Source organism: Lampetra fluviatilis, chromosome 11 (assembly GCF_964198595.1).
Source record: "Lampetra fluviatilis chromosome 11, kcLamFluv1.1, whole genome shotgun sequence".
NCBI classification, from domain to species: Eukaryota; Metazoa; Chordata; class Hyperoartia; order Petromyzontiformes; family Petromyzontidae; genus Lampetra; species Lampetra fluviatilis.
In genome coordinates, this window is record NC_136285.1 from 7,042,041 (window position 1) to 7,152,992 (window position 110,952).

Here is a 110,952-nt window from a genome sequence, read left to right on the forward strand (position 1 = left end):
AGCACGGTTGTCTGCGTGCGGTGCGAAAGTTCAACGTGTAATTACACCGGGAAAGCAGCGAGGCTCAGAGTAATGACGCCGCGTGCCAGCGGCATGAGACGGCGTGCGAGTGCGAGAGAGTCAGAAGCGCGCGCGCCCCAACCCAACAGAGGCTCCCTTGGCAGGAGGCAGGCGACTAGCCACGGTTCACGCAAGAGAGCGGCGAGGTGTCGCTGGGGCCAGCCTCGAGAGGGAATGTCAGGTGAGAGAGACCGCAGCGAAGGGAGGGAGACCTCCACGCGGATGCGGTGGGGGCGGGCAGGCGGGGGGGGGAGGTTGAGCCGCAGGGCTCTCGGCTCGCTTATAGCGTCGTTTGTCAACAGTTTAAGAACGGCCTTCGAATTCGCCTTCGAGCCCTCGGGGATTCCACCGCGTGTCCTGGCTGTCCTGGCTACGCGCAGGTGTGCTGGCATCATCGTCTCACCCGCCACCACCGCCACCGCCACCACCGCCACAGGTTGGGGGCCGTCCATAAATGACGTCACGCGATATTGGACGATTTTTGACCCCCCCCCTTTCGGCACACGGCGTTACAAAAAGTCAGACCCCCCCCCTCGAATATGACGTCACAAAGCTCTGCCCCCCCCCCCGCCCAAAAAATAAAACATGCTTCAAATCGCTTTAAATGATTGTCATTGTAGTGCGTATTTAACGTGGCGCTGCACTCTGATGTTGTAGGAGAAAAAAATTATTTAAAAAAAGTCTAATTAAGTAGAACGTGTTGTCTATATTTATTTAAAGTTGCGCATTTTTACGTGACGACACATTTCTCAAACCCCACCCCCCGCCCCCATCGTCACAAATGTTTGACCCCTCCCCCACCCCCCTAGGTGCGTTGACGTCATTTATGGACGGCCCCTTGCGAGTGTGCGCGTGTTTGGACCGAGGCGAGTGGAATCGCGGTGGGGCAAAATCGTTCTCACGTTGCACCCTCCAAGCACGGCCACGCGCGTTTCCGATTGTCGCTCACAGCCAGGCATCGCTTGACGAACGTGTGGACCTGTTCCTGAGCCTCCGTCTCGCTCCACTCGGTCGCCACTAAAGTGAGCGCTGTGCCTGGCGCGGCGTGCCACACATCGGCGCTGGGAAGGCGAAGGTGGCAGAGCGTGACGCCAGCGGCCATTCACGGTGGCTCGTCAAATTAGACAAGTGACAAATGGCACGATGGACTTTAATAGTTATAGATTATAATCTATTTCATTCAGATTCATTCAGATTTCTATATAACGGTTAGCACGCTACTTCTCACTGCTAATGCAGTCCCGTTTATCGTGGGGAACTTTTTCCTTTGCACGTTCACCGCAAGGACCGTGTCGTCAATGCGGAACTTGATTCCTTTGCAAAAGGAATCTATTTACTGTTTGAACATCTTAACACACGCGTCTTTTTTGCCGAAAAGGAATAAAACTTATTTGAATTTTTCACGCAGTCCCGTTTCAGCGTGCAGCTTAATCTTGATCTGAAGCTTTCGTGACCGCAGGAATCCATACTCTTTGGTTCTTTCGGTAAAGTAACGTAGGTAGAAAAATAATAGATCACGACGTTTCGATCGCAACACAAGCAATCGTCATCATTGATGTCACTCTCCCCGTGCCCCACTCTCTCCACGTATACATCTCTCGTCATCATCATCATCAATGATGACGATTGCTTGTGTTGCGATCGGAACGTCATGATCTACTATTTCTTCTGCCTGCGTGACTTTACCGAAAGAACCAAAGAGTACAGCGTGCAATTTTTTTTGTCCCCTAGTTTTCGACTTGTAGCCATTTCTTTGTAATCTAACATCGGCTGTAGCCACACCACCGTGGTGCTGTCCTTCACAGCTGCTGAAGAACGACAACGGTGCTCTCACGCTGCCCCAGCAGCAGCAGTAGCAGCAGCAGCAGTAGCAGCAGCAGCAGTAGCAGCAGCAGCAACAAGCAGCAGCAAGCAGCAGCAGTAGCAGCAACAAGCAGCAGCAGTAGCAGCAGTAGCAGCAGCAGCAACAAGCAGCAGCAAGCAGCAGCAGTAGCAGCAACAAGCAGCAGCAGTAGCAGCAGCAGCAACAAGCAGCAGCAGTAGAAGCAGCAAGCAGCAGCAGTAGCAGCAGTAGTAGCAGCAGCAACAAGCAGCAGCAGTAGAAGCAGTAGCAGCAGCAGCAGTAGCAGTAGAAGCAGCAGCAGCAGCAACAAGCAGCAGTAGTAGCAGTAGCAGCAGCAGCAAGCAGCAGCAGTAGAAGCAGTAGCAGCAGCAGTAGCAGCAGTAGCAGCAGCAGCAGTAGCAGTAGAAGCAGCAGCAGCAGCAACAAGCAGCAGTAGCAGCAGTAGCAGCAGCAGCAACAAGCAGCAGCAGTAGAAGCAGTAGTAGCAGCAGTAGCAGCAGCAACAAGCAGCAGCAGTAGAAGCAGTAGCAGCAGCAGTAGCAGCAGCAGCAGAAGCAGCAGCAGCAACAGCAGCAGCAAGCAGCCTGTGTAGCCGACACGGGAATGCATAGGCCAGGCAGCAGTAGTAGCAGCGCCTCCCTTGCCTCGTGTCCAGATACTCATCCATCCTCATTCCTCAATGGCTCTCTCACGCGTGCCCCAAACGTGTTGATTATTATCTCACGGCTTTATGCTCTTTATCGAGGCGTGTGAGAAGCCCACTGAGATGGACTGTACGTGCATTGTCCTCCATTTAACCACGATGGCCAGTCGAGATTTATTATTCACTAGTTGTACTACCCGGCTTCGTCCGGGACTTGGATCCACCACGCCCGGCCGCTTTTGGGTTCGTAGCGTAGCGCTAACCACGACACTACAATGCGTTACGCTTCCACGTGCGCGGGTCACATGACAGATGTGACGTCACAGCTCACTTACCGTGCAAAAAATCTATGCATTATTGAGCTCCTCCCCCACCCCCCAAAAAAAAACTAAAGTGTATTTTTATAATGTTTGCATGGTGTACAGTCTGGAAAGTACCCACATGGCAAATTTCAAATTTGTTGCATCTCGGGAAGTACGCTAAACATTTTTTGAACAGACACACGTATTCACAACTTTGCATTTTATATATATGGAGATTAATTTTCAATTTAAAGCTTTCGTGACTGCAGGGATTCATCTTCTTGGTTCTTTCGGTAAAGTCACGTAGAAAGGAAATAATGAAATAATAAAAATAAAACATAAGCTCATTCAGACGCTGTCTTTCCGACAGACCTGTTCTTCACCTGAGGAAGGCTGCTTGCGTTGTGGCCAAAACGTCGTGAGAATTGTATTTTATTATGTTTTATTTTTATTATTTTATTATTTCCCTTCTACGTGACTTTACCGAAATAACCAAGAAGAGGGAGATTAATGTCCCGTATTTAACCACATCAGAGACCATTGAGCTGCATCATGCCTGCGTGTCCTTTAACCACACGGGAGCGCACTGAGCTGCAGCACATATCCGCGTCCTTTCTTTAGCCACGATACCCCGTTGACATTCATGATTTATTCACGTGCTGTATTCAACCACACACGAGAGTCCACTGAGCTGCTTTAAGTGCTGCACGTCCTTTAGTTAAGTCTCACGAAAGCCCAGTGATGTGCATTCGCCTCGCTGTCATCTCCGTGTTACGACCGTCGGTGTCAAATTGGATCGTCTGCACGTGCTGTTGCCCTCGACTGCGAAGCGCGTTTGACGGGAGACGCGCTGATGTGCACGCACAATGATCGCGAGCCTTGTGGGGAATTTAAATAACAACATCGTATCTGTCTCGCCACGTAGAGAAACCCGACAACAGTTTTTTAGTAGATGTTCGCTACACGTAAACAGCGCATATAGCTGCAAAAAGATAAATATATGCCAGCATACTTTGCATCTTCTTGGTTCTTTCGGTAAAGTCACGTAGAAGGGAAGTAATAAAATAATAAAAATAAAACATAATGAAATAAAATAATTATCACGACGTTTCGGCTACAACGCAAGCAGCCGTCTTCAAAGAACCAAGAAGATGAATCCCTGCAGTCACGAAAGCTTTAAATCGAAACATACTTTGCATGTTAAGACGACATCGCCTGCTTGTGGTGAGGTTTGCAGGCCTTCGACTTCGCACATTTAAAATGCCGCGACTGTTGTACTATACTGTCCGTTACACATCTATGGTCCAACGTCTCTACTTCCCGCCTCGACCAACTCGCACTGACCAACGCGGTGAAGTATGGCCAATAACCATAACGACTCTCACGGCGTGGGGAGAGGCCCTGATCCAGCAGTGGATTGAGACTGGGCTGTGTATGTACACCAGAGGGAAAAGTCAACAGTATATACGGATAATAGAAGTTGGCGGTTCATAAGCAAATGGCTTCAATCCACTGATTCGGCCCAGCAATGTAAATGGTTACGCCAGACAGTTGTGGGTTAAAGTGTGGGTACTACCATCCCTTCAGAGGTGGATGGCCCACGTGGAAGAGTAGGCCTCTAGAGCTGCCTCGAGTGGAGGCCCTTCCACCAGCAGGGGCGTGAGCGAGGAATTGCAAGGCTGCCCCTTCACATTTGAATGCATTGTCTCATTTGAGTTGTCTGCCTCTTTCCGTGTCTGCCTCTGCCCGTGTCTGCCTCTGCCCGTGTCTGCCTCTCCCGTGTCTGCCTCTCCCGTGTCTCCCTCTCCCCGTGTCTCCCTCTCCCGTGTCTGCCTCTGCCCGTGTCTGCCTCTGCCCGTGTCTGCCTCTCCCGTGTCTGCCTCTCCCGTGTCTCCCTCTCCCCGTGTCTCCCTCTCCCCGTGTCTCCCTCTCCCGTGTCTCCCTCTGCCCGTGTCTCCCTCTCCCGTGTCTCCCTCTCCCCGTGTCTCCCTCTCCCCGTGTCTCCCTCTGCCCGTGTCTCCCTCTCCCCGTGTCTGCCTCTCCCGTGTCTCCCTCTCCCGTGTCTCCCTCTCCCCGTGTCTCCCTCTGCCCGTGTCTCCCTCTCTCCGTGTCTGCCTCCCCCGTGTCTCCCTCTCCCCGTGTCTCCCTCTCCCCGTGTCTGCCTCTCCCGTGTCTCCCTCTCCCCGTGTCTGCCTCTCCCGTGTCTCCCTCTCCCCGTGTCTGCCTCTCCCCGTGTCTCTCTCTCCCCGTGTCTCTCTCTCACCGTGTCTCTCTCTCCCCGTGTCTGCCTCTCCCGTGTCTCCCTCTCACCGTGTCTCTCTCTCCCCGTGTCTCCCTCTCCCCGTGTCTCCCTCTGCCCGTGTCTGCCTCTCCCGTGTCTCCCTCTCACCGTGTCTCTCTCTCCCCGTGTCTCTCTCTCACCGTGTCTCTCTCTCCCCGTGTCTGCCTCTCCCGTGTCTCCCTCTCACCGTGTCTCTCTCTCCCCGTGTCTGCCTCTCCCGTGTCTCCCTCTCCCCGTGTCTCCCTCTCCCCGTGTCTGCCTCTCCCCGTGTCTGCCTCTCCCCGTGTCTGCCTCTCCCGTGTCTCCCTCTCCCCGTGTCTGCCTCTCCCGTGTTTCCCTCTGCCCGTGACCCTCTCCCCACATTGCTCTCCCCTCCACTTGCCCCACTTGCCGCATCTCCATCTCTCCCCGTGTCCATCTCTCCCCGTGTTCATCTCTCCTCGTGTCCATCTCTTCCCGTGTCCATCTCTCCCCGTGTCCATCTCTCCCCGTGTCCATCTCTCCCCGTGTCCATCTCTCCCCGTGTCCATCTCTTCCCGTGTCCATCTCTCCCAGTGTCCATCTCTTCCCGTGTCCATCTCTCCCCGTGTCCATCTCTCCCCGTGTCCATCTCCCCCCGTGTTCATCGCTCCCCGTGTCACTCTCCCCGTGTCCATCTCTCCCCGTACCCCACTCTCCCCGTGTCCATCTCTCCCCGTGTCCATCTCTCCCCGTGTCCATCTCTCCCCGTGTCCATCTCCCCCCGTGTTCATCGCTCCCCGTGTCACTCTCCCCGTGTCCATCTCTCCCCGTGCCCCACTCTCCCCGTGTCCATCTCCCCCCGTGTTCATCGCTCCCCGTGTTACTCTCCACGTGTCCATCTCTCCCCGTGCCCCACTCCCCCCGTGTCCATCTCTCCCCGTGTCCATCTCTCCCCGTGTCCATCTCTCCCCGTGCCCCACTCCCCCCGTGTCCATGTCTCCCCGTGTCACTCCCCCCGTGTCCATGTCTCCCCGTGTCACTCCCCCCGTGCCCATGTCTCCCCGTGCCCCACTCCCCCCGTGTCCATCTCCCCCCGTGTCCATGTCTCCCCGTGTCTCTCACCGTGAGTCGCTGCTCTGTACTCCGCACTCGCCCCGGGCACGTTCGGATGTCCCTGAGCATCCAGCAGCCCCACAAACACCTCCAGATCCTCACTGTGCAGCGGCATGGGCTGCTGCTGCTGCTGATGATGATGTTGTTGTTGCTGCTGCTGCTGATGCTGCTGCTGGTGTTGATGATGCTGATGCTGCTGCTGCTGTTGCTGCTGCTGCTGATGGTGGTGGTGGTGGTGATGATGGAGGTTGCCGTGGAGTTGCCCCGGCACGGCTGCACCCAGGAGCGGGTTCGCCTCCCCATATCCATGCGGGAGCCCCGGGGGCGCATCGAGCACGCCCGTGCCCTGGGGGCTGCCGTGCCAGCGAGCCAGGTGCTCCACCATCACCTCCATGGGGGCCCCGCCTGCAACAGGAATCGCCATCATCAGCGGCCATGATCAACCCACTGCTGGCTGAAGGCCTCCCCGCGCCGCGCGAGTTACGGTGTTTTATTTGGTCACGCTTGGTGCGGTGACGAGTCCTGGCGATGGCGCGTTCGCCGCTTGTTGCAAAGGTTCACGGTTCGATTTCAGCGGCCGCCCTGGTTATTGCTGCGGGTCTTATAACCGCCTGCCTCACAGTGGACGTTAAAGATCCCTTGATGTAAATTCGCAAGGGTTAGGCCATTGTGTGCTGGTGTCGTGGTCCAAATTTTCTAAATTTGAAAGTTACCCGCAATTACAGCAGAAATCATGGCCGAGATCGCTCTTGCATATTAGGCGTATCATGGTCTCACCTGGTTAAACAAAATAAACCCAAGGTAAACACTCTATGCCGGCCGGTCAACACGGTTTGTTGAAGGCGGAGAGCCGTACACGCGGGAGTATAGAAAGTACCGTCCAACATTGGGTTGTTGCTACACTGCCCCTTTGCTGCCCGGCACACAGTGCAACCTCCGAGGGCGCGCCTTTAACAAACTGCTCGTGGGCGATGCTCGCCCATTCCAAGCACTCGCCCACCAGGTTCCAGCCTGCTTAGCTTCCGAGATCTGACGAGATGGAGCGAATTGTGCGAGTGATTTGTCAGAGGGGCGCTGCTGCAAAATGTGACGCAATCATTATTATCGCAACACCGCGAAGTTGGTCTCTCTGATGACTTGGGCTGTGACATGCATGCGTGCGTGCTCAAAGCGGCACCGAAGTTCGATCCTCGGACACGCCTAACGTCAGTGGTGAGTGAAACTTGGACAGGCCTCTGGGTTCTTCACCAGCCGGCACTGACCAACGTGGTGAATCATGGTCGAATAACCCTCGTGATTGAAACGGCGTGGGGGAGGGCCTTCATGCAGCAGTGGATTGACAAAGCGCTGTAAATTGTTATGTTGAATTCATGATTGTAAAATCTATAAACTAAACTAGTTGTATTTTAGCAGGTAAAGCCCACTGAGCTATGTAGCTCTTTTTCAGAAGCGACCTGACCGCAAATGATAGCTCAACGAAGTGGCTTATCACGTAGAAATCTTATAGCTGCCAAATACTCTAAAAACACACTGATTCTAAATGTGGAGGGAAAAACCGGAGGACCCGGAGAAAAATCCACGCGACCACGGGGAGAACACGCGCACTCCAAATATACAAGCGTCAGAGTCGGGATCGAACCCACGACCGCCTGTGAACCAGGCGAGGTAGTTAACATCTCGCCACCGTGTAACCAGGTGGAGCAGTGGAGTGACGCAGTGGTTTGCGTGCTGCCCGAAGAACCGGCCACCTCAGCTAGATTCCCGGCCACAGTTAACATCAGTGGCATCAGATATCTGTACGGGTGCTGAGCTCCTGCCCTTCACCAACCCCCACTGACTGGCGTGGTGAAGTATGGTCAAACTAACCTTATGACCGACACGGAACAAAAAGGCCTTCAGACAGTTCAGACAGTAGTGGATTGTCAAAGTGGCATACATCAGTATCGCTCCCTGTATCTATCTAGAAAAGCCTCACTGCCTCAAGACGATATCATCAGGAGGGTCCTACGATTGTGGTGCTTGGCTAATTTACCTTGTGGCTAGCGGGAGAAGTCGTGATTATCTATAGACATCTAACACGTGCCAATTAAAGCTCCCCACAGATGGATTCAAGAGCCCGTGAAGAACCCATTTTGAACTTCCATCCGGCCACCTTGCAGCCGAGCAGCTTTAGGAGTTTCACCAATCTCTACGTGGCCCACCAACCCTTGCCTCCAAAGCGCCGTTTCACGGAAGTGCACGACTGCGCTGCTGAGATTTTGTTGAAAGTCAAAGTAGGGCGAAATTCCACATTGCCTTGGCATAGGGCGAGTTTTTCCATAGCTCGCGGCTCACATTTGAAATGTTGCAACTTGAAATCCCAATTTCGGGTCAACTCAACTCAACGTGCGTCTCTAGTCGGTAAAAAAAAAAACTTCTGCTTCTTGAAAAATCAACCATGGATGATCAATGCACGCCGTGCTTGTGCAGCATATAGCCGTTGGGATAAACTCGGATGTGCCCGGAGATAACTACCACTTAGAAGCGGACAACCACTCAAAATATATAGAGATGGGTTAACAACCCACTTGCTGTACAGCCCGTTTTTAAAAATGAAACCTTTATTGCGACGAGATAGATAGACTGTAACGCGATGCTCTATTATGGGGTCACTGTGGCGAAGGTAAAGGGGCAGCCCTGCAATTCTTTGCTCAGGCCACTGCTGGCAGAGAAGGGCCTTCACCATCTTCAATGAGCTCTGGAGAGCCCCTCTTAGAGTCTATTTTGCCGACTCGTTCGCGTTGGCCAGACGTCTTCCCAGAGGTGTGAGTACCCACGCTTTACACCCACTAAGCACAGCCTGCAAATTCATCCACCGGCCGACTCTGTGTTGCTAACTGTGGTGTGTGCTGCTGGATGGGTGGACAGAGATGGGGGGGAGGGGTGGTAAAGTAACCTGCCCATCGATTCAATTGCCGCCACGGGAAATCGAACCGACGACCTCTGGACCGCAAGTCCCGTGTGCGCATCACCCCCCCCCCCCCCCTACGGCATCATCCCCGGCGTGTCCCTCTGATCCTTTTATGAGTTCAGCGCGGAGCAGAAATATTTACCGATTCATATTTCCGTTCGCGGCCGCTCAATGACGGGTGGATTGTTTCGCTCCTGCTCAACTCTTCTCACTGCTGGCGTTTGTCACGGAACAATGCCGTCCAACAAACAACAAAGTGGAACGGTGGCGCAGCGGTTAGCGCACCATCAGTGACGATGAGTGACATCTGAATTTGTCTTGACTGCCCCCCCCCCTGCACGAACCTGCGCTGTGGCCAGCGTGGTGAAGTACGGCTAAGCATCCACCGTAATAAACGACACGGCATTGAGATGCCTTAAATTCATAAATATTATTAAAATATAGTTCGTTAATTGGCTACGTATATTTCAATCATTGTCAATTAATTACTTCACCCAGCAGAGGATTAACAAAGGGCAGTGCAGTGTTGTTTTTGTGATAATTATAGCTGTGCTCATAGAGCCAAACTGTGATAGCGTACTGGAGAGAATTGGTGTGATACGCGACGCATATAAGACGACTTCTTCCGAACGATAAAAAATACTGCTGTAAAAACATGTATATATATAATCGACGACGTTTCTGACCATAGCCCTTCTTCACGTCACACATTTCAGTATTATAATTGTTTCGATTTAAAGCTTTCGTGACTGCAGGGATTCATCTTCTTGGTTCTCTCGGTACAGTCACGTAGAATGGAAATAATAAAATAATAAAAATAAAACATCTTGGTTCTTTCGGTAAAGTCACGTAGAAGGGAACATCTTCTCGATAGACCTGTTCTTCACCTGAGGACGGCTGCTTGCGTTGTGGCCGAAACGTCGTGAGAATTATTTTATTATGTTTTATTTCTATTATTTTATTATTTCCATTCTACGTGGCTTTACCGAAAGAACCAAGAAGATTATAATTGTTATCACGATAATGCCGGATCAATAATCAAATGCGATCCACTGCGCTTGCTCAATCCGCTGCTGGATGAAGGCCACCCCGTGCCGTGCCGGCCGCGATCGCTGTCCGACCATACTTCACCGGACTCGTCACTGGTATTAGGTCGTGGACAGGGGGCAGCCGACCGGCAAATCCTCGGCTTCGTAGCGCAGTGCGCTAAGCATTGCGCCACCGCTCCAGGAGAGGCAGCTTCGACCTGCGCCTCGTCGCCGCCGTCCCCGTAGCATCGCCACGTGCGCCGCGGTGACTGCCATTAGCATCACAATCCAGGTCCATCATCAACACGTGCCTACGCGTGGTTGTGAATGCCGCGTTACCATGGCCTTTGTTGGTAAGTCTCATTAATTGCTCACGTGCACAGAGTCTCCAATTGAGCTTGAGCGCCAAGGCGCACCGGGGGGTTGGTGGTGTGGCCGCCACCACGCCTGGCCGCCTTTGTCTCCCCATCAATGACGTTTATTGTCCGCGCCAGGTACACTTAGTTAAGGTTCATTCAAATTCGGGGAGACTCATGGCCGCAGCAGCTTCAGACGCCACTCGCAGCTGCCGTTTGCGATCAGCGGACCGTGAATCGAACTGAGATCGCAGTGCGCGACCCGCCGGCCCACCACGCGGCTTGCTGCGTAAACACTCACCTCGATAGGACGCTCCGTCCGGGGTTGGTGGTAGCTCCTGGGACGGGTGATGAAGCGGGTATCTATGTGTGCACGTCGCTGGCTGTTCGTGCGCTTCTCTTTCCGTGAGTTGCCCGTCTCAGCGGCAGGGGCGCGTGTTTTTTTCGTTTCCTCTCGCAGGCGTGGCTGCGCGTAACGCTACAGAATCTGCCCCCCCCACCTCCACCTCACCCGCCCCTGTGATGTTCACCTAAGAACCCCTCTCTCCATCCACGTGCGGTGGCCACGTTCAGCGGAGCGAGCAAGTTTAAGCGGTGCCCGTACTCGTGCCGGGGTCTTCACTGCGCTACGCGATGCCGACGGAGGCTGACGGCGAGCTCCACTTTCCTCCAGCGACGCAGAACGGCGCTCAGAGCTCAAGTGTCGTGCGGTGCGCCGATGCCATCATCGTCATCGCCAGCACCGTCGTCGGGCAGGAGTCGTCCACTTTGAAGCGCGCAGGGAGGAGGAACGCGCACGTCCCTCTTTACCGCCCTGCGGCCCGGCGAGATGATTGGCTCCAAGGGGGTCACCCAATTGAAACGCTCCGGACGCGAGGAGGGAGGTCTCGAGTCGCGGTGGGGCGCGGTGGCTGTGTGAGTGCCGCGGGGGGGGGGTGATGCACGCGTGCAGGTGAGGGCCACTCCCCCCCCCCGTCCACTACGCCGGGGGTGAAGGGGGGGGTTATCCTGCATGAGGGTTTGGAGCAGTTCGTGTCCTACCAATACCTCGATGCTGATCTCGTCAGAGGGCATAGACCATCATCACGCGAACTCCGTTCGTCTTCGCAGCGGCGGCTTTTGGCTGCTGGCCATCGAACAAAAACGGCGGTCGCCGCATCGCGCGGCGATTTCAAAAGCCCTGCGGCCGCCTGGGATGCTCTTCCGATATTAGGGGAACCATTGGAGCTACGCTGATTAAAATCGTCCAGATTGAAAACAAATTTCTTTAGAACCGCTTTTTATGCTTAGTCTATCATTCCACCCGCAGCTCCGATTAGCTCGGTTGGGCAACGTACGGTGTTAGAGAATTTCAAAATAAATCAATATATTGGTTGGGCATGGATATGTACAGTATTGCAATCCAGAAGGTCGCCGGTTCGATTTCGATTTCCCGGCGCGGCAGATTGAACAATGCGCGTGTCTTCATGTCACCCCCCCCCCCCCCCCCCCGCCTGTGTCCACCAATCAGTCGAGATGGAGACACCGTGTAGCGTGTGGTGGGGCACGACGGGTGACTCCTACCTCTTGCGCGGTGGCTAGGAGATGTTAACTACCTCGCCTGGTATACAGGAGGTCGCAAGTTCGATCCCGACCCCGACGCCTGTGCTATATTTGGAGTGCGCGTGTTTCTCTCCCGCGGTCACGTGGGTTTCCTCCGGGTCCTCCGGGTTTCCCCTCCACATTTTGAAACGCGCGTTTAGAGTATTTGGCTGCTATAAATGCCCACGTGATGATAAGCCACTTCGTTGAGCTATCATTAGTGGCCAGGTCGCTTCCGAAAACAACTATATATCTAACTCAGTGGGCCTTACCTGGCAAAATATATTTATTTATCGTTTAAATTTTCTTCCAAGACGTCTATGACATCCCGTCATAGAGGGGCTCTCCAGAGCTCCCTCTCGTGTTTGCCCTTCCGCCAGCAGCGGCGTGAGTGGGGAATTGCAGGGCTGCGCCACCTCATCTATTGAGGTGTCCTCTACTCATGCAGTCGTGTCGCCTCGATGCCGGACTGCAGACTGTAGCAGAGGCTGTCGAGGAGAGAGAGGTGGGGGGGGTGTGAAACACAGCTTCCGTGCAAATGAGCTGCGCGCTTCTCAACCGAGATGAGGCATGCGAATTCGTGATGATATTGGGTACGCTGCTGCTACTAATACTGCTGTTGTTGATACTACAGATGTTTGCTGCTAATGATGATGACGGTGCGATTATTGTTGGCGGCTGATGCTGATGCGTCTGGTGAGTGGTTGTCAGGTTAGCGGCGAGTTGTCTCGTGAGTTTGAATCGTGAATTCAGCCGGGCGGTGGTGGCTATGCACGTGGCCTGCAATCCGGCACTGTGGAGGCAACGAGGGTTTGTGGGTCACCGCACAAAATGTTGTGAAGCTCCCTTCCCGTGGGCGTCGATGGGATTGCCATACCCTGGCTCGCCGCGAGAAGGCAGTACAGCAAGTGGACTTATCGCCATCTGTTTCCGTCTGTACGGGGGACTAATCGCCATCTGTTTCCGTCTGTACGGGGAGGCCGTGTTGCTCCCTCGTGCGTGTGTGGGTTTTCTTCGGGCACTCCGGTTCCCTCCTACTTGTATACAGTAAACAGTCAACATTAATTGGCTTAAAATATATTAACATTTAGAACCCAATGCAAGACCCTCCTGCGGCTCAGTGTGGAGCCTTCCTGGATAAATCAGTAAGTTATGAATACGATTAAATTGAATGCTGATCGTCAAGTGAAAACAGTGTCCCATCACACCGCTCGCAGGACAGATTGTCGGTATTGTGACAACATTTACTCGACTCAATGGCGTCACGAAGGGCGGACAGAAGGGCTCATTTAGACCAGTAGACACGCGGGCTTGAAGAAAAGCCACGTCTAACATATGGAGCTTAACCTGGGACAAAGTGACCTTGGGGCCGTCCATAAATGACGTCACGCACCTAAGGGGGGGTCAGACATTTGTGACGATATGTCACGAGGAATGCGCAACTTTAAATAAATATAAACAACACGTTCTACTTAATTAAATAGACTTTTAAAAACATGTTTTCTCCTACAACATCAGAGTGCAGTGCCACATTAAATACGCACAACAATGACATGGGGGGGGGGCAAAGGAAACGCGAACGGATGAGGAGGCAGATGAGCAATGCACGAGCCCATGGGAGGGCTCCATCGGCATGCCAAGGATTGACTATCACTCGTAATGGGGGTTTTTTTAGATCGCGTACATATATAAATGTGCCGTTAAACCCGCCAGCAAATGTGTCGGGTGGTGGCCAAAAACACCTCTTTTATGGATGATATTGGTCGCGAAAGCCTCCGTGTTAAATTGACTGTCACTCTAAACTAAACTAAACGAATATATATAGTTTTTTTTTTATTTTACGAGGTAATGACCTCTGAGCAATCATAGCTCTTTTTTAGAAGCGACCTGGCCAACAATAATAGCGCAACGAAATGTCTAATTATCATGTGGAAATTTCTAGCTGCCGAATATTCTAAAAACCCACGTTTCTAAACGTGGAGGGAAAACCCGCAGGACCCGAAGAAAAATCTACGCGATCACGGGGTGAACATTCAAACTCCAAATATACAGCAGACATCAGGGTTGGCATGGAACCCACGCCCTTCTGCATACCAGACACCGTGGTGCAGTGGTGCCCACAGTATTTACTCGAGTAGCTTTCGTCCGAAAGGACTCAGCCAGGACTTGACCAGAACAATCCAGGGGTCATTGTAATTTAATTTAACATACTGTAACATCCGGCTTAGCACTTTTGACTGAGATGTTTAAAAAAAAACTTGACGGCTGCTGATTGTAAATTGTTTGGTGATGCTTGGTTCAGAATCGATCAGAATCTTCATGAAAACTGGAGGCATCCGATAGGCGATGAAGCTCTTTGTCACCCACGTGTCCAGTAGGGGGGTGGTCGCCAAGCGGCACGTGCCAGTGGTACACAAATACAACGAAAAAAGCTCAACTCCTCTTCTTGGTTCTTTCGGTAAAGTCACGTAGAAGGGAAATAATAAAGTAATAAACCAATAAAATAATTCTCACAGTGAGAATTATTTCATTGTATTATTCTCACAGCGAGAATTATTTTATTGTTTTATTTTTATCATTTTATTATTTCCCTTCTACGTGACTTTACCGAAAGAACCAAGAAGATGAATCCCTGCAGTCACGAAAGCTTTAAATCTAAAAGCTCAACTCTTTCGTCAATAACACATTTTTTTCACGGCCCTTCTTCATTGCCATTGCCCGAAACGTTGCCGATTGCCAGTTGCAGTGCGCTGTGCGACTTGTGCTGGGCACGATGCGCTGCTGCGTGTAGAGGTGAGTGTGTGTACGCAAGTAATAGGGGAGGTTTAAACTTGATTTCAAGCTTTCGTGACTGCAGGCCACATCGCTCTGTGTGTCTCTGTTTGTCAAATTTCACACTTAACTTCTAATTTGAGCAATCTGTGGAGATCGTAATCAACCAGGCTATGCGTTAACTGTGTGTTAGCCGACTCTCTGTGTTGCATTACATTACATTTCCAAAAGATTTGCTAAATTTTGTTTTCTCAAACTATTTCTCTCTCTAAAATTTACAAGGTTATCTTTCCCTCGGTCGCTTCGGGTGAATTCATTGACATGCTAATTTATCTTCTCCAGCAGCTGCCCCAGCAGACCCACCTCTCTCTCTCTGCCCCCCCCTCTCTCTATTTAAGGCCTCGACACAGAGGCATTGGGTCTCTGTGTGTCTATGTTGTATGTCTCTCTCTGTGTGTCTGTGTTGTCTCTCTCTCTCTCTGCTTGTGTGTCTGTGTGTCTCCGTGTCTGTGTTTTGTCTCTCTCTCTCAAATTTAGTTCTACCTGATGACGGTTGCTTGTGTTGCAATCGAAACGTCGTACTCTATTATTTCATTTATTTTCTTTCTACGTGACTTTACCGAAAGATCCAAAGAGTAATAGGGGAGTTAGTGATGAGTGTGTCAGGAGATTTATACAACTTGTTAAGACATTCCCCGCGTGTAGTGTACATGCCGTAAAACACGTTTTCAATCGACAGGAGTAAAGTTGAACTTATGAACAAATCGACTTACGAACAGCACCTTTGGAACCTAACTCTTTCGCAAGTAGAGGAGTCCCTGTACATGAATGAGGGCCTTGCATTGTGCGTGATGATCGCGGTGAACATTCCATCTGCGGGTAATATTTCAACTTTGGTCAGTGTGGACCACGGAGCCCGCACACGATGGCCTGCTCTTGCGAATTACGCCACGGGATCTTTTGACACCCACTGGGAAACAACGTCTGGTGAGCGTATGGATAATGATGAGCATTGGGGGAGTGTGATTGAGTGGCGTGTTTCTCGCGAGTGCTGTTGGGTGGGTGGTGTTTTTGCGAGTGGCGAGTCTACGATATGGTTGGCGAATGTCTGGCGAGCGGTTTCTGCGGATCCTCTGGTGCGTCGTAGCAGGCGAATGGTGTCTGGTGAAAAATCACGTGACTGCTGTGTGACGTCACCATATCGGTGGGAATATCTGCCCCCCTCCAAATGAGAAACGGTATTTGTCCATGTCCTTGTGTCCGTCACATCGTTGACTCGTGTGATTGTTATCGTGCTCCTTCTGACCGTAACAATCCCGGGACCTGTGGTATTGAAATTTAACTTACATACGATGCGACGACCTTTGACTTTACGAATCGTGATAGCCAGGGCATCTCAGTGAGTGCTGTGATTATTGGTGAGCGTCTTCTGTCAGGTGAGTTGTTGACGGCGCATCTGTTTTAGCGTCTGTTGAGTGGCGAGTGTGATTATCTGGCGAGTGGAGAGGGCGTCTGGTGAGTGGAGAGTCGTCTGTGGAGTTTCTGGTGACTGGGTGTCGGGTTTTATTGGAGGCTGACAATGTGGGGAGTCGCGTCATCATGCCCATAGGACGGGCCGCCCTCTGGTTTCTTAAACACGAGGGCGCCGATCGCTCTTCTGGGAACAACTGCACCCGGCAAGGGACTCGCCCTTGCACAGTGACCTTATCCCCTTTACCCACATTACTCACCGCTAATGGGGCTCCACGCGTCAACAGAAAGGATCGCCACTCTCACGAAGTTCACTACGGCGCAGTGCTAGGATCAACTCTTGGCCAATGTGTATGCCGCGGTAAAACAGTGATGCATAATCAACCTCTTGCCACGGCAGCTCTCCCGCCGAATTCAGCAATGTCTTGCCGTGGTTGTCCCACCTGATGAGGATTGCTTGTGTTGCGATCGAAACGTCGTGATTTGTTTTATTTTATTTAGTTTCTACCTACGTGACTTTACCGAAAGAAACAGAGTATGGTAATGCATATAGCCAGGGATTAATGTCTCACTCGATACGTTCCGGTACGCTGCGAGGCTTAGCTTAGAGTAGGGATTATGTCAGCGTAAGGCACTAGCAAGGTGCCGCCTATCTATCAAACCCTCTACAGTATTCACATCGTGGTCTATATTCGTAAAAACCCCACCACAGCAGCATGAGCATACAAAACACTCTCACACACACAAGACGAGATGGATGTGACGTGGACAAATATTTCCCGGAACGGCGTTCCCAGACTGATCTGGATGAAGCGAGAGGCTGGTGAATATAATTGTGATTGTGTTACGCTTCGCTTACTCACGCTTTCTACCCCCTCCCCCTCCTCCTCCCACCCAGTGAAGCATTGGCGGGGCGCAATTATTTCACAAACTACACGCGCGCACACAACTTCCTCCCTCCGGTAAAAAGCATCATGTGCCTCGCCATGCATTGTGTTTATTCTGAGCGTAAACACGAATATGAAGACCAACATCAATCATTTTTTTTCAATTTATGCCGTTTTTTTGTCTTTCTGCAGGGTTGCCCAAAAGTTAGCACACGTAGGATTATTATATTTACTTGGAGAAATCGAATTGTGTGATTTCGTTCATTGGAACAAATGTTCAAACTGATTGCCATTTACACTAATGCAGGCATTAATTATCTTTTAAAATTAATTTGGAAATTTTTTTTTTAAGATGGCAGATGTCGTCTTTGAGTTTTGTGAACGAGGGATTTGAGGTGACCCCACAGGAAGAACAATAATATATATTAATAATGACGTTATATACAATATTAACTGAAATAATAAACAATTCAAATGTTTGAATGCCAGTGTTAAACTTAATGTAATACAGTTACCCGGTGCCCTGACGTTCGGCCACCCGACTGGACGTGTGTGATAAAGAGCTTTATAGCTAATCGGATTCCTCAAGTATTCAGCAAGAGTGTAGGAAGAACGTTTGGAAGCAGAACGACGGACTCGTGGTTCCAAAGTCGAGCACCGCCCAAAAAAGTAGCAGAGAGGTGGCTTTTTAAATCCTTTATATTAAGTTCACTTGCTTTCTTGCTTGCGCGCTTACGACCGTGCAAATCTTTCGGTCGTTTTTTAACCCACTTCCCGTGATCCAATCGAGCTGACATTTTGCACACAGACTCGTTGTGCGTGACAATTTATTTTAGTGAAATTTTTTTTCCATAACTTTACACTTTTTAGTAATTTTTTTATATTTAATTACCAATTGCTTAATGGTGGCAGGCAATCATCTGACCCATAGGTGGCAGCCATCTCAAGCCAGAGGACGAGAGGACTCTAGCCGCCTGTTTCAAAGACCAATGTGGGCTGGGTTGTGGCCCATTGAACACGCATATAAAGGATTTATAGTGAAAAACTTTGTTTTTACGGGTTAATTTTTGTTTCGCTGATGTTGAGCCAACAATGCTGCTGACGTGATGCATTCCCAGATGTCCGTGCGGCTGATGGGATGTGCGAAAAAAACGTTGCTTGTTGAGTAACTCGTGGTTGTTTTGTGTAGCATGGTTGCTGGACACAGTAGCCATAGTCTTCATCTTCTTGGTTCTTTCGGTAAAGTCACGTAGAAGGGAAATAATAAAATAATACAAATTAAACATAATAAAATACAATTATCACGACGTTTCGGCCACAACGCAAGCAGCCGTCCTCAGGTGAAGAACAGGGCTGTCGAAAAGACAGCGTCCGAATGAACACCACCAAGCTTGGCAGCGTATATTTAAGCAGGGCTTAGAGGAGGAGAGCGCCTTGAAACGTCGTGAGAATTGTATTTTATTATGTTTTATTTTTATTATTTTATTACTTCCCTTCTACGTGACTTTACCGAAAGAACCAAGAAGATGAATCCCTGCAGTCACGAAAGCTTTAAATCGAAAAGTAGCCATAGTATTGGCGAAAGATGAGTGAGAAGGAGACGACTGACCACTGGTTGAGTAACTGCGGAGAGAATCAGCGAGTGCTGGGTGCATCGATCAACAGTGCATACCCTGTACATCGAATGTTAACAGAGTCAACTATTTGGCTATTCATCTTATTGGTTCTTTCGGTAAAGTCACGTAGAAGGGAAGCAATAAAATAATAAAAATAAAACATAATAAAAGTGAGAATTCTATTATTATGTTTTATTTTTATTATTTTATTACTTTCCTTCTACTTGACTGTACCGAAAGAACCGTGAAGATGAATCCCTGCAGTCACGAAGGCTTTAAATCGAAATTTATTTGGCTATTCTCACGCAATAGGAGATACAAGAATAAAATCCACGACCGTATTCTCCGGATTGTAAAACGCTCCGGAAATTAAGGCGCACCTCAAACAAACACGTGTCCGTGTTCATAAAGTTTGGTCATATTTGGTCACGCACGGGATTATAAGACGCACCTACAACATTTGCATTAACATGGGGGGAGGGGGAGTGCGTCCTATAATCCGCTCCCCCACCGTCGCGCCGGGAGCCATGACCGCGGACTTTGTGAAAGAAATCGATTTTGTTTTACATTTGTCGTGAGTGTAGCGGCCTCTAGTGGCCTGGACTGCCACGTCAACCCATTATTACAACGTGACATGAGCCATTGTCTATCCACTGCCGAACGGAGAACACCCAACATTGCGGATGCCACGGTGCAAGGCCGTAGCCATGGAGTCAACTTTGGGGGGGACCAGATCTTCTAGGGGGTCTGGAAGTCCCCCCCCCCCCTTCGCTCCAGAAAAAAAAATCTAAATGTGAAAATTAATTTCCTGCCTGAAAATATTGAAAAATTCACCAACACATGGGATGGACTTTGTTTTTTTTACAATAATGTCTAATAGTGTATTGTATTACATTGCTCTGTTTCTACTTTTTTACCATTTCTTGCTTCATTGTATGTAATGTTTGAGATTAGGGATTAATAAAGTACAACCATAACCACAATCATATGAACAGAAATCTATGCATTGATTTATATGAAGACAAGTCCAGATATTGTGGCCAATGTTTAGCAAATTGTTGTTTTCATTTACATAGCATAGCAATTATTATGACTTTTTTATATTTTTATAGCAATATATTGGGGGGGACATTTTGAGTATAATTACGGCCTTGCCACTGTGCATCTCACTTCTGCAAATGAGCATAATCTTAATTGCTCCATCTCTCTTCGATGGTCATCCTCTCGGGCGCGTTCCCTCTGCTTCCTTGCCGTTCCGTCACCAGTAGAGGTCCACGTGCCCTGCACATTCCACACGTGGCCTTCTTGACTCGGCACGAGGTCTCTAATGTGTGTCTGCTCTGCGATCCTCGCGTTCCGCTTTTCCGTCCCTTGAGCTCCGGATTTACTTCCCCAGCGCGCGTCTCTCTCCCGTTCGTCTCGGTGGCGGACTTGTCGACATCTGTTCCATTTTCCTTGGCAGTGTTCATATATCCTCTCCCGTATGTCACGGCAGGCGATGCGCCCTCGTTCATGTCCTAGGCACACTGGCATTTTGCGTTTCATGATCAAACAGCTGTCCACCCCGCTTTCATCTCACTCGCATTGTTATTTAACGATGTTGATGCCGATCTGCTTTCAATCATTTACATAGCCACGCATATTCCGTTGTCCCTCCAATAATTGATTAGTTTAGTGAACTTACTGTGCGCGCGACTCTTGTTTTCGTCTCTGCGGTCTTCCTTGTTCAGCTCTTCAATCATTCCCTGTACATCGTCTTCGTCGCTTGTCACAACGACTGTCTACGTTAAGCAAATCGGGGATGGCTACTACTTAATCCAATGGCGGTCTATAATGCAAGGCCCTCCTACAAGTCTCGATACTCACAGCACGTCGTCACTGGCATACTGGACGTGCACGTGTCCTTCGCGAATTGGTAGAGGAACCGTTCCCAAAATGTGTGAACCCGATCATGAAGTTTCCGAAGGGCTGGGGGAACCCACCTCTTTGGTTATTTCGGTAAAATCACGTAGGTGAAAATTTTTTTTCAATACATTAAATCACGACGTTTCGATTGCAACACAAGCAATCATTATGAGGTGTGACAACCACAGCAATATTTTTTTTTATTGAAGTAAGAACATTTTTAACTGAAGTCAATTTTTTTTATTGAAGTTAAATGTTTTCTTGCTGTGGTTGTCACACCTGATGATGATTGCTTGTGTTGCAATCGAAACGTCGTGATTTAATTTATTTAATTTATAATTTTTTCTTTACCTACGTGACTTTACCGAAAGAACCAAAGAGTATGGATCCTTGCAGTCACGAAAACTTCAAATCTAGAAGGAACCTACCTCGGCCATGGGTGCCCGACAGGGCCGGATTAAGGCACGGGGGCTTTAGGGGCTGCAGAGATTTAAGTGAAAAGTTATTTCATTTGTGAATGCTGAATTGTATTTGTTAGTCTTGTTAAAATACATTTTATTTTTCTTTAACTTAGTTTTCCTTTTGAAAATATTTACTGGGGGCCTCACAGTACCTGAAGCCCAGGGGCCTACACAATCTTAATCTGGCCCTGGTGCCAGATCCGTCCCGCGACTTTCGTGTCATACGACCTGTGGGTTCACGAGCTCTGATCCTGCCACCTCCAAAACGTCCAGGAGACGGCAGCTACCCGTCACTGCAAGCATCCTGGCCACACGAATCTGGTGCTAGACGGGGTTATTTTCAACAACGTTGGACATACAATGAGCCCCGAATGACGTCTAGCGTTATTAACGAAGAGCGTTTCGGTGCGTGGGCTAATGTTTGGTTACCCGCCAAACGTATTTCAAAGTCCCATTCGGCCCTCGGTCAGTGCCGGATTAAGCTAGTGCGGGGCCTGTAACATATGTTATAAAGGGGCCTTGAATTAAAAAAAAACATTAATATTAAAACACATAAATTTGTAACTTGCATAGTAAAGTAATTGTATTTTTTCATTTGTTATACAGCCAGATAATACGACAAATCGCTAACCTTAAACACCCAGTCGTTCATAAAAGTTGAAGGCAGTATAGTACTATAGTAATAGAGCAAGTGCAGAATCACTGAACCGGAATTCATAGATTGAAAGCATTTAGCGCGGGGGCCCTTGAGAGTGCGGGGCCCGTATCTTATGTAGCAGCTACTACATCTGTAACAGCTACTAGAGATCTGAAGTAGTAGCCACTACATCTGTAGCAGCTACTACATCTGTAGCAGCTACTAGAGATCTGAAGTAGTAGCTATTACATCTGTAGCTGCTACTACATCTGTAGCAGCTACTACATCTGTAGCTACTACTACATCTGTAGCAGCTACTAGAGATCTGAAGTAGTAGCTACTACATCTGTAGCTGCTACTACATCTGTAGCAGCTACTAGAGATCTGAAGTAGTAGCTACTACATCTGTAGCTGCTACTACATGTGTAGTAGCTACTGCATATGTTGCTACTTTTTCTACTAGTAGAATCCGGCACTTCCCTCGGCAAGGAAGTGTCTCCCCCACTCCTCGTCGGTGTTTGTCGCGGGGTCGTGGGGAGATTAAAGGCGACTGGAGCCACTTGACTTGGCGATTTTTTTTTCTATTTTTTCCGGCTCACAAAGCAAAGAGAAGCCTTTCGGAAATGAGCTGCGTGGCGCATGAGCCTCGCCCCTAAGGCCAGTTGCCCACAGCCCCTCCGGGATTGTGTCGGACGAGCTCCCTACAGCGACGCACTGGAGTTGCAAACCACGTGTAGAGCTGAACTCCCTTCGCCGCTCCACACACGCGCACGAAATTTGCCTTTTTTTACGCTCAGTGGAAACAAGAAGATGCTCGGTGTATTCGGCACTTTGCTTCGTTCATCATTTCGTAATTTTTTTTTATAACTTTGCTTTATGTAAACCCCCACCTCTCGCTCACTCTCTCGCTCACTCTCTCGCTTTGCCTTAGTTCCATCATCCCCCCCCCCCGGCCTTTGTCTTTAAGGGCCAATGTTATAGCAATCGACATTTTACTCAAACGGTAATCGTCTTGAGTTGAACGGAGCCCGATCATAGCAATCGAGTGCTCTTTGTCAATAAGATCTGGTAAGGGGGCCGTCCATTAATGACGTCACGCACCTACGGGGGGGGGGGGTCAGACATTTGTGACGATGTGTGACGAAGGGGGGGGGGGGTTGAGAAATGTGACGTCACGTCAGAATGCGCAACTTTGAATAAATATAAACAACACGTTCTACTTAATTAAATAGGCTTTTTAATAAATGTTTTCTCCTACAACGTCAGAGTGCAGCGCCACATTAAATACGAACTACAATGACAATAGTTTAAAGCGATTTGAAACATGTTTTATTTTGGGGGGGGGGGGCAGAGCTTTATGACGTCATATTTGAGGGGGGGGGTCTGAATTTTTGTGACGCCGTGTGACGAACGGGGGGGGGGGGGTCAAAAATCATCCAAAATCGCGTGACGTCATTTATGGACGGCCCCTAACCCAGAAGCAAACCCGGTCCAGATTGATCACGCTTAAACAAATTCCACTTTACATTGGTCTAGAAAACCAAAAGAATGATGGACTCAACATTTGTATTTCATTGATGAAGATGCAGGAAGGAGTTCTGCTTTCACAAGTAGTTTATTTGAACTCAGAACGCTCCACAGGAGCGCACGATGTGTCCTGTGTTGCAATCCAGTGGATCGCCAGTTCGATTTTCCGACGCGGCAGATGAAACAATGCACGCTTCTTGAACCGCCTCGCAGGATCACGAGGCACACAACGCAGGCTGTGGGTTGACAGGCCTCTTCTGGTGGGATGACGTCTGGTCAGCATGGGAGATGAGCCCAAATGACCTCTAGAATGGGCTCTCTCCTAGAGGCCCTTCCAATCGCGGTGGCGCTAAGCGACCAATTTCTGGGCGACTGGACATCTGCGGAAAAGAGCTTAATAGCTCATCGGATTCCTCCTCCAGTGTCAATATTCAGAGTCTGCGGGATGCGCATTTACACGTTAACTCCTCCAGCCCTCCCTCCTCCCAGCTGCTGGAGCAAGCGCCGAGAGGTCAAGGGTCAACTTAAGGGTCGTGCAAATGTCATCACTTAACCCTTCCAGTGCCAACTTAATATCTACAGCCCTCACTTAGCCGGATTGTTGGTGCAAGTGTTGTTAGCGAGCGCCTATTGATACACAATGGTACGCACGTGAAGAGGCGATGGGGATACGTGTACGCACTGCCCTGTTTTTGACACCAGAATCCGTCGACTGGAGGAATTTCAACAAGTTATGAAGCTCTTATTCACAAACGTCCAGTGTGGGCGAGTAAGCAATACATAAATAAGTCTAGCGTGTATTAAAACGTGTACAGTACTTCAATAAAGAATGTGATTGAACAAACGCACACTTACGACTATCTGCAGCAGCTTAAGTCGTGTCCTACGAAATTTCAAACATATTACTCTTATGTCTTTTCGGTAAAGTCACGTAGGTAAAAAAAATGAAAAAAATCATTTATCATTTTAATTTTATTAAAATTATACTAGTTTTAAAATAATAAAAATTACATAATAAATGAAAATAAATCATTTATTATTATTTTATTTTTATAATTTTTTACCCACGTGACTTTACCAAAAAAACCTAAGAATATGAATCCTTACAGTCACGAAAGCTTCAAATCTAGAATTCAAACATATTGTCGAACCATTCGTCCGTATTTCCTAGATTGGCTTCGAGTCACGAGATGTAGAATCCATTCAGAAACCTCGAGAGCAGTGGACCCTGTGTCGCAGAAGCGATTTTTCAGTATTTCTGAAAAAAAATTAGTATCATTGACACGTATCCATAAACTTTATGGGATCGCCATGACATTAACACCAACATATTAACATCAAATTCGATCTTCTTGGTTCTTTCAGTAAAGTCACGTAGAATGGAAATAATAAAATAATAAAAATAAAACATAATAAAATAATATAATAATTCTCACGACGTTTCGGCCACAACACAAGCAGCCGTCCTCAGATGAAGAACAGGTCTGTCAGAAAGACAGCGTCAGAAAGACAGCGTCTGAATGACGGCTGCTTGCGTTGTGGCCGAAACGTCGTGAGAATTATATTATTATGTTTTATTTTTATTATTTCCCTTCTACGTGACTTTACCGAAAGAACCAAGAAGATGAATCCCTGCAGTCACGAAAGCTTTAAATCGAAATCAAATTCGACGTGATCGGTTTAGCGCGCAGTAATTGGTGACCAGGCTGATAACATCAGCTCACTACGATGTAATCACGGCCAACTGTCTGGATTCGAACACAGCAACTCAGCGAATCCACCCCAGCAGCCACCTCGGATCAAAGTCCATTTAGATTACCCACGAACTTTATTGTGCGACATTAATAAAAGTTTGTTTTCAGACCCGCGTTGTAATGACGATGCGCCCCCGCGTGGTGTAAAAGTGAAGTATTTACTACAAGGCCACCTGATTGTGCGAGCCTGCCCTCTGCTGGCAACAATTATCATACAACAGGTCCCCAATTCTAGATTTGAAGCTTTCGTGATTGCAAGGATTCATATTCTTAGGTTTTTTTTCGATAAAGTCACGTATAAAATTAATAAAAGTAAAAAAAAATTGTGATTTTTATTTTACTTTCATTAATTTTATTTTTTTTACCTACGTGACTTTACCGAAAAAACCTAAGAATATGAATAGGGGTCCCCAACCCACGGACCGGTCCGTAGCCTGTTAGGAGGAACCGGGCCGCACAGCAGCAGCAGGAGGTGAGCGGTGAGTCCGCGCGTGGACCGCCCCCATTAGTTTATTATTCACCACTTCCATCCACGTCTCAGTCACAGTGTTGATGAGCCCACAAGCTGCTAACCCAGAGCCAAAATTAGTAAAAAAAAAACAAACGTCGCTGGAGAACTTCTTTGAAAAGGAGGAAAGACCCCAAAAAAAATTGTCTTCCACGAAACCGGTCCCTGGTGCCAAAAAGGTTGGTGACAGCTGTCCTGCAACACGACTGTGGAGAGAATCAGCGCGTGCTGGATGCATCAACAGTGGTATACCCTGTACAACGAATGTTAACTGTGAACTATTTGGCTATTCCACCATTGGAACCTCATTTGCCAGTAGAAAAATATGATAATTGTTTTTTTACCCTTTTAATCTGGCAACAAAACTGACACCTTTTTTTACGAGGAGTCATGTTTGCGCCTTTTGGCGTCATCTGGTCCAACACCAGGGTGAGACTAGGCTCTAAGGAAAGCTGTCTCGGGTGTGGACCAATCAACTTCAAGGACAGTGCACATTATCAGAGCTGTTTTTTGTTTGCATTATGACTGCAGGTATTGTGGTCTATGCAAAGATGACTCCTTGTAAAAAAGGTGTCAGTTTTGTTGCCAGATATTTGGCTATTCTCACGCAATAGGTGATACAGGCTGCTTGGGTAAAACGATTTGCCGACGTTGGGTTTCACGAAAGCCACGTGGTCCTGACGGTGTGAATTGTCTGCAGGCAATTATAGGTTGGATCTTTGTACAATTGTATTGGCTGGATCAAATTATTGATCCGAGTTCGAGCTTTTATAGGAATGCAACTGAAAATAAGTAATTGTACTCAGTGTTAAATTAAGCCAGGTAACTGAAAGGCAATTGTTCAGAGTAACGATCAAAAACTAGTTGGTATGTAAGTGTACTACAATAAACATGCAAACCACATGAGCTTAGCTTGTGGAGATTGTAAAATTCTAAGAGGCTGTGGTTGAAGTAACATTGTGCAAACTCGACTTGCGAACGAGACTACAGCAGTTTAAAACGGGCAAAGTTGCTTCAATCCATTCGTATAAATGGTTTCAACCAGTTAATACAAAATGTCGCGGGCATTACCAAATCGCCACGGTGATGTTGACTACCTCGCCTAGTATACAGGTTGTTTCGATCCCAACCACTGTATATTTGGAGTTTTCGCGTTACCCCAGTGGTTGCGTGGATTTTTCTCTGGGTCCTCCCAGATGGTTCCGCCGTTTAGAAACATTCGTTGAGTATTTGGTTGCTATAAATTTCCACAAGCGACTTCGTCGTTCCAAACAAAAATCTACACAGCTCAGTGGGCCATAACTGGTAAATTAAGTTTAGGTTTGAAATTTTCAGACGTCCGGACACCACGATGAGGCAACACCCGCAAATTGCCTCAAGTGGGAAGCCCAGCAGCGGAGCCGTGGTGAGCAAGAAATTGCAGTTGGCATCTTTACCTTCTATGGTCTAATTCCATCCCAAAGATGCAGAGCTATTAAGCCCCAAAGGTACACCATAGATTTACAGCCGGCAGAACACGTGGCCAGATCCGTCAAAAACGATCAGCTGCTTTCCCTCATTTCGTTGCGCCAAATTCAACTTCCTGTGGTTGTCATAAAGATGCCCTCAATTCTTTCGGCAGGTAAGTCATCCCGAAGCAGTCTCCTGGAAGCATCAACCCATTCTCTATTCAGAAGAAAAATTATTTGGACATCCATGCATATAGTCACATCAGTCACATAACATGCATCCCATGATGAGTGTATTAATCTTTTAGACAAGACACCGGTCATCGTGCCAATAGGGCCCACAGACAGAACATCCCCATCAACGCCGGTTCATTTCAGTGTTATTTTTTATTACAAAATTCACAAGAAAAATGTTAAATACAATTCACATGTACAGTTTATTATAAATACAGCAAGTGCAAACCAACTGCGGGATGCTCCACAAGTTGCAAAATAAATTATAGGACTTTCAATATGCATTTTACAGAATTTACACTCCTCAATTTAGTTCACACATTGATAAAAAGTTAACTTGGATAATTTATCCATCAGCCTTTCTTCAAAGGGAACTTTTTTGGTAACTCAAGTGCAATTCCATCCAGTTAGGCTGCTATAAATCTGTTACAAGGCAGTGCCAATGAAAGTTAATATTTTTGCAAATTTCCACACCAGCACACCAACAGCGTTGTCAGCAAGGCAATTATTCGCAAGATATTTCCCTCCGCAGACGAGGTCAACAGGTGTTTCTCCACATGGCGCAAATACATTTCCAAAGCTTTTGCTCCTCGGTTTTGAAATTCACGTTCTAACCCAGTCACTAATAATTCACTTTAAAATTACCAAAACCATATTCCTGTCACGGCAACGGTAAAAAAGGTCAGAACCAGAGGTCGCCTTCATAGATTTACACCAGGGACACGTTCTTTTGATACACACCTCACAGCTGCATCTGACAAAATATGAAAAAAGTGACACAACATTCATATCTTTGTGCAGCCCTGAGACGACCATGTTGCCACACTTGACAACCTGTTTTTCATCTTGCGTGGACACCCAGGACTCCCAACCCAGGCCACCCCTCAGGAATTGTGAGCAGAGCGACATCACAGCCACAACAGCACTGGCTCGGAACCAGCCTCATACTCCAGTTATCTTCATACACATTCTCCATCTTACACCTCGTGCCACGTGGCATCCACTTCAAAGCACAGATGCCGCAGCAAAGTGTGGACGTCGGTACCCTTCACGTTCACCACGTGCCCCTGCGGTGGGTAGAGACGTGTACACACACGTGGTTAGCTCGACTTGAGATGATGACGCGGCGGACAAGCTGTGTCTCTCATGAGTGTGCATCAGAACGAGCAAAAGCTATCACGGTGAATCAGATCAGGTGCAGATCTTATAAGTGCTATGGCATCATTTGCACACTCGTTAAAACAACCATGGGGACACAAATCACGATAAGGTTACCGTCTATGAACTATCGGGTTTGCATCTCTAGGTAAACACAATTGCCGGCCCTGCCCCATAACATATGCCAACTCGGTAGCATTTCAACATTCCCATGCTTTTAGGTGAGTAATGGCAGTGTTCTGCGCACTGCTATGAGCACGGAGCATTGATAAATACCAATTAAGGAACGGCTAATCTAGCCGTGACCTTCGTCGAACTGACATTGGTGAAATTATAAATTTTTTTCCCCTATAACTATAACCTTGCCGGTATACTTGAAACCAAAAACCACGACCAAATCCAGAAGGTGAACGTGTGCAGAATTTCATTTCATAGGTCAATGAAATCTATCTACGGTGTTGATTTTGCTCGACAAATATTTACAAATTCACTCAGGGGCAGGCCACGTGGCATAGATTCCTACCCCTCCCTCCGGTGGGACATCTCGCACGCCAACAATTTAACACTGTACGAGATGCAACAGGCATATTATGTTACCAATTGGACTGGGCATGAACAGTCTAGGGTTTTACAAACGAAAACTCACCCATCCAATGGTTGTTTTCTGTCAAAGGCTTCTCCATTATGGCCTTGTGGCTAAAGGGGTGGTGAGAAAACGGCAAAAAACGCACACACTTAAACTATACACTTATGTTCAGTAGTTACGCAATCAGATCCACGCTTAAGAAACGAGAAATTGCTCACTGTAAGGGTAGATTTTCTTTTCAAATGCATATAACGAAATTGCAGCTGCAATCAGTAATCTTGTGGAAGATCACCGATTGTAAAGTGGAGTATTACTTGTGAAGTGAATGTTAAGACTCCAGGACAATCATGCACAACAAAAGCCATTAACAGCATGGTCAACATTTTACGATTACTTCCCTGAAAAAGAAATGGGTTTGTCAAACCGAACTGCCAACTGCATAAACTTGCGTTCAGTCGAGCAGAATCCCCAAAGAAATATCTACAATAGCCCAACTGCAGGGAAATAAAACGTGTCACAGGGGGGGGGGGCTTCAATGTTAACTTCACACAATTCCTTGCGACTGTAAAGCCGCAGGAATTGGTGAAGCCAATTCCAACGAAAATTGGCAAATTTGTGGCAGAAAATGTGGAGGCATCGAGAGCGACTTTGTACAGACACGTGGGTTAAAAAAAACCCCAATTTGTGTCTTACTCAGAAATGTTTCTCGCGCATTGGAACTGCTGGGAAGAGGGTCCCCCCCCCCCCACCACATTTTATTATTTTCCTTCTACGCGACTTTACCTAAAGAACCAAGAAGATAGTTCAGAGGGGTCAAGACGACGGCGGGTGCAGTCAGAGTGGAGCGATTGTTGTCAGCTTTGGAAGCAACAAGTCCTCAGGAAGATTTATGTTAAGATTCATCATCATCCCACACCCGCCTCAATGACAAACAACTCAGATCCATGGGCCAATCTCAAAGAGGGGGGACATTTCCATGAATGTTGAGCTTTTCTGTTTTGCAGTACCCCAAAAATGTAAAAAACCCTACACACACTAGCTTACGTATGTGCTAATCAGATAAATATTAATTCATCAAGATCCAGTGATGGGGGGAACTGGACACCACGGCAAACGCACGCGAGAAAAGAGTAATCTCCAACAATCACACACATTTCTAACTAATCCTTTAGGGTGGGGTTATGGGCAATGCGCCAGCAATCGAATACTGTAAGACGTTCCCTTCACACACCACCTTAACTTAGTAACCAAGAGCCCTTACAAAAACACAAACTCAACAAATTAAATATCGATATTGCTACGCAACGTAAGAGAGATACATTGATATCGTAATACCAGCGAAAGATGGATATGCCCCATCACCACCACCAAGAAGTTCACTGCGCAGACGCTCCAACACGTGTCCCCGTAACGCGAACAGCCGAACACAAAGAACGCGGCTCGAACCGCGAAAAAAAACGCATTGCACGGACGGCGATGAAATAACCGCGTCCGCTGCAAGGGCCACTCTCCATCGCGCAGTAAAATCGGAACTTTTGGCCACGGCAACAGGGCCGATGGCTTCGGATTGCGAAGCGCAAACGAGGAGCCGAGCCGCACACACCGACACCACTCACCTTGGGCTGCTCGGAAAGAAGGTCCGCGTCATCGCGCGCCGACCAATAAGGGCTCGGGCAAGCTGGTCACGTGGGTCGCGCCAGGGGGTGGGGGCATTGTGTTTTTTGTCTCCCCTCCCCCACTTTTAAACAATTGACGCCCATAAATAATGATTTTTACTTTTTGGTTGAATAATTATTACCAACGACTATATACGTAATCATTGTTTGGTAATAGTAACAGGGTGGTGATGTCGTGGGGATTTTTTTTAACGCGATAATAATAATGACAATCTAAACAAAGAAAGGATTTAATTAATTCCAATTGGTTGCCCAATTGGAATGAGGGCGTAGACCCGGCAATAGGAATGTGGAATTTCCACCACTCACCTCAGGGCCGTGAATCATTTGAGCGGGAGACTGATGACTGCATATCTGCAGGTTGCAAGATTGACTGAGTCTCAAGACTTATTTTCAGGAGGTTCCTGCCAAAACGTGTTTTGGCACATTTCTAAAAAAGTATTCTCTGTGCGTGAGTGTGTGTGAGAGGGAGAGGAAATTACACTCAAAACCTTGCACAGACATTCCCGTAACCGATTTGCTGTACTGCCGCCTGTAGGCAATTTCGCTGTCGAAGCAATTGCGTGTTTCAAGTTGCGTGATGATGGCTCCCATCTCTGCGTGACCCACCAACTCTCTCAAAGTCCCAGGTTTATAATGTCTCGTGTAATGCTGGAAGCCGACAACTTTAACTGATGACACCTGTGTCACACTCATGACCATGTATCACCCAGAATGCACCTTGTCTCGTCAGATCTCAGAAGCTAAGCAGGATTTTTGAGTATGGATAATGTTTGGATGGGCAGGGCAACCAAAAGCCTTTGTGTTGTACTGTACTATGCTCCCAAGGCTAGGCTCCCCATTCACCAACCCGCACTGACCATCGTGGAGAGGTATGGTCAAATAACCCCCAACGAATCCACAGCATGGGGACGTCTCCATCCACGCCACATGAATGTGTAATTTCCACCACTGGCTAACAGCTGCAAAAGAACATTGTATTTATTGCACAATGGGCCATACTAGCAGCGACATTCCAGTGGCAGAGAGGTACTGTACTAATAATCATGGGGAAGTGTATGATTTAATTCCCAGGGTTGCTCAAACAATGTACTTAAACATGTCTTCAGAAATGTAGGGTTCATTCACACACAGAGCGAATCTCACACGGGACACAGCATTCTACGTTCCACACAAATATAGCGTGGTACACAGGGTGCATTTACTACACAGGCAATCACATCTATTGTGCGGTTTGGAGATGTTTTTTTTTGTGCGCTATCCCTGAATACGGCAGCCACAGAATTGCATTCTGGCTTCATTATGTTAACAATGAGCGCGTGAGATGCTCCACAACGGCTCGCATTGTCCGGGCCAAAGCATGACCACGACTGGATAAGCTGCCAAGACTTGTGATTAGCACCATATAATCATGGGATTTAATATTTAATGTTTGGGATTTTTTTTTCCTACATTGTATCCCGATTGCACTTTCGGTGTCACGTGATGCGTCGAAGAAAAAAATTGCATCTCTCACTTAGCAGCGTGACCCCTTGTGGGCGAGAACGGCTCGTGAAAGCAGATGTTAAAGAAGCAGATTTTAAATCCCTTCACAGTAGGGAGCATCACTGTTCCACTTGCCACCAAGAATAATGTTTGTCGCATGACACGGATATGTTTTTTTATATTCTCAGAGCCGGAATTCATCCACATGAATGGCAGAACCAAATGTAATGTGATGAGGTTTTTTTGAGCAATCATTGGTGATTGGACGAAGACCATCAACTCAATGAATGTGATAACTCTGTTTCTTGACAGGCAAGCAGCCTGGATTCGAACCTAGCATCTCAGCAGTGCCAGCTCAGCACTCTGACCTCTGAGCAAATTGGGCGGGTCTCTGGCATACACGAGCCAACATTATGGGACCTCCTTTTCCAGTACCAAAATATGAGAATAGGTTTTCCCCTTTTTTCTGGCAACAAAACAGGTGTTAAGATGTTAAAACACCAAATTGAAACCTTTTACAAGGAATCATGTCTGCATTAACCACAATACTTGCGGTCAGAATGCAAACAAAAAAACATTCTCTGATAATTTATGCATTGTCTTTGAAACTGATTGGTCCACACCAGAGACAGCTTTCTTTGGAGCCTAGTCTCAAAAGGTGTTAGACCATGATATAGATGCTCACCCCGAACTCTCCTTACTCTGATAGTGCATTGTCTTTGTGCTGTACGCCTTTTGGCGTCATCTGGTCGAACACCGTTTGAGACGTGGCTCCAAAGAAAGCTGTCTCTGGTGTGGACCAATCAGTTTCAAAGACAATGCATATATTGTAGTAGGTTTTTACTCTTTAAACTGGTACAAAACTGACACCTTTAAAGGGTTAAAACCTACTACTATATTTTTCCACTGGTAAAGGAGGTCTCATATAATGCATATATTATCAGTGTTTTTTGTTTGCATTCTGACCAAAAGTATTGTGGTTAATGCAGACATGATTCCTTGTAAAAAAAATCAGTTTGGTGTTTTAACATCTTAACACAGCTGTTTTGTTGCCAGAAAAAAAGGGGAAAACCTATTCTCAAGAGCATATATGACATTGTCCAGAGTTAGCGGAAACTCCAAAACGTATACCAGACTCTGAGCAGACACAAATAAGGACATTTAAGTCAGTGCTTCTCAACATCCATTCATTTACACTGCCACCGTGTACATGTTTTCACGTTTCTAAAACAAACATTAAAAAAATTACGTAATCTTTCCTGAATAAAGTCATTTATGTTTTCAGGACAGAATCACCGAGTGCCTCTGGTAATGTCCCAGGAGGGTTCTGCATCGGCATGTTTCGTAAATGTATCACCTTTGAATGTAGGAGAAAACGAGATAACCTGGAGGAAGCCCACGACACATGCGAGGAGATATCGCTTAGAGATCCACACCGACAGTCTCCCAACCCCATTTGCTGTGCTCCTATCTGCTGGCCACCCTGCAGCCCAAGTGGGTTTGAGCAGGGGCGGTTTCTTCATTAGGGCGATTGGGCGACGCACCACCAATGTCATTCAACCACAGAGTCACGCTAGCCGTCACTGTCAGCCTCTGGATATAGTCCAATCAGCGTCATGTCACGTTCTGTGGAGTACCGCCTCTTTTTGGCGATTTCACTCCGGCTGAGAATCGCCCCGAGTGGCCCCATAGACTTACATTCAAAGATGTTTTTTTTCGAACAGGGGCGCTGCAATGCATTCTCTATGGCTTCCGGGAGGGCTCGCCCTAACGTGCTTACGTCATCATACGTGCTTACGTCATCACACGTAAGCACGTTTCATCCAACAATATAATTTGTCGCCACCTAGTGGAATCTTTAATAAAATAAACTTGAGTGGTTTGTTTTAATAGTGAGTATAGAAACAAACAAGATGTATTGTAAGAGTCACTTTATTTTTCATTAATATTAAAGAAGTGAAGTTGCCTTTACATGCTTAAGCTGTTAATTTATCCATTGCATGGGTGGACCTTATCCTAATCAATCATCCAGACATTTGCCCCCCCCTGAGAGATTTTGCAGGAGCCGCCACGTGGGTTTGAGAGTTACACAAACAGCGTGTGATCCACCAACCCTGGGTGCATCCAAACATTGAATAACAAACATGTCCCAACACATTGGGAAACACACACGTTTTTGTAGCGCGCAAATAACACGCACATTTGTACTTTGGACACGTAATATGTTCAATAACATGTGAGTGTTAATAAGCGATCTTTATTTCTATGTAAAACGGACCGGCACATAAACACATGGAACCACGTGATAGATGGTGTTGGTGAGAGGCTGTGAAACTCGAGTTTGATGATGTCACATGAATAAGAGCCGATCATAGATCCCAAGCTCTCGCTGTCTTCCCGCATATTTCAAGTCTGCAAGTCATCACACCTCGGCTCTCCACGAAATCTCTTTAATCTGCCAATTTCCTTACCCCCAGGTTGCTGCCGAGACGCTTATCCATGCTTCATCGTATCCCCCGAATCGCGCTGCAATGTCATTTGAGAGCACGTTGACCGATCGTGCTTCTTTCTGCTCGTGCACGATATTCCATGGCGAGTTGTGGCAACGGTGCGATTTGTCACCCGAGGTCAGGTCGATTCTTCAGCTCGCGATGTCATCCATCGAACCACGCGGGTGAACAAAACAAAACAAAAATCGACTTTTTTCGCGAGTTGTGTATATCGCACGTAATGCGTTCACACGATCCCTGCAGCTATAATTTCACCAGCCTGTTAATTGGTTTTTTACCCTTTTATCTGGCAACAAAACTGACACCTTTTTTTACAAGGAGTCATGTTTGCATAGACCACAATACCTGCAGTCATAATACAAACAAAAAACATAACTTTGATAATGTATGCACTGTCCTTGAAGTTGATTGGTCCACACCCGAGACAGCTTTCCTTAGAGCCTAGTCTCACATGGGTTGGACCAGATGACGCCAAAAGGCGTCAATCAACTTCAAGGACAGTGCATACATTATCAAAGTTATGTTTTTGTTTGCATTATGACTGCAGGTATTGTGGTCTATGCAAACATGACTCCTTGTAAAAAAGGTGTCAGTTTTGTTGCCAGATAGAAGGGTAAAAAACCAATTATCATATTTGTTACTGGTAATTGAGGTTCCAATGGTGTAAATGCTTTCACCAGTCTGTTAATAACAGTCGCAATTATTGAAACGAGGCCGCACTTTGTGGTGGTGCACGCGTGGCAGGGGCAGCGAGATGGTTGCAATTCGCGGTTCGGCGAGTAGGTTATTGAAGGTATGTGCTGGAATGTCCGCATGGGTTTTCACTGTGCACCCTGGGTTTGTTCCTCGATAGATGCATTCACCTGGACAGGGTGACATGATTCTCGATCATCTGACTCCGGACCCACAGCAGGACGCCACTCACTCGACAGACAGCACTCACCAGATGCTCACCACTCAACACTTACCAAACCTTCACCACTCATCGGACATTCATCGCACACCACTTGCACTCACCCGATTTCTCACCAAACACTTGACACTCACCACGCGAACTCGCCGCTCACACCGATCACTCAGAGAGACCACTCGTCACGTGTCCTTTCCTCTCTACGCTCACCAAACGATACTCGCCCGATTTCCCATCACTCACCAGACTCGTCTGACACTCACTCGTCACCATGCACGAGTCAATTGACATTCCCGTGACACTCACCCCTCGCCACTTGCACAACTCACCACACACTCACCACCGCGCTCACCAGACACTCAATAAGGGATATATTATTTAACAATGGGTAATGCAAAATAGCAGGCCCTGGGCAAATTATAATCAAAGTGCAATAGACCATTCTATCCAAACACGTGGTGCACCCCTCAGTGCGGTGAGCAATCGGTTACGGATTTCTGAACTTTCGATTTAAGGTTAAAGGTCGTGCATAACTCACCTTCAATACCATAAGTTGATGGTTTATTTCGGTAGGAATGAACCCTGACCGGAGCCTGTATGATGAAGGAGACTCAAGTAAATGCTGTGCCCGACTGACACACTTACAAGTAAGAATTGGACAGAAGCTTGTTATGTATGAAATCATAATGCGGTGTATCTGAAAAGGTGGATTATAGTAAACATACAAGGCTCTGTGTAATTACTAATAGCGTAGGATCAGTGGCCACAACAGGAAACCTAGAAGCATTTGTTAAATGAGCCACACCCTTTTGACGAGACCCAGGAAGTCAAAACCGGTCCCTGATTTCCCTTCTTTAACACATGTTGCTTGAAAACATTGGTTCAGTCGAGATACTCGCATACCTCCGTCACCGTATTGTCCCAATTCTCTCTGAGGCTGCTGATAAGAATATATGCAGGGAGTACGGTAACATGATAAATGCAATCATAATGCTAATTATTTACCCAGGAAGTCCTCAATGAGCATAATGAATGTTCTTCAGTAGGAGCCCTGCTACATTGGGATGTGTTGACCAATGCCATTCGTGTTTGACTTCGTCTGAGAGCCAACCGGAGTGCCCAGAGAAGTCCCAGGACGCAACCGAAGGGGTGAACACTTTCCTGGCCACATTGCATCCCCTATACCTACAACACCTGACAAGCCAGGTAAAGGATTATCGTGGATACACGGGAACATTTTTATTCTCAGTGGTAGTGCCTTACGCCAATAAGTCTTACTCCAATAGCAGCCTAGCCATCGAACAGTGGACGGTAACCGCATCGCGCCCTTTCAGATGCGCTTCTGCGGCCGTCTGGAACGCTCTTCCGTCCGATATTAGGAAGCCACTGGAGCTATGCACTTTTAAATCATCTAGATTCAAAGCTCATTTCTTTAGAGCTGCTTTTTTGCGTTTAGTTTGTTAACCTTCCCCGGCACATCCGATTAACATGGATGGCTACGTACGGTATGAAAGAAGTTCAACACACGTACCAGCAAGCGTTCTGGAAATGATATCGAGTGATAAATGCATCCCGGATTGCCCGCGTGCGTCACATCGCCACGCGTAATCCGTACCACGACCTCTTGAAGCCTTCAGACTGGCTCCAACTCCAAATGCTGCTCGCTGCCTGTCTCTCCCCCCCCCCATCCCTATTGCTCCCTCTCCACTTCCACGTCCCCTGTGATCCCTTCACAATGCCCTGCCCAAGCATCACCCCCTGCGCACATTTCCGAAAGGCGTGCACGGTGTGTGAGCTGCACAAGGGAAGCGGAGCTCACGTCTCACAGCTCACACACAGCTCACACACAGAGATACACACGTACAAAGAGACAACACACACACACGCAACGTATTTACAAATAGTGGCACACGCATACACAAAGACAGACATTCTCATCATACGCATACACAGCGCACGCAGACAGACACACACACATACGCAACTCAATTGCACATAGACAGTCACACACGCATGCACAGAGACACACAGATACATCTGTAGCGCACACACACACACACAAAGACCGACAGACACACACATATACATACACAGATGCCAGGCGCGCACACAGCTCAGGCATAGATGCACGCAGTTGAATAAGCCTCCACACCTGTACACACACGCAGGTATTCCAACACGCAGAGAATCCTTTTTTTTCTTGTTGCCAATCAGAAACGACTCGCACCGTGAGATAATTTGTATATTGCGCGCGTGCTTTCATGTGCATACGCAGAGGCACGCGCGGCACAGATTAGTTTTATTTTTTATTCTCTCTGTTAGAAATACAATCGTTATTTCATTTTCCTCGCTGATAGGAAGGTAGCTTCGTCTCCTCCACGACGACATAGGGGGACGCTGTCGACGTCCGCTCTCAACAGCGACGATGATGGTGACGACGAAGATGACCGCAACGATGATGGTGATGATGATGACATCCACCACCATCAAACCCTCCTCTTCGCACCTCTTCGAAGCCTCCTCGACCAACGAGACCTCTACCGTGACTCCTGCCCCGTCTCTGGGTCCCGTGGGCTACGGGCTGCTGGCCGCACTCATGGGAGTCACCACTGCCGCCTCCGTCACTCTGAACTCCATCGTGGTGGCCACGACGGTTCGATACCGGGCGCTGCGGCAGCCCTTGAACTATGCCCTGCTGAGCCTGGCCTGCGCGGACCTCGGAGTGGCGCTCGGAGGAGGCGTAGCGACCACTGTCACCAACGCCATGCGATCCCAGCTGCAGATGGAGGACGCGCTCTGCCAGGCGGAGGGGTTCCTGGTGGCATTCTTCGGTAAATAACGCGGCGGTGTGAATTTCGATTTAAAGCTTCTTTCGTGACTGCAGGGATTCATATTCATGGTTCTTTCGGTAAAGTCACGTAGAAGGGAAATAATAAAATAATAAAAATAAAACATAATAAATGATTCTCACGACGTTTCGGCCACAACGCAAGCAGCCGTCCTCAGGTGGAGAACAGGTCTGTCGAGAAGACAGAGTCTATTTCAGACTCTGTCTTCTTTATTATTTCCATTCTACGTGACTTTACCGAAAGAACCAAGAAGGAAAAAAACGCGGCGGTGGTGGCGGTGATGGATGGGATGGATTGACGGGGGTGGTGGGGCGCTGATGGTAAACTAGGGGGGGGGTGGTGCTACAAACCCGGCGACCCGAGTTCGATTCCCGCTCACGACCAATAATAACAGCGGAGAATATTTGAATCGGTCCTGGGCCTCCCCTAAGTCGACTCGGCCTCAAATGAGTACCTGGTGCGGTGTGTAAACATTCGCCAACTAGGGAGACAAAGGCGGCCGGGGCGTGATGTTGGCCACTCACACCCTCGTGTGTCGTGCCGGGCTTCAGAGGTGCTACTCGCCAACAGCGCGTTGCCCAAAACTCTGTGAAGGCTACACGGAGGATCATTGTCGTGTCTTTGTTCGCCGAATGATGGACTGGTTATTCGATTGAAATGCATTGAATTGTGAGCGAAGAAAGTCGATGGTGAAAGCGCGTTACTCATGAATTGTATTTCGAGTGAGCGGTGGCGAAGTGATTAGCGCGCCTGCAATTTACTAGGTTCAGACAGCTGGTTTCCCTTTCCGGTCACGGCGACCCATAAGTGGGCGAGTGACATCTGAACCTGTTCCTGGCTTCCACTCCCACCCCCCTTCTTCAACCCGAACTGACTAGCGTGGTGAAGTATGGTCAAATGGCCGGTTCGGTGCGGGGTAGCACCTCATCCAGTTGTGGGGCTGGCATGGGGATGTAGATTCTACATTCTTGGTCTACAATATTCAAGTGAGAGTGCAATACGACTCAATCACGCCGAGCAGGCTTGATCCTGGGTATTGCTTGGATGGGCGACCACGTGTGTTATGGTCGGTGAATTATGGTGAATTATGGTAAATGATGGTTAATTATGGTCAAATAAGGGGTCCGAAAGCTCTCATCTAGCAGTGGATGGACATGATCTGGTCGCGTTAACGTTCATGTCTAATGCAGCGAAAAAAACTTTGCGACAAACGATAAATATAAACACACACACACAGGGTGCTTCAAAAAAATGTTAACACTTCCGATAATTTGCAATAATACTACAAGAAATGTGCCCTAGGGCTCTGGAGAAAATTCCAGGCATGTGTTGACAATGATGGCGAACAAGCGGAGACTTTTTGACTTTGTGAAGCAATTAACATACATTTTATATCATGTTACAGTGTATTATCCGTTCTTTTTCCATTAAAAACTATAGTCCCGTGTAAGTGTTAACATGTTTTTGAAGCACCCAGTATAATACTAATGCACACGCGTGTATTTTTTTTTAACGCTTTCCGATATTGGATTTGTTCTCAGAAGTAATATTGTTTGGTTATTTTGGTAAAGTCACGTACATAGAAAAATAATAAAAAAATAAAGTGAATAAAGTAAAATGAAAATAATAGTAAAAAAACACTAATGTAGACTGTAGCCTGGTTCTTAATCGGAGTGAGTGTACTGGCAGTCTATAATGTAGACTGTAGCCTGGTTCTGAACCTCGGTGAGCGTACTGGCAGTCTATAATGTAGACTGTAGCCTGGTTATTAAGCTGGGTGAGTGTACTGACAGTCTATAATGTAGACTGTAGCCTGGTTATTAAGCTGGGTGAGTGTACTGACAGTCTATAATGTCGACTGTAGCCTGGTTATTAAACTGAGTGAGCGTACTGACAGTCTATAATGTAGACTGTAGCCTGGTCTTAACCTCGGTGAGTGTATTGGCAGTCTATAATGTAGACTGTAGCAATGGTTATTAAACTGAGTGAGCGTACTGGCAGTCGATAATGTAGACTTATTCTTGGTTCTTTCGGTAATAAAAAAAAACCCACAACGTTTCCATCACGCTTAAAATTGCATCCACAATCTTACCTGAACAGCATTGCCACTGAAATCCATCTCCTGGGAAAATTGTTCTCATTTGGTGCCATGTATCCAGCACTCGGTTTGCCCAGGTCTGCATGAATTCAATCAAAACTTTGAAATTATTTCCAGTCTATGATATCAAAAGGAATATGCGTGCTGCCAAATGCGAGATATATTCTCATTGTAGATGAATCGCACATGTGTGTGTGTCGTGGGTGAGTTAGGAGAGAAACGTTTCAGCTACTTTACATGCCAGATATTCTGTAATACGATGTGGATTTATATGTAAGCGCAGCCGTATCTCGAGACGGTGTTTAAAAAGTGGGACATGGTCATTGCAAGAAACCATTGATCTCGTATTATACGTATTTAAATTAGAGGCAGCAGTCATAGGCAGAAGATAAACATCTTGACCAAATACTTGAATAGGGGCATGGAGTCGGCAGCCTGGATGACTGGCTGGGGGGGAGATGGAGAGAAGGAGCGACCTCCAATTGAACAGAGGATTTATCTTGGGTCGCTGGAACAGAGAGTGAGATGTGAGGGGTAGGCAGGAGAGGCGACAAGCCATGGAGGATAGTTGTATGACTTGCATCCCACTGTGATTTTTGCACACAGCGTTAGTGTACGGTGCTTTTTCTGGAATATTTTGCTGTTTTTTTCCTGGATTTTCTGTTTGCACATAGTCACATAGTCACTTTAAGATGTTTTCTTGTTCATGTTTTTTGTCTTTTGTTTGTTGCGGTTGCACCCGATTCAAGAGCCGAATGGCTCACAGGGCTATACCTAATAAATTAACAGGACCCTGCGGGGTGGGCTGGTAGGAACGAATAACCAAAGGAGATAAACATAATGTACAGTATTATTACACTTGTTTAGCCAGGAAAGCCCCACTGAGTCAAAAGGTTTTTGTAGGGTCCTGCCAAGTGTTTGCAGTAGGGGGCGATGTTGCTACACCTAATCGGACCATACGAAGGGAGAGATTGAGGCCTAGTTCTAGGCTTTAGGCCTAGCTGTAGGCTTTAGGGCGCTGTGAGTTAATTTTTAATTAAAATGTTTTACTTATTTATGTAAAAGCTTTACATTTAAATGTTTCTATTTAAAAACATGAGGGAATGTAACATTGTTAAACATTAACTCCCTTTCACACACGCTAAACTGAAACTGAAGAGAGAGTGAGGGCAAATATTGCGGCCCGCTCAGAATGTGACTGGCAGCCATGAGCGGTATTGTGAGAACTGTATAGGGGAGAGTGGTGTGTGTGTGAGCAGCCTGGTGTGGGCTTTTTAAAAATAAATTTGAATCATGCAGAGGAGGGATTTGGGAGGCTGCAGAGGCGAGAGTTGCAACAGACTTTTAATATTTTAATAATCCTTTCTTTCAAAACGTTATGCCAGATGGCAAGCTTCTCCAAACCTATTTGTTTTCAAATACAGCTTTTCAGAGTAATTTAAACGAGAGAGGACATTCATACATTCACGAATCTCAAGTTTATGTAAGCAGAAAACAGTTCTTTATTTGACGTTAATATGTGTACATTTTAGGGCACAACATTGCACCAGGATCTTTTTTTTATTGGTCAATACGCAGATTTACATTTATAAATTTCATCCAAAGAAATCACTCCGGAATTAGAGTTCGCGATTCCAGTACTCATACCATAAGCTGTGTGTGCACAGAGTGTATGTGCATAGCCCTTTCTCAATCCACCGCTGGATAAAAGCCTCCCTACATCGTTTTGGTCATGGGGATTCAAGTTTCAAGTTTATTTTTTCTTTAACCAGGTGAGAACTAAAGAGACCAGTATTTGCAAGAGTGACCCGGGGCATTAGTCTGCCAGTAGGGGGCGATGATTGCTGCAATGTATAAAAATCCCAATTGAGTAATTTGCCAGTACATTTTTGTTGTTGAAATGTTGCCCCTGACGCCGGCACACGATGGCCCACTCTTGGGAATGACGTCATTGTGATTATTCACGTCCACTGCGAAGCAGACGCCACGTCGCAGCATCATTTCGGGTTTTTTTTACACCCGCAGTAATAACCAGGGCGGCCGCCGGATTAGAACGGTGAACCTCTGCGTGATGCGGCGAGCGCGCTACCGCTCGGGCGTGTCACCAATCCTGCACTGGTCAGGGTAAGTTTCGATTTAAAGCTTTCGTGACTGTAGGGATTCATCTTCTTGGTTCTTTCGGTAAAGTCACGTAGAAGGGAAGTAATAAAATAATAAAAAATAATAAATAATAAAATAATTCTCACGACGTTTCGGCCACAACGCAAGCAGTCGTCCTCAGGTGAAGAACAGGTCTGTCAGACGCTGTCTCCCCGACAGACCTGGTCTTCACCTGAGGACGGCTGCTTGCGTTGTGGCCGAAACGTCGTGAGAATTATTTTATTATTTTCATTTTTATTATTTTATTACTTCCCTTCTACGTGACTTTACCGAAAGAACCAAGAAGATGGTCAGGGTAAGTTTGTGAAGGGGGCAACTGGTTCAGAGAGCCCTCGTCTCTGATATTAGCCGTGTACGAACCACCGCGTTACCACTCAACAATATATGTGCGGAGGCATATATATAGGAGTAGTGGAGTGTATCGCTGTCATATCGTGTACTGCAATACACTACATACTGTAGTGTGCATATATGATGCCGTGGTGTAATGGTTAACACACAAGACTTGTAACCCAATCTCCCCAGCGTGGCAGATGAAACGATGGTGCAAGCTTCTTAAATCCATCGCCTCTGCCCACCCAGCACTATGAGTTGGGTGGGCCACAGTGCGTCGAGTGTGGTGGGATAACGCGTGCCTATGTCCACCTCTTCCAAGACATCTGGTCTGTATGGAAGAGTAGGCCCTTCCGCCAGCAGTGGCGTGAGCAAGCAATTGCAGGGTTGCGCCTTTGCCCATATTCATCAACAAAACATTGATTTCAGTGATTTTAATCAAAATATTTTTTTTTGGGTGAAAATTCTGAATTCTGGTCTGAACGGAATAATCACATTTGTGTCGGTCCCTGCGAATATCACTCGGGCACGACACACTCTGGCGATGGAGCAAACACGGAACGACCCGACGATGATTATTGCCAGCGTGAATCCTTTGTGTGTTGTGTCGTGCGATTCCAAATGGAAAATAGTAATCTCAAAGGTCGGTTCGCCAAAGAGTTGATTATCCTTTCCTCTCATCTAATAATGTTGCCTCTCTCTCCCCCGTGTGTGGGTATATATATCATGCGGTATCGTGTGCATGAGATACAAAAAAAATTACAGTTTCACGTGCTGCCACATTATACGTGCGAGGTCCCAACAGTTGGATGTAATTAGAAGAAGCAAATAAAAATTCATCCGCGTTGACGGCGAGATGCAAAGCTAAAGGTGCAGCCCTGGCTGAAGTGCCTCCACTAGAGCTCTCTCTCTCGAGGGTATTTGGCCTACTCTTCCGTCATGGCCAGACGACTTTGGAAGAGGTGAGAGTGCCCGCCACATGCGAGCTGTTGATGTGGTGTGCACCCACGCGGTCAACCACACGCCAACGTTCGGTCAACGTTAGCGTGTGGTTCGAACCGTTGGACTCAACGTTAAACCAACGTTTCATGTCCACTGGCCGTTTACACTGCTGGGCGGTGGTGGCGCTCGCGTCGGTGTGCGGCACAGCACAAGTTGAAACGATTATACATTCTTGTCGTGATTATTGTCGTGGGTGATGGAGGAAACCTGCCGATAGTTTCAAATGCCTCGCAAGGAGGTCGAATGGGAGCGACTTGGCTCGCGAACCGTCCCAGATTGGCCGGGCCAGTCTCTACCGGAATTTGGATCTGTCTACCGGTGTCTATTGACAGCCATCCGGGAGGTTTTAATCACAATATATTTTAAGAAGATCAGTTAACGCAACCGATGCTCGTAATTCCGTGACTCGCCTTACACTCGCATTCAATACGGCAATGGCTTGATATTGTGTACGGCTTGAACGATACAATTCAGTAATTTACTGCATTACATCTAGTTGGGAAGAAAACTAAAATCTCCTTGAATAAGCTTCAGTGAGTGTTTTCCACCCTAGCGCTGACCACTACGCCAAGGCAGCATCGCGTGATGCATCGTAAACCTTAGCATCGTGAAACTGGTTTGTGTCTCCGTTCAGGGTGCATTGTGTAAGGGGCTCTGGAGCGACTGACGTCATTGCTCTCAGGAGCTCATTGAGCATGTGGAAAGTCCGCCGCGAGTCGAGGTGCAGTTCCTCCACCCACGCACCACCGACAGGACGGATACTCGAGTTGAACTTCTTTCGCACCGTACGTAGCCAACCGTGCTAATCGGAGGTGCGGTAGAAGGACAACAAACTAAACACCAAAAGCAGCGCTGAAGAAATTAGTTTTCAATCTCGATTTAAAACTGCATAGTTCCTGTGGCTTCCAAATGTCGGAAGGAGAGAGCGTTCCAGACGGCCACAGAAACGCATGCGCGCGATGCGGCGACCGTATGTGTTCAATGGCTAGCCGAAACCCGCTGTGAGGATGATCGGAGTTCGCGTGATGACGGTTTGTGTTCCTTGATGAGATCAGCAATATATTGTGGCTCATTTGTGTAATAATTGAGACCTTATCACGCATTCAAATGATGCATGAATGCAGTGTCGGACTCAGTGCAGTACAGCTCACTAACGGACATTTCCAGGCTCATTATACCGGAGGCCGCATTGTGCGCTAACCTTAAATTAACATTTTAATTAATCCACAGGGGTTTTTATGCCGCCCCAACTAAATGAGTACACTGTGTGATCATTGAACTGCGCGCTTTGGGGGATAATGGGACACGATTTGTGTGGCGTGCTCATCTCGCTTTCTTTGGTTTCTGACTGACGAGTATAAATTGGCCTTTCAGTCCATTTCCCGGAGATCTGTCGTCTTGCGGTGGTTAGATTTGCCCTATCGATGGTGCTGTCATGTTGATTTTTAGTTGAAACTCGCATCCAAAATTTCCATTTAAATACAGATTGCTTATCTCATTCGAGCAAATTTGGTTTGGAGGTTATTGTTAATTCTACACATTCGTATACAACTATAACCATACATATTTTTTATTTGAAAAAACAAACATCCATTGCGTATAATAATAATTATTATTATAATTTGACGAATTTATCCAGGAAGTCACACTGAGTCATACGACTTTTTCTGGAGGGTCCTGCTACATTGAGTTTTTTTATTTTAAGATATTTTCAGACAATTAATCACGAGTGTTTATGCATGTTGGAGGAAACCGGAGCAACCGGAGAAAACCCACGCATGCGAGGGAGCAACACTCGATCACTCTACAGATGTAAACAGATGGCAATTAGTCCACTGGCTCTACTGCCGTCTCCTGGCGAGCAAGGGTATGGCGCTTCCTCTACGCCCACGCAATGGGTTTTCGCAACATCTATGTGATCCACCAACACTCGCTTCCAGTGTTGGATTACAGTCCACGTGCATAGCCACCACTGCCTGGGCACTGACTACAATATAAACATGTAAAGCATCGTCAGTAACTAATAAATTAACTCTAAATCATGAGCGACCTTTAACGAATTAGGCAGCGGCTCTTATATCGGTAAAAGGTGTTAGACGTGTGGGATAGTGCACTGTGAAACGGGGGTGTTCGGTTTGGGGTTTATCTTTATATGATCACGTGGCCCAGATTATGTTGAACACCAAATTCTGAACAAAGCCATTTTGAGCCACGGTTTCGTGGAATCGACCAGAATCCGTCAGTTGATCTGATCGAGCAAGGTTCAGGTCAGATGTTATTGATCATAAAGGCTTGGATCGATGACTTAACTAGAATCAATTCATCGGGTTATTTGCGCTGGTAACCGAGCACACGTGAAGTAATCGCAGTATATATGATCGATGAAAATTACGTGTAAATGTTACATTAAAGGTGATGCGAAGGAGAGAGAAGCAAACAAAGGGAACAAGTGAGACGATAAAGACGAGAGAAAAAAACAAAACCGATTCCTGAATTAGCTTGCGATTTCGAATTGTAACAAATAATTTTGGTAGCCATGGGGTGCATCGTTACAGCTTCGTATTAACGAATAGAGCTGGCACGATTCATCAAATAAGTCGATGGAACTTGCAATCGATTACTTTCACCGTGGTCCAATTACTCGGGGAATTTAAAAACGGATGCCACCAAAAACATCTACCCCCCCCCGTCCCGCCACCGAAGGCAGGAAACCCTCTAGAAGCCATGCCCAGCATGACACAGCCAATGATGCGTGACCCCGGGGGCTGTTCATCCAACCTCCAGTACAGCGGCACGCGTGGGGAGAAGAGGTGAGAATTCGTTTTTCTCCGAATCTCTTTAAGTTGTCTGAGTACAGTCGTTGAATAAACGAACAGATAAACACATTCCTGCGGAGGGAGCTGGTAGGAACGTTGGGTTGCTCGGTCAATAGCCAGGGTCAACGGCGGCGTGGTGTATTCCGCAAATATGCCCGACTGTGAGGGCGGGCACAAGCCGGCGTGAGTAGGTTAAACGTTGAGTTTTATAAGGGCACCACGGGGTGACCAGCCCCTCCCCACCCAGCCCCACCCCTCCCACCCCCCACCCAGCCCCACCCTCCCCACCCAGCCCCTCCCCACCTTCCCCACCCAGCCCCTCCCCACCCTCCCCTCCCCACCCAGCCCCTCCCTGCACGATAGACGGACGGACACAATAATCCCTTGTGGGCTGGTGTAACCAGGAGGTTCCTACCAGTATCATTTGTACGTATGTTGAACTTCGTTCACATCGTACGTAGCCAGCCGTGCTAATCGGAGGTGCGGGGAAGGACAACATTTAATAAAGCCCATCTCTACTTTTAACTCCCAAAGCCAGAGTCACAAGGGCACATGAGCCAATGCAAGGCCATGACTCAGCTTGCTATCCATATCGACCATTTAATACTATTACGTTTATACTTCGTTCCAATTTCATTATAATGTTCATATTTAGACATTTGTTGAGTGCGATGGACTAATATTTTGTATCCATTACTTAGAGCCACTGTTGTTTGAAGGGTTTTTTTACTGCTTCTCTGCACATTAAATCCATGTGCAGGAAAACATCAAAACGAGTTTGTTAACAATCTGATTAATCCTGATCGTAGCAATTTTAAGCTGCTCGTAAGCAATGTTAGCAATGTTAATCTCTTGAACCAAGAGTTCGTTTAGGGTGAGAGACCATGCAGTGTATGTTTATGGCCCACCGGATGGCACAGCCTTACTCCGAATGTGCGTGTGTGGTATGGGGTGGTTAGGCAGAGAGCAATTAGAACCTCTCTGAGGGGCTAATCACATCAAATTCTAGTTCTGTTGATTACACTCAGCCAACCGTCTGATGAGGTTAGTTTTCTATGACAAAGACAGCATAATGGGCTGTGTTATACTGGTAGGAACCACCTGGTTCCACCAGCCCACAGGGGATTATTGTGTCCGTCCGTCCGTCGTGTATCCAAAAATGGGAGGGGTAGGGCTGGGTGGAGAGGGGAGGGTGGGGAGGGGCTGGGTGGGGATGAGAGGGTGGGGAGGGGCTGGATGGGGCTGTGTGGGGGGTGGGAGGGGTGGGGCTGGGTGGGGAGGGGCTGGTCACCCCGTGGTGCCTTTATAAAACTCAACGTTTAACCTACTCACGCCGGCTTGTGACCGCCCTCACAGTCGGCCATATTTGCGGAATACACCACGCCGCCGTTGACCCTGGCAATTGACCGAGCAACCCAACGTTCCAACCAGTTCCCTCCGCAGGAATGTGTTTTATATATGTAAATATGTATATTGGCAGAATAAAATAAAAATGTACCGCCACTTTGTCAATCCACTCCTGGATGAGAGCCTCCCCATTCTGTGTAAGTCGTGGAGGTTTGTTTGACCATACTTCACCAGGCTAGTCATGCGGGTTGGTCCCAAAGCCCGTCTGGGAAAAATTGACATCCGTCATTTGGGTTCATAGTGCGGTGCGCTAACCACTGCTCCACCATATTTATCTCACCACATAAATATATATATATTCGTAAAATATAAACAAATTACATACACAATCCATCAGCCACGTGGCCTTCAGGGAATGCAGCTCATCGGCAGCATTGCTTCAACACACATACACATTCTGGACCGGTTTCGACATGCAGTGCCTCATCAGCAGAATCAAGCTTTTGCTTGTAGTGAACCAATGCTGCCGATTAGATGCAGTCTCAGAAGGCCGTGTGGCTGATGTGTTGTGTGTAACAATGTGATTTAACTTTTTATCTGAAAAGACAAATATGGGAAGTCGGCGTTCTTTATTTACCCATTAATATTCTCCACAGCGAGGTTGGAAAAAATATATGACACGCGGCGCTATTTAGGACACTGCTGTGAAAACAATGAACACACCTCAGTGCAGCGCCTCTTAAGGAGAAACAACTCTGTTTTATAAAACATTGCATAAGGTACCCATTTAATGTCTACAGGAGGCCCGGTACAGGTCCAGACATAACACACCACCGATGTTGGCCATGGCCTGGCATCAAACCCAGGTGGTTTGCAGCGGAGTGCTTCTGCGCACTGAAAAGTGTCTAACGCAGAAACACCTTTACATAGAGAGAAGATCCATGTGTTAACACTATGATACCTCCTTTACCAGTGGCAAAATATAGTGATAGGTTTTTACCCTTTCAACTGGTACAAAAACTGACACCTTTATACAAGGCATCATGTTTGCAATAACCACAACACAAGCAGTCAAAATGCAAATAAAAAGAAACAACTCTGATGATGATAATGATATGCATTGTCCTTGAAGTTGATTGGTCCACACCCGAGACAGCTTTTCTTAGAGCCTAGTCTCCATTGGTGTTGGACCAGATGACGCCAAAAGGCGTACTGCAAACATGATGCCTTGTATAAAGGTGTCAGTTTTTGCACCAGTTGAATGGGTAAAAACCTATTACTATCCCTGTGTTAGTTCATTGGTGAAACCCCCAGCAAGCAACGGCACCCTAGAGCGAGCCGCTGCTACAGGAGGTTCCCGCCAGGCTGGGTTGAGACGAGGCTGTGGTACAATGTCATCGGTACGCGCTTTGAGATGCCGTTGCATTTCAGCAGACGGCCCTCGACGGCAAATGGAAATTCTCAAAAGTCCATCCTACAAACGGAACGCCGCGTAACAGATCCTTCTTCTGCTGCTGCGGCTGATTGTTCACGCTGGGACATTAACTACAATTGTACATCGACGTGGTTAAAGGGGGGGGGGGGGGGCAGGTGATTGCGTGTGAAGTAGGAGCGGAGTAAGTGGCGTATTCGCTCCTGGGATGATGCTGCTGCCTCCTCCTTTGTGTGTTTGTGAATCTGGCGATGATTGCGCCGTCCGCTGGTCGTTCCGCGTTTCGCTTTTGTCTGTTGACCCCAGCCGACCCCCAGCGAGAGACTGTGAATTTAGTGCGTGCCCCGCCCCCCAATCCCTACTTCCCCCTCCCGTGTTGTCTCCCCAACCCCCTCCCCCCCGCCCTCCTCCAGGCCTCGCAGGTCTCAACTCGATCTGCGTGCTGGCTGCGGAGCGCTTCGTCATGGTGTGCCGCCCGCTCAGCTCGATGCGCGTCGGGGGCCGTCACGCGCTGCTCGCCCTGGGGGCCGCCTGGCTCTGGGCACTCGCCTGGGCCACGCCGCCACTGCTGGGCTGGGGCCGCTACGGGCCGGAGGGGGTGAGAGACAACCCCCTCACCCTCCCATGCGTGACACTGCCACCCCCCCAGCCCACACTCCCCCCCCAGCCTCCACCCCCCCAGCCTCTACCCCCCTGTCCCCACCCCCCCCCTGCCCCCACCCCCCCTGCCCCCACCCCCCTGCCCCCACCCCCCCAGCCTCCACCCCCCAGCCTCCACCACCGCACAGCTTCAAGTGTCAATCAAATTCGTTGGCGGTGTCAGTGATGGGAATTTTGTATTCGTCAGTGAAGCGAGTGTGTGTGGTGTGTGTGTGTGGTGTGTGTGTGGTGTGTGTGCTGTGTGTGTGGTGTGTGTGTGTGTGGTGTGTGTGTGGTGTGTGTGTGTGTGGTGTGTGTGGTGTGTGTGTGGTGTGTGTGCTGTGTGTGTGGTGTGTGTGTGGTGTGTGTATGGTGTGTGTGTTGTGTGTGTGTTGTGTGTGTGGTGTGTGTGTGGTGTGTGTGGTGTGTGTGTGGTGTGTGTGTGTGGTGTGTGTTGTGTGTGTGGCGTGTGTGTTGTCTGTGTGTGGTGTGTGTGTGTTGTGTGTGTGGTGTGTGTGTGTTGTGTGTGTGGTGTGTGTGTTGTGTGTGTGTGGTGTGTGTGGCGTGTGTGTGTGTGAGGAGTGGTAGTGTAGTGGACAGCTCTCTGTGTGTGTGTGAGGAGTGGTAGTGTAGTGGTAGCGCTGTGTGTGTGTGAGGAGTGGTAGTGTAGTGGTGAGCTCTCTCTCTCTGTGTGTGAGGAGTGGTGGTGTAGTGGTGAGCTCTCTCTGTGTGTGTGTGAGGAGTGGTGGTGTAGTGGTGAGCTCTCTCTGTGTGTGTGTGAGGAGTGGTGGTGTAGTGGTGAGCTCTCTCTGTGTGTGTGTGAGGAGTGGTAGTGTAGTGGTGAGCTCTCTCTGTGTGCGTGTGTGAGGAGTGGTAGTGTAGTGGTGAGCTCTCTCTCTCTGTGTGTGTGTGAGGAGTGGTAGTGTAGTGGTGAGCTCTCTCTCTCTCTGTGTGTGTGTGAGGAGTGGTAGTGTAGTGGTGAGCTCTCTCTGTGTGCGTGTGTGAGGAGTGGTAGTGTAGTGGTGAGCTCTCTCTGTGTGCGTGTGTGAGGAGTGGTAGTGTAGTGGTGAGCTCTCTCTCTCTGTGTGTGTGTGAGGAGTGGTAGTGTAGTGGTGAGCTCTCTCTGTGTGCGTGTGTGAGGAGTGGTACTGTAGTGGTGAGCTCTCTCTCTCTCTGTGTGTGAGGAGTGGTGGTGTAGTGGTAGCGCTGTGTGTGTGTGAGGAGTGGTGCTGTAGTGGTGAGCTCTCTCTCTCTCTGTGTGTGGAGTGGTGGTGTAGTGGTAGCGCTGTGTGTGTGTGAGGAGTGGTGGTGTAGTGGTTAGTGCGCTGTGTGTGAGGAGTGGTGGTGTAGTGGTGAGCTCTCTCTGTGTGTGTGTGGAATGGTAGTGTAGTGGACATCGCTCTCTCTGTGTGCGTGTGTGTGTGTGGAATGGTAGTGTAGTGGTAGCGCTGTGTGTGTGTGAGGAGTGGTGGTGTAGTGGTAGCGCTGTGTGTGTGTGAGGAGTGGTGGTGTAGTGGTTAGCGCGCTGTGTGTGAGGAGTGGTGGTGTAGTGGTTAGTGCGCTGTGTGTGAGGAGTGGTAGTGTAGTGGTTAGTGCGCTGTGTGTGAGGAGTGGTGGTGTAGTGGACAGCTCTCTCTTTCTGTGTGTGTGAGGAGTGGTGGTGTAGTGGACAGCTCTCTCTGTGTGTGTGGAGTGGTAGTGTAGTGGACAGCTCTCTCTCTCTGTGTGTGTGAAGAGTGGTAGTGTAGTGGTAAGCTCTCTCTGTGTGTGTGTGAGGCAGCTGGGCACGTCATGCGCCCCGGACTGGCTGGAGCGCTCTCCGCTCGGCCGCTCCTACGTCCTCTCCTTCCTGCTCTTCTGCTTCGTGCTGCCGCTCCTCGTCATCGTCTTCTGCTACGGGAGCCTCCTGCGCAGCCTCCACAGGGTGGGTGCAGGGCGCTGCCCGCACTAAGATCCCCCACGCATATCCTTTGGTCTTTTCGGTAAAGTCACGTAGAGAGAAAAAATAAATAAAAGTGAATAAAAATATTACGACGTTTCGATCCCAACACATGATGACGACCGCTTGTGTTGCGGTCGAAACGTCGTGATATTTTTATTCACTTCATTTTTATCTTTTTCTATCTACGTGACTTCACCGAAAGAACCAAATAATATGGATTCCTGCAGTCACGAAAGTTTAAAGTCAAAATCCCCCACACAGCCTTTAACATGATCCCTCAGCACCCATCCCAGATCAGACCTATACTTGCAGCCGTTGTGGCAGGACCTGCTTGTCCCGCATAGGCCTCGTCAGCCACCAGCGTGCCTGCAGAAGACGTGGATGTCCTTCCTAGATCTTCGTTCGCGAAGCCAAGCCATGATGATAGAGTGGCGATGTTTACACACCACACCAGGTACTCATTTGAGGCTGAGTCGACTTACGGGAGGCCCAAGAGCGTTTCAGATCATCGTCACGGGTGTTGGCCGTGAACGGGATTTGAACTTGGGTCGCCGGGTTCGTAGCGCAGCGCGCTAACCCTTGCACTATACTGCTCCCCGATACAATACTCAAACATACATACAGACATAATCACACACGCATGCACACTCTCTAACATACCTATACGTACATGTATAGTCACGCTTACGCATATTCACACAGACACACGCACAAACAAATCAGAACCTTTATTTATTCATCCTGGAGAAATGCAATGAGCTATTGAAGCTCATTGTCCAGAAAGGGCGGATTAGAAAGTCACAACAACAAACAACAACACAAAAAACTATCGGAGTGCAAAGTATAGGAAAGGCAAGGAAATCACAAAAAACTAATTAATCAATAAATCAACTAAAATTAATCTATTTTTTTTATGTTACCAGCTAAAGCTCACTGAGCTATATAGATATTTTTCAGGAGCGACATGGCCACAAAGGAAAACTCATTGAAGTCGCTGATCACGTGGTAAATCATAGCAGCCAAATACTCTAAACGCACGTTTCTAAAACTCCAATTATAAAGACAACGATCCCCCGTGTAGCTAATTAGGAGATTGTACAACAAAAAAGAGGAACTATGAGAATATCATTTTTTTGTTATCGAGCATCAGGAATATTATACAAGTGCGGGACTTGGGTTTGTGACTTTTAACTGGCTATGATGAAAACAATGATGACGATGTCATCATCGACATGTATTAATGACTGAGCAATTGTTGATGACCATGATAACAACGATGTGATGACAATGGATTAATGATGATGATGTTCATAAAAATAACGAAACGATAATGACAATGATGATGCTGATGGCAGGATATTAATACATGATTTCAACGAATTAATTAACAATGACAACCAATTGATTATTTTGATGATTATGACGGCAAGGATGGTGAAAATGGAAGGTCGACAATGATGATCAGTCGATAATTATCATTGCACACGCAGACAAATACGAAGATCCCGATCCCCCCCTCCTCATAGCCTGAACAGACGGTGGTGTAAAGTGTTGTTAGCGAGCACCTATGAAGATCGGTACGGCACACAGGAACACGTGTACAGTCCTTTTTGTATTCAGTCAGCATTTACCGCCTTGCCTGATAGGATTGCTTTTCCCAATTGCATTTGTGACCCTGCTGAGAGCATCAAACAAGAAAGAGGCTCTCTTTTATGTCTTGAAGTTGTTGCTCTGACACGAGCATGACATATACTGGCCACCACGCTTCGATACAATTGCACTGCAATGTACAATGTACTGTAACAAACATGCCCTCTTGCAAATTGAGCACGCATTGTGCACATTTCACGGTGTGTGAATACGGAACAGGACACAGACGTGTACACATCTTTGTTCGCGGTGAATTTCGACGGTTTTTTCCACCAACTGCGTTTTATTTTTGTAAAAAAATGTATCGTGTTTTTTTTCTAGTTTTCTCGTTTCTTTACAGTTGTATCCCAAATGTGCAATCGGCGTTGTGGTGAGGGACAAAAAAAAACTCTTCCGAGATCCATTCCTAGAGAACAGCCCTCCGATGAGGCGAAGTGATCTGAGAAGTAGTTGCTATCTTTGATGGATTTAAACCTCGGATTTCAGCGGTGCCAGTGCAGAGTGCTGGTACTTCCCGAGGAGGTGGCTCAATGGATAGTTCAGAGATCAGATCGCTGCCGACACCTGAAGGGTGGTTGGTGATGGCTGTGCACGTGGCCTGTGATCCAGCTCTGTGGAGGCAGTGAGGGTTGCCGGCTCGCACAAATCTTGTGAAACTTCCTTCCTGTGTGCACAGAGGCACCATACCCCTGGCTTGCCACGTGAAGGCGGTACGGCAAATGTGGACTCCCACCTGTTCAATTTGTACGGTGGTAGCGTTGCCCCCTCGGATGTGTGGATTTTCTCCGGGTGCTCCGGTTTCCTCCCACATGTAAAACACTCATGGATTGGCTGATAACACCTTTATATATAGAGGATCGCAAAGCTTGGTGGGGAGGGGGGTAATTTGGTGCCAGGTCACTGCCTGGCTGCCTTTCCGTGCTTGTCGGTGGTTCCTCGCGCCTCTGAGTCACTCTCTGTCTTCGAAAGCGAGCAAATGCTGTCTGGTGTGGTACGTTGAAATTATTATATCAGGAATCTCAGAGGGCGATGATATTCACTTCCGTGGGCTGTTCTCGAACGTGAAGGGTTGCTCTGCCCTGCGAGAGATCTCAATGGGTTATTATCACGGGTCAGTTCAGTTCATGTATTAGGTAGAGCCCTGTGAGCCATGCGACTCTTGACTCGGGTGCAACTGCAACAAACACAAAAATTTTTCGATTTAAAGCTTTCGTGACTGCAGGGATTCATCTTCTCATTCAGACGCTGTCGCCTCGACAGACCTGGTTTTCACCTGAGGACGGCTGCTTGGGTTGTGGCCGAAACGTCGTGAGAATTATTTTATTATGTTTTATTTTTATTATTTTATTACTTCCCTTCTACGTGACTTTACCGAAAGAACCAAGAAGATGAAACACAAACATGAACAAGAAACATCTTAAAGCAACAGAAAAATCCAGGAAAAAACAGCAAAGTCTTCGAGAAAAAGCACCGTATATCAATGCTGTGTGCAAAAATCCCAGTGGGATGCAAGTCAAACAGTAACAACCATAAGACAATTTAGATTAAAGTTATCAGTCCAACTCTGTACTTCAACAAACAAATACGGTGATGCTGATGGCGCAATTTGGCTAAACCACTCAGAACAGAGGGGCACTCGCCCACACTGGCGGCCAGGCAGCCGAGCGGCATGCTGTCCGTTCAGCGGGCTTCCCGCAGCCGCTGCGCAGCCACTCACGCAGAGGACAACCACTGCGTGACTTATATTATTAGGTTTTTTTTCGGTAAAGTCACGTAGGTAAAACATTAAAAATTAATAAAAGTAAAATAAAATAAAAATCACGACGTTTCAGAGGCAACACAAGCTTCCGTCTTCAGGTGGAACCGTCACAGCCACGACAGCTGTATCAAGTAAATGAGAGATTGCAGGAGCTACCACTCCGTTTATATAATGGTTGGAGAGGGGGGGGAAGGGTCAAGTACAGCACACTTTTTATTCATATGGTAAGGTGAGGCTTAAGAGGGTGAGCCTTTGTTATGGAGAGGTACGGTTTGTGACTCAACCTGGCCTACCTAACAATAGTGTGAAAAGGAGAAAACAACTAAACATGGTTACTTTATTTTACTTTTATTAATTTTAATGTTTTACCTACGTGACTTTACCGAAAAAACCTAATAATATGAATCCTTGCAGTCACGAAAGCTTCAAATCTAGAACTGCTTGACTTATGCTGCGGTACAATAGTGAAAATACAGTCGTAGTGATAATAAGAATAATTCACAGACCCTTTTGTCAATCCACTGCTGGATGAAGGCCTTCGCACATCTCACTGGTGTGTGACAATACATTTCCAGTTCCAGTTGCTTGCTGCATAGTGGCATCCTGAGCTTGAGTCCCATCCACGGCTAACACCAGTGGCGAGTGACATCTGAACCGGTTCTGGGCGGTCTCCTTCACCAACACGCGCGGTGAAACAAACTCACGTGACCGTCACGACACAGGGGAAGCTTTCATCCAGCGTGGGACTGGCAAAGCGCTGAAATGATTACCGTCGTAAATGATGATGATGATAATAGGAAATACATTTAGGGGAAGCGTTCGCTGTTAAAGCTGTACTAATTGATTCTAGATTTGAAGCTTTCGTGACTGCAAGGATTCATATTCTTAGGTTTTTTTCGGTAAAGTCACGTAGGTAATTTTTTTTTTAAATTAATAAAAGTAAAATGAAAAGTAAAATAAAATAAAAAAAATTAAATAAAAATCACGACGTTTCGGAGGCAACACAAGCTTCCGTCTTCAGGTGGAACCGTCACAGCACGCTTGCTGTATCAAGTAAATGAGAGATTCCAAGAAATACTACCCCGTATATATACTGGTTGAGGGGGGGTGGGGGGATGGGCCAGGACAGGCCCCCTTTTTATTATCATGGTAAGGTGCGGCTTGAGACTACGGCTGTTCTAATTGGGCTGGCTACCGCCACCCCTGCCACCCATGGCAGGCGTCGCGGGTCAAGTACAGCGTGACGCAGCGAGCCGAGCAGCGCGTCGGGGTCATGGTGCTGCTCATGATCGTGGCGTTCCTCTTCTGCTGGCTGCCGTACGCCGCCTGCGCGCTCGTGGTCATCTTCCAGCCCAGCATCCAGGCGAGTCTCGACATGCCCGGGCAAAGTCGTACCCCCCCCCCCCCCCATTGCTTGGGTCACATGCACCCCCAGTGTTCGTATCTGTGCGTGTGCGTGTGCGTGTTGTGGGGCGTGGTGCTGGCCATGTCCGGCAAAAACAACCGCCTACCTCCTCAGTGGTGCCGGATGATGACGCTATGATGGATGTTAGCGATGACATGGAGAGAAGGCCAATTCCAAAATCGGCCATTCCCCTCATCGTGCTTGTAGTCACCACCAGCAGCCAAATGGAGGCTCTGGATGGGTGCGAGGGGCTGGTAACCTCTCCACCTTCAATTTAGTTACCACAGAAACACGTGAAAATATGTAGCTAAGCTTGTGCCGAAGGCTGCGGGGGTACAAGCGTCTATGACGTCTTCTGGGGTTCCTCCAGAAACAGCAAAAAGCCACTGTGAGTGGCCACATGGAATGTTTGAACGCTCACTGCGGAGGAGAGACCTCTGACTGCAGAGGTCTCGCTCTGAATCAGTCGAGCGGCATTATCTTTTCATTGGCTGCGTAACGCTGTGTGGAAATTACCTGGTTTGTCGCTCCACACGAAGTTTTGGGTCTTCTCGGCCACGGTCATGTCCTCCTTTCTCTATGCTTGTGAAGCGTGGACTCCCCTAATGGAACATCTTCGCCGGTTAGAAACATTTAGGCTTGTCTGCCTGCAATCCATCCTGGGTTTAGCCAGGCTGAATTGTGTGAGAAGTTCACAAGTCCTTGAAAGATCTGGACAAAGTCCAATCGGTGAGCTCCTCTGGCAGGCAAGGCTGCGTTGGCTGGGTCATGTAGCCCACATGTCCAGCCACCGCATGCCTAAACATCTTTTGTTCGGCTGGATAGAGGGGGCTAAACGGGCGCGGCATTGGCTAGAAAAGATATGGAGTGATCAGCGGTGTCAAGATCAGCCTCTGTGGAGGAGGCTCATGAAGGACGCGACTGGGCAGTTGGAGGCAGTCGCCCTCCAGCAACAACGGAGGGCAGAGGAGTGACCACTCACAACAACGAGTGGCACGCCGAGTGGCTAAAACACAGCAAGTTGGCACAGTGGGGGGCACAGATGGTGCATCGCCAGTCATCTCAGTCAGTCAACCCATGGCACCTGGGTCTGTCCCGTGACCTCCTGCCAGCGGGCGTTCGACACTTCACGTGGCCTCAACGCGCACATAGCCTGGCACAAGCGCTGTGGTAACGGTTGTTGTTGGTGCTGGCCACCCACCCCCTCGTGTATTGTGCCAGCCTTCACAGGTGCTCCCTAACAGCACTTGACCCAACAGTTAAAGGCTCCATACTCTTTGGACTTTACCGAAAGAACCAAAGAGTATGGATCCTTGCAGTCACGAAAACTTCAAATCTAGAATTAAAGGCTGCACGGGGGATGTTTTGATTGGTTAACAATGTGCCCTAGGAAATGCCCATGTCATTTGATGGTTGGAGTCCAACCCAAAGAATATTCGGCCCCCAACAGAGCCTCAGTGTTCATTTAGTAAAAGTTGTTCCACATACTTTAGAGAAAAAATACTGCCGTCTATTGCCTGGTTCAGACAAGTTTCATTAACAAGTTTCTGTAGATATTTTCTTCTCATTACACGTACTCTCTTCAATGCCAGTGCTCACTGCCAGACCTCTTGCACCATGGCTTATGTAATCGACCTGGTTTCTGAAAAGGCTTTGATCGGGTGGAATGGCCTCTCCTGCCAGCAGCTGTGCACAGGTGCACAATAAAAAGAGCCAGCCCTGGATTATTAACCATAAATAAGCGCCATCTGCTTTGCAGCGGACGTTAGAGATCTCCTGACGTTATTAAAAAAACGTGTAGGCACTATGTGTGCCTGCGTAACAGTCCAAATTTTCCAGGTGTGAAAGTTACTCGCCTGCTGCAGCGCACGCGTCGTGATGGGTGCTGCAAGATCCGACCGCGTCCGTCCAGTGCTCGCTGAGTTACATTATACGTCGCACTCATTACACACAAAGTGCTCGCCGCAAATGAACCATAACACCTTGCTGATTTCGACAAGCAGCATAAACCATCACGAAAACTCCGTTCATCCTCGCAGCGGCTTTTGGCTCGTCATCGAACAAAGACGGTCACTGCATCGCACACTTTCGAATGCACTTCTGCGGCCGTCTGGAACGCTCTCCTATCCGATGCTAGGAAGCCACTGGAGCTATGCACCTTTAAATAATCTGGATTGAAAACTCGTTTCTTTCATGCTGATTCTTGTGTTTAGTTTGTTGTCCTTCCACCGCACCTCCTATTAGCGTGATTGGCTACGTCAGGTGCGAAAGAAGTTCAACATACAGTACATTGCAAAGCGCTCGGTAATCAGACCCGCCGGTTCCTTCTCTCGTACAGCTCAGCCCCCTGGCCGCGTCCATCCCTCTCTACGCAGCCAAGTCAAGCACAGCCTACAATCCCATCATCTACATCCTCCTCAACCGCCAGGTGACCACCGCACAGCGAGCGTTCACTCTCGCCCGTTGCGGCAAGGTGAGAGGGTGGGGCTGCCACACCTGTCCTGGTCTTCCCAGGAACGTCGTCGTGGGAAAGCCGTGAGTCTTCCACAGTTTTTGTCAGTTCAGTAGCAATAACGCACCACTCAAGGCGATGCGTTCGCACGCAGCTGTGCCATCTTCTGGAATTGTGAGATGTTCTTCTTCTCATGATATGTCCTGGCTATATTGTGTCTCTTGGCAAGAGGTCTAGTTGGAGAGCTTAGATATGTGAGGAGAGAATTCCAGGCTAAGGATGAGGGCATCTGTGAAAAAGAGCTTGAAAGCTCATCGGATTCCTCCACTATAAATACATTTTCTGATTCTGAGGCCCAGGTTACAGGGGGCTTGACTGCCACTCTACGGAACGAGTGTAGCACAGGCAAAATCTTCAGAATAAATGCTTTTTTTAAAATCCTTTATGTTAAGTTCACTTGCTTGCTTGCTTGCGCGCTTACGACCGTGCAAATCTTTCGGTCGTTTTTTAACCCACTTCCCGTGATCCAATCGAGCTGACATTTTGCACACAGACTCGTTGTGCGTGACAATTTATTTTCGTGAAATTTTTTTTCCAAAATGTTACACTTTTTAGGAAAAAAAAATTCATATTTAATTTAAAATACCAATGTGATAAAAATGAAACTCTTACTCAAGAAAAACAGAAATGAATAATAAAATAAAACCGATGCCACGCATATAAAGGATTTCTAGTGAAAAACTTTGTTTTTACGGGTTAATTATTTGCCAATGAGGACTCCTGTTTTACGTAGATCTTGAGATCGTCAGAGCTAATCCAGAATGAGACTGCATTGAGGCAGTTTGAGAGAACGGTGACGAGGGCTGCTTACGGTCAGCCGAGCCATAGTAGAGCCGAGCATCGCCAGCTTAGAAACGATGATCGGCATTAAACACCTGCGGACGATCTTCCTGTGGGAGATGTATGTTGAACTTCTTTCGCACCGTACGTAGCCCTCTTTTTATTCTGTTGTTGTCCTTCCTCCGATTAGCACGGTTGGCAACGTACGGCGCGAAAGAAGTTCACCGTACGTACGTAACACGCCGCACAATATTCACTCACTCTCAAAGAGAGAGACCGATGATGGACCATGGACAAGCAGGAAGGCAGCCACGCTGGCACTAACAATTGTCCATGTTCTGCAGTTCTCGAAATATTAAGGTGTTATCATAATTGTTTTTTTACCCTTCTATCTGGCAACAAAACTGACACCTTTTTTACAAGGAGTCATGTTTGCATAGACCACAATACCTGCAGCCATAATGCAAACGAAAAACATAACTATGATGATATATGCACTGTCCTTGAAGTTTTGTTGCCAGATAGAAGGGTAAAAAAACAATTATCATATTTTTTACTGGCAAATGAGGTTCCAATGGTGTAAAGGTGTTATCAGTCAATTAATTAATCTTTACATGTGGGAGGATACTAGCGCCAGCACCCGGAGAAAACCCATGTGTGCGATGGGGAAACGCTCGATCCCATACAGACGGAGCAGGTGCAGTCCACATCTTTGCTGTACAGCACTGCCTTCTTCTGGTGAGCCACAATATAGCACCTCCCAACGCGCACGGGAAGGGAGTTTCACAACATTTGTTCGATCCACCAACCCTCGCCTCTAACTGCATGTATGTATAACTTCTTTCACACAGTACGTAGCTAGCCGTGGCTAATCGGAGGTGTGCCTGAATCGCGTGCTAAGCCACCACCATCACCACCAACCCGCCAGATAAAGAGAGCGACAGAGGAAAGACACCGCTAATCCGTGCGTGGCACGTGACCTCTGCCCCCCCCCCCACCACCACCACCCTACTCCCCGGTTGCGTGCCGCACACAGTTTCGCGAACACATCCACTGCATGCTGTGCGGCGCACGGAAACCGCCAAAGCCTGACGTGGGGAGAGCCGCGCACGGGAGGAGGGAGAACGACGCGGTGTCCCAACTGTGACCGCACTCTGCCACGACGCCTGCCCTGTCACCGCTGCCCACGCTCGTGTGTTCGCTCCGGCCAGCTGTGACCCTCGCATCTCGCCCGCTCGCTCCGTGTGCTTTGTTAATGCCTCGACTCGCCTTGGTCTGCCACCCAGTGTATGTGCCCCGAGGTTGTATAAAGTCATTCCCTCGTTATTCGCGACGGGTACGTTCTGGGGATGCTCGCGGATAATGATATTGGCCCTACGAAAACCTATCTTTTTCATGAATTGAGGTCTGAGAATTTCTCTCTCTCTCTCGTCTCTTTCTCTCATCACTTTGTCACCACATTCTCTCTCATCACTTTCTTTCTCTCTCTCTCTTGAGGCAGTCGTGTAGAGTTCCAGATGCGATTCGCGGATAGCCAAAACCGCGGATAGCAAGTTCCTGAATAACGAGGGGGTACTGTACATGTCAGCATGTTATAGCTGTGATGTGTGCTCATAGCTTGAATAGTGTTTATATATATTTAATACGTTTTCAGCGCAATATTATACAAGTGTGGTGGATAGTTCATTGCCTTGACTTCACAGTAAATAAATATCGTTCGGTGTATTTTCATTTGTTCAACAATATAAATAACTTAAGTGTATCTTTGTGCTAAACTGTCACAGCATTGTATTTGACATGATGATGATGAGTTTATAGGTATGGTTCACAGAAGACACGTGATGGTTTACAAATTAAACTACCTCATTGATATCGCCTGTCCTGTCGCCACGTGTTACGATTACGCGAGGAACGATGCAGCGATTCAAGGGTGAAATGAAATTCTCGCGCACGATGCACGCACCAAGTGGAGCTATATATGGAATTGGTGACCACGGTGGCGAGATGTTAACTACCTCGGCCGGTATACACAGAGGAGCTCGTGGGTTTGATCCCAACCCTGACGTCTGTATATGTGGAGTTTGCATGTTCTCCCCGTGGTCGCGTGGATTTTTATCTGGGTCTTCCCGTTTTTTCCCTCCACATTTAGAATCAACATGCATTTAGTGTATTTGGCTGCTATTTGTGGCCAGATCGCTCCTGAAAAATAGCTAAATAGCTCAAAAGACCTTACCTGGTAAAATAATAGTTTCGTTGATAGTTATTGTAGTTCATGTGATCCTACAACCACTGGAGGCGCTACAGTGTGCCAGAATGTGTTTGTATTTTCCCAACAATTCTACGGTATCTCAACAATTGTACTGTCGGTGTCGTGAGACCAAGTAATTCATTCGCAACGGCTCCCAGTAGCAGATACCACAGAGCCACCGTTGCCACTCAAGAGCAGTTAGTGTTTGCTGCGTGACGGTCAAGCGAGACTAGAATTTTGAAACTTAATTTGGAGCTTTCGTGACTGCAGGAATTGATCTTTGGTTCTTTCGGTAAAGTCACGTATAAAGATAAAATAATAAATTAAATACTAGCATACGACGTTTCGATTGCAACACAAGCAATCGTCATCAGGTATAAATGAAATAGAAACACAAATCTACTATACTTAGAAATGTAATGTAATACAACAGAATTTTGCCAAATTTAAATGCGTTCACGTGCTTTAAGTGATTGGGGGGAGGTGGTCGTGCAGTCGTTGGTGTGTGGGCTGAGACCATTGATTGTGGGACTGCCGGGATTCGGAACCAGGGTCTCAGTGATGGTAGCTCGGCGCTCTGAACCGCCTGGCCGCATCCTATCGTTTAGTTTCGCATTGTATGGAATTAGTTCAAGTGGGCCCTGCAGCCACTAGAGGGGCTCTAGTGCACCACGATGTTAAAAGTAGATTTTATTTGTTTAATGAAACCGTGACGCTAAAGCTTGACAAGTCGTTAAAACTATTAACTATTTTTTTGTTTACCAGGTAAGGCCCGCTGGGCGATATAGATATTTTTCAGAAGCAACCTGGCCACACATCATAGCTCAACGAGGTGCCGGGGGGGGGGCAACGAATGAGGAGGTAAATGAGCAATGCACAAGCCAATGGGAGGGCTCGAGAGGCATGCCAAGGATTGCCTGTCACTCGATATTTTTTTGGGGTTTAGATCGCGTAAATATATATGTTGGCTGTGTCGGGTGGTGGCGGGTTTAACGACACATTTATATATTTACGACATCTAACCCAAAAAAAACATCTGTATTATGGATGATATTGGTCGCGTAAGCCTACGTGTTAAATTGACTGTCACTCTCAACTAAACTAAAATATTTGTTGTTGTTAATTCCAGGTGAGGCCGACTGAGGTACATTGCTCTTTGTCAGAAGCGACCTGGCCACCAATGATCGCGCAACGAAGTGGCGTCTCATCACGTGGTCATTTATAGCGGCCAGATTCTCTAAACCTACGTTTCTAAATGTGGAGGGAAAACTCAAGAGGACCCGGAGAAAAATCCAAGCAACCACGAGGAGAGAGAACACGCAAACTCAAAATATACAGGCATCAGTGTCGGGATCGAACCCTCGACCTCCTGTATACAAGGCGAGGTAGTTAACATTTCTCCACCGCATTGAATCGCAAGAGGGGGCAAATCATCATCATCAACCTAATAAACAAACATGAGGTGGCTCAGCAGTAGGAGTTGGTGACTTGCCACCAGAAGGGCATGAGTTCAAATCCTGCTAGGGGACTGACTCAACCCATCATCATTCCGGGGTCGATACCATAAATACCTTACAACGTTTTGGGGACATCCAACAATGGTTGTCCTATGGATATACTCACCCCCCGCCGTAGGAATGTGGAATTTCCAACAGTATCACAGGGCTGAAATAAGAGATGAGCAACGCCTGAATGATCACATCAGCAGGAGATCGCTTCGGCGAATGGAGAATGGCATAGAGGCACCCATAATTAATCTTTGCACCAGGCATAGAACAATTGTCAACCGAAGAAAACCATGAGGTGGCCAGCTGGCTTAAGGGGTCCAATGCCGTGCGGGTATCATGGCACAGAGCCATTGCGGCTGAGATTCAAATTCAAGGCGCCCACTCACGATGAAACCGTGTCGGCATGGCATCTCGTATGTCACAGGTTGGATACACTCAGCCCGCTCGCCAACCCTCCTGCAAAAGTATGTGCTGTGCATTTATCAAAACCAAAGCCTGACCACATACAATAGAGCCCTTGCTGAAAAGCAACGATATAAGGCAATGCCAACGGTCGTCAACCACTCCATGGCTTCCAATGACAATGAGTGATTCAAGGCTGTTCCCTCTCGTGAATAACCTCAGATGGCATTATCGGATCTCTTCAATGTCCCTTGGTTTGTGGATGTCTTCACAGCCACATATCGGGCTGTCCCTCATTCCCCATTTCAGAAGCAGCTGATTGCAGCACTCATGAGAGGTGCTGATGCGGTGCACCGTGACCCATACCTCACGTGGCACGGTAAAGCCACGTGCTTTGTGGGTCCGTGAATGGGCGGTGATTTTTGACCAGGCTGTTTTTTTCCCCCAGTCGTGGCTGATCCAAGAGGGGGCGATGTTTTAGAATGTAGAGCCATACTCTTTGGTTCTTATGTGATTTGTTTTATTTTATTTCTAACTACGTGACTTACCGAATGAACCAAAGAGTACGGATTCCTGCAGTCACGAAAGCCTCAAATCAAGAATGTAGAGCCATACTTAAAAAAAAGAAAGCTTAAAATGTACAGGCTGACACCACCAACAAGGAAGAACCCAGTTTAATCGCAGGTGGCTGCCCGGATGTGAACCCTGTGTTTAGTGTGTCAGCTCCAAAATTCCGAGCCACCGAAGCAGCTCTAAGCAATCTGGCCACCAAAATTTATTGATATATTCGAATGAGCGGTGCACTCCGACGATAACGATGACCATATTAGGGAGAAGGGCCATAAATGCAACTTCGTGAGAACGTGTCACTTGTTACAGGCCAGCGCGTGCGACATCCCAAGCCACAACCCGAAACCAAGTATCATTTCGCAACGATTGACGAAAACACTCCACAGAGCCACCACTGAAATCTCTTCCAAGTGACCTTGATCTCGAGTCACAACTCACCCCTATGTTTACGGAACATGAACACGTTCCTTATACGACTCAAGTTTTTCAAGTTTCAAGTTTCATTTATTAGGTATAGCCCTGTGAGCCATTCGGCTCTTGAATCGGGTGCAACCGCAACAAACAAAAAAACAAAAACATGAACAAGAAAACATCTTAAAGGGACTATGTGACTAAGTGCAAACAGAAAATCCAAGAAAAGACAGCAAAATATTGCAGAAAAAGCACCGTACACCAACACTGTGCAAAAATCCCAGTGGGATGCAAGTCAAACAACAACAACAACCACAAGACAACTTAGATTAAGGCCATCAGTCTAACTCTGTACTACAACAAACAAACATGGCCAAACCGAAAAACTTTTCAAAAATCACCAAAATAAAGCCATAAAAGCAATGAAACAGTGACCATAGGAACTGTGACCGAATTTTCACAATAAACGACGTAAACAACATGTACTACCAAACTCTGCAGCCACAGCTGGCTGCATGAGTCACTCCACAACAGCAGCAGGAGCATCAGTCGGAGTGTCAACATTTTTCAATGCACCTCAGAAGTCAGACGCGCCTGAAGGATCGGCAAGTATGAGATGTAAACGCGTGAGCAAGCTTTGCACGCCCAAAACAGGAAATGTTGGCATCCTCTGACGGCATCAAGTCAAGCCAATTCTATTTTTGCTCACACACGCCGCCGCCTTTCGAGCACAAAATCCGCCACTCAAAGCGGCCATCGTCACATTGATACTCATAAACATAGAAACTTGTATTTTACGAGTAAACTAATTTTATATATACCGTATAGTACAGTTGTTTCAAATATACAAGTATTAGAATAAAAGCAAGCTGCGGTTGTGAGTTAGTCGTTATCGCCACAGCCACCGCCGTTACCGCCCTTCATTTCGGGGAACCCTTGGGCCGTGGCACACAACAAGAAGGGAAACGGGACAGTGCTCGCCCTTGTGTGGGCTCCCAAAAAACATACACGGGGGAGATTAGGGGACAAGGCCGTAGCCATGGAGTCAACATTGGGGGGGACTAAATATTCCAGGGTGTCTGGGGATCCCAACCCAGAAAAAATTAACCTGTAAAAACAAAGTTTTTCACTATAAATCCTTTATATGCGTGGCGGCTAGAGTCCTCTCGTCCTCTTGCTTGAGATGGCTGCCACCTATGGGTCAGATGATTGCCTGCCACCATTAAGCAATTGGTAATTAAATATAAAAAAAATCTTAAAAAGTGTAAAATTTTGGAAAAAAATTGCTCTGTTTTTTCTTTTTTTACCTTTTCTTGTTTCATTGTATGTAATGGCAGAGATTAGGGATTAATAAAGTACAACCATAACCACAATCATATAAACAGAAATATATTTTATAGCAATATATTGGGGGGGACATTTTCAGCATATTTGAATATTGGGGGGGGGGGGATGTTTCTCCCCCAATATATATTATAGTTACGGCCTTGGTGCACAATCGCAGAATGCCAGAAAGGTCCTGTTTTATACACCGGGGCTTTATTGCAGTCCAGCGATTGATTCGACATGTCTGCATTGCATCATCGTGGACTGCAGCTGTCCCGTGTCGTGGCAAAGGGCGTCTGATGAGGATGCGCATCGTCGATGCAACAGGCGATTTTGTTGCGCAACATTAATGGTTGACACCTCATCAATGTATCTTTTATTCTACCATGTACGATTTATCACCGACGTGACACTAGTTATTTTCTCACAATACCCTCACCATTTTCTGTATACAGCTCAGATGTAGCACATGGTGAGAGGGTATTCATACCTGTCAACCCCTTGTCAGCGCCCAATCTTATTACAGACCAATTCAGACCCTGATTGGTCACCCCGTGTCCTTTATAAATCTCAACGTTCATCCTACAAAGTGCCATCACAAGGGTGAAACAAATCTTGACTTAAAGCTTTCGTGACTGCAGGAATTCATATTCCTTGGTTCTTTCGGTAAAGTCACGTAGATAGAGAATAAAAAGGTAAAAAAACCACGACGTTTCGATCGCAGCACAAGCGATCGTCCTCAGGTGAACAAATACATCTTGTAACTCAATTTTAACGCACTTCCCAATGTGGCATCGACTGCAAACTTGGTATACTTATTATATTGATGTCAATACTATATTCTATCAAAAAAACAATTTTAAACAATGTTTTTTATATGTTATGTTTCGGCTTGGGTCTAATTGTCCACGCTCAACTGACGTTGGCTGTAAATCACCACGGTCCCGTACGTTATGGCAAGCTTCGGGGCCACTTCTTGGAGTTCTTCCATTACTAGTAGGGTACATTTCATTAAAGCGTGTTTAAAAAAAAAAGTATTTTTAGATATTACTTATTAATCAGAAACTTGGTATAGCAATGGCAGAGGGAGACGGTGTTTTGGCTGGAAAATGTAAACAGAGTACGTTTGTTTAAAAGTGTGCCGATGAATATTGATAGGTCTTAAATGTAGGTTTTCGCGACCAAGATTATTATTCAGAATTGTTTCTTGAATAAGTCCACAGGTCTACAAACAGCAGGCTTTTATTTAATTAGACTGGAAGTTGCCATCCCAGTCGCCCACAAGGTGGAAGATGCGATCATATCAGTCCATTTCTGAGCACCTTAATCGGATGATTTGTTGGTGTCTTCCACCGGATAAGGTGGGAGGCTATGGGGCGGAAGTGAGAATAAAATGGGAGATTGAAACAGTTGAATTTGTTGGAGAGGAGTGAGAGCAGAGGCAGGTAAAGATTATAGCATGGGCCAGGAGTTTGGCGACAGAAAGTGAAATGAGGGAGTAGATTTTCGTGATATTCATTAGAGGAAAGCGGCACATGCGAGGCGATGTGGGTATACAAAGTGAGACGAGTCAAAGGTGACACCCATTTAAATCTGATAACTCCTGGACATCCGTGAAAGGAGAAAAAACATAATTGGTTTTTTTTCCCTTTTATCTGGCAACAAAACTGACACCTTTTTTTACGAGTCGTCATGTTTGCATAGACCACAATACCTGCAGTCATGGTCTATGCAAACATGACTTCTCGTAAAAAAAGGTGTCAGTTTTGTTGCCAGATAAAAGGGTAAAAAAACAATTATCATATTTTTTTACTGGCAAATGAGGTACCAATGGTGGAGAAAAAAACAGGTTTAGTACCACTAACCACAACCATTTCATAATCCATTCACTGCTGGATGAAAGTCTCCCGAAGTGCATCGCTCAATCCATCTCGCTTCTGCACGTGCCGATTTCATCAATCACCACGGCGACCTTCCTTTCGGAATCGTTTTCGTCCTTCGGCTGTCACTGCGTCACTGGTCTCGACTGTGGGTCTCCACCGATAAATAATTTGTTAACCTGCCGACCAAGTGATGCAGCCGCACGTGGTAGAGCACTGATGCGAACTCACCACGCTGGGGTTTGCGGTTCGATTTTCGGCAGCCATCGTTTGATTACTGTGGAAATTAACCCTACAAATACGCTCCATACGCTTATCAGTGGACTTTAACCCCTCCCCTCGCCCCGTGTGCCAGCGTCATTATCCAAATTAACACAATCACCCGCAAATAACTCAATTCGAACTACACATCGTTCCCTACTGGCAGACTATGTAAATCTGTAGCGCATAGCACCGTTGTGATAGCCGTGCTACAAGAATGGCATGAATACCAAATGTACAAAAACTAAAGCATTTTGACTTCATAAGCATTTTGACTTCATGTGCATCCCCCCCTTTTGCAGGTCATTGAGGTTATCTGAGCGCGGGTCAGTGTGGGTTGGTGAAAGTGAGTATAGGCAATACGAAAGAGACTGCAAATGATGCAATTAGTACAATGCAAAGTACAAATTACACAATTCACAGCACAAATGGAAAAACATTGCAATCCAGGTATACAATGACACGGTATAAATAAGACAGCCATTGATAATTATTTCTGGTCTAAGTTGATTTTACTCAAGATTTCTATTTGCTCCGCTGTACTTGGCTTGACCTTTGTAAAACAAATTTTATCCAGGTGGTTCTTTTTGGCAAATAAGACATGCTCGTCTCGAGTTCTCACCTGGTAAAACAACATAAAGCGAAAAACTTTATTTCGGGCGATTTGGCTATTGGCCACGAGCGAACAGTTACACACAAAATGACACCACATACTTCAGGAATGCCACGAGCGAACAGTTACACACAAAATGACACCACATACTTCAGGAATGCCACGTGTAAGCGTCACTTTAATACAAACTTAACACAAGCAGAGCAAGGCAACGGACGACAGATATCACGTGATGTCGTTAATGCTGTCCATGCAAAGGCAGGCAGCAAAACCTATGGTACGTCTTCTCCAAAGTATTGTGCTGTTAGCAATTATCACTAAACAAATGTATTTATTGCCAGTGTTTTATGGATTTAGGTCATGAAAACCACCAGAAACCGCCAGCAATTGAGGCCCCAACTTCGGCAGTATTTATTATAAAAGCTCAACAGGTTCAACACACAAGCACTCGCAAACAGCGCCCAAACGTCACCTTTCAACACTGTGCTTAGACCCAAAAACCCCATCATCACGAGCTTCACTGCAAATCTACGCATTCACAATTTGTTGGAACCGTTCTCAGTTTACATGCAGTTCTTTGTTTTTAATTTAGATGGACTCTTATTAATTTTCAAAGGCATTTTCTCCGATGTCTATTGAAACAAGATTTGTTTATTATACCCTTCATATCGCCCCTTGTAGGCAAGTTGTCACTTATTTATTTTACTTTGAGTATCCATCATTTCCTTTATAAAATAAATGCCTTTAAAAAGTTCATAATATAGACACTATTATCACCTGATTTGTGATCAGGACTGTCTTAGAAATGAATTTGAATAACCTTACTGCACATATATCCAAGCAGAATTAAGAGGGGAATATGTATAGGGACCCAAGTCTGAATCTAAGCACAGGTCCAAATCTTAACTTTCATTTCAGTGCCGATACCATTATAGCTAACTCTGAAAAACTAACTTGCGTTCTCGTAAGTAAAACAGCAGCCAAACATCGAAAAAAATCGAGCAACATGTCAATACAATCATTCATCTGCCTATGATTACAAGCCATCTTAATATAGTGCTACAACTACAGTGCTCAGTAGGTTACATTTTAAACAAATCAATTACCAGATTCCAACTTTACCAATTCTATACAAAGCAATTTAGTGGTTTCACTGTATCCACTCAAATGTCTGGCTTGTGCCAAACAGATCACATTTCCTCTACAGGCAAACCACCATTTACAGTCATCACACGCAAGCACGACATTTCAACACCACAAGACCCGGTGCAATAGCCACATTATAAACACACACAGATAGCAGTCATGAAACATTGCGCACTATAATCACACGTCCTACAATTGTGATGAAATCGTACGATTTCACGTAATAAAAAAAAGTATCCCAAAGCAATTAATTTTTATTTACAGTCTTTGTGAATGCTATTCCATTGGTTTTTTTGCACAGCTGGAAGAAAATGTTTGGAGAGAAGCAGAGTGACCTGTCAGGGAAACGCAGAATCCATTTAACTCCTGTGGCACCAAAAATGTTATTTTTGGGGTTGGGAGACGGAGGTGGGTATGACGATTTCCACCTTTCCAAATGAAGTAATTTGGGAGTATAGAGACATTTGGTAATTTAAGTCTGCACAAACCACTAATATTAGCCGTTAAAATTAAGACGGTAAAACCCGCTTGCAAAAGCATTTATAAAGGACGTTGTTTGAACGTCTTGTCGCAGATAACGTGCTTGTCATTTATAAGTGTGGTTTGCTGAGGTAGGCTGCATGTTGAGCATTTCTTTATATAATTAATCAGCCACCTGGAGATCAAACCAAACATCATTGGTGTTTGGAGGAGCCCGGGACCAAATTGTCGGCACTGATCCATCATAATGTGTTCAACCGGAGTCAGAAGATGTAAAGGCAAACAAAATACAAAGTGCGAACATGAGGCATGATTACCTCGATCGTGTGTGGTAAAAGCAAGAGAAAATAAATGCTCAATACACAGCTTGACAAAGAAAATATCCATTGGATTGGCTCAACGGTGAAAGGGCTTTCTAATTAGATTCATAACATTTAAATTAAAAAAGTAATTACGTATTTGCTGTAATCTTGTATTTGGATAAGTGTTTGTGGCCATTGGCATCGTCAGCAAAGGTTGTTTATCTCACCAGAACTGTGCAAAAGTACTGATGGAGAGGCAAACAGCCATGCGCGCAAGGCCAACCGACATGCCAACAGCGCATTGGGAGTGATTGCTCTAAATCTACATCAAGGATGGAAAACAAGAGGGAATACTCACTGTAATGAAACTTGATTTTTCTTATATATAATACGACTGGCAACATAGGAAAAGCAGAATACTTATTATACATGTCCAAAATCACTTAAGCAAATACCACAGTCGGGACTGCAAGCAGGTCGTACATTGCAGCATTAACATGCACCACTAGTGGTGATAACTGTTACTCAAACAACCCTCACATGCTGTTCGGCTTTCAAAAAGGACGTTGTAATTATTAAATTTTTACAGAATTCATTATTATGTTTTGGAAACTTACATCCTCAGAAATTACGGTGATTTGTGGTGGTTAAGATGCAATACAAATGTGTTTATATAAGGATTGGGAATGAGTTCCTACTCGCTTTAGGCACAAAGCTAAGGTTACAGAATGGAAATACAAACATTGTTTTATTAAGATTGTAAGAGCTAAGGATATATACAAGATCAGGGCCAATTTCTCAGAAATGATACAATTTCCAGCAAAATGTATTTTAATTGCACACATTTATTGACATCTACTGAACCTAATTTACTTTCTTTTTCCAATGATCCCTTGGTCTAAACCAAGTTCCAATCAGGCACGAGTTCCACGCCTAATTACAGCGAGTCATCGTTCAAACCGCTCCTGTGCATTTCAAGTCAGGTAACTGTTGTGGTCAAATGTAACATGGGATTCGTCCCTCCATAACTCGCCAATGCTTTTTCCAGAAGCGTTTTATTTTTATCTGAAGGTGGGAGTAAGGGTTTAAGTAGACTGGCGGCATCATCATCAACAACTAAAAATCCGAAACACATTTCTTTGGCTTAAAAAAAAAAGCGGCCGAGCAGACACCAAAATCTTGCCAATGTTTATCGAATGCATCATTGCATAAACAAATGCGTGCTGGTCCCAGAATCTGAATTCAAACTGGCACACGCGTATGTGCCGGTTGGGTGGGATGTTCCCATGCCAGGGTGGGTAAGGGTTTTCCAATGGATAAAGCTGGCACCAGGTAATAATAATTGGCGTAGAAGCTTGCGCCAACAAGACAATGCAATGCCAGGTTGATGGTCGTGATGGGCAAAGCAGAGGGGGGGTTGTTTTGTAAAGGCCCAAAGCAACACAACAGTTATTTAGAGCGATTATAAAAGGTGCTTCAATTAAATACTATATGGTGCTGGTAACAATGGAAATGCTCTCCAATTCACCACATTTTAGAAAATTCTATTTTTTACTTTTAAAGAAATGGGCGCATCACAAGCAGCTTTAGCAGTCAAAAAATTACATTATTTATGGACAAGTGCATTCTTAAATTACCTTTACCAAATAAAGTTGGTTTTATTTTACAATACTGATTAAATAAGGCTTTCAGTGCTAAAATCATTTAGAAGGCAAGATTTGTATCCACAAGTTCCGCTTACATCTGCTGAACAAATAACATTAAATAAGACCAATGTGAAAAATAAGAACCCTATTCAGTCCTTATATTAATATTCATTTTCTTTACTATACAAAGGTCTTCATTCCAGATCTGTAGAAGATGTTTTTTTCAGAACACGCATTCATCTGTTGGATTGAGAAGAGGCAATACACGTGCAAACAGTACACGATTTAAATATTAAAACACATGTATTACAAAATAAATGTTATTGCTCATTCACAAAGACAAAAAAACCCAGAAAAATAATTGTTGAAAATACGGCAATAATATAAATTCCCATTAGATTAAGCCAATTGATAGCTATTGTCCTCTTTGCAAGGCAGGGTGATTGTAATTGTACAGGGACAGGCTTATTTTCTAGACAAGTTTACCTTTACAGCAGGCAGTGTGCTTGGTATGTGGTCAATGAGCAAAGTGACCATCGCGGGGTCTTGCTGGGCTACCCAGCAGCCTAATTTCACACGAACATTCCTTAAGCCTCGGCTTATTTGATCGTTAATGCATGAAATGATTGCCAATAATGTAATGGGCTTCACCATGCAATTAACACACATTCATGTTTCCCAGACTTCACCATCCTCTCAAGTGAATATTTCACTGGGCATTGCTTGGTTTCAATCGTTTTTCTTTTACGTATATCAACATTATAACATTAACATCTGCATCCTGCCATGCATTGTCAGAATAAAAGACCAATTTCTTACATTTAATGTCTTTCTTTACATGTGTTTTATCATAACTCTTTATTAATTTGAATACATTTTCACCTATACCAATCTTAATTGCATGCCTCCGCAAAGAAATGTCCACTTACAATACTGTAGAATTATAAGTGCAAACCCACATAAGTCACTTCAATAATGAAATTAAGATTTCAAGCAAATTTAATATTAATAATCCTTTAATCTAACCCTTCAATATAAAAATGTCAAAATTAAATATTTATAGTAATTCCTCATTACAATCAGTATGATTCTCAGTTTAAATTGGGCAGAGAGATTAACAATTTGCAACCGTTCATAAAGATCACACGCATAGTCACATGCATTCATAACAATAACAGAAACTAGAAGAGCTTTTTTGGGTTAGGTAGCGTGAATATATAAATGTGTCGTTAAAACCCGCCACCACCCGACACAGCCAACTAGTAAGGGTTGTCACGTAAACAGAACATGCCAATTCGTCACGAGTACAGCACACACCGGTGTGTTGGAGGCCCTTGAAATGACAAGTGACTAAGGACACGAAAATTACATCACAGTTTTGCCAGTTCCGATATATATGTACATTTTGCTCTAGTTCTCGACAGGTGTGGCTCAAACGCTTAGTGACGGATATTGTTTGTGGGCCGTTTCTAAATGGTAGACCTCAAATGCTCGTGAGATGTTTCTGGTGTAAAGTTAAAGGCCCCATAAGCCGTGGGTTTTCAACTCCTGCTCTAACACAACGCACTCGGCGGTTACCTGCATGCTCCGTGTGACCTCTCACGCATCGTTTGGCTTCAACGACATAGGATCATTAAGAGGGATTTCGTTTTCATTCTTCCTAGGTTCATTTCTGAGTCACAAATAAACAGCAATTAAGCTAAGAGGGAAATATCCATGTGAGAAGGAAACAACTCCATAAATCACTGCTACAGCTATAAGTTCCCATTCTCTCTCTCCGCCTCCATAATAAGTAATATTTAAAAAAACTTTTTTTTAAACACGCTTTAATGAAATGTACCGTACTAGCAATGGAAGAACTCTACGACTCCAGGAAGTGGCTCCAAAGCTTGCTATAAACGGAAGGGACCGTGGTGATTGACAGCCAACGTCAGTTTACCGTGGACAATTAGAGCAAAGCCGAAACATAACATATAAAAAATAATGTTTTAAATATATTTATTTTTATTTTTATGATAGAATATAGTGGTGTCATCAGTATGACATAAGTATACCAAGTTTGCAGTCGATACCACACTGGGAAGTGGGTTAAAATTGAGTTAGAAGATTTGAGAATACAACAACAGAGTGAGTTAATAAAAAGCGTGTCATAAAAATCAAAGCACCTCCAAGTGAAGAGTGTAGGGAGGCACTCATTTCCACAATCAGTCATGAGACAATGGTGGAAATGTTAACACTCATTTAGGGGAGATGGGCATCTCCATTTCATAACAAAAGATGACTTCTCACACGGTACTCTTTTATCAAAATGTATAGAACAAGGCGATTCTACTCCTGACCAGGCATTAAACTCGTGACCTTCTGGTTATATGTGAAGCATTGCAAATACAGTGCCGGCTGGCCAAATCTTCTCAGAGTAAACTATACGTTCTGTTGCGTTAATGGCAATGTCAGGCTCTGCACCACTCTCAACTGGGACCCATGAACCTCCAAGGAAGCACAATGCCATCAGGGCAATGTGAAATGCCACGAGACCAATAAGGATAAGTAAAAGGGTGGTCGTGACAGGATAAAAAGGTTGTTTGGTTAATCTCCTGAGTTGCATACCAGCCACCTCCACTAGCCTGGCAACAAATATTAAAACCAATAATGCAATATTAATGCACACCACTTTGTATATATGCTGGCTTAAAGCCTCCAAATGCCATGTCAATCATGGGGGTTGTTTAACTGTACCTCACCTTGCCAATCAATCAGTGTCATTTGGTCAAAGGCCAAGATCGCCAGTGGACAAAATGTGATCTTGGGTTGCTCGGTTCATGGGACAATGTGCAAACCACTGCTACACAAAAGCCATACTAAATTATATTTTGGGAAATTCCTTGAGAATATGTTGCATAACTTCCAACGCACAGGATAACTTGTAAGAGACGTTTCACAGTGTGGGTCACATCATATTTCCAGAGAACGTAACTATAGCTACCCACATGGCAAGGGATGGCTATGTGATTTACGCCTTTTAAAATAATAGTATTAGTGAGTAAATTCAGAGTCTGTCCTTTTTTATTGAGGTTAATGTAAACCAAATGAGATGATTGTTTTTGCTTAAGGGGTAATTTACATTTAAAAGATGAAGCTTTAATCAACAGTCAAGTACAGCAAAAAAAATGAGAATGGTATAATTTTGTACTTACATGGTTTTGCTTCCACTTGGTGCAAAACACGCAATTTTCTTGTAGAATGCAAATGCAACAATCGCACCAATGAGGGCTACAATAATAATAACTGAAAAACAAACCACAACATTAAAATGATAAACAGCTTTTATATTTGTTTTTATCTGAAGAAACCACCCCCCCCCCCCAAACTAGACAACCACTTGGGTTTCTGGTCATGTTCCCGGCACGTTACGAGCAGCTTGTGTGCGTGTGCACCAATGTGTACGCAGTGACAGAATGTGTTCAGCTCATTCATGTGGCCGCGTGGTTATTGGTCGATTTTTTTTTCTACGTTATTTAAATGTTTATTCTGTTTTTATTTAAGTTGAAAGCCGTAGATCTTATATTGGTCAATATCTACTGACAACCCAACCACTGTTGGAGAAGCTTATCTAAGTGGTACCGGTACAGCTCTTCATCAGTCCCCACTGTGAAGGTCGAGGGAGTTAAGTGATCAAACTTCATCAGGGTGGCTAGTGCACATTGGTGAAGGTGGAGAGCATAGATAGACATGGCAGCACAGAAGCGTACTACACCATATCCAAGTGGTAATCGGTTTGAATAGGACTTCAACTGAAAATGTTAGCCAAGTACAATATAAGAGGGATGGTTGGACAAATGGAACAGGATTACCAGAGTCAATGTATCCGTCGATTTACGAACAATCGACTTACGAATTTTCGCGTAAACGCAATTGACAAATTACGGATACTTTTTGATTAACCAAATGTTATTTCACACGGCACGCGCCATGAGATCATCAAAGAAGAAGCACCCAGGAGGCTGCATCATCCATCCGCGACAGCGTCATGGTCTCGCCGCAGTGCAACAGTCACACCCCCACATCACTTTTACAGGCATTCCGACATGCGGATATTTTGCAGAGTTCCCTGAAAGTTTAGAATTTTAGTTTTAAATTAATTATTATTGAATCGTTGTAATATTGATTGTATTTATTATTTTTGGATTGTGTATAGTGATACAGGTGTGTATGTTTAGATTAGGAGTAGAGTTGGAATGACTGTCCAAAACACATCCCGAATTTTCAGTATTAAATTTAAGGGAAAAGCCAAATCCTATTAACGAAATTCCGCTTTATGCGTTTTTTTTTACATCCCTTTCATATATCGAGGGATACCTGTATAAGTAAAATGTATGCAAAAATGTCTAGAACTATAGAAAAACAATGGTTCCCTCTGCACTAAAGTGTCTGTACATATAATGGTGTCCATGAACATCTATACAACATGCTTTTCCGTGCAAAAAACTTTCGATCACATTCTCTCCTTGCGGCTCAAATATTGTTAAAAATTTACATCAATTTTTTTTAATCAGCTCTTGTTTGATTGCACTGCTGTTTGTTTTGTGGTGTTAATTATTAAATTACTTACCAGGGATAACAACGCAAGTAGCTCCAACTGTAAAGAAAACAGCACAAAAATGGACAGTTATTCGCATTATATAGAACTCAATCATTTATACTTTCTGCGTATATATTTTAATAAATCTATGACAAGACTGTGCCTGGCACCCATGAGAGCGTGCTAAAGGAACATGTACGACTCATGCACATTTTATAACCGTTTTAAAAGATTGAAAAAAAAAATGCTCAGGGAAAATACAGGGTTCTCTTACTTGATGGCAAATGTATTCAAAGGACACTCCAGTCAGGGCCTATTTGTAGTAAATAAAATACTATTCCCCATTCATACTCTTGGGTTATCCCAACGTTGTTGTCCTGTCATACAAAAAGAGCGATATTTCTCCAGACACATTTTATATCATATAACCATATTCTACATACCTACATGAACTTCAGTGCACTTTGTGCAGAGGTCAGCCTACTCATCCATCCAGCCATAAGACTTCTTTTGGAAGCTTCCTCAACGCAGTGAATGTGACAATTAAGATTGAACCACTTCTACGGGGAAGTTTTAAGCTTATCCTTTTTCTTTCTGGCTATTTGTTCTCTCTGCCTGTGTCCTCTCTTTGGAATTTTCACACTTAAAATTCTAACTTAGCAAATTTTGAAACACGTAATCAACCAGGCTATGCGTTAATTGTGTGTTAACCGACTCTCTGTGTTGTATTACATCACATTTCGATATTTTGCTGGGTTATTTAATTTTCGTGTGCCTGTCTCCTAGTTTTCAATTTTGCGTGCGCGTTCCACATTGTCATCTTACTTGCAGCAGCAGTACGTTGGCGTACACTCATTGATATGCTAATTCTCTCTGCCCCCTCCCTCTCTCCGTTCTCGCCCCCCCTCTCTATATTTAAGGGACCGTCATAGAGACAACCCCTCTCTTTGTGCCGATGTGTGTCCTCTCTCTGTGTGCCGTTGTGATGTCTGTCTGCTTGTATGTCTGTCTATAGTTTTCTAGTTAGATTTTTTGTTGCTATTTCTTTTATACCTGATGATGATTGCTTGTGTTGCAATCGAAACGTCGTAATATGTTATTTTAATTTTTAGACGTGACTTAACCGAAAAGAACCAAAGAATAATTCCTGCAGTCACGAAAGCTCCTAAATTAAGAATGTTCACTTCTTTCGCTGATGCATAGTGACTTTCCTCAAGCTAATTTTGAGGGTACAGGTGGAAGTCATATGGACTGGTGAATATTAATTCCATCACCCAGATCAACCTGAAAATCATTTGATAGGGAATAAATCTGGGTTTCTCCCATAGGGTGGTGTTATGCCGTCACGTATAAGGCAACACACCCACGTAACAAGAATACTATTTACTCTGGAAAGCCTTGTTGAGTAACAAGCCCTTCAAGCAGGATTTTAGAGTGTAAAATTATCCAGAGGTCAAAAACCCTACTTGCTGTATCAGTCATCTACTGACAACCATGAAGAAATGCAGGTTGGGAGTGTCATCAAGATTAATTCCAAAAGGTCGTGGTGGATTTGAGGCGTGCGCACCATGTGGGTATATATGTCAGAGGGTGATGAAATATTTTTAGCAAGTTTTTTTTTTTATACCAGGTAAAGCCCACTGAGCTATATTCATATTTTTCAGAAACCTGGCCACAAATCGTGGCTCAATAAAGTGCCTCATCATGTGGAAATTTATAGCGGCCAAATACTCTAAAGGCAAGTTTCTAAATGTGGAAGGAAAAACCGGAGGACCCGGAGAAAAATCCACAAAATGACAGGGAGAACATGAAAACTCCAAATATACATGCGTCATGGACATGCAAACTGCAAATATAAATGCGTCAGGGTCGGGATCGAACCGACGACCTCCTGCAAATCAGGTGAGGAAGATAACATCTCGCCACCGTGCAAATAATATAATGGGATGAATCTGAATCCATATTTGCAACTTTCATAGAATTCACCAAATCCAAATCTGTAGGCCGAATTAGAAGCCCCATTTGTGCTGCCAGTAGCCAGTGTCTGTTTGTTGCAGAGCGAGCATATGAGCACACCTCTTGACAGCACCTCCCACCCAATACAAGTGTAATGTTGGGGACACATCAAATATACAGTTCAAAAGCACTGCAATATTTTTATGCACGCAATTCAAATACAACAGAATACTTTATGCCGTATATCAAATAAGCCATGACCAATCCACCGCTGAAAGCCTAAAATGCTTACTATAATCTGAGACTAAGGCAGTTGTCATGGTTGTTAACAAGGTGAGAGTTAAAAACAGATATCATGGTGCTTGCAAGGAACAGCCCACACTCGCTTTTCTCACAGCTGCTGGAGCACAATATCAGCACAAGAGAGTGGAGAGATGCATCCGGGCAGGCTTTTGGACAAGGCTGAAATGTGATATACATCATGTTCCGGGCCACCGCATATACTTACACGCACAGTCAGGCGAATGTGACCACTGCTTGTTCTGTTGGCAAGTAATTTCAGAGTTAACTGGAAAGTAACATGTCCTGCACTTGTACGAGAATCTATATCCACAGACATATGTAGGCTTGTCTTTGTCATGTCCTTCTCTGTCTTCAATCCCAGGGGGTCGATCACACGAACCTGAAAACATAAAAACAGTGATAATGCAATGAGCTGAAAGTATTTGTGCGAAGCCTAACCTGAAATGGTTTACTCCAGATAAGGCACCCTCCTTGTAATGTGTTATTTTAACCTGCTGTCACAAGTAAAGCCCCATTGTGGTACTGCAAATCTTAGGATAAGCACTGAGAGTTCTTCTAATATAGAAGGCACGATTTCAAAACTTTTAATTAAGTGGACTGTAATATAGTATACCGATGCAATAAAATATGTAGACTCCAGCAATGGAATTTGGAAGCGAGGCTCAATTTCAGATTAGATTTGTCTCTCGTGGATGTCCCATTGCTAAAATAAGCACAGAAACATCATTCATTGGTGGAGTAAATTAGGGCTGCTGCGGATAAGGAAATACGATGTAATATACAATATATGATTTACGATAAATGTATCATACGTTTTGCCAAATATTGTTACTGTATATGATTATTGTTGCTAAATTTAAATGTATTACGTATTATATTTCCCAACAAAATGTATGAAATAAACTCAATAATTAGTCGTGAATAGCCATAAGAGAGAATGGGGATTATAAGTAATCATTTTCACATTTCATGTAATTGTTTAATTAGTTTACTTGTAACTGACAGCGTCTGCATTATAGATAAGCAGGCAATACACGTATAAATCTATATAATAAATCTCCTTCATACATCTGTTTCTTTAAAGTATAAGATAAAACTTACACAACCCATCGGCCTGACAGCCTTCAGGGAGTGAATAATGCATCGATTCAATACAATAACAACTCTGGATGCGCTTTGTCAGTCTCATCAGCAGAGGCAGGCTTGCTTGAATATATGCTGGTGAACCCACATGATTTAGGCAAAGACCCTCTTTAAATATATGGGTCCGAGTTCACAATTCTAAAGAACTGTACACTGCAGATATTAAAGTCGCAATGCGTAATGACTTCTGAAAGCCTTAAGTTGAAGGATCTGCAGTTGAAGAACGTAAGTAATTTTTATTCATACTGGAAGTACAGAAAGATTAAAAAACAATACAATCATGTGAAATATAATTACAAAATTATGGGAAACAGATATCGCGATAATCGTCACATCTGATATCATATCGTGCAAAATTATATCACAACAACACTAATATGAATCCAGAATCCGTGAAACCCAGAAAATGTGAAGTTTCTTACACTGAGGCGAAACTTCCGTGCGCGGAAGAGATGTTGTTCTTACTGTGTAAAACGAAAACATTTGGATATTTTTTACAAAACATTCCATGGAGAAAAAATCCACATGAACACACAGAATCTCCCCAAAACATGTAAACGGCGAAAATTGTTTCTCATACATCAGCGTCATTCATTCATCATCATCACGATCCATGGGCAGATAGCTCGTAGGTGTCCACTCCACATTTTATCATTCTAATGTCCGACAGAATTCACCAAGTACCTGTTAATACTGTGCACATGAAGTGGGTTCACGTTGAAAAAAACGTAAAAAAAACCTCAAAGATTCTATACACCTATTGATATGTACACACAGCAACTCAATTCTTGTTATTTTGTTAAGAGTGCCTAAACAAACTTGAAAAGGAACGCATTGTTGCAGTCTGTGCAGCTCAACTCGATGTAAAAATTACAAGTTCAGCAATTCGAGATAAGCAATGAACAATGCTCATTACGAAATGCAACTTTCTCACGCAATAACACAATTGGATTCTTGAGCATTTGAGTAAAGCGGAGGACGGGACACACCGCGAGGTAGAGCCCACGCTTGCTTTGATCAAAGCTGCTGCTGCAGCGCAATGTGATTGGGAGAGCAATGGAGCAGGTAGGTTTATGGACCAGGTAAAATGTGCTACACAGCCAACCATACATATGTTCCTGGCCACCATAAATACTTACACACACAGCGAGGTGAAGGTGACCACTGCCCATTGTTTTGGCAAGAAATTTCACCATTTCCCACCAGATGATAAGTGTCATCGCACATGTATGACACTTTGTCTCCATATGCATACAGAGTCTTCGCTTGTTCCTTTATTTTCCCATAGGTGACTGTGGCTGGAGGGCCACATGTGACCGCTGCATGGCACGTGGAAATATAAATAGTAAAAATGCAAAAGGGAATCGGAGCATTCCAAATAATCAGATCCTCCTTGAGAAATATCACAGTGCTTAGCTACGTTGTTGCAATCTTAGGTGACATGTATGGTCATGTTTTGGTGAGCATCAAGATTTCTTCTCAAACAGAAGCCAATGTTTCAATATATAAACTCGAATGAGAGCTTTGTGATCTTGGTACAGTGAACCCTTAATATTGCGTGGGTGACGTTTCTGGAGAATGGCATGAATATTAAATTCACCAATATTCATACTCAAAGCTTTTGAGGAAAATAGGTTTAGGGGCATAAATATATATAGTTCAAATGTAAATATATAAACAATGTTTATATATTAATGAAAACACTATAGGATTAGTATTTAACTTATGGTCTTTATGGTTGTTGCCATCATATCCGCAGCCCCAGCTTCCCCAGCCTCCCACTTCCAGCCCCGCCCATCCCCCCCCCCCGGCTTCGCGTTCTCTCTCTCTCTCTCCCTAGCGCTGATGACGGACGCTTGTGTTGCGCCCGAAACGTCGTGATTTATTTTTATTTTCTACCCACGTGACTTTACCGAAGGAACCAGAGAGTATGGATTCCTGCAGTCTTCTAATCTAGATCAAATCTAATTTTAAGTTACCTTTAATAATTATGAACATAAACATTTAAAAGTGCAAATATCAATGGATAAATTACTATTTAAAGCTTTCGTGACTGCAGGGATTCATCTTCTTGGTTCTTTCGGTAAAGTCACTTTACCGAAAGAACCAATTTGCAGATGTGTGGCTAATGTGCAAAAGCAATTATAAAAATCAAGAATATTAATGGCTTACTGTATATCGGTGCACATTGGACTTTGATGCAATTGAACTCATCATCCCAGAATCCACTCTGGGTTTGTTAAAATAGGGAGCTATCATTTTCAGCTCAAACATTGTCAGTTTAGCAAGATCACTGCAAATTTAATGGAGTAACAAAACTCGCGCAAAAACTTTCAATTCTTTGCAATTAGATGTATTACCTGATGAATAGACATGGAGTTCATCATTGATAGGGATGGATTTCCGATTTATTTTAATCTGGCCCAGTTACAATATTTTGGATTCAGGTTTCAGGTTAGCGCAGGTTTCTCATATGGCACGGTTGTTATATATAATGTACCGATTCAAAAATAAAATATCTGAAAAAGTCCTTTAAACATTTTTAGTTTAAATTTCTTAACCCGAAACTCATCCCTAATAAGAGTTCACTCCTGTCGTTTACTTACATGCACACGTTGGAGGCTGTGTCCACTGATCTTTTTCCCTACAAGTAGCCGTTTCACTGCCCTCTAACCGATAGCCTTCGCGACATTTGTAGGACACCAAGTCACCGATGGCATACTTCGACTTCGGTTGCACCACGTCACCATTGCCAATCAGCGGAGGGCTGCGGCAGCCAGTAACTGCAGCAGAGAAAACGGTTCATACTTTATTTCTGGCCTTTCTTCCACTCCTGGCTCTACCTCCTGTTGATATTTTAAGTCCTCAATGTCAACTTCAGCTCTGTACGTAAAAATAGGTTTCCTATGATTGACCCATTAAAGCCAGCGCTCTAATACACGGCGGGGAAGGTCTTTTTTTCCCATGCAGGTTGAGACCATCACACAGTGATGTACATTTTAAATGCACTACTTATGGCAATCACGTTTAACTCATATGTTCAGCTATTGTTCCACGTTCTTTGTCAGTCCGTTTTGGTGAATTTGTCAAGGCAGAAAATATGTACGGATTGAACATATTCTTAAGGCACACTAGTATGCCGCTTTTCATTATAATTCTAGTTTGTTTCAAAAAGCGCTCCATTCTGTTTTTGCTCATCTCTATTTCATTATTTTGAGCCATGTTTGCTATACCCTAGACATAGCAAACGATTTTGTTTTCCAGTTGTGTCTCTCCAAAGATTGCGTGGTCAAAGTAATCACAATTTCAGCAAACCTGAGATGGTGAGTACTTTCAGTATTTATCTTTATGTTGTTGTTTCTCCAATCTCATATTTTAAATATATTCAGCTCACTGAACAATAACATTTATTTCAAATACGTGTTGTAATTGTGCTTATAGCCCACTGTAAGCAGAGTAATATGTGTAGCTATGGCAGTGGTTATTGTCATTAACGATGAAATACACTCGAGTATGATTACACCTCGCATGAGTGGTGTTGTGTTCCCATATTGGGCATCTTCACCAACCTACTACACTGACCAGCATGGTGAAGTATGATCAAAACACCCTCCTGCCTGTTACAAACCACAGCTCTGGATCCATCAGTTATGCTGCCAGGGTGGATATAGAAGTTGAGTGCTAAGAATCACGAGGTGTGAACAAAAGGCACATTTCAAGATTTCATTACAGCTAAACAAAAGACTAGCACACTAGACTAGAGTTATAGTCTGCTCGTTTAGTCCCTGGTTCCAATCATCACTCACTACGTATTCTGTACTGCCTACAAGAAAGTAAAAGACATTTTCCTGACCGAGCTTTCCAGCCTTCTAGACCTCCGTTCTCAGCAGTGATCACGGCTTTATTGACACCAGTGACCTTAATTTCCCCGGCTCCTCGTTTGTGGAGTTCAATTATCAGCTTGGCGATATCCTTACCTCCTACAATCAACTAATGGTTAATGACGGACCAACTCGCGTGTCAAATACGGGTTGACAGCACACTGGACCTAATAGTTGAGCCCAATTACAAATGTCAACTCAAATCACTTATAATTCCCAGTCTCTTAATCTTATAAAGGAGCATAAACCATCAAGGAAACTCCAGTCATCCTTGCAGCGCTTTCAGATGCGTTTCTGCGGCCGTCTAAAACGCTCCTCCTTCCGATATAAGGAAGCCACTGGTAGTATGCAATTTTTTATCTAGATTGAAAACGAATTTTCTTTACAACTGCTAAAAATCATCCGGGCCGCGGCATTTTGTACGTTGGAGAGTGAAGGTGTAGGTAGAAAGTCAGAAAAATAGTAGTCAAGGAGAGTTTAAACGAGGGAGTGAATCGGGCATTTAGCTGCAATGAGGATGAGGGGACCAATTTTGTAAATATAGAAAAGGTGAAAGCAGCAAGTGTGGGTATTGGCAGAAACGTGGTTTGAGAGGAAAATATATCCACCTCATAGTTGTCCAAGCGCTCTAGAAAATCCCCAATTACTCTCATTTCTGATTGCTTGAACTACACCACATTCTTCTTGTTACGAATGGCTGCCGATGTAGATGCAGAGCAATAACTCTAATTTCACATTCAGGTGGCCAAGCCAGACAATTGCACCAGGAGCAGTGGAGTGTATCACTTATGTCTCCCTCGTTGCAGAGGCGACATCACATTGAAGAGAAGCTACCAACATCCTCCACCGCTTTTGATTCAACATCCGACACCACAATCAGCGTCAATCGACTTCACCTCAGCCGCAGACACGTCAATGACATGTTAGCATCCGTTAAAACCCTGCAGCACCCATTTCTCTCATGACACTCATGACAAGTGGTAAGTCTAGGCAGCAGCTACTGCATCAAAGCACAGCAGACACCAACTGAAAACGATCTACTTGCACTCTGGACTTGATACTAGATGCATAACATACCGTCTTACCCAGTCAAGTTACCAACAAGCTCAACATGGCCTCACGCGCATCATACATAAATGAATGCATACATTTTGCAGAAAACCATCCGCGTTGACTCTGATCCATGCTAAATGCCCTTCTCCATCACAATCACTAGACGACGTGGCGCAATCACCTGGGCGAGTCTTTAATCACTCTTAAAAATTCTATACATTTTTAAGGAGAATACCAGCATCACCTCCAGGGAATCTCTTTTAGTCTGTTATGATCAATCCCCAGCCATTTCTTATCTCGCCCGTTATTCTATACTCTGCCCCCTCCCACCCGTTACACCAAGGTTCTCAACCTTATTCTAAACTATAGAATAAATGTAATTTCATATGTTGCTAATGCTGCCGACTAGTGAGTCTATTACTTCTATCACTTACACCGGCAAAATTGCCACTTCTCCTAAAGTAACCGAGCTCTGACCGAGGACACTGCAAACTAACGCTCTATTACCAAATTATCAACCATCTCCAAACTCCTGCAGTGCCTCACCCTTTTCAGAATTACATTACTTCATCCCCCAATTTCTGTCCCCTTCTGTCTACCACCCAGCCCACTTTCTATCGAGACTGCTTTTGTCAAGACCACTGACATCATAGCCTTTAGAGCAATGATGGAACCAGAGTCGATAGTTGGCCTACAATATTTTAATTGAATGCTTAGAATCCGATTTCGGGGCACAACTATACAGTGGGTCACCTAATATCTTGGACTGAAGGTCTTATACCAAGTTTCACAAGTCCTCAACCTGTCATCATATCCACTGCAGGTGTCTCCTTCTCTGGGATCGGTCCTGGATCCTTTATTTTTAAATCTTCATCTCCCCAGTTGGTCGCCTCATTGACAGTCATGGCACAAACCACGATACCTATGCCAAGGACACTCAATTATACTCCACTCTAATATTCACTTGAAGCCCACTGTACCTTGCAAATTGTAGCTCAACCTTACAACACTGGTTTTGGTCAAACCACCTCCTATTAAACGCCAACAAACCTATAGTTATTTTTCTAGCACCAGGCAACAGCATCACCTTTAACTCTACATTATCACTCGACAACCACATCTTCAACACAATAAAGACATTGCCACCACCACCTCAGGGGCCTAGGGCACATTCGCCCAATTTTCCCACAGCAAACTCTTATTTTAGGATTGTACACACTCGCTTAAATTACTGCAACGCCATCCTTACCTCAGGACATCAGAAGTACACCTCAACAAACTATAGTAGCTCCAAAACAACTCGTCACGTGCGGTCCTTGGCATTAGGTGTGGCCATATGGCTTCACTCAAATTTTGCACTGGTGACATCATGGATACAGTATAAAATTGCTTTTGTGACACTGAGCTCTTTCAAGGTTTCCCCTGCCATACCTCTACACACTTCTCACTTGATTGACTTTAGTAAACTAACATAACTAATAATAATTCTCTGTCCATTGTACCCACCATCTGGGACTCTTCCACTGCACATGTGCAGAAGGCAAACCTCACATGCCAAACTGTTCAAGGTTGGCATGTGAGGAACTTTGAGCCCTGTCCTGGCAACTCCCGAGTTCTCTCAATGCAACAATGCGTCCGATTCGGGAAATATTTGCGCACTCTAAATTGTTTATTATTAAAAAAGCTCTGTTCTAACAAATTCATCAACCAATCACACACCTGTGCAATAACACGTGTAACATGACAACTGTTGTATTGTGGAGAAATAAAGGAAGAAATGTGACTGTTCTACTCAAAATGAGCACAAGTACTTACAGACACAGTTGACCGTGGCAGACCACTCGTTGTTCTCGGTGCACTGGATTTCACTTGGTTCAGCCCGATAGTTTGCTAAACATTGGTATCTCACAATATCTTTGTACTTATATACTTCTTTACGTTCACTCATCGCTTGGCCGTGGTTGATGTCCCATTGAGGTGTCGTGCACTTAACATCTTTTAAAGAAAGCATACACGCGCACACACACAAATAATACAAATACATGAGCACACGAAATAAACTGTACTTTTCACCAGACACCTGGGACAATAACTCTTAGTATGCACCTATTATTGGCAGTATGGCACTCGAGGGAGTGATGTGGTCACGACCATAGATGCTTAGTATTTACTATATCACTCATTTTTAGCCATGTTGACCTAGGGGAGACAAGATAGTTTCATATAGTGGCGCTTCATGGATAGAATCAAACTTCGGTGGTAAGGAATGTTGCGCTGTGTACTATCTACTATGCCACCACTCCCATGAATACATATAGAAAAGGCACCACAGAAGCTATTTATCGAACTAACCCGATGGGTGCAAGGAAAAACTCAGTGAAGCACGATGCTCCAAAGCTAGAGAGACTTGCATTGGTCGGGAAGAGTACGTTTGCTAAAGCAGAGTATGGGAAAAGGAGTCTCATATGTGGCTTTCCACCACCATGATTTTGTATGTTGACTTAAATGTGACGAAGGATAACAAAAACATTGTTACATTTCAAATGCATTAAAAACTAAACTCTTCCTGGTTATTTACCAGCCTATATTCTAATCCATGTAACTGTAGATGCTTTCTAGCCAGTGAATGAGGCAAGGCGGCCATGTGGTCCCATACCTTTACAGATGGGCTTGGATGCAGACCATGTGCCACTCTCCAAGCAGTCCTGAAATGAGTTTCCTATAAGTGAGAAGCCAGCCTCACAACTATAAGTAACCCTTGATTGGTATTGATATTGGAGTGACAGCTGAAACACCAATTTCTCAGTAGCATCTATCTCAGGACACGAGACAGCTGTGAACAAAAACAAGAAATTGATGTGAACGTTGCAGACAAAACAATTGCTTATTCAATTTTCAATGAAACAGGCTAGGATTTTTGTATCAGAGCAGAATAAATAAACATGATTTTTTAAAGGTCATGGGTTAATTTATTAAACTCAAAGGTTACATAAAAAGCATTAACACCGAAGTTAACGCGACCGAAAGTAAATTACAGCATGGACTTAATTTCCAATCCTTGTGGCAGGTGAAAGATATTATTTGAATACAAATTGGAGGCCTACATTGCTTAATTTCTGAGTTCTTGCTAATATGGTGTAAGATGCAAAGGGAATACATACAAAATGGGTGCAATTAATCTGTTGATAAATAAGGATGGCAGAATGCTATTCCCAGCTTAAAAGAAGATGCTGCTCGTTTCGTATCTTTTAGGATGCTACATTCACCAAAACACTTTAAACTAATTGCTACTTGCCTCAAACATTATACAAGACTTCTCCTAAAACAGTTTATTTTTTACAACCAAGTAAAATTACACTTACATGCCTTTGGATTAGACTGTAATAACAGCCATCTTAAGTACAAATGCACGGGTGAACATAAAACAGCTGTAAATGGTATCACATACGCTGGCAATCTGGTGGATCCACTGGATTCCAAGTCCCATCAGCCATGCATGTAAGTTGGTATGTTTTTCCTGTGAGCTCATACCTGCAGAACAACAAAACAGGAAACCATGCTCCAGGCCGCAAATGATGTACATCCTGTTCACAAATTTTTATGCCTCAGAACAATTTTCTTTTGATATAATTTCCCAAACTTATCACAATTCTTTCTAGATTTGAAGTTTTCGTGACTGCAAGGATTCATACTCTTTGTTTTTTTCGGTAAAGTCACGTAGGTAAAAAAATTTGAAATAAATGAAATTAAATAGAATGAAAACAACTCAAATTAAATTAAATAATGACGTTTCGGGCGCAACACAAGCGTCCTTCTTCAGGTGGGGACAATGTAGCAAAAACACAACCGCTTCAGTGTGTCTCAGAGATGGCTGTGACAAGGAATTATATAGTCGCGGGGGGGGGGATGAGGGGAGGGCCATGGTGGGTGTGGGGGCGGGGTGTGGGCTGAGAGGCAAAGATGAGGCACCGGGGGTGTACTGGGAGGCAACGACTTGAGGCGAGACTGAGGCTTTGTGATGTAAATGGTGGAAGTAGATAAGCAAGCTAGGATTAAGCCGCATTTTGTTATGCTACGGGGGGCAGTAAATTAGAAATGTGTAGGCTAACAACGCGTGGGGTTGAAACTGAAATGTGAAAGCTAAAAAACAGCGTGTGGTAATGGTGATGGTAGTGTGTGAAGCTGGGGGTAACATACTGGGAAAATGGATATGGACATGAGAATAAATATAAACTGGCTGTCTAGCAGTAAACTGCACAGTAGCTAAAATTTGATGTATCATGTAATGGAATGAAGTATCCATTCAGATCTCTCACAGAGCAATGTAACCCTCCGTGTTAGAAAACGGTTCACGGGAATGCATATTACTTCAATTGTCCCCTGGTCGACACAGTTGGGGGTGGTGGTGTACTTTTCCATTCGCTCTGCTACTGAGAGTGAGACTAGACACTACAGTAAAATTTATATTTTTTATTCTGGGAGCCGAATTCTACCAAAATGAAGTGTGGAAGCATATTTAGTTATGGTTTTATGCAAAGTTATTGGTGATCGGTCTGTGACTAACAACTAACTCACTACACGTAGAGTAGTATAATCACAGCCGGCTGCCTGGATTCGAACCCAGAATCTAAGGTACCAGTTCAACAGGCAACTTTTTAGAACAAATTTTTTTAAATAAAAATCATGAAAATGGGATAGTCAATAAGATAACCAAGGCAAAGCAAATGTGCTGCAAAAAGTATAATACTCACCCAACATCACACGTATACGTAACGGTATCTCCGAAAAAGGTGCCGCCAGTGTAAGAGCCTTGGTCAATAGGTTTTGGAGAACATTGCTTACCTGTAATTATAAAAGAACTCGTATTAAGCAAGAATAATACACATGCTTCATAGCAATCCCCATGAATCGATGTGGTTGTGTTGTGAAGTTCCAAGCAGACCATTTACACCAAAGTGATTATGGGGTAATGCAAACTTCACAAGCTATAAAATAAACAAATGATACCGTTTTTGGAACAAAATATTTACTCGTTTTGATTCCGGCTTTACTTCCAATTTGCTGATGCACCCTTTTAATCCACACATTCCAAAAAGTAATCATTCAGTATGCAACATATAAGCACTATCATGCTTTGCTTTCATATGTGTTCATCAGCAAATACAACCAATCCATGCCACTGCTTCATGCACTCCCATGACTCCTGCTGCTTTTGTATAATCAGTGTTAATCTGTAGCTCATACAAAACGTCTAACCATTCTGTTTTGGGGATTAAGCTCCACGTAGCTTATGCTCCTCGATGCTGGGCCTTATTCATTAATCCATGGTTGCACTGAAATCCTCCTGGTGTGGTAAAGTAGACCAGCAAAGGGTCGCCCGCGATGTCAAGGTAAAATGAACAATACTTACGCTCGCACCAATAGTTTAGCTCTTCCCAAGTCCCATTGGCCACGCACGTCAGACGTAATGATGAGTTTTTTGATGGAGAATAACCAGAATTGCACTTGTACTGCACAAATTCAGTCACAGGAAAAAATGTATTCGTCGAAACCGGTCGTCCATTGTTTACTCTTGGTGGTGGTCCACATCCATCTGATGAAACAAACACACTATTAAATGTATGCATCAACATCACAATTAATCAATTAATTTAAAACAGCAACTGCCAATACTTTGGCCACTCCACAGTTTCATAGCTAAAAATCAGTGCAACTTACAAGGGTGCACATTCTGAAACGTGATTATATTATTAGCATGAGACAGTGTAGCGCCATGAGACACATTCATAATGAGTCATGTTCACATTGCAGGTGGTCTCTGTGTAGTGATATAGAACGGTCACTACTGTGTCGGCCCGTACGAAGGCTGGGGGCCCCAAGGGGGTGCCTGGGGGGTCACGTGGTGAAGGGATCCGGACCTTCCCAGAGGTGGGGGAAGTGAGGCGTGTCCTGGGAAGGGAGGCGTGGCCTGAAGAGAGCCAGCCACGCCGGGGCGGAGCCAGCCACGCCAAAGCAGATATAAGCGTGGTGTGAACGCAGAGCGAGGCTGTTGTACTGTACTCCGAAGTGAAGACATCATGGGTCGTCGTCCTGAGCCAGGCAGGCCGTTGCCTGCCTGGTCCAGTCTGTGTCACGTTCCAGAGTGTTAGTGAGTTGAGGAAGGTGGTCACCACCTCATGTACAGCGTTATGTTACTTACCGTTTAATAAATAGTGTTGCCTCCAAGCTGCGTGTGTGTGCACCTAATTCGAACCCACAACATTTGGTGTCAGAAGTGGGGTGGTAACATGGAAATTCCCCCCCTCGATATGGCCGACGCGTGCTACTGGTTGTGACGCCACGTCGAAAAGGCGGGGGGGGGTGCTAACGGGTGACTGTCATGTCCGAAGAGCGGAGGCGAGTGTTCGTTGAGTGATGCCTCAGGAGGGTTTGGTTCTCGTCACAGGAGGCAGTATCTACCTGGCACCTTGGAGTCACCGGTTATGCCGACCGGCTATGGACTGGGGGGGGAGTGGAGCATGCGTCAGCTACTCCAGCTCCTCCTGTTCTGACTCCTGGGGGGAGGGGCCATGCCCTTTGGGCCGCTTCTGGTTCCCCAGGCCCGGCCACATGGACTCGTTGAAGACTGGCTGCTCTACATGCCTCTCAGACTCCTTGCTCATTGCCTACGCCGTCGTTCCAATGGCCACACTCACATGTCAGTGCATGTGTAATGTAGTAACTCGGCGGGAGACGACTTCACGGGTAACACACTCTTTATTTTACCAAACTCGTTCACAGGTGACTAACACCTACTTTGTATCTCGGGTGACAAACACCCACTTAGTATCTCGGGTGACAAACACCCACTTAGTATCTCGGGTGACAAACACCCACTTAGTATCTCGGGTGACAAACACCCACTTAGCTACCCTGGCGACTAACGCCCACTGAGCTACTCGGGTGACCAACACCCACTTAGCTACTCGGCGACTAACGCCCACTGAGCTACTCGGGTGACCAACACCCACTTAGCTACTCGGCGACTAACGCCCCTGAGCTACTCGGGTGACCAACACCCACTTAGCTACCCTGGCGACTAACGCCCACTGAGCTACTCGGGACACTCCCTGCCCGGGGTATCCGTCTTGACTGTGGGTCCCCAGCCCGACCCACGTGGGCGTCGGACCCCGGGTCCCACAGTCTCGCCTCCGAGCCACACAGGGCCCCGGTCCCTACAAGGACGGCGGGACTAGGGGTCTCGGGGCACTAGGTCTTCAGCTCCGTCTTCTGGTCTTCAACTGGGTAACTCTCCCCGAGTGCTCTCGCGCGTCCCCCTTTATACCCCACCTGCGGACGTCGCTGCGAGCACCCATCCTATTCGACCAATCACTGGGCGCTGGCTACGATCCTGTTTTCCCACATCTCAGCGTGCCTCAGCACCCACGCCGCGCCGCCCCGTCATCTGTCACTCCCGGCGCGCGCGTCCACACCACGCCCACAACGCGTGCCCAACCCCGCACCTCGCGCCGCCCCGTGATCCATCACTGTCACAGTCGGCGCACGTCAACACCACCACTACACATGCTTGATTCTCACGGGGGGGGCTGTGCTGGAGCGTAAGTGGGTTAGCCAGTTTTCATGTATATTCGTTGTTAATTCCCCGTTTTCTATGCGGTTCCCTTTTACCCTCGTCGATTCTGTATATATTACGTGATTGTATTTCTTATCGGTCGCCGGTCATTTATTGATGTTGCTGGTTCGGAGGCACACCTTTTCGATGTTTTACAGTTGTGTTACAGCCGGGGACGGCTGTGTGTTTATACAGGGGGGGGGTGATGTAGTGACATAGAACGGTCACTACTGTGTCGGCCCGTACGAAGGCTGGGGGCCCCAAGGGGGTGCCTGGGGGGTCACGTGGTGAAGGGATCCGGACCTTCCCAGAGGTGGGGGAAGTGAGGCGTGTCCTGGGAAGGGAGGCGTGGCCTGAAAAGAGCCAGCCACGCCGGGGCGGAGCCAGCCACGCCAAAGCAGATATAAGCGTGGTGTGAACGCAGAGCGAGGCTGTTGTACTGTACTCCGAAGTGAAGACATCATGGGTCGTCGTCCTGGGCCAGGCAGGCTGTTGCCTGCCTGGTCCAGTCTGTGTCGCGTTCCAGAGTGTTAGTGAGTTGAGGAAGGTGGTCACCACCTCATGTACAGCGTTATGTTACTTACCGTTTAATAAATAGTGTTGCCTCCAAGCTGCGTGTGTGTGCACCTAATTCGAACCCACAACATCTGCATAGCACCAATGTGGTATTTATTTTATCAAAACTGAAGTTATGGATGTGCAGTAAACTCACAAATGAGATGGTCATGAATTAAATTCTTAACCAAGCACTCTGCCACACCAATATCTAACCGGATTATTACAAATAGATCTGAATGTACTCACCAGGATCATACATATATGCACACTTACACTGAACTTACACAGAGCCACCACCCACAATAAATACATAACTGACCCAAAGTCTACACATTCCTTCAGGAGACTCTCAGATGAATGTTGAAACCAGTTTATTACCTGAAATACTCATTAAAATATATAGTCTTGTTTTCCACACTAAAACACGTAGCAATTATCGGCACCGTATTCACACAAAATGGTCTATAAAATCGGACTTCTCAAGGAAAGCTCTTCAGTGTTGAAACATTATTGAGGTTTTTTAGTTGAGCGGGGGCTCATTGGGATGGAGCACTGTGCTTCAAACGTAGTGATGACCTGATTAGGATTCCTAGCCACATGGCGAGTGACATCTTTACTAGTCCCGGGCATCCCCTTCACCAACCCACACAGACCGTAATAGTGAAGTATGGTCAAACAATCTCCATGACCAACATGGCATGACCATCTCACCGTGGATTAACAAAGGGGCTGTAAATGATTATAAATTGTAAAAATTGCTACAATTTTAGCTATTTCCAATCAGGCCACACCCTAGTACAGGAAACAAATAGAGACCTCAACTTTGTTCGTACATTAATTGGCCAAGATGTTCCATGCTGTCTATTTTATATATGCACAAAATACAATTGAATGACTAGAACGGCAACAAAACCTTTTACCTTGTGCAGTGACATGTAGAGCTCCAAGAAGAATGCAAAATAGCATGGGAATAAGCATCTTTTGAAGATGAAGAGTCATTCTAAAAATAAAATTAGAAAGGTCTCTCGTTAGTTTAAATACAAAATGTAAACACATTATACACCTACCCATTTTGTCCTTAAACACAAGACCACTGAATACAGACTTTTGATTTGCATCTCTCTTTTGTTCCGCTGGTTAACAAGTACAGTAAAACTTCTCATAGGCAAACTTCAGTCAGCTGGTTTCAACCTTCTGGAGTCTCAAATTGAAACCTGTGATGAGATGCAAAATGTCAAAACAGGTCCAGTTTGCTTTCTTAAAAGATGTTCGATATTATTAGTCTGCTAAGCCAATAAGGCAGCAATGAGCAACCTAGACTAGCTTGTGGGCCACATGAACAGCCACATGGGCTGCAAACTTTAAATCGTGCTCGTGCACGCACATAAGCCTAAATATACTAGGCCACAATGGGAAACTCCATGGACCGCATGCGGTCTTGCAGGTTGCCCACCATTTGCAACAATGTCATGGACTAATATATATTTTCTATGTACTAAAGTAATCGTGGTTATATCATAATGCAGTTTCACCAAGGTGATCCATTTAAGTAGACACTGCACTCGTTTACAATTACCCACTTAGTTTTTTTCTCAATTATCATTGAATGATGTAAACAAATCGCACCGTCTATGTTGGGCAATTGTATCCAGAAAGTGTTGACTCAATAAGTGTGATGAGCTAGATTGGAGAGATGTCAAGGCTTTGAATTACAAAACCGAGTTCTCTAATTTATCCCTATTAAGGTATTGTAGTGGGGTCCCCCTATATAATAAGTGAGCATATAGACGCATCTGCATGCTGGACTTGTTTATTGTAATACATGACAGGTTGTCTCTGTCACTGGCTTTAGTTTCAGTTCAACTTAAGTTCGGATTATTTATGATTAACATTACTTTGTTACCACTCTGCTGTTAGTGGTAACCAAGTACTTAACTGTTGCAATTACTCTTAAAGCAATATTTAATTATTTATTAATGGAAATTATAAAAGGCATTAATAAGGCCAATAAAATAGGTACTGCATTCTTTCACCAACCCACACCGATCAGTGTGGTGACGCATGGTCACGTTTCCAACCAATGTTAGTGCAGTCTAAACCAAACAATGCCGAGCTAAAGCCAGAATTAAGAAAAAAAAATTGGGACGTAAGTTGGTCTCGATGAATTGTAAAAGGAGAACCCCAAAGACGTATACAAAATCATTGCATGGCCCGCGAATGATGGTATAAATATCCAAATGGCCCTTGGCAGAAAAAAGGTTCCCCACCCCTCGTCTACATCAAACCTCAGCCCTACAAAGAAGGCGAGTCAGATGTCGAAATCTGCGCAGATAGTTACAGGCTGCGAATCAGTGTGGGTAGGGGATCAGCAGAGAGCAGCAAAAACATAAATTGTAGTTCGTGTCAACTCCCCGCCTTTAAAACCCACACTGCGACCAGCGTGAGACTTGGTTAAGCAACCCACGGGGAGGCCCTCATCTAGCAGTGGATTGACACCACCACCACAATCATCATCAGCAATTAACTGCTGGACGAAGGTCCCCCCCCAATGCCCCCGATGGCTGCAGACACCCCCTCTGATCCTGGGATGTAACCCACCAAATACAGAGGCACGAAGCGATTCCATCGCTCCATCTCCTCGAGTCACACACTGCTCGGCAGAGGTCGCAAACGGGTTTTGATTCCTTACCCGTACCCGGCCGCACCAGGGTCGCAAACGGGTACCCCCGTACCCGGCCGGGTACGGATAGCCGGGTATCAGGTAGGGTACGGGTATCGGGTACCCGGTTGCGACCTCTGCTGCTCGGATACGATCATCCTAGAATATGCTACGAACGATTCCACCACCGAAGTACACGAGTGTCAACATCGTAATGTCAACATCATAACAGTGCTAAAACGCTGACAACTTGCGACCTTAGCTGCGGGCACCATTAGGCCTCAACCCACCACCCCCCTTGGCGTCTCGCGTCCGCCATCCCCTCCTCGCATCGCTCACCTCACGGTTGTCGCCGATGTGGCCGCGTTTGGAGGTCGCTTCGCCGCCCTATCGCGACCGATGTTGACGGATGGACGCGCGGTGTTTTCTAGGGCGAGCCGACGCCCCAAGCGCCGTCGTTGGCGCTTGCGACAGCCCGGAAGGTGACGTCACTCCGCAGCGAGTGGGGTCTAGCCGCACTAGCATTTACAACGGCCGGCGCGATTGGTTGTGATAGTTCGCATAGACGACCGGCGGAGAGAGATCGGATATGGTAGTTCGCATGGGCACCGAGCGCGTCGGGCGGGGTGACTCGAGGTCACGACAACAACGGAAGTGGTCGCCACCCAAAGGCAAGAAATGGGTCAGCAAGAGAGCCAATCAGCGCGCGTCTCGGGGAGCACGTGACACTTTGACGGGGGGGGGGCATCAGAATCAGAATATTTATTTATATTCTTGGTTCTTTCGGTAAGGTCACGTAGAAGTGAAATAATAAAATAAAATTTTAATTCTTTTATTCTTTCCCTTCTACGTGACTTTACCGAAAGAACCAATACTATGAATCCCTGCAGTCACGAAAGCTTTAAATCGAAATGTATTTATTTATACTGCAACAAACCTATCAACCCCTTATTACAGACCAATTCAGACCTATCACAAGTGAGAAACACAAGCAAATGGACAAATATTTTTGTTGCCCTATTTCAGTTTCATTTATATCTATATATATAAAAGGGACATTTGTGAATATGTGTCTGTTCAAAATGTTTAGCGTACTTCCCGACATGCAACAAACTTCAAGTTTGCCATGTGGGTACTTTCCAGACTACACCATGCAAAAACTATATAAAAAAAATACTCTTGTATACTATATTTTTTTGGGAGGGGGGGGGGGCTCAATAATGCATATATGTTGCACGGAAAGTGAGCTGTGACGTCACATCTGTGATGTGACCCGTATGCGGAAGCGTAACGGAGTGTGCCTGCTGATCGCGGGTAAAGTGAAATACTGTACAAATGTGTTTGGACAGGGGTATTGGAAATTGCATGAGCAGGGGTGACTCCCAATACATTATCAAAAAGATCACCAGCTTCAGAAAAATGAAGGTTAAAACTGTCGACTATTTTTTGGGACTGAAATTTTTTATTTTGGGACTGAAAAATAGTCCCCATTTCGGTTAAGCACAACGGGCAGATTATCTGTGTTGGATGCCTTTTCGATACATTTCATTGTTTTCCAGAAGATCCTGGCATTGCCATGTAATTTCAGGAGAGTGGAGGAAAAGTAAGCATTTATTGCATGACGCATTTTTTTTACGCATCTATTCCTTAAAATCCTGTATTCTAGCCAGTCATTGACCAAATTACTTTTCTGAGCACATGCCCAAGCCTTGTCCCTAGTTTTCATTAGCTTAGTAATAAAAGCATCAAACCATGGTGGGCAGTTGCCTTTAATTTTAAATCTAACCAATGGAGCATGTTTGTTAAGAATTTGGAGAAACGTGTACCTGAAGGTCTCCCAAGCCGTCGTCAGGTTAGGGATATCAAAGACCTTGTCAATATCCGAGTGAAGCACATCATTAGTAAATGAAACGGCTGTATGTCTCGTGGACCTGAAAACTCAATTTCCCTGTATAACAATACGGGTAAACTGTATGGGTTGACAGCTATTCGGCAAATAGAATCCGATGAGCTATAAAGCTATTTTTCACAGATGTCCAGATGGAGGCATGGGTTAAGAACGTTTAAACAACAGTTACAAAAACATGATAGTAGCGCAAAGTACAAGGAAGGTAAACTAATCACCCACACACATACAAATAAAACTAAACCATCCCCATCTTACCAGGCAAAGCCCACTGAGGTGTTAACTTTTTTTTCAGAAGCGACCTGGCCACAAATGATAGCTCAACAAAGTGGCCCATCATCATTTGGACGTTTTTTGCACCAAAATAATCAAAGTAAATTCAATACATGTTTCTAAATGTGGAGGGAAAACCGGAGGACCCATTTTGCGGGAAAGCATTTTACGTGTTCTGAAATCTAAAGAGTCTGAATCGTTATTTACAACGTTTTTTTAACAGATGCTCAGTAGGGGCGGGCCAGAACGTTACAACAACAAAAAACATTACGAAAAAAACACGATAGGAGTGCAAAGTATAGGAAAGGTAAACAAATCACTTAAACACATACAAATAAACTAAACTAGTTGTCGTCGTGCAGATTATACGAAACAATCTAGTATAAATAATAATGAGGCATCATTATTATATTTTGGGCCTGATCGTGATATGTGCCTAATCGGCAGAGTTCAGTTTTCTTGAATTAAAATAAATTATCAATTATGATTTGAAGCTTTCGTGACTGCAAGGATTCATATTCTTAGGTTTTTTTCGGTAAAGTGACGTAGGTAAAACATTAAAATTAATAAAAGTAAAATAAAACGGAAAAACCTAAGAATATCAATTATGAATCATAAAACTGTATTGGTCGAGAAAAGACGACGGATTAGATATGTAAATACAGTACAGGGGACTAGCGGTCACAGGGGGTAATGACAGGGGAATTAGCAAAGGAAGAAACTAGGGGCCACAGGGGTGTAATGACATGTTAATTTACATAGTGGGCACAGGAGGTATGACAGGGGAATTAGCAAAGGAAGAGACTAGGGGCGACAAAAAGGGGAACGATCTGGGGTCTACGAGAAGAATCGAGAATAGGGACTGTGGTCAAGTGATAGAAGGGACAGGTGTGGATCACACGCGCGTGCACCTGCACGGGCACGCGCGTGCACCTGCACGGGCACGCGCGTGCACCTGCACGGGCACGCGCGTGCACCTGCACGGGCACGCGCGTGCACCTGCACGGGCACGCGCGTGCACCTGCACGGGCACGCGCGTGCACCTGCACGGGCACGCGCGTGCACGCAGCCACCTCCGCATTTGGGGTGGTGTACGTGGGGAGTGGGTGGGATAACTCCAGGCGGTGGTGAGCCAGCCACTAGCCATGTCCCTCAGAGAGGACGCTGGTGCGGGGAGGCCAATCACCCAATCGGCGGCAGGCCAGCGAGAGGGGGCCGAGGAGGAGGGGGGAGAGGAGGAGAGGGGCGTTAGCCCCCACAAATGCTACATGATAAACAAGCCATTAGATAGACAGTGTAAAGAAATACGAGAAGGCAATTGGGGAAAGTGGTGGAAAGTTCACCAATGACCACCAAGTAGTATCATCATCACACCCAAATTCAGCGTCATTTTTTGGTGTTTTGTTGTATCTGTGTTATTATTTATTCGTATCATTGTACACTTTAAGTATATGGATGCTCTGTGGTTACTCTACGGGATTAATGTTACGAAACATTTTTATTGCCTTCCCCATGTTCAGTTGGACACAGCAACCTAACGCCCCTTCCCTTACAAACACAGTACACAGTATCTACATTTACACATTCTACTTTTGTGCAGATTATCAAGAACCAAACCCTTGCGGATGTCGATGCTTTATCGTACTGTTTTTCTCCTGGCATTCTTGGGTAATAAGTCTCCCTTTTCTGTAGCACCCTTTCGACTTGAGAAACAAGATGGCCATATTAGATATTTTCACCGATTGCTGTCTTGCGGCCAGCGTCACCGCTTCCTTTTTTTGTCGCCATTTTTGTTGGAGATCTTTTTTCACCACCGTGAATCCAGTGCTTTCTTGCCCCCCTTTCCTTGGTGCACGTGTTTGTATGTATTATCTTTCCGGATCCATTCCATACACAAGTCCAAACCACCCTGAGTCGTTTCTTGTATCTTCTCTATCAGTGTTACCTATTGTTCCAGTTGTTCTCTTATTGCCTCTTCTTATCTTCTGTAGTCTAGACACACTTAGTATTATTCTCCTGTAATACGTTATTTGGTATTTCTCAATCATAAAAAGCTTCTTTACCAATTCACTGCTCATCGAAGGCCTCCATGCCATGATAGTCATGCAGTTTGTTTTACCATATTTTACCACGCCAGTCACTCTGGGTTGATGTTGGGGGTGGGGGGCAGAATTATTCAAATATCACTCACCACTGATATTAGGCGTAGCTGGGAACCAAACTCAGGGCGCGAGATTCATAACACAATTCACTAGCAACTGCCCCACCACTCAACATTTTATCACTGATTGCACACTTCATAACAGTTAATTTAGCAAAATATTTATTGCCATATTAAACACTACAGTGTATTGAAATATTGAACACCGTAGTCCAACGTACAAACATTACAATCAGCCCCTGAGGTCGTAACGGGTTTCTTTTTAGACTTTTGTTTCCCCATGTCCTCTTTGCCGTTCCCGTTCTGCTGTAATGTGCACTGATGCCTACTTTATTGAGGGTGGCATTGGCACAAAAAAATAAAGATTGATTTGATTGAATCACTTCCACAAGTAACCACGTGATATTTCAGCTCACATTGCTGATGTACTTATAATTAACTCCAGTTCTGATTCTCAACAGATATGAAACCGCACTGTTCGCAGTATGTAGTTTTGCCTGTATCTTTGTCAGCTGATATATATTTGTAATGTACAAATATCGCGCTCAGAGTTTAGCATTTCAAATTCCTGTTTGCTTTTTGCTTTACTATTGGAGTTTTTTGGTGACCGAGCTGAGATACAACAGGATGCTGTTCTCATGAGGCGGTCTGGATTGAAACATCAACTCTCAAGGAGGCGTTAGCTCGGTGCACAGCTGTGGACATGAGTCATCTGAACAAGCCGTCCGCTTTCGTAATGAGAGGCGTCCATTTCCACTAATCCCCTATGCATTTCATGCACATGAATTTGCATTGCTTGGTGAGTCTATCGACCCCATGTTTGCCTGGTCTAACACAGCTTGAGTACATGCTTGGCTGCTTGCCCATGAAAAGCCTATCATAGCTGGGCATCATGGGTGGGATTAAGTACAGTTTCCTGCCTCTGACTCATTGCCGGTGGCATGTGGACGTGGACGGAAAACAATAGTGTGAGGTAATAATAGGGTTTTTCCCCTTTTTTCTGGAAACAAAACTAAAACCTTTTACGAGTAATCATTTCTGCATTAACTACAATACTTGTGGTCAAAATGCAAACAAAAAACACACTGATAATATATGCATTGTCCTTGAAACGGATTGGTCCACACCAGAGACGGCTTTATTTTGAGCCTCGTCTCAATTGGTGCGAGACCAGAGGACGCCAAAAGGGACATGAAAACCTCCTGAAGCCCGATTTAATTGGGGGAGAGCATTTCCATTTTGGGAAATGTCTGGCATTCTGAAAACAATTTAAAGGTTAAAGATTGCTCCATTTGAATTATACTTACACCATTAATACATAACTTCATAGCAAAATAATACAATTCTCAATACATTGTAATATTTATGATTTAATAACGCATACAAATCATGACTACAGCTGAATTCACGTCACCATAACCTTGAAACGTATGTAGAAGGCTTCAGGTAAATTTGATTTTTAAGGCTGAAGATATTTTCTTATGGACTTGGAGAATTAGTTTGGTACATTTTGTAAAATGCATGTAAAGCGCACGTGCCTGAAAAAGCAAATGTTTGTGCAATTGAGTATTTACCTATAAAAGGCATTCTTTGTCTGTCTGTCTGTCCGTCCGTCTGTGTGTGTGTGTTGCTTATGACCGGCTCCAGTTTAACAGCAGAGGTCTCACTCCGAATCAGTCGAGCGACAATATCTTTTCATCGGTTGCGTAACGCTGTGTTGAAGCTACCTGGTCTGTCGCTCCGCACGAAGCTTCAGGTCTTCTCGGCCACAGTCATTCCCTCCCTTCTCAACGCTTGCGAAACGTGGACCCCCCTAATGGAGCATCTTCGCCGGTCGGAAACATTTAGGCTGGCCTGCCTACGATCCATCCTAGGTTTAACCAGGATGGATTGTGTGAGGAGCTCACAAATCCTTGAAATATCTGGGCAAAGTCCCATCGGTGAGCTCCTCCGGCAGGCAAGGCTGCGTTGGCTGGGTCATGTAGCCCGCATGCCCAGCCACCGCATGCCCAAAGCAGCTTTTGTTCGGCCAGATCGAGGAGGCTAAACGGGCGCGGCAGGGGCTAGAGAAGAGATGGAGTGATGTGGTACAGGAGGACGTGGAGCTGAGTGGACTTGCCGATGACTGGTACCAGCGGTGTCAAGATCGGCCTCTGTGGAGGAGGCTCGTGAAGGACGCTACTGGGCAGTTGGAGGCAGTCACCCTCCAACAACAACGGAGGGCGGAGGAGCGACGCTCACAACAACGAGCGGAGCGCCGGGTGGCTAAAGCACAGCAAGTTGGCACAGTAGGGGGCACAGGTGGTGCATCAGCCAGTCATCTCAGTCAGTCGACCCGTGGCACCTGGGTCTGCCCCGTGACCTCCTGCCCCAGCGGGCGTTCGACACTTCACGTGGCCTCAAGGTGCACACGGCCTGGCACAAGCGTCGTGGTGACGTCACCGCCACTTCGTGGCGAATGGCGGTTGTTGTTGTTGTGTGTTCGCACACTTGCGAAGTATTTGCCTCTCAAACGGCAAGGTTTACATACAAAAAAATTGCCCGGTACCACGCCGTAAGCTCCGCGGTGGGCAAGCGCTATTCCTTTTTCACGTCCCACAACGTTAAATTAGTTAAATTAGCGATTTAGCGCGAGTTATCTTTATTTATTTATTTATTACGCCACTCGGCTGACCGGGATTGCCCCTGGCAACGCAAATAAACTATAAAGTTAAATTCTTAAAAGTTTAATGTCCCCCCCACCCCAATGTGTGCACTTACTAATATACAATCTTAATGTTTGTGTTTGCAGATAACTATGATTTATATTTCTTGCTTCTTTCGCTAAACTCACGTACATAGAAACCTATGATTTTTAACACGTAAGCTTTCGCGACCAATATTATTCATAATCAACGTTTTTGGGTTTAGATCGCGTTATTTATAAATGTGTCGTAACCCTCCACCACCCGACACGGCCAATCAGTAAAAAAATGCCACGTTGACAAAAAACCAAATAGTTCATTGCTTTAGCCCACCGGTGTGTTGAAGCGTGAAACCACAACATTTACAATTTGAGTATGACGTTTCGCTGGTAAATTGCACCCAACATCATCGGGCAATTACTGATTGGCCGTGTCGGGTGGTGGAGGGTTACGACACATTTATAAATAACACGATCTAAACCCAAAAACGTTGATTATGAACCTATGATTTTATTAATCACCTTGGAAATATTACAATATTTTTGTTGGTGTGCTGACGAATATTTCTACATTAACTTGGTAAATAATAATATAATCATTACAATAATCACCTTACTCTTTGGTTTTTTCGGTAAAATCATGTAGGTATAAAATAAAATAAATCACGACATTTCGATCGCAATGTGACTTTACCGAAAGAACCAAAGAGTATGGATTCCTGCAGTCACGAAAGATTTAAATAAACTATAATCACCTTGCAAATATTACATTCATAATGTTTGTGTGCAGAACAGGACCCTGCGGGGTGGTCTGGTAGGAATAATACTTAGTACCGGTACAGGGATATCGACCGGGTATAGAGGAGTTAAAGAAAACATTTAACTGTATTCTAGTGTAACGTTAATTAAAAGTGTTTGTTTTGACAAGAAACGCTGTGAGATTTAAATACCCCCCAACACCACCCCTCCCACCACCCCCCACCACCACCCCCCACCACCACCCACCACCACCTTCTGCACTAGGCCTCGCGAAGCCTGCCGCACTAGGCCTCGCGAAGCCTACTGCACTAGGCCTCGCGAAGCCTTCTCTGCAGTAGACTTAGCGAAGCCTTCTGCACTAGGCCTCGCGAAGCCTCTGCAGTAGGCCTCGCGAAGCCGCGCTTTTCGTGCACAAATAAGGCGATTAAATGTATCTCGTCTCTGTGTTAATAAATGTTTCTTGTCTCTGTGTTAAAAAAACGTGCTGCGTTTCAGTAAAGTAATTTTTTTTTTAAAAAACGTGCTGCGTTTCAGTAAAGTAATTTTGAAGCGAAGTTTAAAGTTTCGCCGTGAGGCGCCGGAAGCGACGGCCATCTTGTTTAGTTGACAGATCGCAGGGGGAGCGGGTGGCCATCTTGTCGGACAGGGTCATGCCAAGTGTTTGCAGTAGGGGGCGATGTTGATACACGGACGGATGGACGGACACATTAATCTATTGGTGGTCTGGTCCACTTAGTTCCTACCAGTATAACTAATATTTATCTTTCTTGCTTCTTTCGCTAAACTCACGCACGTAGAAACCTATTTTATTTGAAAAATCACCTTGCTAATATTACATTAAACTCACGTTTATAAAAACCTAATATTTACATAATCACCTTGCAAATATTTCACTAATTATGTGTGTGTGCTGACAACTAATATTACTATTTCTTGTTTCTTTCACGAAACTCACGTACATAGAAACCTTTTATTTTAGTAATCACCTTTCAAATATTTTAAAAAAATTGTTTGTTTGCTGACAACTAATATTTCTACATTTACTTAGACACAATAATAAAGAAATTATTATTTAATAAGTCCTTGTGTGTGTGTAAGTCCATGTGCGTGTCTGCAACGATGTTAATGTGTGTACGTCCGTGTGTGTGTGTATCAGTCGATGTGTGTGCGAGTCGATGTGTGCGTGAGTTGATATGTCTGTGTGTCAGTCGATGTGTGTGTGTTAGTGAATGTGTGTGCGTGGTGTGTGTACACAACTCATTTAACAATTAGGTTACTAAACTTTTACGTAATAATGTGTGTGCCTAAGACCATGTGTGCGTGAGTCGATATGTGTGTGTTCATCGACCATTGTGCCTAGTTTTGCGCGAAAATCCCATCCACATTCCTTCATCATTGCCCGGTGCTTGAGTGCAGGGGCTTATTTACTCCGCGCGTTTTACGCAGTAGGAGGTTTTCGTGGCGACGTTCACCTTAAGGGTGTCGGCGGGTGCGAAATTCAAGCACGTGGTTGTGGTGGTGGTTGTTGTGGTGGTGGTTATTGCGGTGGTGGTTGTACTGCTGGTGGTGCTGGTTCTGCGCCGCGGTCGTGCATATTCGTACGGCACGCACGTGCAGGGAGTCCCCTCCTAACGTTTGTGGGAGTGTACGCGGGGAGTGTGTGTGGGTAACCCCAGGTGGCCGAGCGCCAGCCACGAGTCATGTCTCACAGCGAGGCCAAAGACTCGAGCGGCAGTGGCTCGGAGGGAGGAAGGAGAGAGGAGTCGGGGATCAGCAGCCCGTCACACACACACCCCCACCGGTCAGTGCTGCCATTTATGTTGAACTTCTTTCGCACCATGTGTAGCCAACCGTGCCATGAGCTATACGAATACCTTCTTCTTCTTGGTTCTTTCGGGAAAGTCACGTAGAATGGAAATAATAAAATAAAAAAAATAAAACATAATAAAATAATTATCTCGACAGACCTGTTCTTCACCTGAGGACGGCTGCTTGCGCTGTGGCCGAAACGTCGTGAGAATTATTTTGTTTTATTTTTATTATTTTATTATTTCCATTCTACGTGACTTTACCGAAACAACCAAGAAGATGAATCCCTGCAGTCACGAAAGCTTTAAATCGAAAAATATACGAATACCGTCCACTGTTTTCACCTTCGCCCTAACTTGCGACTTTTTTTGCCTCGTTGGCATAGTCAGCCAAATCGCCAGGGATGTGCCAGCCAACAATTATTATTTTCGTTTGGTCAAGTGAATGACGGTAGATGTATTATACATTTAAGAGATGCAGTACTTAATTGAAGTTGGTCTCCACGTGTATGTGTACCTCTTCTATTAACGTGATTGAACGCAAAATAATCTGGATTCATAACGTGATTAAACATGTGCATGGTATTTCCGTATGCTCTCATACTAACGTTTGTATTTGTACTGTATAGCACAGTAAATACCTCAGCAGCTCAAAGCGCCTTACGTTAACATCCCATCTCAAACAAAAGTAGTTTCTTGAATGTGTGCTCCCACTGGATGCTATAATTCTGAGATGAGTAATGGTTGATGTTTTCTCCACGAATGTTGACCGTTAAGAAAAGTTGGCGTGGCAAAACACACGGCTACAAGGGATGTGATGGTCTGTGGTAGAGAATGACGGAGCTGCAGCCATGGAGTGGAATGTGTCCAAAAATACATCCAATGTGGAGATGGAATTTTTTATTTGGTTCGTGTGAAGGTGCTCGGTGGATTATTACATCGCAGAATTGTGAGATCGTGATAGCTTGGCGATGCCTAAATCCAAAAGTGGCTTGACCATGGGCTAATGATTGTGTGTAGGGAAAGTTTAACTGCGCGTAGCGTTTTATTGGCTCAATGTAAATCATACACAGGCACTGCCAGAGGGCTCAGGGCTACACCACGCCATGCAAATCGTGGGGATTGTTTTAGTCATACTTGACAATACCGGTCAATACTGCATGGCTTGGTGAAGGCGGGTATCTAGACGCACAATGATCTATTTCTGCAATGCCCTCTGGCTGCCCACCACATTCTCGTGCATCCAAGCATGGTGGTCACCTATCATTAACTCTCAAGAAATATATTGAGTGTACAGTATACGTAATGTGTTCAAATCGTACCAGTTGGCCTGTGGTCGCATCTACGTTTGGCCTACCTGCTGCACTCAATAGTACAGTATTTGATCATGTGCTTTCACTTCCTTCAGTAAACAAGGAAGGTTATGGTTGAAGCAATTTTTTTTATCGACTTTACGGAATGGGGTTCTCCCCTACCACCCCTCCTCTTGAATGCCCCAGCCATTTCTCGTTCGGCCTCTGGATAGGAGCTTGGGCTAATTTTTCACCTTTTGTTGGCCATGAGAGGTGGGCTAAAGCAAGTTGATTTGGGTGGGAGACAGCTTGAGCGGGGAGTGGTGCATATCGTGTGCCATGTGTTGGCCTTCATAGGTGCTACTTGCTAACAGCACTTGCCCCAACACTTAAAAAAAAACTGCTATAATATATATGAACACAGGGTAAATAAAGGCGGCAGCTATGGGTCCCATGGCCCAGCCCCATGTGAGCAAGGAGCCGAGGGCAGAGGTCGCAAACGGGTTTTGATTCCTTACCCTTACCCGTACCCGGCCGCACCAGGGTCGCAAATGGGTACCCGTACCCGTACCCGGCCGGGTACGGGTTCCCGTTCCTTACCCGTACCCTACCCGAAATGAGTGACAAACGGTTACTCACCAGTGACTCACGGCCTACCCGTACCCGTACCCGGCCGCACCAGGGTCACAAACGGCTACCCGTACCCGTGCCTGGCCGGGTACGGGTAGCCGGGTATCGGGTAGGGTACGGGTATCGGGTACCCGGTTGCGACATCTGGCTGAGGGATGGCTGCCGGTGGCCGCAAGGATGTTTGTCAATCATGCCTAAGGCGCCCTCTGCTGCACACTATTAAGTACTGGGAGGAACTTTTGCGGTAACAGGATGGCGAATACAGAAATGCAAACTGATTTCATAAACTGATTTCGTACGAAAATATTTGTCGTATATGTGCCAAAAATGCATTACACTTACTCACGATTGTATCTAAATTGCAATACATTGTATCGATACAAGTATACACCAGAACTAAACAATCTACCCGATTGTTGTGCAGTAAACACTGGGAAAGAGCCACGCGAACAAGACTCCTCTCAAGGAGGATGACACAAAACTCCAATAACCACACCGAGGCTGCACGACCTACCAACTGCGACTGAGCTGAATGGACGCACGACATTTATTTCTGTTTGTCGGAAGGAACAGGACTAAACGTGTTACTTGTTTACTTAAAAAATGGGACTTTTTTGCCAGTATCAAATTACTGTATGAAAAAATAATAGGCTTTACCCTTTCTGGCAATAAAGCAGGTGTTAAGATGTTCAAACATCAAATAGAAACATTTTGCAAGGGATCAAGTGCTGCAAATCTTTTCACGGACCCGGGGGGGGGGGGGGGTCATCATTGGGTCTTTCCCCCTTTTCAAAGAAGCTCTCCAGCCTAGGGTCAGCTTGTGGGCTTACCAAAACTGTGCTTGTGTTGCAACCATCATCAGGTTGCTTGTGTTGCAATCGAAACGTCGTATTCTATTATACATTTATTTTATTTATTTCTACGTGACTTTACCGAAAGAACCAAGGAGTAATTCCTGCAATCACGAAAGCTTCGAATCTAGTTTGAAACATAATCTTTTCTTGAGAATGGAGGAGGAATCCAAAATGTAGAATATTTATTTACGAGCCTTTTGCCCGTCCAAGGACGGGTGTATTGCAGTAAATCTGATACTTGCAAGCGTAAAGCAGACCGCGACGTGATGTCCACTGCATTAATGCGTGTGCAGTTTGTAAGGGCGCGGTGACACAGACCTATTTCATTTAAAGGTTATAATCCCTTGTTCATCATGACGTCCTTTTTACTTCGATGTCTCAACAGCGTCACGGAGATCGCGTGATGACGTGAGGGTTCTGCCTTTGTAGTGAGGGTTGTAAGTGGACGCCGAGGAGGGGGGGGGGGGCGCCTCGCCCCCCCATGTGGAGTGACGTCAGCCGCTAATTATTATGAATCGGGGGGGGGGGGGTCCAATTGGAAGACGTCACCTCTTCATGAGTATTAATGAGGGGGGCTGTTCGATGTGGAGTGACGTCACCTGCTCATGATTATTAATGAGGGGGGCTGTTCGATGTGGAGTGATGTCACTTGCTCATGATTGTTAGTGAGGGGCGGGGAGTACTCCATATTGAGTGACGTCACCTGCTCATGAATATTAATGAGGGGGGCCGGTCGGTGTGGAGTGAGGTCACGAGCGTTAAGGACAGACATCCCTGGGTGATTATAGTCGGTATTCTGGAGGAGGAATCCGATGAGCTATAAAGCTCTTTTTTTCACAGATGTCCGGTCGGGGCTGGTACGAACGTTACAACAACAAACTACAAAAACATGATAGTAGTGCAAAACACAGGAAAGGTACTTATTATTAGGTTTTTTCCGGTAAAGTCACGTAGGTAAAAAATTAATAAAAGTTAAATAAAAATAAAATAAAAATCACGACGTTTCGGAGGCAACACAAGCTTCCGTCTTCAGGTGGAACAGTCACAGCACGATAGCTGTATCAGGAAAGGTAAACAAATCACCCAAACACATACAGATGAAACTAAACAATCCCCATCAGAAGCGACCTGGCCACAAATGATAGCTCAACAATGTGGCCCATCATCATTCGGACATTTATAGCAGTAGAATCATCTACATAGTCTCTGAAGCCCTTTCGCAAAGATGTCCAGGATGGGCGGGTCAGTATCACCACCTCAACGTTACATTTTAAATTTCGATTTAAAGCTTTCGTGACTGCAGGGATTCATCTTCTTGGTTCTTTCGGTAAAGTCACGTAGAATGGAAATAATAAAATAAATAAAATAAAACATAATAAAATAATTCTCACGACGTTTCTCGACAGACCTGATGACGACTGCTTGCGTTGTGACCGAAACGTCGTGAGAATTATTTTATTATGTTTTATTTTTATTATTTTATTATTTCCATTCTACGTGACTTTACCGAAAGAACCAAGAAGACGTTACATTTTAGGCCAACTGATCTATGTGCCTCATGAGCTGGTTTCAACTTGCCGGGTCTCATCAGCAGTCATCAGACCTGCTAAACCGTTTGCGGTTTAACCGTTAGCGGTTTACCAGATGTTATTGGTTAAGAGCA

At 45.5% G+C, this 110,952-nt stretch overlaps 3 protein-coding genes and 1 long non-coding RNA gene across 7 annotated transcripts in view; 1 reads left to right on the plus strand and 3 right to left on the minus strand.

The window, feature by feature from the left end:
• LOC144934896 (uncharacterized) overlaps positions 1 to 10,983 on the minus strand; it is a 12,946-nt gene extending 1,963 nt beyond the window's left edge. Inside the window, exons 1-2 of the mRNA XM_078861164.1 lie at positions 10,839 to 10,983; positions 6,213 to 6,608 (exon numbers count right to left, since the gene is read on the minus strand). Coding sequence (XP_078717290.1) covers positions 6,213 to 6,597 — 385 coding nt within the window. The 5' untranslated portion in view covers positions 6,598 to 6,608; positions 10,839 to 10,983. The remainder of the gene's footprint in view (positions 1 to 6,212; positions 6,609 to 10,838) is intronic.
• A 16,500-nt stretch (positions 10,984 to 27,483) lies between these two features.
• On the minus strand, positions 27,484 to 30,739 carry LOC144934689 (uncharacterized). Of its 2 annotated transcripts, none has more exons than XR_013637189.1 (3): positions 30,698 to 30,739; positions 29,142 to 29,191; positions 27,484 to 28,404 (listed from the first exon to the last, which is right to left on the minus strand). It is a non-coding gene; the product is annotated as an uncharacterized LOC144934689 (long non-coding RNA). The 2 variants fall into 2 exon arrangements; XR_013637190.1 differs by lacking the exon at positions 30,698 to 30,739 and adding an exon at positions 30,417 to 30,691.
• A 7,351-nt stretch (positions 30,740 to 38,090) lies between these two features.
• LOC144934690 (parapinopsin-like) lies at positions 38,091 to 62,069 on the plus strand. The gene is made up of 6 exons (XM_078860736.1): positions 38,091 to 38,493; positions 50,113 to 50,297; positions 52,119 to 52,262; positions 56,909 to 57,052; positions 59,433 to 59,522; positions 61,423 to 62,069. Exons 1-6 carry the CDS (start codon positions 38,091 to 38,093, stop codon positions 61,531 to 61,533), a joined length of 1,077 nt encoding a protein of 358 aa, XP_078716862.1. The 3' UTR covers positions 61,534 to 62,069.
• A 7,694-nt stretch (positions 62,070 to 69,763) lies between these two features.
• On the minus strand, positions 69,764 to 97,594 carry LOC144934752 (C4b-binding protein-like). Of its 3 annotated transcripts, XM_078860862.1 has the most exons (15): positions 97,263 to 97,594; positions 95,185 to 95,264; positions 91,505 to 91,687; positions 90,846 to 90,936; positions 89,543 to 89,625; positions 88,751 to 88,927; positions 87,910 to 88,089; positions 83,767 to 83,943; positions 82,300 to 82,479; positions 81,583 to 81,624; positions 80,223 to 80,396; positions 77,789 to 77,815; positions 76,374 to 76,464; positions 74,758 to 74,851; positions 69,764 to 73,419 (listed from the first exon to the last, which is right to left on the minus strand). In XM_078860862.1, the coding sequence occupies exons 2-14, from the start codon at positions 95,261 to 95,263 to the stop codon at positions 74,779 to 74,781; spliced, it is 1,557 nt and encodes a 518-aa protein (XP_078716988.1). In that variant the 5' UTR covers position 95,264; positions 97,263 to 97,594; the 3' UTR covers positions 69,764 to 73,419; positions 74,758 to 74,778. The 3 variants fall into 3 exon arrangements, with proteins under 3 accessions (XP_078716988.1, XP_078716989.1, XP_078716990.1); XM_078860863.1 differs by lacking the exon at positions 74,758 to 74,851; XM_078860864.1 differs by lacking the exon at positions 82,300 to 82,479 and having other exon boundaries at positions 97,263 to 97,593.
• Positions 97,595 to 110,952: the final 13,358 nt, after the last annotated feature.

Bases quoted from the DNA above. Each gene is read 5' to 3' on its own strand.
- LOC144934690 (XM_078860736.1), top strand. From the start codon at position 38,091: ATGGTGACGACGAAGATGACCGCAACGATGATGGTGATGATGATGACA. The intron at 38,494-50,112 runs GTAAATAACGCG...GCCCTCCTCCAG, and splicing joins GTTCCTGGTGGCATTCTTCG to GCCTCGCAGGTCTCAACTCG. The intron at 50,298-52,118 runs GTGAGAGACAAC...TGTGTGAGGCAG, and splicing joins GCCGCTACGGGCCGGAGGGG to CTGGGCACGTCATGCGCCCC.
- LOC144934752 (XM_078860862.1), bottom strand. From the start codon at position 95,263: ATGACTCTTCATCTTCAAAAGATGCTTATTCCCATGCTATTTTGCATT. The intron at 82,480-83,766 runs GTAAGTAAACGA...CGTGCCATGCAG, and splicing joins ACAGCCTCCAACGTGTGCAT to CGGTCACATGTGGCCCTCCA. The intron at 80,397-81,582 runs GTAAGAAACTTC...TTATGTTTTCAG, and splicing joins CACGGAAGTTTCGCCTCAGT to GTTCGTGTGATCGACCCCCT.